A 144179-nucleotide genomic window follows, 5' to 3' on the forward strand; every position below is an offset into this window, starting at 1 on the left:
TGTCGTAAACAGAATATATTATATTTCTATGAGTTATTCACAATGTTTTTATTGTGAAATATAGATATCATACGGAGAGTTATTATCCCTTTAATTTTTATTGTAATGACGAAGACATGAAACTGATGATATGCATTAAGGAAGATTCTCAAATTTTGGGACTTATTTATCAGTATAATTTTAGTGAATTCGTGGATTGAATTTGATATGAACAAAGCGTTTCTCTTATAGTCATCACAGAGGAGAGCTACAGTATGGACAAATATGAAGATGAACAGGTACTTCATCATGAACGATGCGCTGGTCGCAACGTTGTAGTGATTGCTGTTCATTGGACTGGGGAGGGCCGACCCTATTGTCTCATGTAGTGCATTCCTAATATGTCTTTAATGTCAACAGAAAGAGAAAACTGTATAATACAATGTGTCAAAGCCATAATAAGAGAGTAACAGTTTAAGATATCCACAGGGAAAAATAAAAAAGTACCTGTACTCTTGTGCCACAGATTGAATAGTGTGACTGACATTACGGAATATATCCCCGAACAATTGTATTTTCCTAAAACGTTATTACTTTATTTTCCTTCCAGCTATATTTTAGGTTTCATGTCGACTGTGTTTCTAATTTTATGTGCGAGTTAATTAAGTTATAACATTTGAATTGATGAGAGAACTGTTACCTTGTCATTTAAGCTTTTTGAAAATGTACGAATTTTATATGATTTTCTATTTGCTGTGCTTTAAAAAAATGAAAAGGAGCGTATGTTGTAAAGTTTTAGAATTCCAGGACGAATTCTTTTGAAAAAGGGGTGTACGTTGTAAAGCAAATTACTTACACTTTCACTAATTGCAGATAACAATTAAAACGGAATCAAACGAGTAAAAGGATAGGTAGTTATTGAGTGTAAATTAAGTCTCATCAATAGTCAACAAGTGTAGAACATGTTTTTAGTGTCAGAAAAAGATGGAAAAGGTCAAAGTCAGTAACAGTTAATTTGATTGGTTAATTTCATAACATATTTTAATTTTGATCATCTATTTATCACATGATAACTGAGTTTTGGATAAGGTCCAAGCATGAGTAATTCAAATAATATTTTAGATATCTTTAATTGAAAACAAGTATCTTAGGGATTACCTAATAAGGAAATGTTGCACGGTGACTCACAACATGAGAATGGAAAATTCCTTGTAATCACGCGAAGACAATGGAAAAGAAAACAAGTAAATGCGTGATCAGTGAAGAGAAATTGAGTATAAATATTCGTGAAGTTGTATGAAGAAGAGTCGGTGAATAAATGTTCGAAAGCTCCAGATTGTAGTCGTTATTACTCAATATAACACTTCGTTAGCGTGCACCTTGTTATGTTTGAAACCTGTCGACAGCCGTCTTGAGTTTTCATCTGGGACACATTTCTGTTGACCTTGAAGACAAAGAATTATTAGGTAACATAGCAACAAGGATAATATGCATCTGAAAATCAAAATGTTTCTTCAAAACATGGCATTTATTTTTTTGTTATTAACAATTTTATGGGCAAGTTGGATTGAAATTTACGGCGACAATGACAGTCGTGTATAATGCTGCCTAGCTTTTATGGTTTCCTACAAGGGCATTCCACTTAAGCCTTTCCCAGACCTAGCGGTACACTTGCCCGGACAGGTACACTTTTAGATATTGACAGTTTAATAGATTGGAGGACACGTAACATGGCAACTTTAACTGAACAGCAATATATATATATATATGTGCGATTTTTTTACATTAGGCCACACTTTTTTAATTTTATGGATGACATCCTGCGCGCGCACCGATTTTCGCCCGTTCTCCGAAAAAAAAAAAAAAATCCCCCCCCCCCCCCCAGCCCCCAACGAAGTCGGTTGGCGCAAACGTCGTTATTGAATTTGCCAGGAAATGAGCTTTCTGCGCATGCGTATTATCGCCACGTGGAAATGTGGCCGCTTTGCCGTCAAATTCATCTCTAGGATAACTTTCAAATTACACGACAATTAAAGTCATAAAGAGAACGGGTGCCGTCGTTTTGGATTGGTATGCCATTGATTTTGGGCATGGAGATATCACCTTTTTACAATTGTGCGAAAGGCTGGCGGCCGCAAGCGATTATCGCCCGAAAAATTTCAGTGACATTCTGTACAAAGCAGCACATAGGCTACCAGGTTTTCTGTAGCGAAAAAAGGGTCGACAAGGGCGTCGAGGTATTTGGTGGGCTGAAGGTCGGACAGGCCACCTGACAGTTTGGCCGTGTGAGTCGAAGTAGACAAAATGGCATCGTCCGAAATGACCTTTAATAGATTTGGTAGTATTAAGCATATCTTTGCATCATGTTTTTAAACATTTCTGTGAAGTGTTCAAAATGCTTTAATATTCTGAGAATACGAATAAAGACACACTGTTTGTTTGATATTTGTTTTATTGATTGCTATACCAACAAAATGCATGAAATAACCTTAATAGATTTTGTAATAAAAAGTATATCTATTCATGACTTTTTTTTTTTACATTTCTACGAAGTATTCACAATGCTTTAATATTTTGAGAGAATGGATAAAGACATATTGTTAGTTTGATACGTGTTTCTGTGGTAAAATTTGTGTTTCCAGCTGTGTACTGACAGCATTCCTTTACTTAAGCAGTATTTTTTTTTTTGGACCGTTTTTTTTTTTCGCCCTCTCGCACCGATTTTGGGGTACCCAGAGGATGTCATCCATAAAAATCAAATGATTTCATCCTTATCATATATTTAATGACAGAAAGAGTTAATATGTTACATGTACCTCCACATAGTTTAACCCTGGCATTATACCGACTCTATTTTGAGGGTTAAAATATGCGGCAGACTACATGTAAGTGAACATTTAAATTAGCAGTCATGCTTGAACACCAGGTAATGTAGCTGTTGAAATAAACTTTCCATGCGTTCAACATCCACCTCTGTGCCTTCTCTGTCAGGGTGATAGTTTTTGGCAAAGATGACTTTGTTGATGATCACAGCCCCCCCCCCCCTCCACTCTGTGTAGTATTGGTACGCCAGGAATATTAAGGTTGGTCGGGAGGGAGATGGCGCACGAGGAAATGTGTCATCTCCATCTCTGTCCATGTTGCCAGGTGTGGTTGCCTAGATGACTTTTTTACATAAAAGACACGTGGAAATCTGTTTTGAACAATCTAAGCCCTTTTAACATATTATATTTGAAACAAAGGCTATGATTATACTTGACAGGTTAAAGACGTTAATTTGACAAATGATATGCTTAATAGTCATCTTTAATAGGATATCTGACTTGAAAGAAATTATCATTTAAGGATAAACATTTACAACAGCTGATCTTCTAAGTAAATGAATCGGAATAAAAAGTTTGTTTTATTTAAAACGCGTTTGGAAAGAAAGCTAGGAAAAGTGTGGAAAGTACAATATAGGGTTTACGGGGTGTCTTGCTGATAATTTCGCCAAATGCTCAATACATTCATGTATGTGTGAATTCAAATAGCTGTCCGTTTCTTTTAAATTTCATTATCTTAAAAATATGAAATTTATGCTCGTCCCGAATTTTCTCAATCTATTGTAACATTTTACTTCACTACGCCACATTGAATGTTTACCTGTGTTATAAGTTTTCTTTAACAAAAATGAAAATTCTGGGTGAATAAATAACGCTAATTTAAATAAAATCTCAGTTTGAAAAAGGGTAATTTTATAATAGCGCGTTATTTTCTTTATATCAGAATTTTAAACCATAGATAACAACATACATCTGTAGTAAAGAAGTTTAATATTTATGTAACAAAATTGACAAGATGTGCAACAAACATATGGTGATAGCTTCATTAAAATGTGTATAATATGGGCAGATATATAATATGTCATACCAAATCAATTCATATTTGACGACATCATATTAAACTAAAAGTACCTTGTAATACAGGGGTACATTTATATTTTCCTTTACATATTATCATTTATAAACATAAACTCCATTGGTTACATCATTTTGTTCTCATAGTTCTGTCAAAAACAACAACGTAACATCAATTTTGTATACAAATAAAATATGATTTTAGAAATATGTACTTCATAGGATTCTATATATTTTGACATATTTTTATATACATGTAATTTTATTTAATTCATAGAGGTTAAAATGCGTTATGCTGTTACTAGATATATAATCGTATTCTCCCCTTTTTAACTACAAGGATAAATCACATATCAAGTGTTCAACCTTAAGAATGATAATAACACAAAGTGATAAATCACATAGCAAGTGTTCAACATTAAGATTGATAATAACACGAAGGAATGAATCACGAAGCTAATTTTCAACCTTAATAATAATTTACTTAACAGTGAGGGAAAAATCCTGGGTTCAGGATAACAGCAGGAAGGAAACCCATATTAACATCATTGGGGTGAATATACTGTTTCTACAGTGTTCCTAAACACGGGTGAGTTAATTGTTTTGTTGAGCAATGTGCAGGGTTGAGGGAGGGGGCATTTTGTCTTGGAGGGAGAAGGGAAGTACCACTGACCTTTAATCTGTATCTGCCTGTGACGTGACCTTTTCAAATAATTCAGAAATAAACAATTTCTATTAAACGAATTCGGAGCCTGTACACTTTATATATATATATATATATATATATATATATATATATATATATATATATATATATATATATATATATAATCCTGTGTAAAATGAGTCTAATATATTCTGTGCTTATGTTTTGGAAATTAGAAATTTGCTATTTTTTAAACACAAGTGTATGTCTCTTGTATGTTTCTTTAATTACTGACCTGCAATTAAAATTGTCCTTATATTATGATCTGCTTACACACAAAAACTAAGCTACTGCTACGTTAACTATTTTATCACTTTACAACCCTCCCACTAACAAAATAAAACGTTTCCTCGAGATGTTTAAATTAAACACATTTGTAATTAAGTGATGACAATCTCCACCACATTGATGAGGATGAATGTAAGATTGCAGTTTTGGCTATTTTGAGAGGTCACAGCTATATGTGAAGTTAGTAAAAACGGAACTCCTCTATATAAACTCGGAGGTCCGATTAATCTTGGGGAGATATCATATGTTATAGATATGTGGATGTAGTACATATATATACATGCCAAAAAAAAGGAAAAACGCAAATATTTGCTTTGACCATTGCAATAGATGTACCACGGGTTTGAACTGGGAAGTTACCACATGATATATACTACATACGTGCCAGGAAAGAAAAAACGCAAGCCTTTGTTTTGACCGTTGCCATTGGCTCAGTGTTATTGTTTAAGTGGACATAAGGGGTTATTTCCAGACAGGACGCATGGTGATTGGTGCAAATCTGACTGACCAGTGATACAGAGATGAAGACCTAAGGAAAGCTGCAACTTTTTGTTCCAATTCAAATAAGATGTCTGAAAATGTTAGAAACATACAAATAAGAGTTACCGTGATGACAAGGATGAAAATGTTAGACACCTGTAAACAACAGAATGATGACAGTTGATACAAGTTTTTTTTCCCAATTCACCTAATCTGAATCCAAGTAAAAAGCATGAAAAAACACTTCAGCAATAAACAAATTAATAAGTAAATAAATTATAGAGAAACAAACAGACAGCATCAAAAAGACGGAGAGGCCACTTGCAAGCAATTTTGATAAGGTAGATCCTTATTCCTGATGAAAGTACCTTTTTTAGCTCCAAACTTAGTAAATGGCAACAGAACCAAAATTCATTTTTTCTGTTGCTTCTGATAGTAACATTTTTGGCAAAAAAGGAATTCCTATTGAACTGGGCTTCTCAATAATCCAAAGGATCATTGGTCGGAGATAACTGGTACAAATCAATACAAATTAGACTCAAACCGGGAAAACATTGATTAAAATTATATTTCATCTATCACTTCATCCATAATGTAATGCTGCATATCACAATAATGATAATAAATATTGTCACCTTCCATGTTTCTAGAAATTGTAATGGAGCTTGAAATCCCAATTAATAAAACTTAAATATCGACCAGCCTGACCAAATTTCCCTTCGACAATCAATCCAGTGGCGATGTATTTGCTCATATTCACGATAACCATTTTAAATACGCGTCTCTCTACATCACGTACTATACTATCAAGATCCCTGGTTTCAGAATGTATGGGACCAAAATGTTTGACAAAAATTCCAAGAGATTTGTTATAATATGGTAGTGCCTCTGCGTACTTACCCATTTTACATAGTGTACTGCCAATATTTTGGTATGCTGTAGCAGTATAAGTGTGTTTCTCACCAAAAATTTCTTTCTGGATTTTAAGAGATTTCTCGTAATATGGTAGTGCCTTTGTGTACTTACCCATTTCAAATAGGGTATTGCCAATATACCCGTATGTCGCAGCAGTATCAGGGTGTTTCTCACCAAGGATTTCTTTCCTGATTTCAAGGGATTTCTCATAATTTTTAAGTGCATCTGCGAACTTACCCATTTCACTTAATACACCGCCAATATTATGGTACGTTCCGGCAGTATCAGAATGTTTCACACCAAGTATTTCTTTCTGGATTTTTAGAGCTTTCTCGTAATATGTAAGTGACTCTGGGTACTCACCTGTGCCACGTAGGGTATTACCGATATTCATGTATGTCGCGGCAGTGTGACGGTGTTTCTCACCAAATATTTCTTTTTTGATTTCTAGAGATTTCACATAATGTTGACGTGCCTCGGAGTGCTTACCCATGTGACTTAGTGAAAATGCAATACCTTTGTATGCCTCACCAGTACTAGGGTGTTCTTCACCAAGTATTTCTTTCCTGATTTCAAGAGACATCTCGTAATATGGAAGTGCCTCTGCGTACTTACCCGTGTTACTTAGTGCATTGCCAATATTCTGGTATGTATCAGTAGAAAGATCTTTCTTTCCAATTTCTTTTTCGGTTTCAAGATATTTCTTATAATATGTAAGTGCCTCTGCGTACTTACCCATGCCATGTAGTACTCCAACAATATCCTGGTATGTCCGCGCAGTATCAGGGTGTTTCTCACCATGGACTTTTTTCTTAATGTCTAGAGCTTCCAAATAATATGTTAGTGACTCTGAGTGCCTACCCATGTCACCCAGTACACTGCCAATACCTGAGTATATTGTAGCAGTACCAATATTAGTATCAGGGTGTTTCTCATCAAGAATTTCTTTCTGGATTTCGAGAGATTTCTCATAATATGATAGTGCCTTTTGGTATTTACCCATTTTTTGCAGCACATCGCCGATTTTGAAATATATTGGAATGCTTATTTGTTCAAACGGGAAATATTTTTCTATCAACATTTCCAATGTTTCAAGTATTTTTAAGGCTTCAGGGAACAAGAAAACGTTTGTATATACACATGCAATTAAAAAGAGGTTTTTACATTTTCCTGTTTCTTTGTCGTGTTGCTTTTTGCTGCATAGTTGTTCTGAGAGCAAATCAGCAACAACTTTTAAATGTGGAAGTACATTTTGTGTTTTTCTGAGTGCTTCTTTCGAAGGGAAGTGTATCAGATTTGAAAACAGAAGAGCGATTTGTTTTATGTAATATTTACAGTATGTATCTTGTACGCCAGATATTTCATTTTGATCTTGTCTTGCTTGAAACGCTGCATAAGACTTTAATAGGGGGTGAAAATCATACCCACTGTGGTCTGCACTTAGTAGTGATTTAGTGTTAAGACTGTCAAGGATAGATTCACATTCATCCTCATCTATTTCAAACATTTCTGAAACTTCTTCTACGTGAAATGAAACTGGAAATATATGTAAAGCTCGAAACAATTTCTGTTCTTCAGTATTCAGTGTTTCGTAAGACATATCCAGACATGCCATCATTTCTTGAGAAGCTGGAAGATTTGCCACCCTAAGGATTTCAACAACATTTTTGTTTTTCATCCTATCTAATAGCCTCTGCACAGATTTTCTCTTAAGTTGAACTGATAATAATTTCAATGCGAGTGGATTTCTTCCACACTTCTCTGCTATTTCACCTAACGCTAATGACTCACTATCAGTGGGACTGGCGGTTTTTTCTTCCCAAAGGATATCAATGGAGGAGGTCTTATCAAGGGCGGGTACCTCTACGTCAGCCATGTTATGTGACACAAGACTGAATGCTTCACGACTGGTACACAACAAAGTGATATGCTTTGTTGAATTTAAAATGATTTGGATCAAGTTGTGGAATTCTTGCAAATTTGAATTAATGACCTCATCATTGTTATCAAAAATAATAACTGTATCTAAAGTTAAACTAGACAAAGTTTGTATGAATATATTTTGAAAGTCACCGTATGAATCTTTCAGGGATAGTGTTGGGTGGTAGTGCTGTACCAGAGATAACTTGACAGATTCAAGGTTGGTGACTTGTCTCATATCAATGAACAGCACCTTTTGCTGACGATGCCCGACCTCGATAGCCACCGATGTCTTTCCAATGCCCGCCATCCCAGTTAGAAGAACAAGTCGGGTTTCACCTGCAATGTGCTGCTGTATTTGCTGTACTAAGTTTTCACGGCCTTTAAGGTCAGCAAGTTTTCCTGGTAGCTGTACTGAGAGGAGCTGACATGGGGCAACTGAAAATTTCGAATGGTAAAAATAAACATGATTAAACGTGTACTTACTTTTTCCTGCCATTCTTCTCCTATAATTTTTATAATATAGAATATTACACAACGAGGCATTTATCTATATTTAAAATAAAGAATTTAAAAATAATCCAAAATATGTCTTTCTATAGCTAAAAAAGACTAATAATTGTAACTACAAAAGAACTCACAGAGTGCAGACTTCCAACATGGCATATATACTAAATAACCCCCACAAATTTTACTTTTAAAGGCAGAGGGATAATTTCATCTAAGGACACGAGGACACATCTAAAGCAAGGCTGATACTTGCACGCATCGGCACGACTGCATGTCATGTCGGAAAGAGAATTTTGAAATGTTCAAAATTTTGGTCACGACAAAATTTCGCGACCGGGTCGTGAACTATGCGCAAACTGTTCGTTAACTCGTCGTAAACTCGTCCGGACGATGCGGGAGGATGCGTGCCAGTGCGTGGCAGTGCGCGCCATGCCACGACTGTTACGAATTGCCACGAATAGTTCACGAACAACTCACGTATATTACGTGCCTAAGTCGGCACGACACTGTCCGAATTGCGCAAACTCGTCGTGCCAATGCGGGAAGTGCGTAAACTATGCGCAAACTATGCGTGAACTTGTCGTGCCAGTTCGTGTCAATGTGGACACGCATTCGTAAACTATTCGTTAGCTCGTCGTGAACTCGTAGTGAACTATGCGTGAATAGTGCGGGAGCCTCCCACTTCGTGCCCCAAAATGGCACGACTTTCCACGACAAAATCGGGACCAAAAGTCGTGCAAGTGTCAGCCTTGCATAAGAACATAAGAAAAGTTTATGTGTGGCATCACTCAAGCATCCCCTTATGTAAGCGGGATAATAACGACAACTGGGGTTTTCAGATAAGTTTATTCTTGGTAATCGAAATAAGAATTAAAATAAGACTAAAATTAAGGCTTCCAGAGAATCCTGTGCTTTCATAAAAGAATAAACCCGCTTACGGCACATCAAAGTCAAACATCAAACAGAACAAAAAACTACACATCAAAAACGCCGAGCGCGTCACGGCCTCCACGAGCGTGCTGCGTCGTGTGCGGCCGATGACGTGCCTCACGACGTTCTGCGTCGTCAGTGGCGACGACGAAATTGCATCAAAAATGTACAAGACAAAGAACACTGAAACAGGGTACAGTCTCCCCTGGAAAAAATATTAGACGACCACGTCTAATGAAAGTTTTGGTTTAATACGGAACGCGGCTCATTAAACGGATTCGAATGAAAACCTGCACGGCGCCGAGTTGTGCGTCGTACAGATTGTGAGGGGGGTTCTACTTCATCTGTATGAGCCGAGTGTTCCGAGTCGGAACTACTTTCACATCGCATTTCCATTTGAACGTCAAAACCCAGTTCATTGTCACTGTCAGATTCAGAAGAACTAGAAACAGTTCCATGTTCGTTATCATTGTCTGATTCCGAAGAAATCGAAATATCTCCTCTTCTTTGGTTGACTGCATTTCTTCGCGATTTGCGATTTTCAATAGCTTTTGTTACAGTCTTTGGTACACAGAGTTTCAAGTCCTTGCGATTTACACAGGAGGTTTTTCGCCCGACCATAGCAACCACCATGTAGGTATTGTCTTTCCTTTCTTTTATAATATAGACTTCAGGTGACCATGCATCCCCAATCTTATTTCTGCCCTGAATGCGGTTGCGGAGATGCACGTGATCCCCGACTTGCAGCACGCTCTCTTCTGCACGTTTATCATAAACCCTTTTCATCTTTTCAATGTCAGCTTCTAGTTGCTTGGTGGTCTTTTTATAAACCTCCTTAAGTCTCTCTCTATGACGACATATCCATTCTGTCCTGTTGTCTGGAACTGCAGTTGAAGTATCGAGCATTAAATCAATGGGCAGCTTCGGTACTCGACCAAAGATCAAATAAAATGGACTAAATCCAGTGGCTGAATGTGGAGTGACATTGTAAGCATACACTAGTTCAGGCAAGAAGTCCGGCCACTGAGCTGGTGTTAATGTACGTAAGAGATCATGCATTGTGCGATTGAATCTCTCGCACTGTCCATTCCCTCTCGGGTGGTATGCTGTTGTGCGGGATTTATCAATTCCATAAATTTTGTACAACTCACTCACTATCTTGGCATCGAAGGATTTCCCTTGATCTGAGTGAATTCTTTGAGGCACTCCATAACGTAGGAACCATTCCCGCACAAGGGCTTTCGCAACTGTCTGAGCTGTCTGGTTCTTCGTAGGTACGGCAATTGTAAATTTGCTGTATACGTCGGTCATGACTAGAACATTTTCAATTCCGTTTCCGGCTGGTTCCAAAACTGTGAAATCAATGGCGACGATTTCCATTGGCTCATGAGCTATGATGCTTTGCATAGGTGTACGAATATTTCGTGATGGCATTTTGGCCAGATTACACCTTTCACAGTTTGATATCCAGTCCTTAACATCGGCAGACATATGAGGCCAATAGTATCGTGATCGGATCAATTTTTCTGTACGTTCAGCCCCCTGATGCCCCATTCGATCATGTAGAGCATTCAATACTGTTTCCTTCAGATTTTCTGGCAGCAAGAGTTGATTTATCTCTTCACCATTGCCTGGATCTCTGCATTTTCTGTATAGGATTCCGTCGTGCTCATGAAATCGCTCCATCTGTCTTAAAAGTCTCTTCACATCTGGGACTTCTTTTCGCCTCTCCCTTGCTGACGGACTGTTACCTGTCTGAAGGAAATAGCGTAATCTGTTTATCACGGGATCAGCCCTCTGTTTCTCTTGAATGTCGATGCTTCCTCCATTCGGTGTGACTGGCACAAGTGGTTCAAATACGTGATTTACACTGGCGTCGGTGGTACATAATGTCGCTTTCAGTAGCTTCTGGCGAATCTCTGCAGGTATTGTAGTGACCTGTAGTATTTCTGCAATGTCATCTTCATCAAGTACAGTGACGTCATCAACTGGAGGTCTTCGACTTAACCCATCGGCCGATCCATTCAATTTACCTGGTCGGTACTGGATTGTAAAATTAAACCTGGCCAATTCTGCCTGCCAGCGATGTTCTGTAGCACTTAGCTTAGCAGATGACTGCACATAACACAGAGGATTGTTGTCTGTTAATACCAGGAATGGAGCGGCTAGCAGGAAATCTCGGAACTTTTCTGTTACGGCCCACTTTAGAGCGAGAAGTTCTAACTTCATTGAACTGTAAAATTTCTTCTCAGCACCGCGGAGTCCACGACTAGCATAAGCAATCACAACTCTTTTTCCTTCCTGTTCCTGGAATAAAACGGCACCTAAACCAGACTGACTCGCATCAGTCTCTAAAACAAATGGTTTCGAAAAGTCGGCAAATCCCAATACAGGAGCAGAGATCAAATCACTCTTTAGTGTGTCGAATGCGTTCTGATGGTCGGCGCCCCACACGAATGGCACACGTGGTTTCTCCAGCTTACGACCAAACTTCCTTTTCTTCCCCTTGTTTGGATCTTGGTTCACCAAACTGAACAAGGGTGCGGCTTTCTGAGAAAAATGACGAATGTACCGTCGGTGGTATCCAGCTGTGCCTAAAAATGCTCGTAGTTCCGCAGCATTCTGGGGTACTGGCCAATCTGACACTACTTTTACTTTGTCTGGATCTGGTGAAATCCCTTGTTCTGAAATGATTTGCCCTAAGTACGTCACCGACTTCTTAAATAAATGGCACTTACTCGGCTCGATTTTCAACCCATGTTTTCCCAGGCGTTGAAAAACCATTTCAAGTCGCTGAAAGTGCTCTTCAATTGTGGACGAGAAAACGATAATATCATCTAAGAAAACAATCATCTTTTCATTCATTTCGTCACGGAAGATGAGTTGCATCAACCGCTGAAATGTCGCGGGCGAGTTACAAAGCCCATACGGCATTTTAACATATTCATACAGTCCCATTGGGGTCGTGAAAGCTGTCTTATGCTGATCAGGCTCTGCTACCTCAACTTGATTATAGGCCGCCTTCAAATCAATTGTTGAAAAGTACTTAGCTCCACTCATGTGATCAAACGTTTCTTCCACGCGTGGAAGAGGGTAAGCATCTTTTCTGGTCTTGGAATTCAGCTTCCGGTAATCTACACACATTCGAATCTTCCCATTCTTTTTCCTGCATACAACTATGGGACTGGCATACTCAGACGTACTAGGTCGTATCACTCCCTTCTTGACTAGATCGTGTATATGTTCTTTCACTTCCTGGAAATGCGGCGGCGGTATACGTCGGTAAGGGCATTTTACAGGAGCGTCATCCGATGTGTGAATAGGATGAGTTATTGTATGAGTCAGACCCACGTCTTCGTCACAGAAAGCAAACACATGTTTGTTACGACTTAATACTTCAGTGAGTCGTTTGGAATCACAAGTGGAAATGTCTCCCACGGCTATGTCTTTCAACCAATCTAGACTCTCAGGGGGTGCTTGGCTGGTTGCGTACTGCGCTGTACACACTGATGCTGTGGATTTATTGGGGTGTAGGCTAACCTGTATACAGTCACCACAGTCCTTCAATTCAACTTGATGAGTTGTATCCACAATATCAGCCGCAGAAACTCTTCCCAGTGGAGAGCGAGGTCGAAGCCAAACTTCATTTTCCGTCGGGTTAAACACTTCCACGTCAAAATGTCCACTTTCGGATACGACTAGCCCTGGGTTCAAAAGCAACCCACCACACACTGGATTATCGAGGGCTTCAGTGATCAACATCCCTGGATAACGTTGTCCATATGCAGAAACAATGCGCGTGGACCAGGCTGGAATATTCACCATATCCTGGCCAGCAACTTTAAAAACATGCCCATCAACACATGATATATATCCTACATATATTTAACCATCAAACATGTCCTACTGCTGAACACACCCAGGCTAAAAGGGTGTACCATGCTTAGGAACTAAATACATTGAAAAGGTCAGACAAAGCAGGCACTTGGATGTTTTTGCAGTGTACGTTATGATTGTGTACCTGTGTTTTGTACCAAAAATAAAAACATTTTAGATCATTTTAATGACTTTTCATACAAGAATGTTGTCTAACAACTGGGTTTGACACAATGTTGTTACCTGACGTTGATCCAAATTTCAAATCTAACATTTATCTAACGTCTTATCAACGTTATGGTTCAACGTTGTTTCAACGTTAAAACAACATAATAAGTCTAAACGGATTTCCACAATATGTGAATGGTAGGGGCATTTTGGGGTAAAATTTGGGAACCAGGCTTATTAGCATAATTTTGGGATGCTGAATCCGATTCACCAGGTTCCCAAGTGAAATTTTGTGTTTTTAGCTGTCTTATTTGCAAAAACAAAAGGGCCGCCAAATTTCCAATTTTCTGCAATATCTTTGTAACTAAACAAGCGGATATGACAAATGAAGTGGTTATACCTAAATTCCATGATTCCTCACTATTTCTACGATTTCTAAATTCTATCAATACATTGCAGTTCATGGAACCTGTAGTCGCTTAGGGGCCTTAGCACCTTATGTGGACACTTAAAACCTATGACAACCTCCTTGTGACTGAGGCTGCTCTAAAGTAGAGGCTTTCGTAAGATCTTCCATTTGTGCAAGAGGAAAATCCAAAATACTCCTCAATGTATTTCAAATGATAAACTAAAGATTACTTATAAATCGTGAGGAATTTTTAACGAACCTGACTTTTTTCCTAAAAAAGGACAGAGACAGAGCTTTGAACATATTTACTATTGAACTTGACTAGGAAGTTCTATATGTTCCTATGACCTTGAAATTGACCCTTAACCTACTTTTCACCATGAACTGCACTTTACAAATGTAGAGAACTTGAATAGGAAGTCATATATTGGTAATCATACTGTGACCTTGAATTTGAGCTTTGAATCACTTTCAACATGAACTATACTACAAATTTTAAAGCTCTCATATATATTATACTGAATTTTGCATGGGATGTCTTATATTCTTGCAGCAACATTAGATTTGACCCTTTCCCCACGATTTTATTATAAATTGTAATTTTCTATCAAAAATATGAGTAATCTTGTTTATGCATTATGTAGAGCTTGTCAACTACAACGGTTGAGATGGTGTCCCTGTTTTCCATACATATGCCTTTACTCCAGCTGTTGGCATAATACACAGAGGCGGTATAACCTTTTTGATCCTGTACTTCAACTTATTGCTCACATTTTCAGGTTTTGAAAATAAACACTTAATTCACTGAACCTTTGAGAGGAGTTTACCATTCTGGATGACGAAAAACACGGGTTTGATTCCTTCATATCATTTATCATTATTTCATCATTTTATTTTAACATTCTGTTTCTCGTCTGTGTATAAACCAATTACCTTTAGCATCCAGAGGCACAATAAGAAGCTTGTCGTAATCATCGCTGGTATATATTGGTGACAGTGACAGCAGGACGTGCTTGAGGCCATTAAACTCTCCCTGAAATGCTGTGTCAGTGATGCCAGGACTTCCATGCATGTGGTTATTGCGGTAGGTCTTCACTCTACCAATGTTGGCCTCTAAGGAGGTGTCAGAAGCTGGTGGGTTTTCCCATTTAGCACCAGGGTTCAGATTGGTGATGTTTCTTAATAAAACAACTGTAAGTGTAATATCTAAGTCCTGTGTTGTCACAGTGGTTGAAGGGGTGCCAGAGGGGTACAGTAGTTTCATTTGACTCGAGTTCATTACCTTTCTCTTTTTCAAAAGCAGTAAGGTATGTTTGGCTTGTTGATTATTAAGTACGTCAAAAAGTTTGTCAGTTTTACTGGGATCAAACAGTCCTGGATAAGCTGCTTGTAGCTGAGTCCTGAGAACATCTCGAAGTACGTCAGTTGCACGTTCTAAGAGCAGCCGCATGCGAAAATAATTTTCCTTTTCATTTCGTGGGATTTCTGTGGGTATTCCCAGAATTGTTGCCATGGTTAAAGAGCGGGTTCTAAGAAAACAAATTTTATCCATGTTATTCTGTCTTAAACTCAAAACATTAATAAAGGACACACAATGATCGTCATAGAGTATTTACAGGTATGAGAATTGTACAATTAATGAAACGGGAATATCCCTTTCAAAATGATTTATATTGTAAAGCGAATGACTTATACTTTCACTAATTACAGATAACAATTAAAACGGAATCAAAAGAGTAAAAGGATAGAGAGTTATTAAGCGTAAGTTAAGTTTCATCAAGAATCAACAAGTGTAGAACATGTTTTTAAGGTCAGAAAAAGATTGAAAATGTCAAAGCCAGTGACAGTTTATGTGATTGGTTAATTTCATAACATATTTAAATTTTGATTATCTGTTTACTGAGTTTTGGATAAGGTCCAAGCATCAGTAATTCAAGTAATATTTTAGATATCTTTTACTGAAAACAAGTCTCTACCTTATAAGGTTTACAACATGAGAATGGAAAATTCCTTGTAATCACGCAAAGACAATGGAAAGAAAACAAGTCAATGCATGATCAGTGGGGAGAAAAAGAGATGAATATCTGCGAAGTTGTGTGAAAAGTGAGTCGGTGAATAAACGTTCGAAAGCTCCAGATCGTTGTCGTTAGTTCTCACTGTGGTTAGTGGTGGTGGAGATGGAGGAAAAATCGATCACCGCTCTACCGAGGCAAGCAGAACGGCGCTACAGTTATGCTGAAGACGGCAGCAGGTGCGTAGACACCGATGCGTTCTCACCATCCACCCAAGGGCAAACATTGTCAGTGCCCCAAGTGAAGAGGAAACCGAGTAAGCTGGGTATTGAAAATCGCCAAAAGTCATTACTGCCAGCAACAATTAATAACTGAATATAAAAAAAGCTGGGGATGTCCTCAGATTTATCTTTAGCACCCTAAAAGGTTACTGGTTACGAAAATGAAGACGTGGGGAGGTGGTTAAAACAATTTGAAAACTGTACGCAGAATAAAAATTAGAAGATGAGCAAATCACCGCTTTATTTCCTTTGTTACTGAATGGTACGAATGTTAACCAGTGGAAACCGGGAACGCGAGTTCCGACAGCGATATGAACTAAAATCCGGAGAAAGCCTAAAATTTTTTCAGACGTCATCAGCTGCCAGAAGAACCAATACAGAGATACATTGAGTCGATGCGTCACGTCACGTCGTTTAGATGAGGGAATGACATTTACAGTGGTAATGAATGGGTTACCACCCAAAATCCGTCCATTTGTATTGCGGAAGGAGCCCTTTGACTTTGATTCTCTTATGCACACTCTTAAGTAAATGAAAGCAACGACGCGTAGCATATATTCTATTATCCGTCGCTGTGTTCTAATAAGGAACACCATGTGTTCTCATCAGAATACTTGACGTTCTTTATTGTTCATTTAGAGAACATGTGTGCTAATATCCACAGTGGTATAATTTTGTTATAGGTCTATGTAAGAAAATGCCTTTCAATAGTATACTGAAATGTTTTAGGACATTCAATGCTTTGGAATTGAGTGCCGTCCCCTCGTAGTTAGCAACTACGGCGATTTACAGCGTCACATGAGACTCTGGCATAAGTTAATCAATGTTTATTGAAATGCACCGAAAAAAGCCCTGTTCAATGTAAATTAATATAAAACAAATGTGATTCTAATATATCTGGTGCAATGTTAATCCATTTGACAATTGTGTCTTCTTGATAAAGTTTATCACACCAAGTCAGTGTTCCAAATTAGAACACAACGTTCTGATATTCGACATATTCTAGAATGCGGACATTAGTACATGGTTTCACCGCCAGGTGAACAATGTGCACTATTCTGACATGAGCAGTTTTACCTCCGATTCTTGTATGCTGCAACGGCGTGCGGTTTAGCCAAACAGTGTTTACAGTAGTGAAGGCACTTCATATTCCACACCTTTTCACCATGTCAGATAATTTCAAGTGCAATATATCTGCAATTGGCAATCTCAGTTTTCAACTTTTTAGCAAACATTTTATTCGCAACCATTAACAGGACTCAAAATTTGCATTGACTTATTGTATTGGTGCACGTGCCTACACCACAAAAATGGGAAGAGTTATAAAATGCATGTTAGGAGGAAACATCATGAAATGCTTCATCAGGTCTCAAGACATAAGCAAAGTCCTGGAGAAGGATGGGACTTGTTGTAATCCTTCAGCCTGGCGCTACATCCCATGAGCCTTTCAAGACTGATGATACTATTTTTCTGAATGTGGATAAAGGTATACATGCTTACATAATACTGTTAAATTTCCTTCAGTTCTCGAAAGTCTTCTTTTTTGCACACAAAAAGGCCATACTACATTTTGGCTGGAAATTATTTTTAAAAAAATGGCGAATAGAATTTTGGTTTCTATTTAAAATGTCAAAAGCATTGTTGTCGTTTATGTAATGATGACTCAATTGTTCTGTGTTGGTAAATTCTGTATATTTCATTAAAAGTTCATGCATCTCTTTGGACATATATCAGTCATTTTATTTCAGTCATTTTCCACTACAGTACTTATGTTCCATGCAGTTACTTTTTATTAGTAAATTTATAAGAAAATGGCTTAACAAAGGCGTCAAAATGGTTGGCGATTTTCTTGAAAATAGCAGAATTTTAACAAAGGAAGAATTTAATAATTTATTCAGCTTCTAGACTACTACAGAAACTACCATATTATGCTTACATAAAAGAGAGTGCTACTTCATTGTGCTCTTAACTGTATATAATGTGATATTGCTTTCAGTGACTTATGGTCTCGAGGGTTAAGGAGGATGGATAGTTTCTGATCACTGCCTGCTAATTCATAATTTTGCCTCACTGTATTTGGGAGGGAACTGAGCATATTTTGTCGCTCTCTTTGGTATTTACTACAAATGAGGAAGAAATGTTTTTCGTCCTCTATTTCCGTTTTACAGCTTGTGCACATTCTCTCTTCCAGGGGGATTTTCATGTGCCTGCCTTTCTCTATCGCCAGCTCATGGTCACTAATTCTCATTTTAGCAATGTATTTTTTGTCTGAGCTTGTGGCTTTTATTTTTAAGTAATTTTCGAGATCGTATGAGTTTTTTACTTTTCGATAAGTACGCCGTTTATTGTTGTCCTCCTTGCTCAAGTCTTCCCAAAAGAGTCCTTCAATTTTTAGATTAATTTGTTTTTCTATGTCTGGTGTTTCATCCCAATTTTGAATTCCCCAATTTTGTCTAAATGACGCCACTGTTTTAGTCCAATTATCTATTTTCAAAATTTTTTCTTCGTTAAATGTTTGTTTCAGTATTCTTGTATTCGGGAGATTTTTAAGTCTGATGTAATATTTTTGCATAGATTTAATTATATCTGTAAGGATTGGGTATCTACCCAATTCTGCTCTGCAGGCATTATTACTGGCAGTTTTTCTCACTCCTAAAACCCATTTGCACATTTTTAATTGAATTTGCTCGAATGGCATGTTATTGATTTTATTTAGGCTCAGTGATTTTTGTTTAAGAATTTCTTGTCCCCATTTGAACAAAAAATTAGCCGACAAAACTGTGGTGAGCTTACATTTTACGGTATACGAAATTATATATAGCACAGGCTTATGAATAAAATACAAAACGATGTTCTCGAGATCACCTCTCACCCATTTTTGCCTCAAGCAATAGAGCTTCTCATCAAACATCGTAAAGGCTGTAGAGACTTTTATAAAACTCTCTACAAGCCAGCTACACGAATGACAAATGAAAAAAAATGGAACGCAAAGTCAAATTTTGATGTACATTGGAAAGATGTCTATAAGAACTGTTTCGAAACAACAAAGAACACCAAACTGCAGTGGTTCCAATACCACATAATACATAGGCTTCTGCCTGTTTAATCATATTTAAAGTATATAGGGTTTGAGAAAGATGACGTCTGTTCTCTTTGTAGCTTTGCCAAGGAAGACATTTCGCATACTTTCTTCCAATGCGCGTACAATTAATTTTATTCTTTGTACGAATTTTTATATTTACAAAAAGTTTCAAAAAGAAAGAATGTACGCGTCTTTCTTCACTCATAAATTACATAAAGGATCAATTTATAATAGAAAGGTTCAATGCATTAAAAAAAGCTAAATTTAACAAACTTTGAAAAAAATGTGAAAATTGGTCAGACATGTTTGAATTTAATTAGCTTCAGCAAAATAATATATTGCGCTTTTTTCTTGTTTAATAATCTATTGTAGTTTTGGTTGAATGCATTGTGGTATCGATCTTTATTATTATTATTATTATTATTATTATTATTATTATTATGATTATTATTATTATTATTACACCTATTGTTCATGAGCTTATAAAATTTAATTACCCTGTAACTTCAGATAAAATCTCTGAAGAAATTCTAATGTAACCAATTCCTACATTCACTGATTTGGTCAATTCCACTTCTGTGTAAATGGGACCCCTGCAAGGGTGTGGTCTTTATTATCACATAAGTGGCCTCCTTTTGCTACAACAAATGGCCTACAGTTGGGGACCAGTCTATCTTGTGATTAGGTAGAAAATGTACCAACGCTATCCTGTGGTTGCATTGAAAGGACCTAAGCCATATGGGTTAGTTTTTATCCGCTTTGAACAAAATAAACTGATAATGTTTTGAAGGTAGGCATTCAGAAATGAAAGTTTCATTGAAAGTGAATATTCAGTGTCTTCATAACAGCTGAAAAGTATCTTTGTACCACAGTCTCTCGAGGTGCCCAACTGTGAAACGTTTTTTGTGAAAATTAGACAACAATCGTTGCTCTCTAAAGATTAAGATACTAAAATACTTATTGTAACGAAAAGCCATTGGTAAAAAGAAGTGGTTTGGTTGTTAATTTATTATTCATTATTACTCTCATTTCAGCAAATACTACCTATCACACCAGCATTGAAAAAGATGAAGACATACATGAACGAACCAGTAGTTGAAAGTCCTGAGGATGTAGAGCGTCGCATGCAGGAACCGCAGACTGCTTGGACTAAGAAAAATTCGAAGCATGTAAAGGCGTTGCTGAGGAGCACACGACCCCACCAAGTGGCATTCCTGAGTGAGGATGATATGGGACTTGGTATTGAAACGACATTAATGAAATATCCAGGCTTCATAGCTACTTTTGCACATTTCAAAATTCAAGGTCAAATTTAAACTTTTTTTATGCTTACTTTTAGAAATATTATAGATTAGAGTGTCAAAATAAAGAACCTGCTGCCAAATTTATATGCTGGTGTGACGGAACTGAGAGTCCGGTGTGATACAGAGTCCGGGACTGTCAGATTCAGAAGGACCCCTGGTTTCTGAATCTGACAGTCTGCTTTGAAATACAGGGTCCCTCTGGACCCTGAATAATGTTAATATAGAGAGTCCCCCGGACTCTCTGTTATACCGGACCCTACGTTCCGTTACAGGTATGGCGAAAAGGAGAGTCCTGAAGTCTGATAATAAATGAGACTGTAATGTATTTATGTCTTTTAGATATATTTTATCCGTGTATATATATGAAAAAATAAGCTTAAACTATTAAGCCGATGAATTTCTCAGTGGTTGGCACAACGACCTCATGGACGAGTGGAATAGCGTCAGGCACTTATGGCTAATGTAAGTAGAGTATAGGCTGTCTTTGTGTTTCGTGTTCGATCCCTGCACCTCCTTTATATAACTGTGCTTTATTCATTTCGTTGCCAGTGCAATTTTTTAATAATATATCCATCACATATTTTATTTTAATATGGGAAACTGGGAAAGGAACAAATGTTAATAATGGGAAAGTCAAATTTACCAAAGGTATGGTGAAAATGAAAAATTCTATGACACAGTAGATTGATGGTAATTTCACAGCAAAAATACCCTTAACCGAAATGGAATAGGCAAAAAAGTGTAACTGAAAACATGTCATCGAGCACGTGTATATATACCCCCGAGCACGTCGTTATCTTTCGCCTGAAGTCACGATGGACATAGGAGCTGTTCGAAGATATCTACGAGATGAAAGTTATCAAGCAGGCACCTCAACTAATGCTAAACGTAGCATAAGAAGAGCTGCTGCAAATCATTATAAAGTAGGTTTCTTTATTCCATCCACCAATACTACGTTCTGTTAGAAATAAGAAATATATTATTAAAGCCAATAACCCTGTATCTGTTGTTTGATATTTAATATATTGTACATATTTCAAGATATAAAGTTTGCATATGGTCTTCTTATGCAGCTTGAAGAGGGTATTTTGTACTATCGAAGAGAAAGAACAACAACTAATGTAGAAGATGGTAAAAAATGACGGTGTGGGGAGAGTGGAGAAAGGTAGAAGAAAATGAAGAGGAAATGGACACCATAATACAGCAGCTGCACAATGAAAGTATGTTAAAATCGATTTACAATAAATAAATGTTAGTCCTTTACTTATGTATCGCAGAAAATCTTGTCAAACCCTGAATTGCCCTTACTTCAAAATGCATATTTCATAAAAAAACTGTTTGAAATAATTTATTTCTATAAGAGGGGGTACTGTTGCTTTCAGGTGGACACCTTGGAGTCACGAAAACTTTATTTATGTAGCCAAATGTTCACAAGCACAACGAAGCTCTGTTTTTGCTCCAAATTAAGTAGGATAAGTCCATATGACTGAAATTGTCATTTATTAATGACGAAAACTAATAAGATACAAAGTTACAAAACTGGGGAGATAATAAACATCCCCCAAACTATATAAGTGCTAAATATAAAAATAATAAAGTATGTTAATGAAATGTAACCAGGATTAATTATGAAAAATATGAGAAATCACAACAGCTATAGGAGCAAAAAGTTGGCGCAAATGAAAATAAAAGGCTTATGAAAAATATGAGAAATCGCAACAGCTATAGGAGCAAAGAGTTGGCGCAAATGGTTGGCGCAAATGAAAAGAAAAGGCAAAAGGCACATTCTAAAGCCGGCCTAGGCTGAGAGCGAGCTACGCAACCCCTACCTTTTTAGGACGGGGACGTAGGTTTCCTCATTGCTCTGACAGCCCAATCATAGAGTTGTCTCTCTTGGCTTACGTACTGCCTCATATGCCTTGCATAGTACATTTACCTAACTATAGTTTTAAAGTAATAATCTCACATGTATGATATATATCAATAAACAAATGATAACCAGATAATCTGAAATGACTAATTAATGTGCCAAATGAGTTATAGCTAACAAGCATAAATACAACCATGTTACATTGAGCCAATGCTCAAATCTGCTTCATTAGTCATGGAAAGAGAAAAAAAATATGGGTGGGGGGTGGGGGGGGGTGTTGAATAAGTTTACCAAACATCACCTCAAAATTTTTACTCCTGAATAATGCACTTCTTAATGTTGTGAATTTTACGAGAAAAGTGAGGGAGAGCATTAACTGTCTCCTGAATAACTGAACTCATATGCCTCTGATTAGCAGGCCTACCAGAGGCAAAGTGGCACTGTCCAATTAGGTGTCCCCCTTAATTATGTCACACAGGTGCCGCTTGAAAGTAAATAAGTCTAAGTGTTAAAAACACCACAAGGATGAAGGCAGGTGGTAGGGGAGGGTGGAGGGTGTACAAATAACAATAAAGAAACGTAAGTAATAATACAGTGTAGCTGCTAAAACTGCGGGTAAATATATCCGCAGCTACAAAGCTGAATGACTTCTAACTGAATGCAGCTCGATGGAATTAATCTCCAAAACATCTTTCACAGAATATACTTGTGTGTGCCTTGATACACAGCAGCTAAGACATTCCTTAACCCTGGACATCTGTTAACACCTTGTCTTGGTCAACTACTTAAGGTCAAAATGTGCAGACACAAGACCCAAACAAAACGTTGATGTATTACCAAAAAGTTAATAGCACCACTAAAACAAACCATTTGCTACATAAATACAATTAATTCTCTTAATTGTAGTTTTATGTAGCCAAATGTTCACAAGCACAACGAAGCTCTGTTTTTGCTCCAAATTAAGTAGGATAAGTCCATATGACTGAAATTGTCATTTATTAATGACGAAAACTAATAAGATACAAAGTTACAAAACTGGGGAGATAATAAACATCCCCCAAACTATATAAGTGCTAAATATAAAAATAATAAAGTATGTTAATGAAATGTAACCAGGATTAATTATGAAAAATATGAGAAATCACAACAGCTATAGGAGCAAAAAGTTGGCGCAAATGAAAATAAAAGGCCATATGATGTGAGAGAAGCTCACATCCCGCTATTACTGGCCAAACATGACCACTACCATAAGAAACTACATAACGACCTGCCACGAATGTCAAGTCAATAACAAAAAAGTAAAAAACAGTGCTCCTCCCCTCCACCCTATTCCTGTAAGCAGCTGTAAGCCATGGGATCAGGTACATGTACGATATAACAAACCTTATAGGATCTTTTGAGTCTGGAATTTTTCCTGATCTCTGTAAAACTGCTGTTGTAAAGCCTCTCTTAAAGAAGAGCAGTCTTGAAAGAAACGAGCTGAAAAACTATAGACCAATTTCCAACTGCTCTTTCATTAGTAAATTTCTGGAAAAAATGGCATTCTCGCAACTGAACAACTACTTAACAGCACATTCTCTGTATGGAATATTCCAATCAGCCTACAGAACGGGTCATAGTACTGAAACAGCCCTGCTAAAGGTTCAAAATGATATCATGCTCTCATTAAACAATCACTGTGATGTCATCTTGGTCCTCTTGGATCTTTCTGCTGCTTTCGACACGATTGACCATGATATTTTACTACAACGTTTGCAGTGCAGGTTTGGCATTACAGGAATGGCGATTGATTGGTTGAGCTCTTACTTAAAGGGAAGAACACAAAAAGTGGAAATTAATTCCCTTCTTTCTGCCCCTGAAACCCTGAAATATGGTGTTCCGCAGGGATCGGTGTTAGGCCCACTACTTTTTTCACTCTATATGGTGCCTCTTGAGGAGATCATTTCTAAGCACAATCTTCAGACCACAATTTTTGCTGATGATACTCAGATTTATGTAACTTGTGATAGTCGATGTGATTATTCTGTAGTGTCAGACATAGAGAAATGTATTGATGAGATCCGGGTGTGGATGCTTTCAAATAAGCTGGCTCTAAATGACACTAAAACGGAAATAATCTGGTTTTCATCTAAATTTAAAGATAGAAAGGACTGTGCTACTAACACTAATGTTCGCATTGGCAATGTGTCTGTGAAAGCATCTGTCAGTGCTAGAAATTTAGGTGTGTTTTTTGATTCAGCTGGGATCTTTGACAAGCATATAGACAATGTTTGTAAGTCGGCATCTTTTTCACTGTGGAGAATAGGGAAGATTCGGAATTTACTAAATATAGAAACAACTACAAAATTAGTTCATGCTTTTATTACATCAAAATTAGATTATTGCAACAGTATTCTTTTTGGGGTGAGTGACAGCAAATTGAAAAAAATCCAATTGATTCAAAATTCAGCGGCCAGATTAGTTAAAAAGATAAGGAACCAGAGCTTGGATCATATCACTCCAGTGTTAAAGGAATTGCATTGGCTGCCAATCAAACAAAGAATTTTATTCAAAGTGTTGTGCATTATTTTTAGAGCTTTTAAAGAAAACACACCTGGTTATATTGCACATCTTATTCAGTCATCTGAACCACGCAGGTTAACAAGAAACTCTTTTGAAAACAATTTTATACTCAATCACTGTGAAATAGACTAACAGGCTAACGGTTTAACAGGTGATGGAAACACATAATTAAATATAAGTGCTTAGTCTCGTAACACTCCCTTTACGTGAAAACGTTTCTAAATGGGAGGCGCAGTGATAATAAGAATGTTATTTTACATTAGTTATCATTTAAATGGTTTTGTTTTAAGGAAAACGATAATTCCATCTGTTTTAGACTGTATAATTCACATTGAAGGAGGACACAAAACTATTTGACGTCATTCATGTAAACATTCATTTTGACTTTGTGTTTATTTCAGAGAGATTCAATCAAACTATCAAAAATATGATAGCAACATCTACGGATGACCCAAAGAAATGGGACGATGTCCTACCAGGCTGTGTTTTCTCTTATAACACCTCTATACACGAAAGCACAAGATATTCCCCCTTTTTTCTCATGTTCGGAACGTATGTTCAATCACTCTATCTAGTTAAAATATTAACGTCAAAAAAATTAAATATTTATGTTAAAGTAATGAATATACAACTCACAGTATACTATTTTTTTAAATTTCATATACTAAATAATTTGTCGATTTACAGTTGTAATAATAAAGAATGCACATTGGAATTTGCACCTAGAAAATATGTACAAAATGTGCAAATTTTTGTTACAAATTATTTACATTATACCAGTCAACCAACTCTACCGAAGGACAAGAGCAGAAATAGTGACACAGTGTGTTATGGGGAGGATGACATAGAAGAACGTGTTAAGCTAGTAAGCCACAGGCACAGGAAAACATACAGTTTGCCCAACAAAAACAAAAGAGATGTTATGACTCGAGACATGAAGATGAGGTATTTGTGCATTAAATATTCCTTGATGTACTCTATCTAACAGCATGACATAAGTAACATAAACATTCCAATCTTAAATTCTTTGATTAACTGTTGGAAATAAATCTGAAAATTTTTCGACAGTTATGACGCCAATGCAAGCGATCATTTCATTTTACAGGAATTTGAAATTGGCGTTAAAGTTTTAAAACGCAACCTGCGCAGAGAGGATCGGAAGGGTGGAAAATCTGCACAACGTTACCTGGGACCATACGTAGTAGTGGGAAAGGGTAAAACGAAGGGGACTTACATGTTGCGAGACAAATGTGGCGGGAAACTCAAGACCCCTGTAAATGGTGCTGCTCTTAAATTGTACCAAGAGAAAAGGTACTTCTCATTGTTTGCAGTCGACATCTAAAACATAAGAGCGTATATAACACAGTTTTACTCCATTATAGTTTATACTTGTTGGTAAATAGTGTTATAAAATTGTATTATAACATGACCATTTTTCTATCAAACATATGCTTTAATACAAAATTTCTGTATTACAGAACACTACCAGAAGACGACGAAGATGAACCACAGCCATCTACGAGTGGAATAAATGAAAATTAACACGTCAGATTGAATAAAATTCATTGTCATTCTTTCTTTGTTTTTGTTCACTTATTGCTTTCTTTTTCTTTCCGTATTAAGTAGTTTTATTAACATGTAAAAATAATGAAAGTTTATTTCTTTATATTTATTCAAAAATACATTAAAAACCAATTATTAAGTCTCAAGTGATTGATTGCGATCAATAAGTACGATCATTCTGAAAGGACTCGGAATTTCAAAGCGGTCCCTCCATTTTAAAACTGGCGGCCCGGGGTCCCTACGTTTCAAAATGCAGTCTCCCCCGGACACTAGGATTCGGAACTTAGTGTCTTGCGGACTGTCAGTTTTAAAACGTAGCGTCCGCCGGACCGTAAAAGGGTAGGACTCGGTGTTTCGTTACACCGGGTCTCGTCTCTCTGCTTCGACTGCCTGACTACCCTTGTTTCATGGTTTGATCCACCTTGGTCACATGTTTAGCCACCATAATCTTTGAGTGTAAAGCTTTATACAGATAAAAAGTTAAAGTTCTTATGTTGCTTGCCCAAACATGTACAGAACCACCTCCTCCAGCTATTGTTTTCTGGATATTTTCATTTAACAGTTCCAGGGAGCCTACATACTCTCATAGCTGGAGGAGGTGTTTGGGGTGCCATTTGCAGCAAGGGTATTTGTCCATCGCTTCCTCTGGATGAAAACCTTAACACTGCCAGATACAGAAACATTCTCCAGCAGAACCTGGAGCCGTTTTCAAGAGGGATATACAGAGACAATTTTAGTTCGCAACAAGACAATCCAACTCCCCACACAGCCCGCTTAATTGCAGACTATATCCAACAAAACAACATTCAGCTGATGCCACAGCCAGCAAGAGTCCCAAATACAAACTCAATTGAGCACATGTGGGACGAACTTGGTCGTGCTATTCAGAGGAGAAACACTCCTCCTGCAAATCTAGATGAACTGCGAGATGCCCTTCAAGATGAATGGACCAGAATTCCTCTCCAAAATGCTGTAACCCTAGTTCACGGTATGCCACGCCGTCTGGCGACCATTATCCAAGCTCGGGGAGGGCATACCCGGTATTTAGATTAATAATGAATTCTGAATATCTTTCTTGACAATTTCCCCTAATTGCATATTTTAATCCTTTGCTTCAGTACATAGATAATAAACGTACCGTGCATGATGCCTTTTACAAATTCTGTAGAAAACTCCTGCACAGGTAGGAATATAATGATTATACAGGTAGTTGCAAAGCCCACATGCCTATTCACTAGTGATAACAATTCAATACATGTGGCCCGCTTACTTTTAGAGGCCATTTTGGAATTTTAAAACCTCAAGAGGCAGATACTGATACTACACACATACTGTGGTATTTTCTAACCATTAAATGATATTTTTCTAAAAGACTATACAAATAACTTTCACCTGGAAAGGTTTTTTTTGGGGGGGCGGGGGGGGCATATTGAAATTGACTACCCTATTGGACTTTTCAGACATACCCCTATATCCAACGTTGCTGAGAATCATTTTCCCTACAACTTTGCCAATTTTTATACTTGTAGTTGTAAGTGCTTGATGAATTCACCATACTGCTTCATACTTTGAGTAAGTAGACTGCTTATTTTATTTTTGGAAGCCATTTTGGATTTCTATACACCTACAGAAGCGGATATTGATAATTCCTTCATAGCAAGGTATTTTCTTACTACAAAACGGTATTTTAAACCATTATAGGACTATATATTAGAAGTTTTAATTTAAAAGAGTATTTGTGGCGGCCATGTTGGATTTGGCGGCCATATTGGAATTTTCAGACATGTCCATATATCCAAAATGGCTTAGAAATTCGTTATCTACAACTGTGCCAAATTTCATGCTTGTAGGTAAAAAAGCACAATCCACCCCTTTTTCTGCATCAAATTCTTGGACTACATCGAGACGTAAAAATGAACCAGTAAATGCTTTGTATACTGTTAACAGTAGTCAGTTTAGTAAAGGCCATATTGACATGCGTCAGGATAAACATTGGACTCAAACTAAACTTTTCTTACCAAAACAAACAGGTAAAAGAATTGAACCTAGCTTAAGTCAATATGATAACATGAACAGTGTTGATGTTACAAATGTAAACGATAAAGAGAAATTAAAACAAGATCAACGCGAATGCCCTGAATTTCAAGATATAATACGTTATCTAGAACAAAATGATTTACCTAGTGATTGAAAAACAAGTGCGTAAAATCATTGCAGAATCAGAACAATATGTTATGATAGAGGATGTTTTGTATCATCTGTATCAACCTCGTACACGGGGAATGCCAGAAAAGAGCAATTCTAGTCACACTAAGAAGTGATGTTTTACATGCATACCAAAATTCTTTAACAGCCGGTGATCATCAGGGTTGTGATAGAACATTTGCTTCTATAAGAAATAAATACTATTGGATGTCACTTGAAAAGATGTCATGGAGTATGTAAAACCATGTGAAGTGTGTCAAAAAGTTAAACAATTGCGTAGAGATGCTCCAGCACCTTTGAACCCTTTATCAATCGCAGGTGTGTTTGAAAGAATGCACATGGCCATTTTAGGTCCTTTGATAAAATGAAAAGAAGGATATAAGTATATTTTGTTAGTTACATGTTCCTTTTCCAATTTTGCTGAAGCAATACATTTTAAAACCCAAGAAGCTGAAGAAATAGCTACGGCTCTTTATAGAGAAGTTTTTACAAGATATGGTTGTCTGTCATATTTCGTTTCTGATCGCGGAAATAATTTATCTCAAATTATCATACTAGTGCATGCCATCCACAAAGTAATGCAGCCCGTGAAAGAACCAATCAAGTAATTGCGCAAACTTTGAGAGCACATTGTTATAAAAATCAAACTAATTGGTCTGATATTCTTCCAGGTGTAATGATGGCATTACGTATGACTCCTTGTACACTATCTACCCATTTTTGTCATTTTATTTAGTATTTGGACTAGAAATGCGTACACCATTAGATAGTGATTTGATCCCTGAACCTCGTGAAAATAAAAATCTAAATCAGTACATTGAAGAATTGAAAGTCATCCTTAAAACGGCAAAATAAATTGCAACAAAGAACAGGGAAGCAGCTCAGAAACATTATAAAACAAGGTATGACCTTAAATCAAAGCAACAGATTTATAAAATAGGTGATAGAGTTTGGATATATACGCCAATGACACCTAAAGGGTTAAGTTCAAAATTGTACACCAAGTACAAAGGTCCAACAGGGTGAACGTATTACTTGAGAGATTGTAAATCACACAAGAAACATAAATCACCTGTTCATGTAAACATATTGAAAATGTATTATGACCCTAAAGACTACAATTAATACAAAAGGCTGAATGAAAGTAATTATGAGCAAGACAACAAATCAAACGGGGATAAAAACGAACAGTGAAACGCAAGATAGAGTCATTCATGACACAGGAAAAGGGGAACTTGCATCGGACAGTAAGCAAGACGCGTATGAGTATTATGAAGTACAACTATATTATGTTGTAAGTATATAAACGCAAAGAGACACAACAAAGTAAAATGAAAGGGTTGTAAGAACTCTTCCTGGGAACCTGAAGAAAATATTTCAGATGCATAAACATATATTATCATATTAATATAACGTTACAAGGAAGACGAAGAAAACGTAGAAATAAAAGAGGAAACACGATGCTCTATAGAGTTTGATAATCGATACACTGGTTAATAAAACATATTACACACACATTGTAAAAAAACAGTACACGAAGGTCAAATGTATAATTTGGACAACACAGTGCTACAGCTTAACTGAACCCTAAATGCAAACCGGTTTGCTGTCTTCCTATCTATTCTATCTATCTTATTTCCTATCTTTTCCTAATAGAGGCTAAGTATATGCAGTATACACTGAAAAAAAAGAGCATTGACCTTTTGAAATGATGATTCTTTAAATTCATTCTATGTGTAAAGTTGGGTCAGGGTTAGCACGCTCAGTGCTGTTGTGTGTAAACCATTTTGTTTCTGAAAAATTGTTTAACAAAGGACATTGATATCATTCATATGAATAAACGTTACATCCAAATGATGTTAAACATATTACCACAAGGTTAACGCCATGTCAAAATGAAAGGCGTATTGAACTGAAAAATACAGACGAGATGTTTTGAAAAGTCAGTTACTTTACAGCTAGGCTTTTTAATCTGTTCTCACTACCGTGATCGTGTCTACGGACACGGTTACTCTTCACCGTGACCAAGCCTACCGCCCACTTTGTGAACAATGGAAGTAGGAGGATCGTTTAACAATGGATATTTAACCAGTCGCGTGGCAGGAGAGCGTGTCCCGATCTCTCAACCTGGCAGGGGGCGACCGTCTTATTCAGGAAGGGTGTGCATTTAGGCGTGATGTCATTAATAGCCGCTAATTGCTCTCCAGTAAATATTGCACCGCTTCTTATTACTTCAAAAATCAAAGCATCTACTTACTGTACTTCGTCAGTTAAACGGGAATATATAAAGCGGGTTTAGCAGAAAATACAATTAACAGCATATTCACTTAAATAAACAAGTGTAAACACAAACCAACGCTCAATTTGAAGAAAGTAAATAAAAAATGATAGTATGACCGTTTTGATTTGTTTGGATGTAAGCTAATTGTATGGAAATGGCGTGAGTAATAAACAGAACAGGAAGAAGCAGAAAAACTTACGTTTCAATGCTATTTCGGCAAAAGGCTTTTTATATTTTGATTTACTTGTATGACTGGTTTAGTGAGAAATAAAAAAAAACAAAAATACATAGAAAATAATCAATTTATCCATTTTATTCTGTACATAGACTGAGGTAGTACTTTATAATGGTGGTTACACTGTTATTTAATAAATGTTCGTATTACCTAGTCATTGTAATTTATTTTTGTTTTGATTAAAGGGATTATAACATTTTACTGCCATATGCCATTATCGATAGTAGTTCTTCCTTACACTGCACTAAACACTTAAAACTCATCTTAGCCTTTGGGAACGAGTAATTAATGCTGTATACGACCAAAAAGGATTAGAAAACTGTCTAATTTTAAATTACAATGGAAGTATAATCACCTAAGTGAATATAAAAATTTAAACAAACATCAAAGGAGTAACTTTGAGCGAAAAAAATGTTTGGCATTTAGTAGGATGGTGGTAGAAAGTAGCTAGTGACCCCAGGAAAATTAATTTTGATGAAAATTAAAGAGTTATCGTTGTATTAATTGTTGTGATGTTTCCGCCTCAAATTCCTATTGGCCGTATTCATGGCAGTTGTGCATTTTGACCAAAATCCTGGTAATCTCGCCTCGTCAGGATAGAATTTTTTAACAGAGCGCTCTATGTACAACATTCTCTCTTTGCACATGGGCTCCTTCACCATATCTGCTCTCCTGCACCCCAGTATGTTGCGCGTCGGATCAATCCTCTCCTCAGCTGAGAAAATCGTAGACATCAGTTTTACACAGAAGTTTGTGCAACTGCTTGCTGTTGTTTTCATGTTTAATAGTTTTCTGTCTGATAGCTGGTATGTTTGCGGTACTGGTGGTTGAGTGCTAGCATGTTGTTGAAAGGGCGTTAAAGGTTGTAATAGAGTAGGAAATGGGAGAGGTGTAGCAGGAGTGGCAAAGACGGAGCCTGGGGTACTGTGCACGGGTGACAGGTGCCAGTTTGGAGTCGATGGGGGAGAGTTATGTGAGTTATGTGCAGGTGAAGGAGAAATTACGTGACTTGAAGACAGTCTGCTTTGAAAAAGGGATCTAGCAACGGGCACACGGGAAGCCGCGCGAGACGTAGATGTGGATGAAGAAATAAACCGAGAAACCGGTAGTCTAGTAGAGTTGAATTGTGGAGAGACAGGGAGAGGTGAAAGATGTATGCGAGACCCGCGTGCAGTGCCAATGTCAGAAATTGGCTGGCAAGAAAATGGGAGACGAGAGCCAAGAGACGAAGGTGGCAAAGACTCAGAATCAGTCGAGGGCAAAGTAGATGGCGGGTTTAATTGAGAGGAGATTGCTGAGGGGGCGTGTCTGACGGCCCTGGCTGGTGCAGAGGCTGTTGAAGAAGCTGCCGGAGTCCTGGCTACAGAGGCTCTAGAGGGAACTTCGGGCACAGTCGGGATGTCACTGATCGACTCTGTGTTTACTTGAGAGGAGCTCGAGGTTTCTGAATGGGCGTGCACGAGAGCGACGACCCTGACTGTTGCAGAGGCTGCTGAAGAAGCTGCCGGAGTCCTGGCTACAGAGGCTCTAGAGGGAACTTCGGGCACAGTCGGGATGTCACTGATCGACTCTGTGTTTACTGGTACTTGAGAGGAGGTTTCTGAGGGGGCGTGTCCTAAACCGACGGTCCTGGCTGTTGCAAAGGCTGTTAAAGAAGCTGCCGGCGTCCTAGCTACAGAGGCTGTAGAGGAAACTTCGGACACCGTCGGGATGTCTCCTGTCGACACTCTTCCCAGCAGATCCTTTAATAGTGTGTTATTCTCCTGCACCATCTCCTGAATTTTAACTAAAGCCGGACGACATTCGCACCTGATTATCGTAGGTGACTGGGGCTCGGGCTCTGTGGCTCCAGGGCTGCCCGAGGCTAAAACTGTAATACCCTAGATAAGAAAAAATTGTCATTACAAGTATGAAAATATTTTCATTGTATGATACAACAGTGAAGAAAGAGGGCAAAATAACACATATACATGTACAGTACCAGGATTAATCTTGCCCAAAAACCTTGATCTCCCATTGGCAAAATGGGGAAAATCACATTACTGTAGCCATTTACCATATTGCAACAGCATATAAATTAAATATAATCGAGTATTTCAGTTCATTGCGTTAAGACTGCGGATATTTACGTACTTGTTTTTTTTTCTTGGGTTGTGCGGCTGGACGTCGGCTACACTTCTTTCTTTTTTGTCTAGGCGTTGCTGTGACGGTCTCGGGGCTCGCCTCCGCAGAAGTGCTTGAGTTTTCAAAAACGGTACTGCCTTCCTCGCTCTCACTTTCCTCACTGTCAACCAGCTCCCTCTCTTTTTGGACCTGGGCTGACTTTGAATCTAAAAAGTGCAAATTTTAAGTGCATTTATTTATGCTGTGGTATGAAATTTGAAAGGTGCCCACAATTTCACTTAGATATATTTGTTTTAATTTAATTATTATTTAACTTCAATTCCATCAAACAAAAAGCACCATGAAATGTTATGAATATATTCATTACTAATATTTAGAGAATGCACATGAGCGTATCCCAGTTAAACCACCTCCACATGCATTATCGATGAAAAATAAGGAGTAGGATGGCTTACTAGAGGTGAAGACGACAACTCCGGTGCATTCAGCATTGGGATCTTCCTCTGTGGGCCACGGACAGGTAACTTGGGCCCCAACCATTACTTTCCCCCCGTCTACCGTCGTTAACTTTGACGTGTCGACACTAACGACTCCACCATCATCGCACTCTACCACTGCATATCTGTCTGCAAATAATAGTATTTGGCAACATAACACTCAATCTACAAGTCAATAAAAATAAACAAAAAAATTAAATACGCTGTACATTATCATTATTTCAGGACGTGTTTATAAGCCTTGGTTAATTTATGAAAATGTCTTTTTTTCTAGTTGAATGATATTAAAAAATGTACTACATGAAGAGCATCGCCACTACAGAGATTAGGAAGTAAACTCTTCATGGCACTAAGATGGGTGCAAATGTGTACCCTCTCCAGCACTGTTAAAGGTCTACAAACAAATATACACACATTTGTCAAGACGACAAGATAAATTTCACTACGATGTATCAAGTGTAATAATTGTTACATATATATTCTAAATGTCGCTTACTTATAATTGCATTAAGAAAAAAAATCAGTATATCAATTAATTTAGTTTAAATAAAATCATCTGCAACAGAGGCTAAAAGCTGTGAACCTGGGACTAAGGGACTGCCTAAGCTCAAACATATTGAAGACAAAGACAACTTCCTATCTTTTCTGAGAGAACAATAACGGGGGCGAAAGGAGCAATTACAACGTGCAAACGTGCATCAGATAAGAAGCCCTACAATGTAGTTGCGATTTTATCTGCAAGGGTGGTCACAAGCTGGTCTCATCCTTCAATGCGATGGAGTTTGATACACCACACATGTAAACATACATATTTAAGAAAAAATCGAAAAACATTTGTACAACTGGTCTGTGGGACAGTTATTTACTTGTATTGAAACTTAAAAAGCATCAAAAAAGGGACTCACTTGTACAGTTGATATTTGAAGAATGACGCCGAAATATTTTCCTGTTCCTGCAGCGTACATTAACTGTACTTGTGTATACATGTAATTACGTACGTATTTATTCTCCTCTCGAAACATATCACGAACAATTCTCTCGACCACTATCATCTTCATATGAGGAATGTTGAGGACATTTTGAAAAACAGGCAGTCTCAAAACAACTTTATCACTATTCTAAATATTTAAATACAAATGCATTTATAAGGGCAAATACTGTACATCATTGCTTGCTTATAGCCCGCATTTCTGAAGAAATGCAGTAAGTCACACTTTACAAAGGTTGAAATGGTGTCGCCGACATAAAACAACCACACTTGGCAATCAATGTTATGCTAGAGTTTTGTTAAGTGATGTCAGGCATAGACCTGAAAGGTTAATTTGATCTACATTAGTGCGTTAAACATCGAAACGAGGTAATATCTGGTCGTGCGTCTCCGTCGATAATTAATATACCGGTATGATAGAAGAAAGAGTCTTGACAATTTCCCTCAAAGTTATCTCTTCATTTTGTCGAGACGGGAGATATGCATTTGCTATACAGTACTAAGCAACGTTCGTACATAAACGTTTATCTAAACACGTCTGTCAGGACGTCAAGATAGATGTTTCAAGTATAATTTCATATTTACTCCAAATGTGAACTAATTAAAAGTCCCTAAAGAAAAAGCAGTATATCAATTAATTTATTTTAAGTTAAATCATCTGCAACAGAAGCTAAAAGCTGTGCACCTCGGACTAAGGGACTGCCTTTATTGAACTAAACTCAAACAACTTCCTTTCTTTTCATACAGAACAATAAAGGAGGTGAAAGTGGCAATATATTGCAACGTGCATTGTACAGTGTACATCAATTAAGGGGTCCGGTTGCTGTAAAGGGTGTAATTATATATGTGTACTCCAATGAGCTCTTGGTGCGATTTTATGTACTATTAAAACAACCTTATATTAATGTCACTGGGTCCAGCAACAACAAATTTAATTCACATCTTTCCTATTGATGTTAAATGTAACAATCAGGGCTGAAGAGGTGAAATGGTTAAATAAATATGGGGTGGGGGGGGGGGGGGGTATACTTTTTCGAGAGAGCCAGGGCTCAACTTTGGTTGGGAACAGGAATGCGAAAGACATGATTTCATTTTCATCTGTACTTACCAATCTTTCCTGGCTGTCGAGAAGACATGATCTTCTTGGTTTTCTCTTGGCTTGATCTTACTGGAACTGTTTAGTCTCTAGGAACCCTTCTGTATCAGCACTTATCCCGTGAAACGGAATGTGATTGAAAAGTCCTCCTGTGTGACCATACTTATACCAGAAAAATGAAGCCATTTTTAGTCAGAGGTAAACGCAATGCTCTATTTAAGTTAACAAGCCGTCCTTTCAAATTCAGGTACTTATAATTAACGCGCCTGGGTTCCTGAAGCAAATTCCGGGCCGTGAATGCAAAAAATTAAACTTGATGTGTGCAGTGACCAATGTATTAATCTATAATAAGAGGTATAATGGTTTAGACGAATGGATAATTAGAAAAAATATGTTGTGATTTAAAATGAATTACTGCTAAATAAAATTTAACTGAACATTTTATAATCCTATTTTGCGTAATATTATCTGTAAATCGACGTGCAGAAAGATTAATTTTCATCTAACATTACAAAATTCTTGGCCAATCAGTGGATTAGGGGGGACTTAATTATAGTGATGTCATGAATATTTTTTTTATAAATGGTTATCATTTTATTGTCAATTTGCTATTTGAGTGTCGATGAAAACTGTGTATGTAATTTCGAAGAAATTGCCTGCCCTCCAATTTCCTCCTATAATAACATTTGCTGAAAATATCAAATTCCGTGGAAACAGAGTTAGTGTCACCTCTTCATACCTCGTGTCAGAACAATGTAGAGAGTGACTAGCTACGCGTGCTTTGGCTTAATCGCTGATCATATCTCGCATCAGGACGATCAAAAGGTGTCTTCCGCCTTGCTGGACTTAATTGCTGCCGATAATATCAGTTAGTAGGGAAATAAAGCTAAAAATTACATTCGTCTGCAGCAACTGAGCCTAAAAGCAAGATTGCAAAGTGAAGGTTATTCAAATAAAATTTAAACGAAATTAGGCTTTTCTAGAAGAAACTTTTTTTGAATTCATTCTTAAATATTATTCAGTTTAAATGATTTAATTACTACACTAAGTCTAACAGTGCAGTACAGTAAATGTTTGACTGCCTGTGAAATTACAGATTGCGATTTTATTGTATGCACTTCGCACTGCTTCAGCAGGATTTCTGCACTCAAAGTCAAGGGATAAACAAGAAATATCATTAAATACAGTGCACATTAACAACCTACCAATCAATTGTATATACTCTAAACAGCAGTGGACAGAAAAGATTGCATCTTTTGCTATGATAACGCTGTTCATCAAACTTGAAATTTAAACGAATTTCAACCAAACACATAATTAAAACTCTTTACAGCAGGTGATTAATGCACGTATTTTTTATTTCATTTTTGTCATTTTGTAATAATCAACACATTTGACTTATGAAATCAAAATTATTTAAGTATTTCAGAACGCTTAATGAGTGTACATGTAAAGGCACACGCTCACAGGTAGCGCGTGTCGATGTGGCAGTTGACAAACCTAAATCAAGCTGTCTAATTAATCTAGCCCTTCATCATCAATTTGTAAAAATAAACACCTTTAATTATGACTCTCCCCGGTCCAAAATCGGGCTTTGGCACCTGAATAGGGTGTTGTTTGTGACATGGCAAGGCACGCTGAGATCAATTAGATAAGCAACAGTAAAACGGGTGGTTTGCGAACTCAATTCAGCACTTGATTGCAATCAAGGTGTTTAAATGCCAAAAGGTTGACATTTTGAGTATAATTATTTTCTCTAATCTTGGCAGTTGTGTTTACCTGTCATTGTGTCACATTTGCATAAAATACTGTATAAAAAGTGGGAATTTTCATAAACCCTTCACTATCAAAAATGCCTGGGTATAGCGATTATATTAGAACAAGGATTGTGCTTCTAAAAGAAGCTGGCCACGGGGTCAGCAGTATTGCTAAGGTCCTTCTGACAGAAGACAACATTACAGTAACCAGAAGGGGAATATATAAACATTTGAAAAGATGGGGGGAGGGATTTGGCCTCGCAGATCGTCCAAAAGCGGGGAGGCCTGCGAAGTTTACGGAGATCCACAAAAATGTTATTGATGAAGAGATGACCCAAAACAAGGAACTGGTGGCAAAAGATTTACGGGAAATCTTAAAAGAACGAACAGGTAGGTTTTACTATTTCTTCAAACACGGATCAACACGCGATAATCTACATGTGTACTACTTGTGATGTCCCATGCTCTTAATTTCATTTTAACGCTAAATATTCAAATCTTCATATATTCCAGATATTTATCAAACATTCCCATAAACGATGACAACATTTTTTTGCGTCTCGTTGAGTACGTCGTCGTGTCGTGTAGTTATTTGTAATTTTTTCATTTTTATTTAGGTCTCGAAGTCAGTTTGGCATCAGTGAAGAGAATGCGCAGGAAGTTGGGATGGATCCGAAGTAGGAAGGGGTATTGTCAACTTGTGAAACTCGTGAACAGACCAAAGAGGGTGCAATGGTGTAAAGAGGCATTGGTTGTAGAAGACAAATTTGAAGATGTGATATGGACTGGTACGGCTTTACCAATCATAGATTTTACTTATTCGACCTGTCATTTGTCTCATTTAACAGGTTAATATTTATAAAGATATTTTGAAAAACTATTGGATTTTCTTCTAATACGTGCAAAACTTACTTTCAAGGCAAAAACAATCAGCTGTTTGAATATGAAGACATTTTTCCTTGCATTTGAAATACATAACAGCTGTAGAGCGTTAGTTGCAAAAGTGCACACATCTCAAATTCAAACATATTCCAGTATCCAGTAATTTATTTAATTATTGTTTCCCTTTAAGACGAATGCACAGTACAAATGGACAGCCACGGCCGTTTTGTATTCCGGAAAGTCGTCTACGACAGCGAAGGCAACGATATAAGTGAACCACCCCCACTGCGAGCGAAAGTTAAGCACCCTTACAAAGTGCATGTATGGGCCGGTGAGTAGCAAAATTAATGTATATTACATCTTATTATGTATTGTAACATATAAACACAGTTTTAATTAAAATGTAGAATTTGTCGCTATATTTCCCTTAGTGTCTATTTTAGATCCATCTAAAGAAACGCAAACATCAATATTTTCATGGCCTTTGATTATTTAAATAGATTCCTCCAAATAAGGTGACAAGCAGTTTTTTACGTCTCCCGAAATAGGTGTCACGAATCACAGACACCACCATAAGCACTAGCATAATTACTCCATATTTTTCTTTTTCAGTTATATCAAAAAACGGCGCCGTAAAGTACGCTATATTTAGCGGTATAATAACTTCTAATGTATGAATTTTTATTTTACTTCAGGTATATCTAAAAGGGGTGCAACGAAAATAGCCATATTCAGCGGCCTCATGAATTCGGACTCGTACATCCAGATACTTAACGATTACCTCATCCCCTTCATTAAGACGTCGATGCCGAATCATCATAGATTCCAACAGGACAATGCCCCCCAGCACACAAGCAGGAAAACTAAAGGATTTCTTAAGGAAAATGCAATAAACTGGTTTCAAACTCCCCCCGAGAGTCCAGACTTAAATCCCATAGAAAACATCTGGTCTACGATGAAACACCACTTAAGAAAATACACTAAGCCAAAAACAAAAGATGAACTTATAAGTGGGATGCAGGAATTCTGGAAGACGGTCACAACTGAGGAATGTATAAAGTACATAAACCATATAAACAAAGTTATTCCGGAGGTGTTGAAAAGGGAAGGCCGTGCATCCGGATATTAGATTAATGATTATCAGGAAAATGCACTTTTTCAATTAAATGACTGTTCGTAAGAGCCATTTTATTATTTTGCCATTTTTAATTTTTTTTAATAAAATTGTTGTAGTTTACTGTATGGACGTTCCGTGTTAATTGTGAATAAACCGACTATTCATTGTCTGCAATAATTTGTTTCATTATATATACTTGTAGGTCACATTCCACTTTATAGAAAAAGACAATCACCGCATAATTCTGCCATATCCATTCTTCACTTTTTCAATTTGCTTGAGCATGTTATCGTGACGCTTCACCTAAGTAAGCCAAAATTAAAATGTAAGGGCAACATCGGTAAATTAATTATATTTCATTCAAGTACAAAATTCTATTTTTGAAAATGTCTACGAAGTTTGGAATGCGGTGAATAAACAGAAATATCGTCAGTGCTTGAACCATGGTTAAACCCAACATTTAGTCTTCCATGTCTTAACAAAGGGCACGTGCCGTTCTACACCAGAACAATGCTTGGAACTAGCGGGGCGTATGATTGCACAGGCTGCTTGACGGGACACGATGTAGACAGCGGGGAGTCCGAGATGGTTACGATTGATAACTTAACAGCTTAAACTGTCGCTATTTGCCCTGTTATTATCCACGCGGGGGTTATCAGGAGTCACGGTCGCACTGACCGTGACCTACTGTGAACGGTCTTATTGGCCTAGCTGTAAGTTTACATAAGGCCACACTTTTTTAATTTTATGGATGACATCCTGCGCGCGCACGGATTTTCGCCCGTTCTCCAAAAAAAAAAAAAAAAAAAAAAAAAAAAACCCCCCCAGCCCCCAACGAAGTCGGTTGTCGCAAACGTCGTTATTGAATTTGCAAGGAAATGAGCTTTCTGCGCATGCGTATTTTCGCCACGTGGAATTGCGGCCACTTTGCTGTCAAATTCATCTCTAGGATTCCTTTCAAATTACACAACAATAAAAGTCATAAAGAGAACGGGCGCCATCGTTTTGGATTGGTATGCCATTGATATTGGCCATGGAGATATCATCTTTTTACAATTGTGCGAAAGGCTGGCGGCGGCCGAAACATTTCTGTGACATTCTGTACAAAGCAGCACATAAATACCAGGTTTTCTGTAGTGAAAAAAGGGTCGACAAGGGCGTCGTGGTATTTGGTGGGCTGAAGGTCGGACAGGCCACCTGACAGTTTAGCTGCTTCGTGTGAGTTGAAGTTGACAAAATGGCATCGTCCGAAATGACCTTTAATAGATTTGGTAGTATTAAGCATATCTTTGCATCATTTTTTAAACATTTCTGTGAAGTGTTCAAAATGCTTTAATATTCTGAGAATACAAATAAAGACACAATGTTTGATTGATATTTGTTTTATTGATTGCTATACCAAATGAATGCATGAAATAACCTTAAATAGATTTGGTAATATGAAGTATATCAATTCATGACTCTTTTTTACATTTCTACGAAGCCTATTCACAATGCTTTAATATTTTGAGAGCATGGATAAAGACATATTGTTAGTTTGATACGTGTTTCTGTGGTTAAATTTGTGTTTCCAGCTGTGTACTGACAACATTCCTTTACTTAAAGGACAATGTTCATGTAAAAATCCATTTCTCGAATTTTGAAGATTCAGCACTCAATCTATACACTAGAGGTATGTTTTAATCGATCCCCGCCATTTAAAAATTATAAAAACAATCTATTAGTAGAAAAAAAGCGTTTTAGTAAACCTCACCTCAATATGCATAAATGAAGCAACAGATCTGGGTCACGTGGTACTGTGACGACAATCACGATAAAGGTCTATGAGACTCAACTGAGCTGCATGGTGCAAACAGACAGAATGATTTTGGAAAGTTATGTTGAACGGAGTTGAACAATTTTCTTTATGCCTCAGTGTGTTGGCGTGGGATTCACCAAAATTGCAGCACTCCTTGACTATCTTTCTTTACCTGTGACGGTCTTCCGTGACTAACTTACTAACTTCGGTGACAATAGTTGCGATCCTCGCGATCTCGGTCACCTCAGGTGTTTTAGATCGTATCAAAAGCTGATAGCCTTTTAGATACTGTCATCGGTTGGCAAGCTTACTAATTGCTGATGCATTTTAAAATTCATTGTAGTTGACCAAGAGCTCGTTAACAATAAAACCTGTTAATTATGCACCGCTGCCATTCCCAAGCCAGGTAATAACAGGTATGAAACTCGTCTTAGTGGGCTTTCATATTTTTCAATATATCTCATTTATTTCATGGGGTTATTTTATTGGTATTTGTAAATAACGTTAAATATCAATAGCCTACTTAAACAATTAAGTTCAAACACGGTCGCGAACATTAATAAAAGAAATTGCTCTCAGGGTATCTTGAAACTTCCGTGGAAGAAAACGTGTTGAGGAAAAACAGGAAAAAGAGCGTTATATTAAAGAAAAAATGGGAACTGCTGTAATAAAATGGTTCGTTATCCTAATTCGTTTATGCATTGAGGATTTGTTTCTGAATATTATTTCATCTGAAATATTAAATAATTTAAAAGGTTGATCATTTTATAACTTGAAACGCAAATTCTGCGTCAGTACGCAATTTTTTTTTTTTTTTTTTTTTTTTGCAAATTTGTAAGCTTAGAACACCGTGCTATAAAGATCTACTCAAGAAAAAATTTGCTTGGGTAAAATTGAGTACGGAATGAACTGGAGACACTTGGCTTGTCATTAAGTTTACACGAAACTAAGATCTAATAAACGGATATTAGGTCTTAGCACGAAAATATGTCAGGTAACTTTATACTGTTTTTGAAAGAGTAAAGATTGAAATATAATTTTAGACAAACTTTGACGGAGGAAATACCTACAAAGAGTAATGGGCTATTTCGCCAACATCTTGTTGAAAATTTTACAGTAACACTACAATTCTATTTAAATAAGCTAAGGAACTAATTGCCAAATTTATACTCTCATCACATAACAGGGGGTAACTAGACCTGCAAAAATTGTACGCACATATTTTAAAAAATTACAAGCACATACAGCAAAATGTGGACTTACGCAAAACATGAAGGACAGCGTAATCACGGCAAATGTACATGTACCTCATATAGTAGCTTAATTTCCATTAATAATAAAATCATCATTTAAGTCAAAAATATTCTCGCGATTTAATAACTGTTCTAATTTACCCAGAACGGTTTATTTATTTTAAAGGCGGTAAACTGAAATATAGTTTTATGATTTGTTTGTGAAAATTGCCCATGTCACCCTGTTAGTTTGGAGGTCTAAGCTGGATCAAGTCCGTGTTAAAATTCCTATGAAGTTGTGCAGGAAAAATTCTTCCTTTCTTTCTCTAGCTCCTCGATAAACCTGGTGTTCAGATTTTATGTAGTACCCCCAGGTCTACGGGAGCTGCTCTTTGTAACTAACGCACAGGTAGATTTTTACCTGAGATAACTGGAGTAAAGCTTAGATAAAGAGTGCGTTCGGTACAAGCAAGCCAAATTGAATGCCATTTAACCCTCTAATTAAGAGGTAAAGGAAGTTCCAGTTAGCTGGATGATTAAGATAGGACTTGTAAAGGTAACGGGCATTGTTTACACCAGTTTAATAAAAGTATGCAAGACGGAGTGTCAGAGGTTTAATAAAATAAATTGAATTTCACAAATAACATGGACCTCATATGCAATAATCAACATTTCCCTTAACTCATTCAAATGCAGTGTTTTATACAACTTGGGATAACCATGATTAAATGCTTGTTAAAGAATTGACTAGACGGGGAATGGGGTTACACAGCTTCACGAGGATTTAGACTCCTCGGGTAAGAGATTTGAATGAGTATAAACTTTTATCAGAAGCCAGAGAAGTCATCTTACAGGTAGACAATGCAGCTCAGTTTGACAGCTAAGCACGCTCTGTTCACCAGTGGCTCGATTGTCGTCATCAGACCAACGTAGCTCATTAACTCTCAGGCCAAGCAGAGAGGACGTTTTTTAAAGCCAAAAATTTACAAAATGAGCTTTTAATTTGTGTATTTGGATAAAGATATCGTTAGTTGGGCATGTTTTCTGAAGAATATGTTCCGTTCAGGCCATTCTGACGGCATGAAGCAAATCCTTTAAGCAGTTTTTTTTTTTGACTGTTTTTTTTTTTTTTTGCCCTCTCGCACCGATTTTGGGGTACCCAGAGGATGTCATCCATAAAAATAAACAAGGCAGCAAAGCTGTCAAATGTACAGACAAAAACCAGAAAATAAAAACGCAGGAAATAGGATACTGTCAATTCTGATGAACTAATGTATTATGCTTACTGTAACTGCATAGCCAACATCAAATTCTTATTCTGCATAACATTGGATTAGGATGAAAGTAAAATGTATATCAAGCATTAGACTAAGTTCCCATACCTAGATCAATCTAACAGGATCAATCCAACTCCAAGGGGTTTCTCACTAATCTGCTTTCAGTTTGAGAGTCTTAGGATTCTGGCATGCCAGTTTCAGTAGGCGTGACAGACAACTAACCCACTTATATTGATTGCAATTTAGCAAGAATTCCCATGGAGATAGATCGATCCACAGTTAGCGCAATAGGGTCTGGAAATAGTCCCTAGTGTGTCAGGCTGATAAGACTTAAACTTTGGAAATGCCAGAATGAGGTACAGTGAAAATTACTCACAAAGAAAAAAAAAATGCTTAAACTCATTAAAAAAAAAAAATATATATATATATATATATATATATATTAATAATTTTTTTTTTTTGGCTGTATGTCAATCCTAAGAATCATTCGTAACAAAATAAAGAAAATGTTACAAAGTAAGAGTACAGGGCTCCTGGCAGATGGGAGTGATAAGTCACAACTTGAAAATGCCAGTTTAGCACTCTATAAACCTGCATTGCCTCCAAAACAGAAAACAATCACTTTGGTTTTCAAACACAAGCTGCACTTCTGTCTTATGAAACTTTTCAGTAAGTTTCAGTATCATAAGTAACATGGTTTTCCCTTAATCGCTATCCTGGCAGCAGTGTCCAAAATAGGGTTTTCTTCAACTTTCATGCAATAAAACATAATACTTAAGAGCATAATGACCATCAAATTTTTTATAAAAAAATAAAAATATCATGAATATTCAGAAAAGGTGATTTGGGAAGGTCTTCAAGGCCATGGAAGTTCAGAGTCACACTTTCAAAATGCCAAAATGTAAACAAGAGATAACTGTACTGAAATGATTTTCTTTCCATTTTCAACACCTTTTTTAAAACAAAATGATCAATAAACTGTCATTTTTAAATGTTCAACTAGGAAAATTGTTGACATAGGAAAAATATCAATAGAACTATTTTCAATGTCCAATTTGCTCCATTTGCAGATGCTGAACATAGTGAATGATTAAATCTGACAAACTGCAATGATGAGTTCCTTTCCATTTATGATACTTTATTACACAATGCTCAATATTATAATTGGTTTACTGTTATTTTTATATAATCAACAAAATTGTTAAGAAGCAGAAAATGTCAAAACAACATTTTTACATATCTTATTAGTTCCATAATGAGACTGTTAACATGCCTAAGAATTAAATCTGAAGAAATAACAATTATATACAAAAATACAGAAAATGCACAGCACTTCTGGTGGATGGGAGTAAAAAATCACATCTTGAAGATGCTAGTGTTTGAAAAATAATTTTAAAAAAATTTAAATAAAACGTAAAAAATTCCAATAAAGCTGCTATTCAAACTTTTTATCTAGCTGTATTAACTTGATATTAATAACCCCACCAAGTTTGAGAAAAGTAAAGCACTGTTATTCATCTATAGCATGTTGGCATAACACATTCTTTTTGTTGTAAATTTATTTCAAATGTTTAACACCATTTATCTGCACAATTATCACCAAATCCTAATTTTGTGACACAGTTAAGAGAGCTAAACCTATGGGACTTTACAGGGAAATCTCAAGGAGTGTTTTATGTAATCTCATTTAATGGCCAATTGAAAATTAATGAGTAGGCAAGTGACTTTATAGACCTTAATTTAATTAGTGATCACCCGAGGGACAATTTTACTGCCATCCATACAGTACCATCATATAGCACAAAGGTGTTGCATACATGCTGAAAAAAGTGAAAAAAAAAAACAGCATTACTTCCCTAAAAATGACCCGATCATGCTGATTTTTAAACTTGACCTGCGTATTATGAATATTCATCACTTCTGTAAGTTTGAAAGCAAAAGGTAAAATGGTTTTCCACTTATTGTGTTATCGGTGCTGCATATATGCTAAAAAAAAGTGAAAAAAAAAACAGCATAACTACCCTAATAACATGGACATTCAGAAAATGTGACAAGCAAAAGTCTTCGGGATCATGGAACTTTAAAGTCACACCTTGAAAATGCCAATATGTGAAAAATTAAATTTTCACAAAAAACTGTTTAACTGCCAAAAAAAAAAAAAAAAAAAAAAAAAAAAAAAAAAAAAAAAAAAAACCAAACAGACTGCATTGCCTACTGAAGCTGTATTTTAGTCCCATGTTTCTTTCCTGTAAGTTTGAGAACAGTAAGTGACATGATTTTCCTTAAATGGTCATCATGGAAGCAGTGCCCAAAATAGGGGTTTCTTCAAATTTTGATGCAATATTACATAATGTTTAACAGCTTAATGACCATCAATTTTTAATTATAAAATATTTGTATCACAGATATTCAGAAAATGTGACTAGCAAAGGTCTTCAGGCCCATGGAACTTCAAAGTCACACCTTGAAAATGCCAAAATGTAAACAAGACAGCACTGTTCTGAAATGGATTTATTTCCATTTTTAACACTTTTTTAACATAAAACAAAATAAACATTTTACTGCCATTTTTATATGACCAACTAAGAAAATTGATGAGATGGGAAAAGTATCAATAGAACAGTGTTAAATGTCAGATTTCCTCCATTCTGAGATTCTGAACATAGTGGATGATTGAATCTGACAAACTGCAATGATATGAGTTTATTTCCATTTTTGGCACTTTATTATACAGTACACAATATCAAGTTTACCATCATTTTTACATAATCAACTAACAATGTTGTAAAGATGCAGGAAATATCAAACAAACACTTTTACGTATCTTATTAGTTAAATAAAGAGACTGTTAACATGCTTAAGAATTGAATCTGAGGAAATGTGAAAAAAAAAAAAAAAAAAAAAAAACAGCATAACTTCTAAAATAATAGCCCGATTATGCTGATTTTCGAACTCAACCTGCTTTTTGGTAAGATTGACTACTCCTGTAAGTATTTTGACAATTGGCCTATCTGTTTTTCTTATATTGTGTTATCAGTGTTGCATATATGTTGGAAAAAGTGAAAAAAACAGCTAAACTTCCATAAAAATGACCCGATCATGCTGATTTTCGAACTTGACCGGCGTATTATGAAGATTCATCAGTTCTGAAACTTTCAAGCCAAAAGGTAAAATGGTGTTCCACTTATCATGTTTACGGTGTTGCATATATGCTGAAAAAAGTGAAAAAAAAAGCATAAATTCCCTACAAATAGCCCGATCATGCTGATTTTCGAACTTGACCGGCGTATTATGAATATTTATCAGTTCTGTAACTTTCAAGCCAAAAGGTAAAACAGTTTTTCACTTATCGTGTTTACGGTGAGAGTGCACGCCAACGGCGACGGCGACGGCGACGGCGACGACAGACGCAGATGATGGCAATATGTACAGACAAATCTGTGTCTGTACATAAAAAGTGTGGCCTAACTGACAACGGACTCTTTAATTGGTTTTCATTCATGTGTCATTCAAATCAAATTTTTTATATTGCAGTTTGAACTAGGATGGATTATTTATTTCCCACCCAAGTGGCAACTTGTCAAAACAACACTAAGATACTAAGATAGCACAGCTAAATTCCATTAATTGTGTAGTATTTCTATTCACCATGCATATCTTCAACACGAAACACAATTTATGAAATAAATCATTAAGTACTGAATCAACTGTTCTTTAGTCTATTTCAAAGATTTTTTCTCATGATCTTGCCAATAATGTTAGTGATTATTTGAGATTACAGTGACTCATAAAGCAAAGAGACAATCAAGAGAAAACATATACTTGTATGGGAGATGCTATTCTAGCAAACGAAATATTTTATAATAATTATTCGGGATACAGAGCTTATTGCTCATAATGAAAGTTATTCTGTGTATCAAAACCAGGCAACTGACATAAGTAGTTGCTTTAATAAAGGAGGTATACGTATACGACATAGAACTTACGATACCGTAGTGATAATAAAATTACAGAAAAAAATCAATTATTAAACACAAAGAGACTTTAAACCACCGATTCATTCATATGACAAAGTGAAGTATAAACTATTTTCACTTTGAAAATTTCACTTTAGTTTTTGTATTTACAGACTATAATTGTCAAAACATTGGCATGGCTTGACAAGTATAAACAAGTATAAACAAAAAATACGTTATTTTGCAACGAGTTATCATATTGTCACTTTTCACAGCTTTTAAACCCAGAAAATTATTCAAGAGCGAACATTATGCATATTTGCGCATAAAAAATGCATGTGACATAATAGTATGTGATGTGTAAGGGCAATGCACTGTTATGTTAACCTAAAATAAAGATACTCACTTGACACAATCGGTTTTCAATGAAATAACAATTGAAAAAAGAAATCTTAAGCAAATTCAACAACAAAATTCACTTTTTACATATATTTAATCATACAAAGTAAATTTTGTTGTTCATTGTGCCAAAGATTTTTGTTCGGACTGTCCACAGCCCCATTCACACATTATTTTTTATATTTATGCGCTCAGTGAAGCAGACTTGTACAATGTATTGATCTGGTGGATCAATGTTTATTACAGCCCATTGTGTTATAAGCTTAACAAAACGCAAATTGAGAGATGGGAACACTACCTTTCTTGATAAAGAGATATTGTCTTCTTGAATGGGGAGCATGTTTGTAAATAGAATGATTACTCAGTATAAGATGAAACACATTTTGTAATCGACAGGTGTATAAAATATAATGGTCCTTGATCAAAATATCAAGTATCATGTTGAAATGGAAGTGGAAGTCGTATTTTTTTTCATGTCAGATTTGATTATGCGCGTTTAACCTTTATATAGAAAAATTATTTTGGAGAGCATAAATACAATGTTCTTTTAATTATGATCACCAACGTATCTCGCACTCAGTATGCTAGCTGAAAACATCGAGACGATTACAATCTACTGTGCATTTAGTTATTTAATGTTCGACTTTGTCGCTCCACTTACAATTCAGTTATGTTTTTCTTTACATTTTCGGTAAATGCTATTTTAAATGATGCGACTAACAGAAGACCAAGGCTTGCCAATGAGAGAATATAATTGTAAGGTCTTTGAGCACAACCTGGACTACTTCACACCATTTGTATTTTACTTTCCATGTTAATCTTTGGTGAAATTTGTGAATGAAGACAAGTCTGGCTTCTAAACGAAAATTAAAATAAAATAATATAACATAAAGAATGCACATATCATGGATTGGAGGCATCTGTCTTTTTCCTTACTACCATGCGAATATATGTAGTATGTATTCCGAGCCATATTGCAGTGTTGAAGACTTAGCAGTGTTGTTTTAAAATAAAAATTCCCAATTGAAAAAAAAAAAAAGATTTTTATTACTGTGATAACATTGGCTTGTCTGCTTCAACCTACCTGTAGCTACGTGCACACGTAACTTGGATACGGCAACCCAAACAAAATAATAAATGCAATAATCTTCGAAAGAACAAAGATCGTTTATAGATTAATCGACCGCTCAGTGTGAGAGCAAACGGGTCAATAACAAAAAGTTTTGTGTTGGATGTGTTAACGAGGCAAAGCACCCGCTGAGGTCAGTTTGTGAAAAGAAGTTTAATTTATACTGCAGTCCAGGATAAACATGAAGTAATTGATATATAACTAACGTAACTATAAACATACATCATAGATTCGTGAAGCCATGGATATTTCGAACGGTAATCTTTAGCAAATTGAATTTTTAATACATATATTAAATCATACAAAGTTATTTTTGTTGTTCAGTTTTCTAAAGATAACTGCTCCCACTGTCCATAAATACCAATTATACACCTTACATTCATTTCAAATAAATTATTCACATTGGCCGCTCCTTTTTTATCAGTGTATTTTGAGCGGCCTCCTACAGAGTATTGATCTTCGCTGTGCACATTGGGTCAATGTAATTTACACTCTCCGGTGTTATAAGCTGAACAACATGAAAGTCTGAATTTATTTAACAAAAGGGGCCTTACTCGGAGGCGTTCTGGAAAATAATATTTCTTGAAAGAATAGTTGTTATTTTCTTGAGGCGCATGTTTCTTTATGAAATTATCCCAAAATATTAGTTGTAAGAAACCGATGGTAGCAGTCGCCAGGTGTATGTAATGTAATGGTGCTATACAGCGAGGGATCAATGACATCAGGTAAAATGGAAGTCGATATATTTTTCGTAACTAAACTTGATTAAACTAGTCACTAGCTGTAAGTTTACTTGTAAGGTATCAACACAGTGTAACTACGACAACCATGTAACTCGTCTATGTTCAGATTTAGACTTACCTGCTTAGATAACAGGGTTTCTTGACAAAGTGAACATTTACACGTATCGTCGCCTCTCGCACCGCTTTCTAATAAACAATTGTCACGTGACACATTACGCATGTTTTTTTAAGAGGACTGAGTGATAATTAGGTCACCAGCCGGGTACTTTTCTACAAGTAGGGCGGATTTACAACCTTGGATGTAGCTGTGATTTTAGGTGATATTGGAGAATATTTCGTTTTCGAGCCTAAAAGTTGTAGAAGACCCCATCAATACGTATATACCCTAAATATACAGTTTTGATCAAAAAGGCTGTCACAGCTGCAATACCAGTTTTATTTTGCTCTTAACTTTTTGGGCCAATATGCCCTGTCTACTGCAGTCCAGGATAAACATAACTTAACTGATATAACTAACGTAAACACATCATTGTTACGTGAAGCCATGGACAGTTTGGACGGTAATCCTTAGCAAATTAAACAACAAAATGCATTTTGTACATACATGCATATTAAATGAATTTTGTTGTTGACTTTTGTTGTTCAGTGTGCCAAAGATTTCTGTTCGCACTGTCCACAGCCCCATTCACACATTATTTTTTATATTTATGCGCTCAGTGCATTTTAAGCAGACTCGTACAATGTATTGATCTGCCCTGTTCCTGTTGGATCAATGTTTATTACAGCCCATTGTATTATAAGCTTAACAAAACGTAAATTGAGAGATGGGAACACCACCTTTCTTGTTAAAGACTTTTTTTTTTGAAGGGAGGCGCATGTTTGTAAATGAAATGTTTACTCAGTATAAGATGAATGACATTTCGTAATCGAGAGGTGTATAAAATGTAATGGTCCTTGATCAACATATCAAGTATCATGTTGAAATGGAAGTGGAAGTCGTATTTTTTCATATCAGATTTGATTATGCGCGTTTAACTTTTATATAGACAAAGTATTTTGGAGAACATAAATACAATGTTCTTTTAATTATGATCACCAACGTATCTCGTACTCAGTATGCTAGCTGAAAACATCGAGATGATCAAAATCTGCTGTGCATTTAGTTGTTTAATGTTTGACTTCGTCGTATCACAATACAACTATGATTTTCTTTACAATTTCGGTCAATGCTATTTTAAATATGGCGGCTAACAGAAGACCCAGGCTTGCCAGTGAGGTCATATAATTGTAGGGTATTTGAGCACAACCTGGACTACTTCACATTAGTTGTAACTTTACTTTCCATGTAAATCTTTAGTGTAATTTGTGAATGAAAACAAGTCTGGCTTCTAAACGAAAATTAAAATAAAATAATATAACATAAAGAATGTACATATCATGGATTGGAGGCATCTGTCTTTTTCCTTAATACCATGCGAATAGATGTAGTATGTATTCCGAGCCATATTGCAGTGTTGAAGACTTAGAAGTTTTGTTTTAAAATAAAAAAATCCCAATTGAATAAAAAAAAAGATTTTTATTACTGTGATAACATTGGCTTGTCTGCTTCAACCTACCTGTAGCTACGTGCACACGTAACTTGGATACGGCAACCCAAACAAAATAATAAATGCAATAATTTTCGAAAGAACAAAGATCGTTTATAGATCAATCGACCGCTCAGTGTGAGAGCAAACGGGTCAATAACAAAAAGTTTTGTGTTGGATGTGTTAACGAGGCAAAGCACCCGCTGAGGTCAGTTTGTGAAAAGAAGTTTAATTTATACTGCAGTCCAGGATAAACATGAAGTAATTGATATATAACTAACGTAACTATAAACATACATCATAGATTCGTGAAGCCATGGATATTTCGAACGGTAATCTTCAGCAAATTGAATGTTTAATACATATATTAAATCATACAAAGTTAATTTTGTTGTTCAGTTTTCTAAAGATTACTGCTCCCACTGTCCATAAATACACATTATACACCTAACATACATTTCAAATAAATTATTCACATGGGCCGCTCCTTTTTAATCAGTGTATTTTGAGCGGCCTCCTACAGTGTATTGATCTTCGCTGTGCATATCGGGTCAATGTAAGTTACACTCCACGGTGTTATAAGCTGAACAACATGAAAGTCTGAATTAATTTGACAGAAGGGGCCTTACTCTGGAAAATAATATTTCTTGAAAGAACAGTTGTTATTTTCTTGAGGCGCATGTTTCTTTATGAAATTATCCCAAAATATTAGTTGTAAGAAACCGATGGTAGCAGTCGCCAGGTGTATGTAATGTAATGGTGCTATACAGCGAGGGATCAATGACATCGGGTAATATGGATGTCGATATATTTTTTCGTAACTAAACTTGATTAAACTTCTCACTAGCGGAAAGTTTACTTTTAAGGTATCAACACAGTGTAACTACGACAACCATGTAACTCGTCTATGTTCAGATTTAGACTTACCTGCTTAGATAACAGGGTTTCTTGACAAAGTGAACATTTACACGTATCGTCGCCTCTCGCACCGCTTTCTAATAAACAATTGTCACGTGACACATTACACATGTTCTTTTTAATAGGACTAGGTGATAATTAGGTCATTAGGCGGGTACTTTTCTACAAGTAGGGCGGATTTACAACCTTGGATGTAGCTGTGATTGTAGGTGATATTGGAGAACGTTTCGTTTTCGAGCCTAAAAGTTGTAGAAGACCCCATCAATACCCTAAATATACAGTCTTGATCAAAAAGGCTGTCACATCTGCAATTCCACGTGTTTTTGCTAACAAATGATCACGATGTAAGTCTGAACTGTTTTACTTCAAACACCATAAATTTGTTTTATTGATTATCTTTATTTCAACAATAAATCTCAAAATTCAACATATGTTAATATGGGACATAGCTAAAGCTACCCTAGGTTCTAGATTCGGGTATTGCCAGCTCGATCTTGATTTCATATATAACCCATATCGCAATACCAGGCTCTAGTGCACAGCGGCCATGTTAGGCTTCCGTCAATCAAATAGAACTGCTCCGCAGTGAATCTGCAGTTGAATGTCATCAGACCAAAATGAAACGTAAAATAGATTTAATCCTGCTTTATTTAATTTTATTTGCTGTATTTAAGATATGTAAAGTGAGAAATAAATAATATGTTTATTAAAGAAAAAGATATATCCAATGTTTTTGTATTTTTGCTTATAAAAGAATATTTTGTCCTGAGATAATAGACACAATACACGTGCTTGCCGTGTTGTGCCAAGTTTGACAGCTACACTGGATGCCCGATACCACTATAAGGGCTGCGCAACGGCTACACCAAAATCAATTTTTTAAAGCAGAATGTTGCTTGTATTGTGGCACTGACCTTCGACTGCAAGATGTTTTCAATTCAAACATCTAAATCCGCGTCAGACACTTTGATTCTTGTCTAGTCTGCACGAGATTATGTCATCGCAAGGCGGGAAAGGCAGCTCCAGGCGGCCAAACCTGTGACGTATGAGACTTATGACTTTCAAGTATGGATCCTGGCGGACACAGCTGTGACGTGTGACTTCCAAATATGGACGCGCCCAGGCAAAATTTTGAAGACGAACGCCCTCAGATTGTCGCTGTTCGTCAAAGCTAGCGAAAGTGACTCCAAGGTATATTAAATATTAAACAAACTAACTTTTACGTTGCTCTGACACTCAGGGTAGCTAAAGCTGAAACATGATTGAAATTGTTCAAATTAATGGCTATATCAGTGACAGTAACAAGGTGTGATTTGCGTATAATGATATATGTGTGTGTGTGTGTGTGTGTGTGTGTGTGTGAGAGAGAGAGAGAGAGAGAGGGAGAGACCACTTTTTGGTGCCCTGTGACGTTTTTTAAATGAAGAACGAAAGTTATGATGATAAGTAGAAAATGATTGTTTTCACAACATCACGTTTAAATACTTACAACAATTGAAATGCATGCCAGAGAGAGACAGAGACAGAGAGACAGGATGAGGCGTATGTTCATTGTTGTGTAGAGCCAGGTATAAAGTAAGAACGGACGTTTTAGTTTTCACAAGCCTTTATTTACAGTGGAACAACCTTTATGACTACATTTCTGTCCCTTTTCCACTCTTTAACACTTGATATATATACACGGTACAGGTGCATGTAGCTAACTCATCATTTCTCACTTTACATGTACATATAATTTATGCAATCCGTGCCCGTCACTTTGCTCTAACCTTTTTTTTACCTTTTAGTACTTTGTTCATGTTCTAAGGTGTCTTCTTCTTTTATAACAGTAACTAATATTATATTATACAGGATCTTCTCTTGGGTGTCTTATTCTTTTCCTATCGATAACTAACATTACATTAATATTGACCACCATATTACCGTGGTATCAATATATCACACCAATATTATATACTTACAACCTGGACACATATTCTTTGGAATATGTGATAAATTTCATTGTATTAAGGATTGAAACATATCCACGTCTATATCGTAATAATAATAATGATAATGATAATAATACGCAAAACATACCCATGTAAACAAAAATGAAGGACGGTAATATTGTTAAAACTTTATGACCAAGTACATATAAGATGTAAATCTGTTTATTTACTTATCGAGTGTTTAATGTGAGGCCAAAAATTTCGCCTTAAGAATTGTTTGAAGTATTGTATGATATAACTGTGGTTTTCTTATTACAGTACTGACACATTATCTGTTTACAGCCCCTCTCCTTTGCTCTTTGTATTCATTCAGATGCCACTTCGTGATATAAAAAGGTAACTAAAATTCCAATAAAACAAATTATTACAGCACAAACATTGCGACCAGAATTTGTTTTTATGTTTATCAGCGAAGAAACTTCTGTATGATTTTCATTCTCACTATAATGAATTATTTAAGTTAAATACTGGTAAATGTAATCACTGCTTTATACTATTTTACATCATCGCAAAACTAATACCATAATGATAATTTGGTACTACGAAAACACATACGTACCACATCTGGACATTTCGTATTACTTGTTACATTCATAATTAGATTCCCGTAACAAAATCAAATCTGCAGTAATGTTGCAGTAATATCAAAGTTTGCAGAGACGGGTTGCAGGAGTTCGAAGAAAAAAAATTGCCGCTTATTTGCAGAAACATTACTGCAATCTTTTAAGAAGAAATTGCAATTTGCAGCAATATTGTCGAAATTTGCTACAGATTTGAAGCAGGCCTGATACGGTATGTTGCAAAGGTTTTTACTTTTAATGTTAAATTTCTCAATGAAAGGCGGACCCAATCCAAACTGCTACAAATTCATGTGAAGAGAGCTCACAGACAATTGAAATCGTGTGCCAGTACTTTTGCTTTTCATTGTACATAATGTATACATGTCTAAAACTAAGAATAAAAAATAATTATTATTAAAGACAAGTCGAAAATTGTCCTCTTATCGTAAGTTTGTGGACAAGATAATTGTAGGCGGTCCGCTAACGGTAGGAAGAACAAATTTAACTTGTGCTGAATGATCATCATTTATGAACCAACTGCCAATGAACATTTTTGCTCATACAACTACATTATGTGAAGTTCTTACTCCATAAACATCTAACAACAAGACAGCATGAGCCTTTTATAAAAAACAGACAAAGCAGTTGAGGATGATTGTAAATAGAGGTTCTGCGCTTGCAACTGGATTAAAGCATGAGAAATTACAGCTATGTGAAGATTAGAAACAGGCAGCAAAAACGGAACACCTCTATTTTGGTAAGTACTAACCCAGACACCTGACACACACTTCGTTTGATTTTAAGTGTTTGAAAAAGAAAACATTATAAGCACAACATGAAATACGCCTCTTACTTCTTTATATTTGGTGCTGGAACCGTGTTCCAAAGTTTGTAAATTTACGGTTTTATTTGCCATATACTTAATACAAGTAGTGATTATCAATAACAGTAAAGAACTCCAGTCTATGTACGGCGGAAACCAAAATAAAAAAAAATTAAACGAGAAAAAAATGTAGGTTGAGAAAAATGAACATGTGATCAAATTTAAGTTACTTGAGTCTCAATAGAAACATCATGGTAACAGAAGGCGAGGGTGGCTACTACATAGCAAGTGTACCTGTATGACCACTTCCACTGCCTTAATTCACTCTGGATAGTACAGCCCTGGCCAGAAATACAAAGATTTCCTCAATGTTAGCGTCGATATACTTGATATCTGTCGGCAACCATCTCGAGTTGGCATCTTGGAGACACTGTCGTTCACCTTGTTGATAAACAATAACCAGTTGACATAGCAACATCAACCACTTTCTTTGAAATGTGTGATTTTAAATTATATTTTGCTACTTTTCATAATTAACGTAATCGTCCAGTGTAAAGGGGGCTTAACTGAGATATTAGTTTACGCCCCCTGTGGGCGGCGTCCTATCTGCGTTCCATAATACGGGCCCGATTGAGAGTAGAAAAATAATAATACCCAGTGTAAAGGAGGTTTAACTGCGCTGATCACATCAGTGCATTTATCTATTCGGCTTTCGTGGGGCCGCAGAAGAACATGTATGTAAAACGTATGAAAAGATCCGTCTAATATTTGTAACTGGCGCATCCCAAAATAATCATCTGTCTCTATAATGTACGAAATCCTCCTATGCCGGTGTGACAGAAATGGTAGTCCTGGGAATGGAACTCCGGGCTCCCATACTGTTAGCACCAGTAAAGAATAGGGTTATTCGAAGTGTTGTGGAACGAAATTCACCGGTGCAAAGCAATGGAAAACGGACTACGGACGCAAGCGGACCACCGCTCCTGCCACACCTAGCTACTGGGAGTGATATTTGAGGGGACAACATTAACCATTTGTCTTTAGTTTTGTTTCAAAGAGAACTGTTGTAATACGTGATTACCTGTGTCAATATATCAAGTAAATGGGTGTCACATGCTTTTTCCGAGAGCTCTTTAACCAGACACTGAATGAAAAACGTACCATGTTCAGTAGATCGCCAAGACTTGTCACCTGAATGGTAAGCAAACCTTACTTTAATGCCGGGTGTCAAACAAGCGTCACTTTGGTCAAAATGCAGCCAAGAAGACTATAACAGAAGAAATACTTTTCGGACGCCATCTAATGATATTCACATCACACGTCCTTAATTTTTTTTCTACAAAAATGTGATGTATCAATAGAACAAAAAGTCACTAGAAACAAAAACACTCGACAATCTTACCTCTGGTCGTTGAAGTTACTAATATCATATCAGCTTTCTCTGGATTTGAGTGAGTTTCTTGCGGTCTCGGTGGCACTTGTTTTGTATTTAGCAACGGCGCATTTTCATCCATACCTTGTGCAAAATTAAGAGATGTTTTTACATAGATAAAAGGCAGGACAAAGAAGTAATGAAGCAATTCCCAAATTATACTGACAAAAATTTTTCACTTAATATTGTGCAAAAGAGAAAATTATTTACTGAAATATATAAACCACCGTTAGTATGACTGTTTAATAAAGCTCCATTTTATATTTTATATGATAAAAATAAAAATATATAAAAACTCCCCCCCCCCCCCCAGATTTATAAAAGGTAGGATACAACATGTTTTACTATATCAATCATTATAACAATCACAATACGTTTAAACACAAACGCATAAAAGAAAGAATCAATAAAAACCTCATATCATACTTTACACACCAAATTCAAACTTGTCTGACATGAAGAACACAATAATACATCAACCTAGATGAATAGTACTTACTGCCCTGACACGCAGATATGAAGAACATCTTGGGTTTGCCGTTCAGTGTCGGGCACCTGGAAGCCTCAAAGTGTGCCAGAATTTGGTCATACCCTATGTGATTACCATCAGTGCCTATCACCGTGTTCTCTCCACCATGACTCAGGATCACCATGATGAAGGAAGAGTAAGCACTGTGATCAGTGCTTGACTCACGTCTGGCTAGTTGGTCAATAGCCTAAATAGCATAATTTAAATATCTACATTTGATCATTTATGTTCATAAAACCGTTTTGTTTTATTGTATCATTAACTGACACCCCACTTCATATACCATAATGTGTGTTAATCTTCTTCAGATGTATGTCATTATCTGATAGTTTTAACTATGTATTTTAAAAACATCGCCCAAGCAATCTAAGACATTTTGAGGCCAAACTGGAGAGTAATTGCAACAGTTTTTTTGCCACAGTGCTTTCCCAAATTGACAAACTAAACTCAGCAATGGTTGGCATTTCCTATATAGAAACGTCATAACGTAAAGACATGGTAAAAGTGAAAAAATAAATTTAATTGAGACATTCGTGGAATTTTGTTCTATACACATGTTTAAAAATGAATACAACTTTGAATTTATTGAATTTTATTTTTGGACACCCTCGCGTGTGAAATACATCTCTTTATATGTATTCGTACTATAGCTAGTATACAAAATACGAAAATGCGGCAGGATAACTGACAGTTTAAGATATCAACGTACCTCAGCTGTCAGGTTGTCATGCTTCAACACCAAGTAATGTAACTGCCGAAATAAACTTTTCAAATGCTCAACATCCACCTCTGTGCCCTTCCTATCAAGGGAAAACTTATTGTCAAAGCTGACATTGTTGATGATCACAGCTCTTCCCCTCCAATCTGTGTAGTTCTTGTAGACCTGTTGATTGCCAAAAAAATTTGGGAGCATTAACTGCAATTACAAAATTTTACTGGTGTATCAAGGAGATAAGGTGTGAAACATTTAGAGGATGTTGTTATAAAACTGCAAATTTTCTAACAATAAATCTTTTATAAAGTTTGAATATAATATAATATAGACTTATATATCAAAAATAAAATCTAATGAAGTGTAGCAACAAACCCGTTTAGCGTCATATGCCTTCTTCTCGAAGAGTTCAACTGTACAAGGCCAGACCTTAACTTTCTCCTCTCTGCTTGTGCCTAAAAGTGCAAAATGTCTCCCACGTCCCTAATTAATATCGATTTTATAGCGCATACTATGGTAAAATATTTGCCGGGAGCATCGCAATCCCAGTTAAATGGTTTCATTGTTCACTGTCTGCCAACCTTGGTCAAGATCATTGGGTCACTAGCTATGGCCTCCCGTATTTTTGTCCTGTTAATATGGTCTGGCCCCATTTGGTGCCCCCCCCCCCCCCCCCCCCCCCCGATGGTTCAAAGGCAGAATGCACCAGTTCCCATATTGCCCCCATGCGCATGCGCAGTCCCTTGTTAAATTCGGTGTCCAGTAAATGAAACCATGTACAAGCGTGAGACCAAGACGAAAGTTGGCTTACTATATACTGTTGTCTATTTATATTGGGATGCACGCGACAAGTACTTTTTTTTACGATTGCGACATGCGGCAGAACATAGCTTAGAGGTGACCCAAATTCTCAAACCGTTTTGTTACATGATCACAAATTTTGAAAACGGTTAAGGGACTTTAAATAGAAGAACTTTAAAGAGTTTACTGTTACAAAAGTATAACAGAATGCACCGTGGTGTCAAAGAAACCAGGCTCACAACTGTGTAATACAGCGTATGAGAACGACACTGTCTTGTCAGGTTTGTCAAAATTAACGTCAGGCTCTCTGATTAAATCTCAGCGGAGCGGTTTAATAGCTAGGCCCCTGCAAGACTGGCGCTTGTGGTCGGCGGGTACACCATTAGGGTATTAGCGGCATTGCTTTCAAGTGGGTCGGCCATATTTGACCCGCGGACCAATTAGTCTAAGATCGCATTCACAACGAATTGAGCCATGGCTTTACAAATTCTGGAACTTAATATGGCGGACGTACATGAAAGAACAGCCGCCTAATCTTTTAATGGTCTCTCCACCTATCACGCCTCCCCATGCGTCGTCCCTGCAGCGGTACAGTCATTAAATTTCGGCTACAATGGGACGACACATGGGGAGGCGAGTGAGAGGCGGAGAGACCATTAAAAGATGAGGCGGTTTTTCTTACCTGCCTCCAGACTTTGAGGACTGCGTGGTTCTTTCTCCACAGCTGAAATGATTGAAATGCAAATTTATTATTGTTATCTTTTTTTATTTTTTTTTTTTTTTGACATTTTATAGCACAGTCTGAAATTCCAATACATTATGTCCATTTCCAACAAGAGAACTTGTTTTTTTTTTTCTAAATCACTTACTTGTAAACCAAACACGATATGGTTTCAGCTGAATCTCTTCGTCAGCTTTCTCTACGCATACACGGATGGCATCTGTTTTTAGAACGGTCTCTGCTTCTATCGGAATTTTGCGTCTCTTATCGTTTACCCTGATAAAGTAGCCAAAATGCATTCTGGGACAGTATGTCTCTTGAAGATAGGACAACTCGTCTTCCACTGTTTGTCGTGCGTTGAAGTATATGTTACGCTCAGCGTTATCTATCACTAGTTCAATGTCCTTTTCTGCAGTGAAGAGATGAAGCACAGATGCTTTGTCTTCCAGACGGAAGGAGGCGTGGTCAAAACCAATATCTGGGATGCCATTTACACAATGGTAAGGTTTATACTTCCTAAGCAGACGGATGATCAAACGATGGAATAGCCCTGGAGGAAAGAAGCCGTGAGGGAATGAAATGAATAAAGATATTTCTCGAGCCTTCTCGGGGGGCCAATATTTCACCAGGTCATTGGATTTCAGCATGCAAGGCACGACGAATTTTCTCTTTCCAGAAGGCAGCATTGGATTTTGAACTGATTTAGATATGTCCAACATCAGGTCAAAATGCTCCATAAGTTGAATCACTTCGTTTTTCATGTCGGTCATCTTTTCCTTCTGCAGATATACATCGAACACCTCCTCGTTCAGTTCTCCTTTTTCCAGACTTCGCTTCAAGTAATCGAGGCGATCCTTTCCACTTTTACTAACAGGCGGGGTCATGATGGCAGAAAACAGATCTGCTAACCACTGTGGATCCAATATAACGATATTTTCCAGTCCATCCACTTTGAAGTGTAGGACGTCTCCCAGATGATGATGGTAAGGAATAAACATTTCATCTAACTCCGCGTCACGGATTCCAACTAAGCGCGCCATATCACGCAGTTCTTTAATATATATGATCGGCCTTTCTTCACTCTTCTTTGCCAAATCCAATTCCAACTGGAACCATCTCACTGGGTGCATTTGGCGGCCAGCTTCTCTGTCTCTGCTATAGCCACAAAGATGCTCGATCTCGCTTTTTATTTCATCAAACTCCTCAACGTCGGCCAAGTTACTTATGGCAAAACAACGGTAGACGTGTTCTGCGAGTTCCTGCTTGTCCTCCAGATAGTCCCTGAGTTGATCAAGTATCTCATCAGCGGCTTCCTATAAATAACACGGTATGGGGTTTAAAATGTTCAATTTCATATAAAATGTTAAGTTTGCCTTTGGAAAAAAAACATTATCCTTTACACTCACATTCAAGTACATTTCACTTAAAGGCATAATAACTCTTTGTATGTATATTTCACAATAAAAACATTGTGAGTAACTCATAGAAATATAATATATTCTGTTTTACCACAAAAACAGCAGTTATAGCTATTATTCTGATATCTGAGCTTGTCTTTAGACCACGTGACCTCCATTGATGGCTATAGACTGTTAAAATCTCTTAAGAGATTTTAACAAAAAAACAAACTTTTTAGAAAAAAAAACTGGGACTAATTTTTAATGTAAAAATGAATTCATTAATCATTGGTAAGAATGGGAAAATTGTTGTTTACTCCAGGAAAATTCATTTTTTGGCCGAAACGAAGAGTTATTATTGCTTTAAACAAGAGGGAGGAAAGGGGTCTGCTTGTGTGTGTGAGATAATAAAATCCCAGAGAAGGAAGGAGCGAAAGACGCTTATCTCGACACCAAATCATGTCAACCAAAAACAGTCACCTTTTTCTGGTTCTGGGTACAAGTAGGTACTTAGTTTCTAGATTTCAGTATTGGCAACTCGATCACGATTTCTGTATAACCCTTATCAGAAATTCTGACTGTAGTCATACTAGGGGTGTGTTCGGCAACATTTTGCCTGGGGCGTTTCCATATTTGAAAGCCACATGTCTCGAACGTCACAGATCTGTCCCGCTTGGAGCTGCCTTTCCCGCCTTGAGCTGACGTCATCTCGTGCAGACGAGACAAAGACGAAAAGAGGCTGACCCGGAGATTGAATTTTGAAGTAAGAATACCTTGCAATCGAAAATCGATGCCACAACACAAGCCCCTTTCTGCTTTAAAACTAATTTTGGTGTAGCCATTGCGCAGTCCTTATAGTGGTGTTGGACATACAGTGTACATTAGTGGGTCTGAATTGGTCTTAAAGTGCAATTTTAGACTTAAACTGGTATGAAGCGATCTTAAAGATTAAGTAAGGAGTCTTAATTTTTAAGTTTTCATTTATGATAGATCCAGATATTTTGGCTTACCTGTTAACTGTCTTTTATGTCTGTGCTCTGATGTCAAAACTTTAAAAGTATGCTGCACTAGTACTAGTATTAGACACATTTATGCGCATGTCAGTAACAGTAGACTGGGTCGTGTACGGCTTACGCCATATTAAGATTTTATGTGATTCGAACGCTACGAAGAATTCTGATTTTTAAGTTATATACATATGAACTAACCAAGACTAGGCTGACAACATTATTGAAAGCTTCTAAAAATATTCTTTGAAAAACAAAACAAAACAAAACAAAAATCTGACTATATCTAGTGACACCGCCAAATCGACCTCTACCTATACACACTGAACACTTTTAACACCAAAAGGATGCATGGCTGTAAACGACACAATACATCACGTCAATACGGTGATCGCACACGCACAAGTGCATAGAGCCTATGACAACGATAGTGATGAGATAATGACATGTATTACAGCGCACCATTCTGACACAGATAAGATGTGAAAAAGACTATAGATGAGTGAATGGACGCTTGGTCAGAAACGATTATCAGCAATCTAAAGCAGATCCGTGCCAAGGACAACGCCGGTGGCGCCAGGAAGACGCAGAATAGCAGGGGTGTCTAACGCTCGGTTTTTGAAACTGCAACGGGTGGCCAAAGACCAATATTATTTCGTGAAACACTCGTAAAACAACAAGATTACGATATCTGTTGCCTCGCCGAAACATTTTTGCAAGGGAAAGATGAATTACAAATTGATGATTATTTCTGGATTGATAAAAACCCGCACCAATCTGCTTGTTAATGCGCATAGAGGATCGGGTGGAGTTGGCTGTTTACTACGGAAAAGATTGGTATCAACCTACGACGTTAAAGTCCTTGACTGTGAGATGAAAGGAGTTGTTGTTTTCTAAAGCACAAACAGAAAAAAACAACTTTTTCTTGGGTGTATGTTACCTTCCCCCAGAGAACACGCTCCTAAAACTGACACTGAAAAGCATTTTTAAAGCTTGCAACAGATATATATGGTTACCAAAATTTGGGAAATATAATAATTTATGGTGACTTCAATGCGCCTGCAGACGAGATCGAGATAGGCTGTTGATGAAATAGAACCGCGTAAAAATTTAGATGAGCATACGAATAGCCATGGAACGCACTTTTTAAATTTACTAACAGACATAAACATCTGCGTGCTTAATGGTAAAATAGGCGAGAATGACAAGCATATCATAAGCCTCGGTCACAACCGGCCGCACGGGCTCTTACGGGCTGTTTGCGTCCAGATTTTGCGCAGAATCTCACGTCCCACACAAGTCCTTACGCAAATTCGAGCTAGCCGACAGCCCGTAAGCACGTACGGAGGATGTTGGACATGTCGAAAAGATTCTACGAATAGTCTGCGAACAGCAAGGCCGCAAGCGTAACTTGCTCCCCTCGCCCGGAGTTAGCAAGAGAGACGCGCGTAGTGCAAGACGCACGTCGCAAGCAATGAAGAAGCAAATGCCATTTGCGTGTTGAGTAAGACACCAGCCCTCTGAACTAAAGAACAAAGTGGACAGCACATTGGGAATGCGTCGCACGTGCGTCACCCCCACGCAGTAGCTGCGAAGAGATGCACGAAGCTAGATATTCAAACAATTTTGACATATCTCAGGGAAGATAAATTTTCTCCAGAAGCTTCACTCAAAGAAAAAGGGGTAATTAGAAGAGCCAGTAACGATAACTACAAGGTAAATCATTTTCTTAAAATTCATATTAACCTTAAAGTTTTCCGTGGACTTCTATTACCAGTACAGCATGTCCACAAAACCATTGTCACTTCCAACGCACGTCGGCGGCCTAAAGACATTAGGAAGCATGCTCTAGCAAATATAATGAGTGGATATATACTTTCAGTACGCATATTATTTGGTTTAGCAAAATGTTAATTGCTGTTTTCAATGCTTGATATGCGTTTGGAAATGTTATCTTTATTTATGAATTATCTTTTTTTTTAGCTCGAAAGAGGAGAACATTTCTAAAAAGTGCAGGATAAAAACCCAAACAAAATGTTGAAACCAATGATGAATCAGGGGGTGAAGGCACCTCTTCAATGATAACTGAAACATCATGGAGAAAAGTTATGACAAACCAGGAAGAAATAAAGGACATTGTGGCTAACATGCACTCCTCGGTCATAGGCATGCATATTTGTGCGGGCGTATCTTCATGTGAGCAACAGTGTGTGCGCACGTGTTGTGTTAAGAAACGTTAATTACATACCATGATATATATTTATATAATAATTGTAACACTATGATGTCTGTTAATAACAACTGTAATAATACGTAATGTTCTGTTATAGGCGGACATCTCGGGCGGGATAAAACTCTTGATAAGCTTCAGAAAAGGTACTACTGGCGTAATATGGTCGAGGATGTTAGAAAATTCATAGCCTGCTGCGCAATTTGCCAGAAGGCAACACACAAATATAAACAAAATGACCCACCTCTCCAACCAATACCTGTCACAACGCCAGAAGCCTGGAATATGGTAAGAAATATTTGTTCCTTATACCCCCTTTACACTTGACGGCGTCCTTTCTGCCACCATGAAATTTGGCATCGCTGTGGTCTTAATAAGATGGCACGATCATTGATTTTGTATCAGAATGAATGCTCAATGACCGGCCAGTTGTCGGCACGTAAAGTATTATAATTTTTTAACTCTCAAATGGGGCCGTACTGCTGGACGCAGAAAGGACGCCGTCCAGTGTAAAGGGGCCCTTAAGGCTGGGTCACACTGCGCTTGCAACCTTTTGGCAACCTCTTTGCAACCACAAAATCTGGTGGTCGCTTGCGATCACTTTGCGACCTAATTTGCATATTTTGATCGGCAAGCAGTTGCTAACCGGTTGCAACAAGGTTACAGTATGGTATCTGCAACCTCTTACAGACAATCTTCAAGTCAGAGGTTACCAGTCGCACACCGTTAGGCGAGCGATAAACAACCTGTCAGCAACCACTTGGAGACTGAAAACCGGTTGCAGGACTGTAGCGATCGCTTGCCAACTGGTAGCAGCAAGGTTGCACAGACTATATATATTTTATAAGTTGTGACGATAGCTGCCTTCTCGTAAATTTCCCTCTCGGATGACAACAGAGGGAATATTTTAAACATTATACAACGATTGGATCCGTTCTGTAGCAGCTTCAAATGATTTAATATTTTGAATATTAAAGTATGATTCTGCTATGAGATTCTGTTATAACGTCACAGTCGATTTCTGTACTACCAATATTGTCAAACTTACAATAATAAATAAGAAATATATTTGTACTATATATTGGCATTTATATCAAACCAGTGGTGTAATAAAACACATATTTGGATGTTTTTTCAGCCTTATTAATGTAATAATAGGCATGCATAGTTTCTTTTTTCAATACTTGGTATCTTTGAGGTCGCAAGGCCTGTGCAGTTACGGTCACACTGAACATAAAACCTCCTTGCGACTTGCAACTGTCACCGGTTGCAGAAAGGTGGGCGACAAGTTGCAACAACTCGCAAAGTGGTCTCCAAATGAACGCTGGGTTACTATCCGGTCGCGCCGGTTTTCGGTGCAGCACCGAAAACCTCCTGGCGACCGAAAAGCCTATTTGTGGTATCCAACCGGTTGCTAAAAGGTCGCCGACTGCTTAGCAACTGATTTGCGACCGATTGTGTGGTTTTCCCTTTGTCTTTGTAGCCCCAAGCGTTACACTTACAATACAACATCTTTAAATAGTGAAGGATCCTGCGCGTCATCAATTTGTTTCCGTCCTTGTGGTACGAATTCTAAGTACTGGGAGGAAGTTAATTTGTATTTATTTGACCTTCTTTATATTGGTGACACTGTTTTACTGTTATAAAAATGCCTGACAATTAAATTTATTGTAAAAAGTATGAATCAAACTTTGCTATTTACTTTTTTTCTCTGCGCCCGCCTATTTGCTTAATTTTTCTTCCATTGTGACTTGGCAAATTATGACTTGGCAAATTAAAAAGTAAGATATTTCCGGCTGCTTTAGTCATTAAAAATGTTTCCAGTAGATTTGACAACAATAGTTGTCAAAAATTAGCCATGATATAGGAATGGATAAAAAGATAACAGTTTATCGTTTACATTGTGATAATCATTATTGATTGTTTTGGCACTTTATTTGATTTGTTTTTAAAGTCTTTCAATTGTTGGTTATAGAAAAACTCGTTTTCCTTAAAAAAAATCAACTAATTCTTCTTCCTCTTTAATAGTAAATTTAGGCTCCCTGTCTCCTCCGCGTTCATCATCTTTCGGTTGATCCTCTTCGTGGGAAGCAGAGTCTGTTGGAACTTTGTGAAGAACTTTCTTCACGGGCATTTGCTTTCTCAAAATACATTCTGGCCACCCTTCCCACGCTGTTGGATGACATACTGGGGACTGAAGACACGGGCTCAGCGGCTTCTATTTACAACACTTTTAGTCAAGTATGGTGGCTGATAGGGACTCATACATTTATTTATTTTATTGAAAAAAAATACTTATGAAAACCTTGTAAATAAATTTAAAAGGATGACAACAAATACAATCTACGTTTTAATTGAGAAATAACGATTTTTGTCAAGGTATTTAGAAAGCCTTAATGGCATGATATAAATGAAAAATATATTTATATATTTAGTGGCCACCATCCTACGCTTATTTTATCACGGTTGCTTGCGACCTTCTCGCGACATGTTTTCGAGTGCATGCGAGCTGTAAGAAACCTGTTAGAGACCAAGCGACTAAAGACCGTTAATCGACCATGAAGTTTCAACTGCAACCTCCTTGCGACCTGCTGCCCACCGCTTGCAACCGGTTAGTAACCTGTTTGCAACTAAGCGACTAAAGACCGTCAATCGACCGTGCAGTTACAGGTGGTATGCGACTGGTTTTAGTCTGGTTACAGCGACCTACTGGCAACCAAGAGGAGACCTATAGGCAACCTCTCAGTTACCAATCGTTTTCATTATCAGTCGCACTGGTTGTCGGTGCCAAAAAAATGGCCTTCGTGTGTCAACGATCGCAGGCGACCTGTTTGCAACCTAATGCGACCACTTTAAAACCTAGGGCAACCTCCTTGCGGCTGAGGTTGCAAAGAGGTTGCCAAAAGGTTGCAAGCGCAGTGTGACCCAGCCTTTACATCGTTATTATCCATGCAGATAGCACTCACACATTTCATGCTCGAGGCTTGTTTGTCAAGAAAGCACACCAGCAGATGCTATTTTCTTATATTTATGATTTTTTTTCTAAATAAAAGTAATTTTGAATTTCATCAATATTCAAGAAAACATAGTTCGTACACTATCATTATTTTTTTTTTCAGATTGGAATAGATTTGATTGGCCCTCTGAAGGAGACCACTAATAACACTTTGTACATCTGCACTGTGGTTTGTTACTATTCAAAGATGGCACACCTCCAGGCATTGCAATCTAAAGAGGCAACTGGTGTTGCAAATTTTTTGCTTGATTTGTTTTTGGTGTAGTTTTAAATTTGGCACATGAAACTTGCTTTAAAACATTAAATACCATACTTGAAAATCATCTGAACTTTGTATGATTTACTTACTGCCTATTAATACTACTACAAATCCAATGATTATGGGTTTTAAGTTTTTTAATGACAAAATAATTGAGAACGCCTGCCATATGCTTATTTCTACGAGTGTATTTATACGTATACATTCATTTCATTGTTTATGAACCATAAATAAATCTTAGCGTTTTTCGTTTTAAGTTTAGGGTTCCCACAGACAATACTGTCAGACCAAGGTCGGGAGTTCAATAATAAACTAATCCAACAGATCACAGAGAGTGGATCAGATGTAAAAATTATGTAACTACGAAGGTTAAAACAAAAAAAAAATGTGATCAAATATCTTTCGATCGAAAGTTAAAAAGCTATTCGCGTAAACACCAAAAGGATAAGCCCTGCGCTGAAAGTAAACAGAATTATTGCGAGTTCTAGAAACAAATAGGAAAGTTGGATATAAAGAGGCGCAATACGGTACCTGGGAAGTTGTTGATGACAAGAAAATAATAACTGATAAAAGCTAGGCAAGTGCTTACAAGATGGCAAAGAGACTACCAGAAACTCTTTAATAATGTTTCACCCGCCAGCTTCTATGAAAAATTCTTAAATTCGGTCATCGCCGCGGAAAACGATGAGGGGTTACATTTAAGGAACTCTTCCTACGAAATTCAGCTTAATGGCCCTATTAGACGAGATGAAGTATATAACGCAGGAATGTGACAGAAGAATGGAAATTCGGCTTTGTTAAATGTCATTGTATCTAATTATATGACACCGTTTATTACAGGGTGAAATTTTAGTTATATCAATAAAGGCTTTTTATACCACAAAGAGAGTCTGTCTGTTACAGATATTATTTATTTTTCAATTCATATCTTAATTAATTAGCAAAATTAAATATGCTAAAAGTTGGATTTTGTTCTTCAGGGAGGACTGTAAAGCTACCGTACTAGGATTAAGAATATGTACATTTACCCCGGGGACCATTTGAAGATTACACTGCGATTAATGCGGTGGAAAATACAATAGAGAGAGTGTATAATAATAGGGTCGCTAAACGATTGTTGACGGCATATAGTAACTAGCCTAATCCCCTGGTCGCCTGGGTAGCCACGCCCCCTTAGAGTACTTAAGTAAACAAACGGTCTCCCGTAGCGAACTATCCTTTTGTTCAACAGCTTCGCGCGTGCAGCTGATTATGTATGTAGTGACACTATAGCTAACTGCATATAAATTTGTGCTAGCTGTTATTTGATTCATTCTGCTGTGTCGGTTCGTTGACTTATGTTTTTCTGAAGATTGGTGGTGCAGATTTTGAGTGCTTAATTATTTACCCTCCTTCTAACAAGAGAAAGGGGAAGGGAGATAAAAAGAGAGAGTGTCAAATGAAACGGGTAATGAGTAATACATTACATTAAATAAAGGGAGTCGCGGTGGAAGAAACGATAGACTGTTTTGCATCAAGGTATGCCATTATAATCCGACATGGCCCATAACATGATCCATAACATGACTCATTGTTGTATACCTTATATTTGTGCCGACTTATATTTTACTCTCGTTCATTTCGTGAAACTATTTCCTTGAATAAAGTTTTGCCTGTATAAATTAATTTTGTGACATGAAGTAATTAATAAAACGCGCCTGTTGAAAAGGGGTGTTTTCGTAACTAATAAAGGTTCACTATTCAGAAAAAGATCGTCGCCGTTCGTCGCCGCTACCTTTAGGAAAGCGTACCCTCCGCGTGGATCACCGGCATTTTTGATTATCTGACAAATTAGGGCAATTTACGTTTTAGCTAATAATTCTGAATTTACTAATATTTTGGACTAAATTCGATGTCAGATTCATAGCAATGACTGAGAGCCGCCAGAGTAACTGTTTAATTTTCTAAACCAATCAAACTAGAACGCGTGGCGATAAAATGTGTCGCTAGATCTTGTAAACACTCAGCGAAATGCACCTAGTGACTATGTTCAATGTGCCGCCACTTAATTGCTTTCTCGATTTCATTAATTGACGATAGTAATTGCAGATAACAAGGAAGAAGAAATGCTGAAGACAAAACAACGTCGGGTCTTTGTGTGACTTTCTCCCTAAACACTTTTTATGTTGCTGTCAAAGAAAAAGGAGTCTAGATAGCGATTATTTAAACCACTGCTGCTGCTTTTGCAGGTAGACTTCCTCGTTTATCATTTAAATGCTCCCCTCCCCCAGCAGACCCAACTTGATGCATGTACGTCTTGGTAGCTATAGTACAGATCTTGGTTCAAATAATGAAAGGTTTAAGCACAAAACGATAATTTGAGGCTATTTTTTCATTCAAGACATAAAGTATCTATGGTGTGTGACAATAGGGACTTTACAAAGCTTAATTTGTCCTTAAATATATATTCCAGTAGCATAGGCGAGCGACGTAATTGTAACCTCAACTTGAGGTATCCTCGATGAAAGCGGAGTACAAAAATTCAATTTTTTAAATATCGATTACAACATGCTGTACAATGATATTGAGACTAAAGGGTTTAATGGACTTCTTTGCCTTAAAAGCAATTCATTTCAAAATTAAAAGAAACAGTTTTTTCGGGGAGCGCGGGTAGACAGTTTACGTCAGGTGATTCGTTAAAGTCGAGGAGTGTTTCACTATCAATGTTAATCATATATGTCATTAAACACTATAAGAAAGTTTTTTTGTTACGATCTGCAACAATTGTTCATTTATATAGCAGGGCGAAGTTAAAGCCAGAGGTAAATAGAACCTAATACCGTAATCCTCCTCGTCCATTTATTTAAATCGTATCAAAACGTTTGATACACAATGTTCATTAAATTCATAATTTTGGCGATTTATTAAAACCATATTGGTACATAAAAGTTTAAGATTAGCATAAGTTAAGCAACAACCAGTATGAAGAACAACACCCTTTTTAAATGAGGCAAGACACCCTCTTCACACTGATTATAACCTTGAGAAAGACATTATGCAACTTAAGGCAAAGGAGTTATGCAAAGTTCTTTCAACTCGTGTTTGAATACAACATATTCTTTGTCACTTTTACAAGACAATGGAGGCGAGCAAGTAGAGTAATTACAATATACAATAAAAAGGACATTAGTATAGAAAGCTTACTTCGGGTCAGCCCCTTGCTTGTTCGAATGAAAGAGATAGATATCGCGCCGCGACTCCCTTTATCAAACCTTCGTGTGTTTGTGTAAAAGTGTGAAAGACAGGCAACGGTCTTTAGTCGCTGTTGATATTGTTCGCGATTAATATTGAAGTATAACTCCTTCGCCTGCATGTAAACGTGTTACTTTTCCTCATGTTCTCTATATTTCTTTTAGGTGGTTGAGACAATGGGATGAGATCGATAAAAGTAAAGGTTAATCTAAACAATTAGATGCGATTTTTGTGAAATGACTTATTAAGTGATGTGCATGTACCTAGCATGTTTAAATTCTTGAATTTCTGATTTGTTAAATCTTTAATACACGGCTTCATATATGTATTACTCTCAGGCCTTCGATATTATTGTGTTACACGGGACTACTGGAAACCTGAAGCACAGGTCTACGGAGTCTTGTTATCCTTCATGCAGTTTTATGGCTGGGATGAACACTGCGAAGTAGAAACAGGCTTTACTTAGCTTTACTTGATGCACGACAGTTTAAACAAAACCAGTCTGCAAGGCTTGCTTTGATTTGGCGTTAACCTTACACTGGTTTTAAAAGAACAAATATAAATATGTTCGATGGATTAAATACCGGCTTCGTTATATTTAACTAAATGCGTCCATTTGCACAGTTACACAGGTAATATTTGTAAGTTGTCTGTCGTTCAGCACGCATTATAGGCGAGTAGCTAAATAGTGACGGTGATCAATCCAAGCTCAATCTTGGCAAATATCGTTTACAAAATAGATCATGTTGAATAAACTTAATTACGCTTTAATAAATAATCAACACACGGTTCGGTTATTGTCACTTGAAAGCTTTCGATCAAAGACGTTCAATGAAATCACAAATCATTTGACGATTAAAAATGGACATGTTCAAGGGACAGTTTTTGTTTCAGATAAAGGGACTTCAGGTTCAGGTAGAGGGTTCAGTTACGTGTTTCATCGGATGATAGCATCACGCCCTAGGTCTAAGCGAGTTGAATAGAAGCTTTTTATCCAAACATCCTATTCCTAACTACTGAGTTAGGACAAAGGTCTAGTAACATGTACATGTACTGTGCAATTACTATTTATGGATCAGATGCATACCTGATTGTTTTTCCTCTGGTGTCGCACGTATGCATCCTTTCTTGAGTGATCTAAAACAAGTCGCTAGTGTACCATGTTTCTCACTACATAGCAAAATATGTTCGACATGGTGTTTCTGAACGGCAGCCGGAGACACAGTAATTGTATAGGCATGCTTTAAGCTTGTTCGAGAGATAATAACAGTCGGGTTTAACAATAGATAGCGAGCTATAGTAAGACCCCCTCCTCTTTAACTGATGATTTTCACTTTTAATTGACCGTACTTTCGTATATTGTATGATCATACAGCCAGACTTCCCCCTGTTGCACGTTGTAGTTGGATTGTCATTGCGCCTATGTCAATGCACCTCATTTAATTTCAATATTATAATAAAAGCATAATATAAGTAATATGTTATTTCCTTATTCCTCTTTCATTATCATTCATGTTTTATAAATACTTGAAAGCTTGAATGCAGATATTTCAAATTAAAACGTAAGTACATAAATAAATTATACATTTATAAATTAATGCAATAGGAATTTTTTGAGACAGATTGATGCTGACGCTCATGCATTTCAACCAAACAAACAATAATTAGTTCAATTTTTGACTGCGGAAATTTTATATAGGATGAAATAACTGATAACAAATTTAACTAGCAGTTTGTTAGCAACACTAAAAACCAGCTGCGCGTGCCAAACTAGTGAACAAAAGGACAGTTCGCTTCGCGTGGCACGCCTTAGCATGGGTTTAGCCTCTTCAAGCTATAATCCTATCGCTGCATCAAACAATAGGGACCTTCTGGCTGATGTATCCTGCTGTTAATTACACCTAGTTACAGCGGATTGTCACGCTCGCGCTGGGCCACAGAAACCGGCGTCATGGGGTTCACTCGTATTAAGTATTGTGTTATTCCACCTAAGCTATTGTGTTTGTGCGTTCGAATTTTGAAGGGATTTATACGGCCCTCCATTGTTTGTCCGCCCCCTTCTATTCACAAGATAGGGATTAAAATATTTCGAACGTTGTTACACCGGTGTACAACGGAAACAAAATTATTCCGACCACTGTACCCCATGAATATGTATGAATAGTGAACAAGCTCTGATACTTAGGGCAAATACAAGGTGTACACTCCAAAAGTCTAAATGACTCGCAATGTCTCGTAATATGAAGAGTGCAGTGGTACGGATGGGACGTATGGTATAAAACGAATCGAACAATTGAATAAAAAACAGATTTATTACCTCTGAAGCCAATTTGTCCTTATGAGTTCCAATAATCAAAACGTGTGGGATGACGCTCTTGTTTTCTTTTGATTTTCTAACTGTGTGCATATGGATAGAGTTCAACCAATACACTATGAACTCTGAAAAATGTAAAAGAAACATTAAGGTAAAGAAGACTGTTTATCACAATTTCCCCAACAAAAATAACACGGCCAGTTCTGTTGATTATTAACAGAAGGCGCAAACAGAGGAACGGTCGGCGTTTCCAATTCAAATTAAAGGATAGTTGCACTTGCATTAGTGCTTACAGATAAAACATCTAACATGGTCTTTCACAGTTACCTAAAAAAAGGCATCTAAATGTAATCTTCATCATACCTTTCACGGTCTTCTCTCCTCTGTATACCGGTATTTTGGTATCGAGGTCTACGTCAAGCCTGAACACCAACAAGTAGATGTTCTGCTCTGAGAGGAAAGTCTGGTGAGTGGTGTAGTAAACATCTTGACCACCAAAATCCCAAATTGTAATCTGTTTCTCAGGATCCACAGGTTCTCCACGAGCACCTGACTCTATTTTTTGCACAAGGTCCGGATGGAAATTCTTGAAACTGGCTGTCTCTGCTATAAATACGATTAATTTGGAAGGGTCTTATGAACGTGGTTTACGGTATATTTAAGTTAGGTAACATTGGGAGAATTCACATCGAGAGGAACCGAGGTCTAGTAAGATCGCTACCTAATATGGCGGACCTACATGAAAGGGAAACCGCTTAATTCGTTAATGGTCTCTCTATCTCTCACACGCCTCTCCGCGCGTCGTCCCTGAAGGGGCTCACTAATTAAATCTCGGCTCAATTCAACCTGTCGAGGGACGATGCGTGGGGGAACCGAGGGTGAGAGGCGGGGAGACCATTACAGGATTAAGTGGTTTTCCTAACATGTAGGTCCGCCATATTTAGGTAGCGGCCTTATTAGACCTTGACTCATCTCGATGTGAATGCTCCCATTGATTGCTGAAAGAGTGGTGACAATGAAATTGCTACTTCATTGGCCGTAACATATTCCGCACTGTCTTATACCAAAGAATACTGTTTCATACATTCCCCAGATATTACGATATTAAGTGGACTCTTACGAAATGGATGGACCACAGTCGTGAAAAAGGTGTGCATTTTTTTTTTTTTTGGAAAGTAAAGAAATATAATTTATTGTTTCTGTTCTATTAAAAAACCGTAAGTGAGGAACATGTACCTGTTTCTGACTCCCGAGTGTTGCTATAAATAACCTTCTCCACCTTTCGGGATTCCACTGGTGGCTTTTCGTCCACTTGGTCTACCCGGCGGAATGCGTCTGGTTTCTGTATTCCAATTACCATGTGTTGCACCAGGTGATCTTCTGGGTCATCTGAGGATTGTGAAAAGAACATTCATATTGACATGATATTTTCTAACCCAAGATGCATCAGGTTATGGAGCTGTGTGACTTATAGGGGCCATAGGGCCTAGAGCCTGGTTTGAAAAATATACAAGACGAAGGTTTACAAAAATATGAAGAATCTTGGAAAATGAAACTGTCACGATCGCAGGTGTCTGAATATTGACAAGAAACCCACAAAGCTTTTGAACGAGCACTTTTTCAGCAAAGTTGTTGATAGCCATACATGAATATGCACTGATGGTACCCCCCTCGTCTTCCAGCCCAATGTGGTGGGAAAATCTTAACCACTTTAGAGCTTATGGAAAAGTACAGCGCCCCTAATTTTGCTCCATTCTGTTCTTTCCTTCCCAAATACACTAGTGTCAAATATGTTTTCTAAGTCTCATTACCTTTCCCTCTGACCCAACTAGATCGGCCGTCTTTATGGACGATGCACCTATGGCGGTATATCTTCACACCAGGTGTATATGCGTCTGTTTCTTCGTCATATTCCTCTTGAAGGAGGCGCTTGACGAGATGAGTCTTCCCCACACCGTAGGGACCAACAATAGCTACTCGCTGTCTGTAAACTGGGACTGCACCACTGGCACATAAGCGGTCAAACTTTGCTCTAAAATCTGGTAATAAACAGAACAGGTGTAACGTGACAAAGAGTCCCCCATATCAGAGAGTCCGCTTCCCATTCATTTGAACAGGTGAGCTTTTTCCTAGATTTTGATCCACTATGATCAGACTAAACCTTAATGTTATAACTATATGGAGTGCGGACTTTGTGTTACACGGACTGGACCCTCAGTTTCAATATACCGGTAATTTATGACACTGCTACAGGCAACAGCACGTAGTAACTTTTCGACATGATTAACAGACGTTACGTGCGATCTAGCTACGTCTTAGCCGGATGCAAGGTACATAAAAACCGTGCGCCCAAAACGTAGTTGGGACCTAGGCTTTACGACCAACCGTGGTTAGAGTGTCCGCCTCCGGAGCAGGAGGACGCGGGTTCAAGCCCGTCCGGGGCCATACCAGCCCTTTATAAACGATACCTGCGGTCTCCCCGCTTGGCAATCAGCACTAAGGGGTTGAAGCAGGGACCTGGTCTGGCAGTGCAGAAATGAAATATTAGCTCTGAGCGCCTTTTCATAGTTAGTCGCACTGGTTGTCGGTACACAAAAATGGCCTTCGTATGTCAACGATCGCAGGCGACCTGTTAGCAGCCTTATGCGACCACTTTTAAACCTAAAGGCTGGGTCACACTGCGCTTGCAACCTTTTGGCAACCTCTTTGCAACCTCAGCCGCAAGGAGGTTGCCCTAGGTTTTAAAGTGGTCGCATTAGGTTGCAAACAGGTCGCCTGCGATCGTTGACACACGAAGGCCATTTTTTTGGCACCGACAACCAGTGCGACTGATAATGAAAACGATTGGTAACTGAGAGGTTGCCTATAGGTCTCCTCTTGGTTGCCAGTAGGTCGCTGTAACCAGACTAAAACCAGTCGCATACCACCTGTAACTGCACGGTCGATTGACGGTCTTTAGTCGCTTAGTTGCAAACAGGTTACTAACCGGTTGCAAGCGGTGGGCAGCAGGTCGCAAGGAGGTTGCAGTTGAAACTTCATGGTCGATTAACGGTCTTTAGTCGCTTGGTCTCTAACAGGTTTCTTACAGCTCGCATGCACTCGAAAACATGTCGCGAGAAGGTCGCAAGCAACCGTGATAAAATAAGCGTAGGATGGTGGCCACTAAATATATAAATATATTTTTCATTTATATCATGCCATTAAGGCTTTCTAAATACCTTGACAAAAATCGTTATTTCTCAATTAAAACGTAGATTGTATTTGTTGTCATCCTTTTAAATTTATTTACAAGGTTTTCATAAGTATTTTTTTTCAATAAAATAAATAAATGTATGAGTCCCTATCAGCCACCATACTTGACTAAAAGTGTTGTAAATAGAAGCCGCTGAGCCCGTGTCTTCAGTCCCCAGTATGTCATCCAACAGCGTGGGAAGGGTGGCCAGAATGTATTTTGAGAAAGCAAATGCCCGTGAAGAAAGTTCTTCACAAAGTTCCAACAGACTCTGCTTCCCACGAAGAGGATCAACCGAAAGATGATGAACGCGGAGGAGACAGGGAGCCTAAATTTACTATTAAAGAGGAAGAAGAATTAGTTGATTTTTTTTAAGGAAAACGAGTTTTTCTATAACCAACAATTGAAAGACTTTAAAAACAAATCAAATAAAGTGCCAAAACAATCAATAATGATTATCACAATGTAAACGATAAACTGTTATCTTTTTATCCATTCCTATATCATGGCTAATTTTTGACAACTATTGTTGTCAAATCTACTGGAAACATTTTTAATGACTAAAGCAGCCGGAAATATCTTACTTTTTAATTTGCCAAGTCATAATTTGCCAAGTCACAATGGAAGAAAAATTAAGCAAATAGGCGGGCGCAGAGAAAAAAAGTAAATAGCAAAGTTTGATTCATACTTTTTACAATAAATTTAATTGTCAGGCATTTTTATAACAGTAAAACAGTGTCACCAATATAAAGAAGGTCAAATAAATACAAATTAACTTCCTCCCAGTACTTAGAATTCGTACCACAAGGACGGAAACAAATTGATGACGCGCAGGATCCTTCACTATTTAAAGATGTTGTATTGTAAGTGTAACGCTTGGGGCTACAAAGACAAAGGGAAAACCACACAATCGGTCGCAAATCAGTTGCTAAGCAGTCGGCGACCTTTTAGCAACCGGTTGGATACCACAAATAGGCTTTTCGGTCGCCAGGAGGTTTTCGGTGCTGCACCGAAAACCGGCGCGACCGGATAGTAACCCAGCGTTCATTTGGAGACCACTTTGCGAGTTGTTGCAACTTGTCGCCCACCTTTCTGCAACCGGTGACAGTTGCAAGTCGCAAGGAGGTTTTATGTTCAGTGTGACCGTAACTGCACAGGCCTTGCGACCTCAAAGATACCAAGTATTGAAAAAAGAAACTATGCATGCCTATTATTACATTAATAAGGCTGAAAAAACATCCAAATATGTGTTTTATTACACCACTGGTTTGATATAAATGCCAATATATAGTACAAATATATTTCTTATTTATTATTGTAAGTTTGACAATATTGGTAGTACAGAAATCGACTGTGACGTTATAACAGAATCTCATAGCAGAATCATACTTTAATATTCAAAATATTAAATCATTTGAAGCTGCTACAGAACGGATCCAATCGTTGTATAATGTTTAAAATATTCCCTCTGTTGTCATCCGAGAGGGAAATTTACGAGAAGGCAGCTATCGTCACAACTTATAAAATATATATAGTCTGTGCAACCTTGCTGCTACCAGTTGGCAAGCGATCGCTACAGTCCTGCAACCGGTTTTCAGTCTCCAAGTGGTTGCTGACAGGTTGTTTATCGCTCGCCTAACGGTGTGCGACTGGTAACCTCTGACTTGAAGATTGTCTGTAAGAGGTTGCAGATACCATACTGTAACCTTGTTGCAACCGGTTAGCAACTGCTTGCCGATCAAAATATGCAAATTAGGTCGCAAAGTGATCGCAAGCGACCACCAGATTTTGTGGTTGCAAAGAGGTTGCCAAAAGGTTGCAAGCGCAGTGTGACCCAGCCTTAAGGCAGCCTCCTTGCGACTAAGGTTGCAAAGAGGTTGCCAAAAGGTTGCAAGCGCAGTGTGACGGGGGCTTTAGATCTACTGTCCCACCAGGACATCCCAGCTGTAGGACATATATTGCTGTCGAACATAATTTTCATTCACATTTACACAGGACGACAGGGACGGGTATCAAAATGAGTTAATTGAAGTATCAATAGCTATATGCTGTAATTATACAATTAATATTGCAATCTGTTTATTTCACTGTATTTCAGGCCTGCAGGCCAAGAGTACATCAATTGAGTTCTATTTATAATACTGAGCTGACTACACAGGGATATATATCATAAATGACACTAATTACTTATCTAAAAGAACATCTCTTAATTTCTCTGCAGATAAACAGATTGCAAGGGATATATATCATAAATGACACTAATTACTTATCTAAAAGAACATCTCTTAATTTCTCTGCAGATAAACAGATTGCAATATATTGCTGTAATTATACAGGTTGAAAAGGGGCGTGTAAAATAATGTAACTTGGAGTTTAGCATCCAATCGTAGACTCAACGACTATCTGAGGTAGCTTATCAATTCAGTCATGAGCTCCAAATTTTGTTGACATACAGGGTTACTACTTAATATGGAATATTTTTTATCATTGTTATTTTTGAGTGCTGATTAAATATTCTTTGGCTTGATTCATCAAAAAAAGTATGTCACTGAGTGATAAAAACATCCAGTCTTCTGTTGTGAGATATTTTGGTCAATAATATCACATCTGACATAAGATGCCATTCAAAAGAAAGGAACACCCCCAGAAAACCATGTCATCAGCTTGATGTCAATATTAACTTTAAGTTAAGATATTAAAGAAAGTGATATGTTACACAGTCAAAGAACTCACTACAGTTAATCATGAAAAGTCAGTAATTACGGGTATGACCTCCAGCAGCCGCTTGCAGCGCCCTCATCCTACATGGCATACCCTGTGCCACGTTTTTTAGAGTTTGGATGGGGATATAATTCCACGCAGTGATATTTGCCTGTCGCAGTTCATCACTATTTACCGACCGATGACCATAGCTATTAAATCTGTGAGTTACTTTTGCCCAAAGTTTTTCAATTGGATTCAAATCGGGAGAGTTTGCAGGCCAGGGCAGTTGCTGAACCCATTGGTTTTGAAGAAAAATAGTGATTTTGCGAGCTCGATGTGGTTGCGCAGTCGTCTTGGTATACAAATTTGTTCCTGAAGATGACTCTTACCAATCGAAGCATTGTTTTCTGTAGAATGTCTCTGTAAGAATCCTGGTTAAGGTTGCCTCCTAGAAAAAACAACTGGTCCTGGGCACCGACATGATATGCTCCCCAAACAGAGACGTTACCACCCCCCGCTTCCATCCTAGGCAGTGCACAATCATCGTTTTATGCCTCTCGTACACTTCGGCAGACACGGAATCTACCGTCCATATCTGGCCTCATCACCAAACCCATGCGTTTTTATACAAGGGCAGAAATTGCCAAAAAGACCACCCCTCACATTTCTGACCACAGAACATGCAACTGAATGCATTAATTGTTTCGTGAGTTGTGCAGTAATTAGGTAACACACTTGGCTACACATGGAGTGACACCTCAGTTTTGGATTTTTAAAAAAAAGTAAGAGAAAAAATAAATATTTTGTAGAAAATTTACTTGGTAAAAAATAATATTCCCAATTAAGTAGTAACTCTGTACATAATTGTCAGTCGTGGTAGCCCTGCAAATCACTAAATTACCATGTCGATTGACACATGCAAGTGTTTTATATATACATTGTAATTTACATGTATGAGCACACATGGGTGAATAAATTACACCACTGTTGGCAAGTTAACACAACGCACCGGCAGAGCAAAGAAAACCAGTAAAAATCACTTGGAACCTAGACTTCTATTCCTGTCACACCGGCAGTGAACTCCCCTCTGTGCAATCAAGGAAAACCAAAAACCCAAAAAAGAAATTTCTCACCCCTGTCCCAGTAAATGCCTTGGATGTTGTTGTATTTATTCCTGCAGCAACCTGTCGACATAAAAATAATTTTGTTCACCCAATAACGTAGTGCACTCCATTCACATGTGATATTACCACACGTTGCAATATTATGGCTGACATCCATCCCCTTCCCCTCACACCGGGTCTTTTTACCAAAAATTTATTTCTGGATTTCAAGAGATTTCTTATAATATGTTGCTGCTTCTGCGTACTTACCCCAGCCTTCAATGCTATTTTTGTTCATCCTATCCAATACTTCTTGTGCAGTTTTTTGCTTGAGTTGAGCTGATGATAATTTCAGTATGAGTGGATTTCCCCCACACTTCTCTGCTATTTCACCTAGGGCTATTGATTCACTGACAGTGGGACTGGCGGTTTTTCCTTCCCAAAGGATATCAATGGAGGGTGCCTTACCAAGGGGAGATACGATTATGACAGTCGTGGTATGCGACCTGAGGCTGAATGATTCACGGCTGGTACACAACAAAGTAATATGCTTTGATGAATTTAAAATATTCTGAAGCAAGCTGTGAAAGTCCTGCCATTTTGACTTAATAACCTCATCGTTGTTATCAAAAATGATAACAGTGTCTGAAGTTAAACTAGACAAAGTTTGTATGAGTATATTTTGATAATCACTGTATAAATCTATCAGGGGTCGTGTTGGGTGGTAGTGCTGGGCTAGAGATAACTTGATAGTTTCAAGGTCGGTGATTTGTCTCATATCAATGTACAGTGCATTTTCCTCGCGATGTCCGACCTCGATAGCCACCGATGTCTTACCAATGCCCCCCATCCCCGTTAGAAGAACAAGTCGGGTTTCACCTGCAATATACTGCTGTATTAGTTGTACCAATTCTTCGCGGCCTTTAAGGTCAGGAAGTTTTCTTGGTAGATGTACAGAGAAGAGCTGGCATGGGGCAACTGGAAATATTAAATGAATGCCATAAACACAATCATAACAAACATGCTACAATTCACATAACTATTTATAGTTGATAGAAAATTACACAATAAAAAGATGTCAATAAAAACTAAAAACGAACCGAAGGAGCATAGATAGCCAATGCAGCTCACCTCTCAATTTGTAATTAAAACTAACCAATTAATAAACAAAAAGTTCACAAGCAATTTAGTTACTTGGTCCACTGCCAACAGTTTGTCAAAAGTTCATCAAAAGCAGTCCACAATGTGCATGATGTTGCTAACAGACAGACAGACAAACGAAAAAAAAAATGACGCACTTGGTGGCGAACATGTAAAGCAAACTAAATTATGTTGTTCTACCTAGAGCTTCAAAATATCACAAACGCTTACATTTCTTTCTAAGAAATATCTTCACGGCGGACCAACAAAAATGCACTACAGTGTATAAACACTATGTGCTCACTAAAGCATAATATTAAGAAAAGGGGTAAAAGAAAATTAGGTAAAATACAATTTTTCAAATTGCAAACCAATATTATTACGTGTGTATACGCTGATGTTGACCATTATAAATCAATTACCTTTGACTCTTATATTTTATTGTTACTCGCCAAACGCTGTTTTACAAAGCTCGATTACCTTTAGCATCCAGGGGCACAATAAGAAGCTTGTCGTAATCATCACTGGTATATATTGGGGACAGTGACAGCAGGACTTGCTTGAGAGCATTAAACTCTGCCTGAAATGCTGTGTCAGTGATGCCAAGACGCTGTCCATGTGAGTGCTGATTGCGGTAGGTCTTCACTCTCCCAATGTTGGCCTCTATGGAGGTGTCGGAAGCTGGTGGGTTTTCCCATTTAGCATGAGGGTTCAGATTGGTGATGTTTCTTAATAAAACAACTGCAAGTGTAATATCTAAGTCCTGTGTTGTCACAGTTGTTGAAGGGGTGCCAGAGGGGTACAGGAGTTTCATTTGACTCGAGTTTCTTACCTTTCTATTTTTCAATAGCAGTAAGGTATGTTTGACTTGTAGATTGTCAAGTACGTCAAAAAGTTTGTCAGTTTTACTGGGATCAAACAGTCCCGGATAAGCTGCTTTTAGCTGAGTCCTGAGAACATCTCGAAGCACGTCCGTTGCATGCCCTAAGAGCAGGTGCATGCGGAAATAATTTTCTTTTTCATTCCGTGGTATTTCAAATGGAAATATCTGTGCTGTTGCCATGGTCCTTCTCCTGTGAAAATGAGGAAAATATGGAATCCAAGTATTTTATTAATAGTTTTAACATTTTAAACATTCCCCAAACTTAAAACCCAAAACAACTGTAACTTATCTATTTACCTTTGAGTTTCTTGATATACAGACATTGAATCAGAGTAATCAAAGTTGTAATGCCTGGTCTACTTATAATGTGATTAATGAGCATAAAACCGCTGTACCATGGAATATTGTATTGTTGGTCTTTTTGTGGAATTTGATGTTAATAAAATGATGCCAGGTGCATATCATTCCACAGTCATTAAGCTCCCCCAAAGTATTGGTTCAGTATGGGTGACATTTCTATTGTCCATTGTGTGTATGTACACTAATCATTAAAAAATTGATATAAATATGTAATAGTGAAAATAGCAATTTTATTGATACTATAAAATACACCGTGTAAGGTATTGTTGAAATAAAACATGATTAAAACTATTGAGGCGTGAAAGGTTTTACTCGCAGAACTAATTATTGTCAGATTTTACAGGAATGAAACAGGTTACATGCTTCTAAATAGAACTTTTGTTCATCACGACATGTACGTCTATCTAGAGCTTGTGTAATGAAACATTTTTTATATATGTAATGCTAACTTTTTACGGATAGATTATGACCAGTTAAATCGGTTTGGTTTGTGACGCTCGCTAACTGCATGATTTACGAGAAGTCACCAACTTCGGAAGCTTTCCCTAACTTGCATCAGTCTTCTTAGCTCTCCCAACCGTTTTCCCTCAATCTGATCTCTTGGATATTACTTCTGAACGTCTTTTTTTCCCCAAATTTCTTACCTTATGTGGATTCAATGTACCCTCTACCAGGGCCACAGTTATTATTGTGGACATTTTTGGCTGAAGCGACATCAGACCAAAATGACTGTCTATTTATCTAGATACATATCTGTGAATATCTGTTGAAAATCATTCTGTCGCCCTGGTAGAGGGTAGATTCAATGCTGCACTAATGTACGTTGCGGCACGGTACAATTTTTATTACTCAAATTGCACACGTCCACTTGCAATAATTACACGTAAGGTCATGCAACGAGTCGAGTGCACAAGCAAGCGACGCCATTAAAATTAATTACGAAGTCTGGAGGTTAACAGTGTCCAATCCTGAAGTGAAACAGGATGTCGACGACAGTAACATTATATTTCTTATCTAACATAAAATGCCTTATGCTCACCTTCACCTCATTGAACCTTTATTTACACTCATGATTTCATTATAATTTGTGTTGTTTACATTTAATATAAAAAACGATAATTTTCCCATACTTACCAACGGTTAATGAATCCGTTCCGACATTCAAAGTTAGTCTCTATTATCTTTAATTTTTTAAGAAACCTCTGAAATATCTCGTAAGATAACAGAAATTATAGCCATATTTGGAAGCCACGTAATCCGACTGCAAGCACAGATTCCAGAATAATTTCGATATATGCACTGCCTTGGTGGTAAAATGGAATTTAAAGGAAAAATGCAGTGTATTCAGAATACGTCAGTGCACCCTCTAAACTGCACACCCAGGTAAAATCATATAACAAGAGCTTTAAGAGAGTTACACTGGCTCCCTGTTAGATCATGCATCCCTTATTCAGAATTTTTACTTTTATGCATGCAATTGTATATCAATTAGCACCTTTTTACGTACTGAAACCAAGCAATCATTTTGCTCTGAAACGTAAGCATTCGCTTAAGTTATTGCTGATGCCGTGTAATGCCAGATTGTAATTCTTTGCCCAAATGAATGGAACATTCACCCAATGTGCGTAAAAACTGTATTGTCCGATAACCACATGAAAAAAAAGATTTGTAATCATGACCGTGGGGCAGATAAAATGGTACCATACAATCATACCACGCTAGATTTGATTCCAAACACTTAAAGAGGGCATACATGTATAACTCAGTCGGCATAAACGTATTTTACTGTCTCGCACATATTGACTTATGTTCCTTGTATTGTGGCCAGGCTGCACAAACAACAACTGGCACGTTTCTTCAACGGGCGTCCCCCCCCCCCCCCCCCCCCTTAAATAGCCAGACGACGCTACCTGTTAAATTTAGACGGAGGGAAAACCGCTACAATAATGTTAAGCACATGTACGTATTTATGATATGCAAACCTTTTTTGTTCATGACCGAATGAAATTCAAATACTATTTTTTATATCTTAATGAAATAAAACTATATGAAGAGGTCTTCTATCCGTTTCGAACTGTGAAAAAATGAGTGCGTTGTTGATGGCTTTCTTACTTATGTGTGTCCGTGACTACAGTAAGGTCAGTTGGCGCGTTCTAATCTTTAATGTCAAGTGAGCTTAAAATGAGGTTGGTTTATCAGCTGTATGTAGTTGTCTATATCTTTATCAATGGTTGCTATGTACTGTGTGAAAACATGAAATACTTTAATATCATTGTTGAAGATCCTGACTGATGTATGGACATACCCAGTATGCTTTCCTAGAGAATTGGTACCAAAATGTCGACCCACATTTATTGAATTATATGATTAAAAAATAGTAAATATAATAATAAAGCAATATAACAGTAACTGCTGAACTCAAAGTGGAGAAGTATGAAGAATATACTAACATGCAGATGTCGATAATTCAACGCTTACTGAAAGAGGAATATTAAAAGGACATACAAGGCCTCTGTTTATAACCGAGTTGATTGGCGAATTGAGTTACGGATCAAATATGGCGCCACCCACTTGAAAACTTGGTGTGTTATCGCTGCCTACCACGCAGGCTGTTACAGCAGGGTCAGAGCTATAAAAATATTTCATTCTCTTTCTAATATATTTGATCCTCATATCAAATACTCCACAGATCAACTTGGGCCTCGTTCACAACCAGTTGATCTGCAAACTAACTTGTCTTCGTATTAAATACGACGTGCCCATCTGAAAGCGTGCCAAGAATTATTCGCTCTGTCCCACTGAGACGGTGCGCATGGACGGTGGGAATCCATTCTGATATACAAGTGTTCGCAATATTTCATTCGCGGACGATTTACCTTGTTTCTGAACAAACTCAAAGAATGTAAGGCTACCAAATAAGATGGGGTGTGTTGGATTCGCACAACCGGTAATTGTGAAGATTGCCATTACAGGATTAGCTTCTTCAGATCAAAGACCTACAGGTATGCATGATATGCTGAATATACACTTCAAAATATCACAGTCCTTTAATAACTGTTGAAAAACAAAACAAAACCCAAACACATTATTATAGCAAATACAATGCATGCTGAATTAGAAAATATATAAAGTACCTGTGCGTTTCCTGCCAGATGAAATCCGTTAGATAAAATGGCGCAGTGTTGATCAGTGACTTTCTTATCTTCTCTGTGTTCAAAGCAGTGCAATGAGCACATAGTCACGTGATTTATGATACGTAAATGTGTTTATTTTATACGATAATCAAGTTTTATAGATTTTTAAAATGTTTTTTAAAGAAAGTAGGGTGCATTGTGTTCAAATGTTACTTCTCCTATTTTGTCTTAAATTTTGGAAATGGTCAGTGTGTTGTTGATGGTACTCTTGCATGTGTATGTGAGATTCTTTGACCTCAGTAAAGTCGGTTGGTGCGCTCTTATCTTTAATGCCAAGTGAGATTAAAATGAGGTAGCTTTTTCCTTTTTTTTTTTTTTTGGGGGGGGGGGGGGTGTTTAAAACTGACAGAGAGTTGATATCAACTTTGTGTAGACAGAGTATTTGTCCTTTCTATATATTTAAATATGTAAGACCTTGTATGCTGCGTTGGAGTCATTTCACTAGTCCTAGTTGAATATGTCCCATTTAGCTGCTAACAAAATAATAAACAGAAAAACCGAAGATGAAAATGTTTGTAGGAAACACGCATGGTACTGTTATTTTCACTTAAAAATTAGCTGTGAAAATTACTGTTACATTATGCTCTGATGACCCTTGGCAGTCTATATACTACATGTATATTTGTTATGTTAATGACAGATTTAAAAAGATTAAATATACATTTCTTAATGAATTGCTATTATGAACGGAAGTTAAATTAAACTGGGATAGAGTATTGGTATGTTAAAATTCATGTAATTTTTAAACCTGGCCCTGGGGGTCGCGTACTGCAACTTTTAGAATTCCATAGGTTAGAACCACTTTTGCTTATTAAAGTCCGAGTCCCAAACAATATCCCTGTAGAACATTGGTCAAAAAGATTGCCCCACCCCAAGCTTCATGTGTTTTTTATTTATAAATGTTATACGTAGGAATTACTGACATTAAGAAATGAACAAGAGGCTTGGTTTTGATCCTCTTGATAATGACGTCACGCTGGATTAACCTAGTTATTGCCAGGCAACAAGAACGTCGTGTGATCTATATATATATAACTAAATGTGCCTAAATGTTTTTTACAATTAAATTAACGAATTGTCAAAAATATATATTTCAAAAAATTCTACTTACATTTTATTATATAAAAACAAAATCATTTATATTTTGAAAAGAAAAAAAAAATCCCATAAGAGAAGATAACAGAAGCTAGCCCTCTTTGGAAGTCACATGATACGATAGGCGAACACAGATCCCAGAATAATTTCGATAAGTGCCGTCTTGTTGGTAAAATGGAATTTTAAGGAAAAATGCAGTGTATTCAGAATAGGTCAGGGCACCCTCTAACATGCACATCCAGGTAAAATCATATAACACGGGTTTTAAAACAGTTGCACTGGTTCCCTGTTAGATCACACATCCCTAATTCAGAATTTTTACTTTTATGCACACAATTTTATGTCAATCATCCCCTTCTTACGTACTGAAACCAATCAATTAATTTGCTCCTAAACGTAATTTAAGATCATCCGCTGAATTATTGCTAATACCGTGTAATGGCAGATCTTGGCACAAATGAATGGAACATTCTTCTCCCAATGTGCGTAAAAACTGTATAGTCCGAGAACAACATAAAAAAAATAATTTAAAAAAAGCTTTACAGTCAGTTCGTGGATAATAACATAACCGTGGTGCAGATAAATCGTAACATAGAAAATGTTTTAGTTATTGATAAAAGCGGGGAAAAGTGTACATACGCTAGAAAATTGATTTCACGCATTTAAAGTGGTGATACATGAATAGATGAGTCGACATAAACGTATTTTACCGGCCCACGCATATTGACTTATGTTCCTTGTGTTAAACACCAATGTCGCGCAAACAAGAACTGGCACAGTTATTCAACTGGCGTCTTTAGATAGACAGACTCTACATGTACCTGTGAATTTAAACCAAGCGAAAAACGCTACAATAATGTTAAACACACGCACGTTTCTTGTCACAGGGGTTTTGAGATGCACAGTGTTGACCAGTAACGGTCTTATCCTCACTACCTTTTTATGTGTATCATGTTTAGCGCATTGTGCCGTGATTTATTTATACGGATACCATTTTATTTATGATAGAATGAACTGTAAATAATATTTTTATATCTTAATGAAATGAAACTATATTACACGGTTGTTTGAGTGCATTGTTGATGGATTTCTTGTTTATGAGGGCCTGTGACTACAGTAAGGTCAGTTGGCGCGTTCTTATCTTTAAAGTGAGCTGAAAAAGAGGTTGGTTAATCAGCTATATGAAGCTGTTTATATCTTTATCAAGGGTTGCTATTTACTGTGGGAAAACATTATATATTTAAAAACAATTTTTTGCAGGTCCTGACCGAAGCATTGACATACTTCAGTATGATTCTGGTACTTTTCAGTCATTGAGAAATTCCTAGAGAATTGCTACCAAAACGTGGACCCACATTTATTGATTAATATAATAAAAATCATAACTATAGTAATAAAGCAATATACCAATAACTGCTGAACACAAAGTGAAGAAGTATGAAGAGTATACTAACATGCAGATGTCGATAATTCAACGCTAACTGAAAGAGGAATATTTAAAGGACATACAAGGGTTCTGTTCATAACCGAGTTGATTGGCGAATTGAGTTACGGATCAAATATGGCGCCACCCTCTTGAATGCTTGGTGTGTTATCGCTGCCTACCACGCAGGCTGTTACAGCAGGGTCAGGGCTATAAAAATATATCATTTTCTTTCTAATATTAAAATATCAGGTACTCCACAGATCAACTGGGGCCGCGTTTACCATCGTCCCTCGACCGTTTGATTTGAGCCGAGATTTAATCACTGTGTCCCTGCAAGGACGACGTGTGGGGAGACGTGACAGAGGCGGGAGGAACCTTTACAGGGTCAGCTTCTTCAGATCAAAGACCTTCATGTATGCATGGCGTGCTGAATACCCTCTTTAAAATATCATCGTCTCGTTAATAATACTTTTACAACAACCTCCAAACAAATAATTATTGAAGATACAATGTATGCTGAATTAGAAAATATGTACAGTACCTGTGCGTGTCTTGTCAGTTGAAAATCGCTAGATAAAATGGCGCCATGGTAATCAGAGTTGGCTGTTTGATCCTCTCTGTGTTCAAAGTGGTGCAACAAGCACACTGTCACGTGGTTTATGATATCCTCATTTGTTTATTTTATACGATAATTTAATTTATAGATTTTGTATTTTTTTAAGAAAGTGGGATTTATTGTGTTCAAACGTTACTTTATTTATTTTATGTCTTAAAATTTGAAAATGGTCAGTGCATTGCTGATGTCTCTTTTGTACGTACATGCACATTTACATGTGAGGTTCTCTGACCTCAATAGAGGCAGTTGGTGCGTTCTTATCTTTAATACCAAGTGAGATTGAAATGGGGTCGCTTTATGGGCTCTTTATAACTGACAGAGGGTTGATATTAATTTTGTGTACACAGTATATTCGAACTTGTATAATTTATAAGACCTTATGCGCTGCGATGTCGTCGTTTCACTAGTCTATAACTCTTAGATGTTTTTTCATATTTTAATAATGTTTTAGTAGTGTTCATTTTAAATGGTTTCCAATGAGCGTTTTAGATTTAAATATTGCAGTCATTTTAATGATATTAGTTACATAATTCATTATTGTAAGGCGCCTTGAGGTAGAACGTAAGGCGCCATATAAGAAGATTATTATTATTATATTATCATATACAATGAAATTATGAACGGATATTAAATGAAACTGGGATACAGTACTGGTACGTTAAAATGCATGTATTTTTTTTTTTTTTTTTGCCTAATCCTTAGAGTGCACCGTGCTGGTCGTACAAAGACAACCAGTGTCCTCAGAAAAGAGTGGCAGAATGTAATTCAAACGCCCGTTTTAAGGTCCCTCATGAGCAAGAGATTACTGAAAGCCAGCTATTTTGCACGAAGACCCGTTGGGAAACCACTGTTAACAGCAGGTCATATACAGCGAGGTCTGCAATAGGCTGGGGACACGTCGTTTTCGGTGATAAGACGAGATATGGAGTTGACGGTCGAATCCGTGTCCGCCGACGTGTACGAGAGGCACAAAACGATGATTTTGTATTGCCTAGGTAGCACGAAAATTCATGCGTTAGCACTCCTATTGACGATTCTGATATGTACTGTCTGAATTTTCGTGCTATGCCTAGGGTGCAAGCAGGGGGTGGTAACGGGGGTGGTAACGTCTCTGTTTGTGGAACATTTCATGCAGGTGCCCAGAACCAGTTGTTTTTTTCTAGGAGGTAACCTCAGCCAGGGTTCCTACAGAGACATTCTACCGCAAACAATGTTTTGATTTGTAAGAGTCATCTTCAGGAACAACTTTGTGTATCAAGACGACTGCGCAACCCCACATCGAGGTCGCAGAATCACCGTTTTTCTTCGAAACCAATGGGTTCAGCAACTGCCCTGGCCTGCAAACTCCCCAGGTATGAACCCAATTGAAAATCTGTGGGGGGAAGTAACTCAGAGAATTAAAAGCTATGGTCATCGACCGGTAAATATTGATGAACTGCGAAAGGCAAATATCACTGCGTGGAATGATATCTCCATCCAAACTCTAAAAAAACTTGCCATTGGGTATGCCATGTAGGATGAGGGCGCTGCAAGCGGCTACTGGAGGTCATACCAGCTATTGATGACTTTTCATGATTTACTGTAATGACTGTGTAACATATCACTGTCCGGAGGCTATCATTTTCTTTAATATCTTAGCTTAAAATTAATACTGACACCAAACTTTTGATATGGTTTTTGGGGGTGTTCTTTTCTTTGGAATGACATCTTATGTCAGATTTGATATTATTGACCAAAGTATCTCACAAAAGAAGACTGGATATTTTTATCACTCAGTGACATACTTTTTTGATGAATCAAGCCAAAAAGATTTTTATCGGCACTCAAAAATAACAATGATAAAAATATTCCGTATTAAGTAGTAACCCTGTACATGTCAGAAATTTTCTAATAGCATTTATAACAAAACCATTTTTATTTTGAAATAAATAAATAAATAAATAAATAAATAAATAAATGCCAACACTGAACCATATCTGGGTTATAGATAGGAGTTTCTGACATTAAGAAATGAACGAGATGCTTGGTTTTGGTCCTTTGAATACGTCGGTGACGTCACACTGGACTAACCTACCTATTGCCAGGCAACAAGAACGTCGTGTTTTCTATTTCTCTCTATTGAGATATCGATTACTGCAAAATGACGAATGATTATTAAACACGGTTTTAATCACCGTTCATCAGACTCGCTCTTCTGTTGATTGAGTTTTGCAACCGTACATATACGTACTTCTTTTTTTACTTTTTAACAGCTTAGTTTCACAATTACATAAAATTGTTTGTCGATTGAACTGAATATCGCCAGATTAGCCGATGCTTAAAATACAAAATCTAACCTCCATTTCTTCTCTGATAACATGTTAACTCGATCAGTCTACACAGATAGCACACACTGACATACATGACCCTAGTCATTTGTCAGTGACCTCTGTAAATTTAGTTTACCTGCTCTTATCTTTAATATTATGTGAGCCTAAAATGAGGTCGGTACATCAACCATGAATTCACTGAAGGTAGCTATCACCTGTATGTAATCAAGGATTATTTGGAATATATTTATAAATAGGTGAGAGCCGCCATAAGACAGGTGGAAAATTGTGCTCTGTTGCGGGTCAACAACACGTAAACATCTAGGAAACAGTTTACACAATGTGGAATTATATATATATATATATATATATATGATACTTCTCACACATGACAAAGCTCTACAGAAATTGTTTAATGCTAGAAAATAACTTCAAAATATACTTTTAATGAAATTCAAAATACGAACACAATCTTCCCACTGCCCTATGGTACAGTATTAGTAACGTTGTAGTTTGGGAGAAAAAAGTTAAAAGTGTCACTACACGTATGACAACTGTCTCACCCTACATGTATAAACACATGTAACTCATGATAATGTAAGTACGAATTATGAAAAAACATAAATCAGCATCCCAGCTTTTACTATATATACTTAATATTCATCACACATTTGATATTACATTTATACAAGTGAACAAAGCAAATCGGCAGTGGAATTATGCCTGATAAGGGTATACATCAGAGTGCGCAATGTTAGATAACATTAAAACTTGATAAACAAATATGTAGTTTCATTTATCAATAGGTACAGAAAGATTAACTTAATTTACCAGCCAGCAGACCAAAATATTGGTTGATAAATTAAGTTAATCGTTTTAAAGCTATTGACAAAAAAAAAAAAAAAAAAAAAAAAAAAAATTCTCCAGCACAGTTGAGGATGAATGTGAAAATGTGGCTTTGTCTTAGTAAGTGATTCCTGTGAAATTCTAACTAAAAAAAAAAAAATCATAAAATCATGTGTAAAACTACTCTAAACAGCTATTTGAAATGTTTCCATCCATTAACCATTAACAAGGAATAAGTTGAACCAAAATAATGATAAGGTAAAAGTAAAAACTAAATGAAAATATAGTACATATTATATCAATTATGGCCAATAATCTGTATGACAATGAAATTTAGCCACCTAAAAAGTACTATATATATGATTATGTATGTGATAAAGACCTTGTATGGAATGCTATACAAGAGTTATTTTATACAAAATAAACAAATATGAGAATAAAAATGTATAAGAAACAATAGATAATTAATCAGATGTAGTGTAAGAAACACTTTCTGCCTCACTGATACTGTCACCACTTGATGTTGGTAAATGTGAGGCTACCAAACAGCCTTTTCCACAACATAATTTTCGATTGTATCCCTGCCTCATAGCAAACCCCATATACCACAGGACTGAAGTGATATGTGCACAACTTCCAACTGTCTTGGAACCTGCTTTACACTGACAGTACCAGACACTGATGGGTCTAGTTTTGCTGTGGGATCGCTGAATCCATAATGTGTTCTGGTGGCTAGATAAACTATTTTGGCTCTGATTAAATCAGGTGCATCATTGCATACACTGATTTCAAACTGGCCATCTAGCAGTACTCATCAGTATTTTGGCTAGCTTACTTTATCTGGTTAACTTCTGGTAATTATAATATGCAGATGGTCTCTTGTTTGGACTATTTACCAAGTCAATAGGTTTCCACTGATCTGATTGACAAATGAAGCCATTCATAGCATTTTAATGAAAAGAAAAAGAAAAAAAAAAAAAACTGTACAAAGCTATTGTGAATAGTGCTGGTGTGGAAGATTAGGCCATAAGTAACAAAACTAGGGTGTGTGTGATAGAGCCTTTTATTTTACTTTTTATGCAACATAGACGCGACAATTTGGTTGTACAAAATGTACTTCCATGCCCATTAAAGGGGTTTGGGTCAAGGCACCCTTATGTGTAGAGGTCTATTACAGCATGGGTCTCTATATAACATAGGAACCACCACAATGTACATCTGCTATTATGATAATTAATATAACTTTGAATATCTGAAGCACGTTTTACATTTAATCTTTCCTAATCCTAATAAATAAGAAATCAAATGATATATACTGTATTTAGACTCTATTTCTTATCCATATTTTCCTTTTTTTCTGATGGCACCAAGACCCCAACTTTAATTTGGCATGTATTTTTCCCATTCATTCAAAATTTATTTTTCATGTACAAAGGTGGGCACTTTAACCCTCTTATCGGCACTCATCCTTTGAGAAACCGATTTTTTTTTCAAATTTCCCAAATTACAAGTATGACGTAACCCGTAAGATGACATATGTGTAAAAGTTAATTTATTTAGTCACTGAACTGAGCAAGGCAGTAAATAAGGAGGTTTGGCAAATGGTGACAATATCTTTAAGATGCCATTGATATTCAAAAGGCTAAGGGGCAGCTGAAATTGTTTCATCTTGTAGGGCTAAACAATTCCATATTTGATATAGAGGGAATAGGACAAGTGCTATACCGTCTGGGAACCTGTGTAACGTGATAGAGACCCCCCATATGATATAGAGAGTCCGCTTCCTATTCTTTTGTACATGTGAAGGTAAGCCTTGTCCCAGATATTGACCCACTTAGGTCAGGCTAACCCTAACCATAAAACTAAATGCAGGGCGGACTCTCTGCTACACGGATCCTCATTTTTGTTACACCAGTACTCTTCGGGCTCATTCGCAATTGTATTGTCTTTGAATACAAATACAGAAAAGCCGTTAAGTTAACAAGTACGTTGGGAATAAGAGGATGAGGTGTTTATCTGGTGATCTGAATGCATTCAGCAAGGGTCTCCGTGGGGTTGGATCGATAATTTCATTGGGAATAACCACTTATTAAGAATCATCGCACAACACTACCAGTGCGCGTCAAAACAGTCTTGAAGTGAAAGAGGAAGTCGACGCCAAAATATGCCTTATCTACGTATACATCAAATGCTTTCTGTTCACATTGGACATTTTAAACCTATATAGACCCGACTTAATGTCATGGTCTTCTCTCCTCCGCCAGATCAAAGTACGACATATTACGACTGCTACTGTTGCGTGAAACGTGTTCTTTGTCATCTCATCAGTCCTAGTTATATCACTAACCGCTATAATAATATTTTGTTAGAAGTAAATGCAATTCTAAGCATTTCATTACAATTCAAATTACACAAACTGGTATGCACTTTTTAAAAAGAAAGGAAATTATAGATGCTGTTAAAGTCGATCGTCTCTCCTTCCCTGATCAAAGTGCGACAACTTAAAAGCACATTCCAGGGTTTAACAATCCCCAAAACGCTCATTTTTGTCACCCACAGCTTTTTAAAAAAACTTACATATCCCTTAAAATATATTAAACCCCTTTTTTTCTGGGGCGTACCCGACGTTGATATTCCCATTGGAGCTTCTAGGAAAAGAGTCGGTGTTAAAATGACTTGCCAGTCATTTCCATCTAAAATGAGTCTTCATAAATGTCATCAAAGGTCGAGTACACGTGTGAGTACGAGAAAATTGCTTATTTTCCAAGGATGGCGAGTAAATCTCATGAAGCGTACCTCGAAGTCCGCGTTATTGTTGTGTCAAATATATTTTCTGTCATATTGTCTAAGTTGTCACACTCAACGCTGACATAGTATTATAACAGATATACAGAATAAAAACAAACAAAAACAATGTAATTTGTACCTGTGCATATACGTTCCTTTTAAATTGAAATTTACCTGTTAAATAACTTGAAATTTATGCACTGATGAACAGTCCCGTCTTCTCCTCCCTTTAACCAAATAACTACACGTCTTTCGCATTGTCACGTGGTTACGATGCGCATATTTGTATAGCTTAATTATGATAATGTTTCAGTTCTAAAGATCCTTATTTTATTCTTTATTTTTACTAAAATGCAATGTGACTATGAACAAATGAATAAATGGAAAGTTGTCTCATGTCTGTCTTTAAAGGATGAGTGCGAATAACCATTGGCAAAGTGCCCATCTTCAAAATTTAAAAATAATTTGCTATTATAAAGGTTATGCATATATTTGTTGCATGGAAAAATATTATTTGGTTTGAGGCATTGTAACTTAGTATTTTAATGAGTTATATGTGGGGGGGGGGGGGGGGTTAGCCGGATTTACCTGTTGTATGCAGTCTAATGAATCAGAGCAACTTGTTTCAGCATTTACCTGTTACATAAACGATTTTTTCTAATGAAACTTGTCTTGTGATGTAAAAAAGAGTTATATGTAAAATAATTGTGGTGTGGCACAAGTAAATGGGAAAGTAATTGTTGTTTTTTTTTATTCTAGATAAGAGAGGGAGGGGTGGTATATTACGGTATTTTCTCACAGAAGCCATCACTGAATTCACTTAACTGTATAAAAGTCTTGTTACTAGAAAAACTTGTTTCAGCGTATTTTTTAATTTTATATAACTTTTCTCACTGACCGGCATTTGTTGGTCTAAATAATAGTATTTTTAACCAATACACATTTCTAAGGAATAGTAAAAAATGTTAAAAGCAAAAGGCTATTACAGTAACAACAAAAAAATCATGTGTAAAAGCACTCTAAACAGCTATTTGGAATGTTTCCATAAACCATAAAATAAACAAGGTATAAATTGCACCAAAATAATGATAAGGTATAACTAAAAACTAAATGAAAATATAGTACACATAATAACAGTTATGGCCAATAATCTGTATGACAATGAAATTAAATCACCTAAAAAGTACTTCATATATGATTATGTAATGATAAAGACCTTGTATAGAATGCAATTCAAGAGTTATTTTATACAAAATATACAAATATGAGTATAAAAAAATGTATAATGAAACAATAGATAATTAATCAGATGTGCTGTCCGAAACACATTTTGTCTTGCTAATACTGTCACCACTTGATGTTGGTAAATGTGAGGTATCCAAACAGCCTTCTCCACAACATAATTTTCGATTGTATCCCTGCCTCATGTCAAACCCCATATACCACAGGACTGAAGCGATTAGTGCACAGCTTCCAACTGTCTTGGAACCAGCTTTACACTGTCAGTACCCGCCACTGATGGGTCTAGTTTTGCTATGGGAGGTCTGAATCCATAATGTGTACTGGTGGCTAGATGTGTGTCTTAATTAACTATTTTGGATCTGATTAAATCAGGTGCATTCTTGCATACACTGATTTCAAACTGGCCATCTAGCAGATGCTCATCAGTATATTGGCTAGCTTGCTTTATCTGGTAAACTTCTGGTAATTATTATAGGCTGGTGGTCTCTTGTATGAACTATTTACCAAGTCAATAGGTTTTCACTGACAAATAAAGCCATTCATAGCATTTTGGTGAAAAAAAAGAAGAAAAAAAAAACTCTGCAAAGCTATTATGAATAGTGCTGGTGTGGAAGATTAGGTCATAAGTAACAAAACTAGGGTGTGTGTGATGGAGCCTTTTATTTTACTTTTTATGCAAAATAGACATGAAAGAGGACATTTACACAACAATTTTGGTTGTACAAAATGTACTTTCATGCCCACTAGAGGGGGTTGGGTTTAGCCACCCTTATGTGTAGAGGTCTATTACAGCATGCATGGGTCTCTATATGCTATTATGATAATTAATATAACTTTGAATATCTGAAGCACATTTTACATTTAATCTTTCTTTATCCTAAGAAATAAGAATGAAAGTAAGATATACTTTCTGTATTTGGACTCTATTTCCTATCCATATTTCCCTTTTTTTTTTTTTTTTTTTTTTTTTGTTGATGATAGCATGCATTACATCATGGACCTAAATAGGTCCAAGATTACATATATGAAAATGACTTTTTTTTGGTTGTAATTAAAAATATTTTACTGACTCCAACCCCTATTTTCCTTTCAAAGACCTACATTTTATTTTGGGTTGTTCTTTTTGTACAAAAGTTTCACTGTATCTGTCTAGCCATCCTAAGTAAGCATGTAGCAGCTACCTCATGGCAGGAATAAACATGGCCGCCTGCTAGCATATGGACTGAAAATGTCCCTATTTAGTTTGAGTACATATCGAGCCCAACCCTCAGAGAAGCTGATTTTCACATATATCTCACCTTATATTCATATCTTTTCAACCATGGATAATTAGCTTGTCTGAGGCAGGGGCTCATATAAAAAATGAACATCTTTTATCCTCAAGTCACTGTAAGATTCTTCTTTCAATTAGCACTACATGTATAAATAAAGCAGTCAAAATATTGATCACAAACAATGATTGGCCACATGTTGCCTTACTTTTTTACATGGGCACCTTCTGTACCCAATTACAAAATTTCACAGTTGTCACCTTACTGTAACTAAAGATACGTAGCATTGCAATTCAGACCCCCCTAAAACACACTTTCATGAATATTTGACAAGGTCATTTTGACATTAATTTTTCATATTTTAAATTCAATAAAAATAATTTTTTTAAGTGGATTATAAAAGTGTAAGACCCCAACTTTAATTTGGCATCAATTTTTTTCCATTCATTCACAATTTATTTTTCATGTACAAAAGTGGGCACTTTTACCCCCTTATTCGCACTCATCCTTTGGAGAAAAAAATGCATTGCAGTTGTTATTCTAGTCTTTGGGTGCCTGTGGTCGTACTAAGTTCAGGTGGCGCGTTCTTATCTAGAGTGTTGTGAACTTTAATTACGGACGGTTTATCACATTATTGGGGACTGTCATTAACTATGAATAAGCAATAATATTTGAAGTTTATTTGTAAAGACATCAAGAGCTAAGACAAAAGGTTCTTCAGATAATTTCCGCCTCGATGGGTTCTTAGTAAATTGGCCTGCAATGATTGATAGATATCTTGTTTAAATATTAACACATAAATAATAATTACATCTGTGGCCGAAAAAAGGTTAAAATTATACGATGATTGCAGTAATTGTTTAATTTTTAACTGTCATAGATATTTTTTGGAGTAATCCTTTGTTAGAAGATTTAGTACAGTTAATAAGTTAAGCTACATGTTGACCTCATAATAAGAAAATGGAAAAAGTGTTTCTGAAAAAAATCCCACCAATGGTCCCTTCTTGAAATTAGAATTTTTGGTAACTGAATCGTGATTCTAAACCGTACCAAATGGCACCGTTTTGCTATTTAAAATGCAAAAAAAATTCGGGGCCCTTCAGCGGCAAAGGGGGAGAGTCGGCTTCTCGTCCGTCCTTAAACGAAGACTGATTTTCTTTCAACAACTGGTATCGTATTGTTTTGACCCCGCCGTCCTCATGTCAAACAATGGATAGAATTAAAAGAAGTTTTAACAGTAATAAAATGCAGTCTATATTCAGTTTTACCCGTCATTTTTAGAGAAGAGACCATCTAAGAAACTCTCTAATACAAATATCGCCGGTCAAAAGCTTGGAGGATGTTTTAAAATCTGTGCAGTTTTCCACTCACCGTGATGGTTCCTTCCTTGTGCACTGCACTGGAGAAGTACCTCACTGATCAGTGTCAGCCTCTATCCTCACGCTTGCCTTGGATGACACTGAAATATACTGACCTACATCAACCTCCACGAGAAAACCAGTCAACACAAGCTACAGCAACAAATATTTTATCATTGAGCGATGCTAAAAATGTCTCAGGATTTAACAAATATTCAATAATTCTAACCTCCCAGGAAAGAGATGGTTGAAGTCCGGAGAGATTGTTTTAGGAGAACCAAGAAAAAGGGAGAGAGAACCAGAAGAGAGAGAGAGAGAGAGAGAGAGAGAGAGAGAGAGACCGACCAAGAACATAACGCATCTGCTCATTTTTTATCAAATGAAAATATATTTTTTTCACTTTTGATATCACTAAAATATTAAAATAAATTAAATATCATAGAGTTAAATAAACTAATTAAAAGGAATAATTGTGATTTTGGGAAGGTCTAATAAACGACAAGACACCAATAAGAAATAATTCGGATACTTACCTGGACAAAAGTAAATCACATGCCACAAGGGACAGCTTTATGATGATATGTCCTCGAAGTCAGCTGTCTCTAATCTCCCCAGGTAGGTGTGCGACCAGTTATATCAGGACCGGGTTATCGCGGTGAAGGGATAAGGTCCAAATTAATATCAAATAGTAAGAGGAAAGAGGTATCCTCTACCAGGGTAGCAGATGATATAGGGGAAAACGGAAAAATCCAGACCCAGACCAAATTGACTGTCTATTTATCTAGAGACATATCTGTGAATAACTGTGAAAAAATCAACCTGTCGCCCTGCTAGAGGATAGGAAAGAGGTAGGGGTGTGTTAGCCGTCCGTGGCATTACATGCTACCAAGAAGACAATGAGATGATTTGTTTTTAACATGTCCTTTATTATTGTTAATTATTAATCGCTGTCATGATTATTGGACACCAACGTATGCAATCCAGGGTGGTCGCGGGGTTTACGTAGCTCAACGAGGCTATGTAGAGGGCGGGTCCAAGAGCAAACAGATACATTGTACCAGTCGGCTTGTCCTCAGTGCATCGTGGCACTTCACAAAGTTATAGAGTATCTCGGAAAAGTTTATATGCAGATCAGCGAATGAAATATCACAGTGTTAAACAGAGATAAAATGCACCACAACAGGACAAATATGACAAGTTACATCGAGTTAGCATTATCATTAACATATATCTTCCCGAATCAAGCTACCATTTTTTTTCTGAAAGACTGGACCTATTTACCCCTTTACCTGACCCAAATCAAGAAATGGCATACCGATATATCTTCCCTTGTACGACACAACAATAAAGTTGCTGTTAAATTGACAACACAAAACAGTTCAGTGTAGAAAGTATTAAACGGGTAGGGGTAATCAATAGTGTAACTAGGGCGCCCAATGTAGAAAAAAGAAGGCATGGATAACTGTGTAAAGAGTAAAATCAAGTAAACAGTACACACACTGGACAAAAGAAGTGTCACCCCCTACCTCAGAGTAATAAAAGTGGGCAGATCCTAAATAAATACACGAATATTTTTTTTTTACTTTTTACCAGCTTACAGTTTCAAAATTAAAAATCAATTTTTTTTTTTATTTTCAACTGAATTGAATCTCGCCAGATTATCCTTTTCCCCAAATTGAAAATGTAACCTCGATTTCTTCTCTGATAACATGTTAACTCAGTCATATAACATACTTAACACACACATAGCGCACACTGACGTACAAGACCCTAGTCATTTGTCAGTGACCTCTGTCAATTTAGTTGATCCCCTCTTAAAATGAGGACGATTTACCAGCCGTTTATTACTTCATGGGGGGGGGGGGGGGGGTATCAACTGTATATGTTTTTTATAAACACCCGAGAGCCGCAAAAAAATTTTAAAACTGGTGAAATATATGCTCTGTTGTGGATCCCACGTCGACAACAGACACCTCCAACACGGTTTACACAGTTTGGAGTAATACATGCAATTTGTATGTACCCATCAGAGGCACAAAGGAAGTCTGCGTGCGTATTTATCTGTTTCTTGATTGAACTAAATGTAGCCTAGTACTGAACTTGGAGATCTGCCCTTTCATCTCCCATACTATGTTAACTCAGCCTGCATACATAGCGTACACTGACGTAGACAAGACCCTGGTCATTCGTTAGTGACCTCAGTCAATCAAGTTGATCCGCTCTTATCTTTAATGCTATGTGGCTTAAAATGAGGACGATTTATCAGCCGTTTATTACTTCATACGGGGAGCTATCAACTGTATATAATCATCAAATGTTTGGAGTTAATTAATAAACTGCCGAGCGCTATATATAGCAGTTAAACGTTTAAAAGAAAAACAACAACAACAATAAAAAAAAAAAAAAAAAAAATAATAATAATAATAATAATAATAACTAGACTGCAACTGGCTGAAGCCAGTGGCGGAGGATTCCCCTGCAAAATAGGTGTGAAAATGCTCTTACAAGGTCATGTGAAGGTCATGGGTTAAATTTGACATATTTTCTGAAAGAGCATGTGCGAATTGGGGGGAGGGTCAACAAAACATCACTTTTAGCCCACTTTAATATTTCTCCATGAAATAGCCGAATAACCTTGAAAATGAAGGTCAGGGTCAAATTTGACATTTAATTTGGGGGTTTTGGGTATATGTTTGGGGTAGTTTACTATAGCATGCTATGACCAAAGACCAGTGTTTCATGGAGAAATAGCCAAACTCAAGATTTCTGCAATGTCATAAATATTTGAAAATCTATATTAAAAAGAGTGATTAAGCAGTCGCCACCAAAGTACAGCTAACCTTAGATAAATATATAGGCCATCATTTGCTACTACCCCTGTATGATTGGGCCTCTGGGTCTTCCGGTTTTTGAGATCTCGGAAACAAACCTTTTTTGAGCCGGTTTGGCCATTAGCGACCTTGACCTTGACGTACTTGCATAAAAGTAGGTCATTTTCTGTGGATTGGCATCAGTATCATTGGACATAGGGCTCTTAGCCATAGGGCTTATAAATAAGGCCTAATGGCAAATTTTAATTTTACATATTTTGTCTTTAAAAGCCACTGTGACCTTGAAATGTAGATCAAGGTCACTGAAACTGGGTCTATGGCATATTCTTGCCATAGGCTACCAATGATAATTATTTCAGATTTTTTGCGAAAAAAAAAAAAAAAAAAAACGCGCGGAAAGAATAACTAAATAATAATACTAAAAACAATAGTATTCCCCTATGGGGAATCCTAATAATAATAATAAGACCAAAAACAATAGTATTCCCCTATGGGGAATCCAAACTATAATAATACCAAAAACAATAGTATTCCCTTATGGGGAACTATAATAATACCAAAAACAATAGTATTCCCCTATGGGGAATCCTAATGATAATAATACCAAAAACAATAGTATTTCCCTATGGGGAATACTAATAATCGTAATGTTTTAACCTTTTTTATCACGGATGTAATTATTAGTTACGTGTTGATAATTCCAACACGGTATACATCAATTAATGCAGCCCTGCGTATCTGTACTAAAAACCCATTGAGGCAGAACATTATCTGAAGAACCTTTGGTCGTACCTCTGGATGTATCAACAGATAAACTTCAAATAATTTCGATTAATTATCCTTGGTAATGGCATCAATTAAACACGGATATATGGAATGTCACCATACATAATTGCCCACTACGTCGTGAATCTATTTCATATAATTAAATATATATTGAAATGTTTTCTATTGATCCTGTCATAAACTAAATAGATATGCGTATCAAAATCACGTGAGGTTGTGCTTTTCATGTACGTGACACGTGTAACGTAGAGAGGGTAAGACTGTCACAGAACACTTACCCTGAGTGTCAGAGCCACTGTGAAGCTAGATTGTTAACTATTGATACGTTTTGACCCGATAGCTTTAGAGTGGCTCTGAGAAACAGCGACCATGTTCAACTTCCGTCAATCAAATGAACTGCTCCGCAGTGAATCTGCAGCTGAATGTCATTAAGCCAAAATGAAACGTAAAACAGATTTAATTCCGCTTTATTTAATTTTATTTACTGTATTTAAAATGCAAAGTGAAAAAATAAATAATATTCTTCGAAAAGAAAATATATATATCCAATGTGGATCCAGGCGGACACAGCTGTGACGTGTGACTTCCAAATATGGAAATATGGATTGTCGGTATTTGCTAGAGCCTAGTATTGCTGATATGGGTAATATACGAAATCAATCTAGAACCTAGGGTAAGAACACTTAGCACAGTTTTCCAATGCACCTCGTCATATTTGTCCTGTTGTGGCACATTTTCTGTTTAACACCGGGATGTTCCATTCGTTGATCTGCATATATTATTTTCCGAGATACTTGATAACTTTGTGAAGTGCCACGATGCACTGAGGACAAGCCGACTGGTACAATGTATCTGTTTGCTCTAGGACCCGCCCTCTACATAGCCTCGTTGAGCTACGTAAACCCCGCGACCACCGTGGTTTGCATACGTTGGTGTCCAATAATTATGCCAGCGATTAATAATTAACCATAATAAAAGGACATATTAAAAACAAATCATCTCATTGTCTTCTTGGTAGCATGTAATGCCACGGACGGCTAACACAACCCTACCTCTTTCCTACCCTCTAGCAGGGCGATATATTGTTTTTTTCATAGTCATTCTCTAGATAAATAGACAGTCATTTTGGTCTGGGTCTGGTTTTTCCGTTTTCCCCTATATAATCTGCCACCCTGATAGGGGATACCTCTTTCCCCTTACTATGTGATATTAATTTGGACCTTACCCCTTCACCGCGATAACCCGGTCCTGATATAACTGGTCGCACACATAGCTGTTGTAATTAGAGTCAACAGACTTCAGGGACATATCATCATGAAGCTGTCCCTTGTGGCATAAGTTTTACTTTTGTAAGGGTAATTATCCGAATTATTTCTTATCGTTTATAAGATCTTCCTAAAATCGTGTTTTGTCGTTTATAAGATCATCCTAAAATCACCATTTTTTCTTTTAATTATTTTATTTAACTCTAGGTTATTTAATTCATTTTAATATTTAAGTGATCTTTAAATTTAAGGAGTATTTTTATTTGATAAAAAAATGAGCAGATGCGGTATGTTAGTGTTGTTGTTCTCTCTCTCCCCCCCCCCCTTTTTTTTCGGGGGGGGGGGGGGGGGGGAGGGGTTCTCCTAAAACAGTCTCAATCTCTCTGGACTTCCAACTATCTCTTTCCTGGGAGATAAGAATTTTAAATTATTGAATATTTGTTAAATCCTGAAACATTTATAAAAGTGTTCAATGATATAATATTTGTTGTTGTAGCTTGTGTTGACTGGGTTTCTCGCGGCGGTTGATGTCAGTCATTATATTCCAGTATCATCCCAGGCCAGTTTGAGGATCAAGGTTGACACTGGTTCAGTGAGGTACTTCTCCAGCGCAGTGCCCAAGGAAGGGATAACCATCACGGTGAGTGGAAAACTGCTCAGATTTTTACACATTCTCCAAGCTTTTCACGGGCAATATTTGTATTATAGACTTTCTTTGAGGTGTCTTCTCTATTAATGTCGGGTAAAACTGAATATAGGCTGCATTTTTATAACTATTTGAAACTTCTTTTAATTCGATTCATTGTTTGGTATGTGGACGGCAGGGTCAGAATATTACGATATCAGTTGTTGATAGAATATCAGTCTTAGTTCAAGGTTGGAGGCTTCATAAGGGCAGTAATGGAAAAATGGCTTAGGAAGAAGGCATTCATGTTAAGAAATAAGTTTACACAGGGCGCTTCATACCAAACAGAAAAGGCGAAAAAATCAATTTTACGAAGCGTTTCTCGTAAATGATTGCCCCACCTATTTCTTTAACAAGAGCCAATGTTTTGTGGAAAACACGTCTACAGAAGGTAAAATGAATTCAGATTTTGGCATGTCTTTAACTTAAAATCTCTTTATCCCAATCCCTCCCCGAATTTGTGGAATTTTTTCAATGGCATCCAGTCAATAAGTTTGAGGTTGTTCCCACTGGCCTTGAATTCTTAGGCATTCTCAGTTTTACTGTTTCTGTGGCTCCATCGACTGGGAGATGACGTCATTTTGCTGCCAATACACTAGTTATTGCAGCCCTGCGTACCTGTATCAATTTACTAAGCACCCATCGAGGCAAAAAAGTATCTTACGAAACGTTTGTCGTAGCTCTTGATGTATTTACAACTAAACGTCAAATATTGTATGCTAATGGCTAACCCCAGTAATGTGATAAACAGCTGATAAACCGACCTTATTTAATGCGCACAAAACGCTAGATAAGAACGTGCCACCTGACCTTAGTACGGCAACAGGCACCCAAAGACAAGAATGACAGCAACAACGGGATTTTTTTTCAAATTTCAAGACAAAAATAGAATAACGTTTTCACTTATTCATTTGTTCATTGACACACCGCATGTTGCTAAAATTAAAGAATAAAATTAGGATATTTAGAATTGAATTATTATCATAGTTAAGCTATACTAATATGCGTATCGTAATCACGTGACAATACGCTTGACGTGTAGTTATTTGGTTAAAGGTGGAGAAAACGAGGGATTTCATCAGCGTACTAATTTCTAGTTACTCAACAGGTGAATTTCAGCTTTAAACAAAAGTACATGCACATGTACACAGAATATTGTTTTATTATTTTGTATTATTCTGTTATAACACTGTGTTAGCGGTAAGTGGTACAACTTAGACAGACGGCGATCAATATATGATAGAAAATATATTTAACAGTTACAGATTTAAAGGTACATGCACTCCATGAGATTTAACCACCAAAATGTACTTTCCTGGGAAATAAGCAATTTTCTCGAGGATATAAATTCGGATAGATAAAGGAATGAAAAGGCCTATATGAACAGGAAGCATTTGGTGTATACGTTAGATAAGGCATATTTTTGGCGTCGACTTCCGCTTTTGTTTCACAGCTGTTTTGACGCGCCTTATATAGACGTACAGGTACTGTATCGACGTACTGACCGCGTACGTCATTTTAGCCTCCTGTCCCCCCCTTCTTTCTTTTTCCTCCTTCTTTCTTTTCTGTTCTGCTACCTTCTTTCCATTGCCCTTTGGAGGCATATTAGAAGCTGGAATGAGCACATTTTTGAAATGTTGTCCACGAGGCGCAAGCTAGGGTGAACATTTGTCGAGACATGAGCGTGCATGGTCAGCAAGCCTTTTATACTCCTGGCGTGGGGGCGACGCACCTCTGCCGTGCTTTCGACTATGATCGTTAGCGATGCTGGCGTGCGTCGTACTCAACGCGCAAAGGACACGTGCTCTTTCATTGTTTACGACGTGCATCTTGGACCACGCACGACTCACTTGCATACTTCTCGCGAACTCCTTGCGAGTGGAGCAAGTTACGTTTGCGTCTTTGCTGTTCGCGGATTATTCGTAGAATCTTTTGGACATGTCCAACATCCCAACATCCTCCGTACGTGCTTACGGGCTGTCCGCGAACTCCAAATTTCGCAAGAAGAACGTGAGTTTCTGCGCAAAATTTGGACGCAAACAAGTCGTTACACCCCCGTCACACAAGAGGTAGAATGAGCAAGAATGCCGCCGGAAAGACAATATTTTGTTCATTCCTGGGTATTCAAAGAGCATTCTATAAATTCTGAGTGCATTTTTAATATTTTTTCATTCTTGTGGTCGGCCCGAATGTTAAAAACTTCCCAAGTGTATTCCAATGGCATTTGGATTGTATTCTAACTACATTATGACTCCATTTTAAATATTCTCACGGCATTCTTTTCAGTTAGAAGATTTGGCTCCCTGAAATGAAGTGTATTGGCAGTTGTTATTATAAAAATATTGTTGGCATATGATCTGTGATACTTTCAGCACTGTGTACAATGAAAAAAAGCACAGTCTTGATCTATCGGTTAATGTAGATAAAAATGAAACTAATTGTTTACAACTGCAACTTTTAATAAAAATGAATCTCTAGATTGTTCTTTAATTGATCTATAACATTATATTTCAATTCGCTGCGATTAAAATACATACACTCCAAACATCAAGACTCATCAAGACTCATCTTGGTGGAATCTTGCATTGCTGTAGGCAAATACACAGCCCGCTAGGGTCTCGTCCCACCTTTTTGGGTCGTCGTATGACTTTGCCATAATATTTTGAATGGTCTGGTTAAATCTTTCTGTGTTTGAAGAGCAATAAAAAAGAGCATCATCAATGCCGATAGAAATCAGTATTAGAACTTGAGGTACTATAAGGTGTAAACTTTATAAAGTAATAGAAAAACACTGTAAAGATGTTTATAAAAAAGAGAATTAGAAAAAAATATGTAACATTTACTGCTTTTGCGTTAAAATTTGGAACTGGCACTTACACTGTACTTTCGTTAGGGGTGAACTGCGGTGTATGTGGAGAGCTGCCTGCGTGTTGCGCTAGCTCGTTTTCAATCTGCTGGGGATCGAGAAAGTCAACTTGAGTCGCTCCAGGTCCAACGTAGACCAGAAGTATAGCTACGGCCAGGGAAATAAGGTGTCGATCCATGATGTCGATGAGCAGATATCTCAGCTGTCGTCGGTGTGGGGTCTTTTATAGTTCTCAAGTTCATTTAATTTTTACTGAGGTTGAATAAAAGCTACCAATAGGCGTGCAGATGAATATTAATGTTGATGTCATGGAATATTTTGATTGATTTCCACACGTATCTCTATATTGTAACTTTTCCTTTAGTTTTAATTCCTGGAAAAGAGTTCACATTTTTATTTTTAAATCGTTCATTTGTATCCAATCAGAAGTCGAATCATCTTAAAGATATGATAGTCGATAAAGTACAAGACATGAAAGACAGCATAATTAATTGAAGGGAATGCCTTGAATCAAGGAATCCTATGGCTGATGGACTTTTTTGCCTGACAACAAAAACATCAACAAGTTCAGTCAGATTATGGAATAAAAAAGCAATTCTTTTTAGAAGCTAATGATAACAGAACCATATTTCCACTGACGTAAAAATTCTACAGTCGCCCTCGGCCTCCCTCTGCTCTATGGCAATGGTAAGGGTGGATAGAATAATGTCGTGATATTGCACACGTCATCAATAGGGCTAAACTAAATGAACGTATAAAATGGTTCAGTCGGCGCATGCGTAATGCGGTTGTCAGTGATGAAGTTTTCGTCTTCCCACAAACTTTGAGCGAGGGTAACAGCTGGTGAAATCAAAACAACACCTACTACAGAGAAGAATTTCATCAAGAATAAAATATTTCATAAGAATAAAGAAATTTTTCTTCAGTCAACAGCTTAATATTGAAATAGTCTTTACCTCCAATGTTTCGATGTCTAGCAGAACATCTCCATCAGCGATATTCACCTAGATAGCCTCATTTTCTCCAGGTGCCCTATAGTTATCCACCCTGGACACGGGCAGTTAATCTCATGCTATACCTGATGGTCACTGTATATAACTGAAAAGCTAAAGAGAATTAACTTGGATTGACGTAAACCAGTTATTAAAACAATGTAAAAATAACATCCAGTTTTTATTGAATTATTTAATGAAAACAGCATACAATTGGACTGTAACACGTAATGACATTGGCTTGCAGTGGTCAAATGTGACAGAATGTCAATGATGTATCAGGTCGATCGATATTTATGCAGTGATATTCATAATTGCTCTGAATGCTGTAATCGTTCCTAACAATTTACATGACGGGAATAAACCAACCAACCAAAAGTCACAGTGTTAAATTGCGAAAGAGGGCCCCGGATCTAACCCTGGATACCAGATAATTAAGGGTCCGCTCATCATTAATATATCGCCCAGTCTACTGTGCAACAATTCCAAGGGGACTCTCGCTGAATGCAATCAGATTGACAGATTGAAGCGTCTCCTCTTGGCGTTGAATAGAATAGAGAAAAAATATATATATTCACTGACATATACAATGATTTGAGGTAAGCATTTGATAATGATTCATTTAATTTTTTTCAAGTTCAGTGTGATTAAGAACACTGTAAATGATAAGAAGTAGCTACAAAGTAAATTGAGTCGCAGTTTTAAATTCAACTCACATTTTCCTTTCAAAAATTGTTCAAGTAGAATACTACCGGTACAACACTGTTCTCAAACGGTACGAGCATGTGACAAAATCAAGCTGTCTTGCAAAGATAATGTACCAAGGCACGGTTAAATGTGTGAAGTGTTAGGGCACACATAATGCATGAGCTTATCCGAGAGTCGGGTGTTGGTAAACAACACAACAATGGGGAAAAGAATGGAAAAGCCTCCATGATTCTTAACTTAAATTAAGAGACAGAGGGAGATAAAATTAGAGAAAAAGAGACTGCCTACAACATCACGCCGATACACTGTTACAGGTAAACTTCTTCCTTACCACAAACAGGTTAGCATAGAAACAGGTAGCTATATGTCTTAATACAGAACACGATGCTGATCTTTTAGATTTCAAATACATTATTTATTGTAATAATATTGAGAGGAAATATACATTAATTGGATGGAAATGATGAAGTAATTGTCAAAATTATATAAGAATAAAGAGGTGGTGGCGAGTGTGCTGGTAGAAGGCAGGAGTAGAAAAAGGTTGGATAGGTCTGTTCATAGTACTACATGTGTATCTTCATGTTATATTATATACAACAAATTATATGAAAACTAACAGTCGAGATTTAAGAGGCAAATTATAATTCAACCCATTATAGAAAATTAAAAACATGTCTATCGGGAGTGTGACTGAATCAAATGTAGGGAAAATTATTGAATTATTTATGCACTCAGTGTTTTATGTTCAAACTATGCAGGCAGATAAAAGATTTGCTGCCTACTCACTTCATTACTTCTGGTATCGAATGCGTTATATTGAGAGAAAATGAGATGGGAATGATAAATAAAGTTAGCAAAACTTTTGTGGGAATAAATAGGCTGATATGGGTGTAGAAACCCTGAGCAGAAAAAGGTCGAATAGGTGTGTTCATAGTACTTCATGATATATTATAAACAAGAAATTATATGAAAACTAACACAGGCGATTTATGAGGCATATTATATAATTGAAACGAGTGCCCATTAAAGGGTTGAAATACTGAAAATTAAAAACATGTTTTTCTGGAGTATGTCCCTATATCATATTATAAAACATCATAATTCTCTTGTAATTTGTTTCATAAGTAAGTAAAGGTGAACAGAATTATTTTAATAAAATAATCAATTATTTCCCAAAATACAGCGTCTCATTGGCAAAATTTCATAAAATTCACCCAGAAATAAGATCAAGAAATGAGACCAAACGAAGGAAAGATTGTTTAATTATTTATGCACTGAGCTTTTTATGGTCTAACTATACAGGCAAATAGAATTTTGCTGCATACTCACTTTATTACTGCTGGCGTCGTTAAGTAATATTGAGACAGAATATACATTTATGAAATAGAAATGATAAAGAAAGCAATTTTTTTTTAGAATAAAGAGGGTGCAAAAACCCTGAGCAGAATCAGACTGAATTGGGACCTTCAATGCATTACGTGTGTATCTTCATGTCATAAGTGGGAATAGATCACTGATGACAGGGACGTCTGACAAAACTCTGACTGTAGTTACATATTGATTTTTCTATGACAAATAACCACACTCCCCAAAACCTACAATACGAAAGATAATGACTAACGGCAGGGGTGAATCGGGGAGGGGGGGCTCCGCGGGTGCGAAGCTGAACCCCACCCCCACCCTTATATGCGTAGGGTTTGAGATCCGGCGAAGGGACCCAAAAATAATAAGTATTTTAGAGGACGAACAGTGCCATAAGGATGGCTTAGAGCTATGATTCAGCTAGTCAAAGGTCCAATTTCAAGAGTTTACTATTGGCGTGATTTTTTTTTCAGAAATATAAAGAGGAGGTCAAGACCCCCCCCCCCCGCCCTGATTTAATCTCCCACTGAACGGTATGTTAAAAATAAAGGGTTAGTTCGAGGAGAAAATATGTTCATAGTTATTTGTGGTCAGTGACTCGTCTTAAGACCTACCCGCAAGAAAAAGCAGTAGTATCGAAGTAGCAAAGAAGCATTATCGCAGTAGTGGTGTGGAGCATATTTGCAGTAGAAATACAGTATAGCCTACTGTAATTTTACTCCATAAAGTATATAGGTTTGTACAGAGAGGTGCATAAATGCAGTAGATTAGCAGCATCATAGAAGCATGTTTCAAATATGCTAATTAGCTCCCAAATCGAAGCAGATTCGAGGCATGTTTGCAGTATGATTGCAGTAGTCTACTGCACTGGAGTATCTACTGCGTTTTCGTGCGGGCTAGAGCACTTTTTCTCAAGATTACCAAGAGATACAGTACAAGTGGAAATAAGATACAGCATGTAGAACTGGTAATGTCGAATCATGTTACACCTAGGAAAAAGAAATATAAACTGGACAGAAAAGAAACATAAACTGATGTTCTAGCATAATACAACAACACTGTTCTCAGACAGTTGGGGCATGTGACAAAATAATGCTGTCTTGCAAACATAATGCACCAAGGCACGGTTAAATGTGTGAAGTGTTAGGGTACACATAATGCATGAGCTTATCCGAGAGTCGGGTGTTGGTAAACAACACAACAATGGGGAAAAGAATGGAAAAGCCTCCATGATTCTTAACTTAAATTAAGAGACAGGGAGAGAAAATTAGAGAAAAAGAGACAGCCTACAACATCACGCCGATACACTGTTACAGGTAAACTTATTCCTTACCACAAACAGGTTAGCATAGAAACAGGTAGCTATATGTCTTAATACAGAACACGACGCTGATCTTTTAGATTTCAAATACATTATTTATTGTAATAATATTGAGAGGAAATATACATTCATTGGATGGAAATGATGAAGAAATTGTCAAAATTATTTAAGAATAAAGAGGTGGTGGCGAGTTTACTGCTAGAAAGCCGGAGTAGAAACCGGTTGGATAGGTCTGTTGATATGTTGATAGTACTACAGGTACATGTGTATCTTCATGTTATATTATATACACCAAAGTATACAAAAACTAACTGTCGAGATTTAAGAGGCAAATTATATAATTCAACCCATTATAGAAAATTAAAAACATGTGTATCGGGAGTGTGACTATACATCTCATTGTAAAATGTCATTAATATCTTGCAATTGCTTTCATGAGAAAAAAAAATGTGAACAGAATAACTTCATAAAAATGATCATTTATTTCCCAAAAATCAGCGTCTCATTTTCGAGATTGATAAACTTCTATAAAGAAAATCAAAAATAGGGGAAATTGTTGAATTATTTATGCACTCAGTGTTTTATGTTCTAATTATACAGGCAGATAAAAGATTTGCTGTCTACTCACTTCATTACTTTTGGTGTCGAATGCGTAATAATGAGAGAAAATGAGATGAGAATGATAGATAAAGTTAGCAAAACTTTTGTGGGAATAAATAGGCTGACATGAGTGTAGAAACCCTGAGCAGAAAAAGGTCGAATAGGTGTGTTCATAGTACTTCATGATATATTATAAACAGAAACTATATGAAAACTAACATATGCGATTTATGAGGCATATTATATAATTGAAATGGGTGCCCATTAAAAGGTTGAAATACTGAAAATTAAAAACACGTTTTTCTGGAGTATGACCGTTCATCATATTATAAAACATCATAATTCTCTTGCAATTTGTTTTATGAGAAACTACAAGGTGAAGAGAATTATTTCAATAAAATAATCAATTATTTCCCAAAATACAGTGTCTCATTTGCAAAATTTGATAAAATTCACCTAAAAATAAGATCTAGAAATAAGACCAAACGTAGGGAAGATTGTTTAATTATTTATGCACTGAGTGTTTTTATGTTCAAACTATACAGGCAAATAGAATTTTGCTGCCTACTCACTTCATTACTACTGGCGGCGAATGCGTAATATTAAGACAGAATATACATTTATGAGAAATAAATAATAAAGAAAGCAAATTTTTTGAGAATAAAGAGGTGACAGCGAGTGTAGAAACCCTGAGCAGAATCAGATTAAATTGGGACCTTCAATGCATTACGTGTGTATCTTCATGTCATAAGTGGAAGTCGATCACTGATGACAGGGACGTCTGACAAAACTCTGACTGTAGTTACATATTGATTTTTCTATGACAAATAACCACACTCCGCAAAATCTACAATACGAAAGATATAGACTAACGGCAGGGGTGGATCCAGGATTGTTTGAATAGGGGGGGGGGGGGGTCTGCGGGTACGAAGCTGAACCCCACCCCCACCCCTATTTGCATAGGGTTTGAGGCCCGGTGAAGGGCCCCAAAAATAATTAGTATTTTAGAGGACGAACAGTGCCATTTGGATGGTTTAGAGCTATGATTCAGCTACTCAAAAGTCCAATTTCAAGAGTTTACTATTGGCGTGATTTTTTTTTTCAGAAATGAAAGGAGGAGGTCAAGACCCCCCGCCCCGTCTAAATCTCCCACTGAACGGTATGTTAAAAATAAAGGGTGAGTTCGAGGAGAAAATATGAAAACTTGAGAACTCGTTGAGAGGCACAGTTATTATTTTTTTCAACAAAAATAAGCTCAAAGTTATTTGTAATCCAGTATGATTCAGTGACTCGTCTTTAGAACTAAGGCACTTTTTCTCACGATTACCAAGAGATAGAGTACAAAGGGAACTAAGATACAACATGTAGAACTGATAATGTGGAATCATGCTACAACTAGGGAAAAAAAATATAAACTGGACAAGCGTCTATTGTTGACAAAATAAAAATCTTTAAAAGAAACTGATTATGAAGGAGCTAGGATACAAATGAAATATGTAAGCATGTTATATGCTTTGACAAATGCTATTGCTTAATAGAATATAGAAGAAAACTAAACGAGACGCTCTATACAATTTAAGCAGGTGCCCATTATAACCGTGAAATAAAGAAAATGAAAAATGTGTTTTTTTTCTGGAGTATGAGCGTTCATCATATCATAAGCTATCATATTTCATGAGCAATTTTTGACATTACAAAATTAACAGATTTTCTTTAATAAAAGCAGTCATTTCCAAAATTAGTGTCTCATTTGCAAAATTTGATAATCTTCGTAAGGCATTAATCCTCAAGAGACCAAGCTATTTTACTGACTGAAATGACCAAGTGGGGTCATCTATGACCCCATTGTGCTCTGTACAGGGATCCTTATTATAAAAGGCTGTTGAGGCTTTATCACACCCATACTACTCCCAGGATTTAAGACAAGTATTTTATAATGATCTTATGTTATAAGTATTTGGTAATAATACTTTTATTGCATGAAATAACCAAGCACAGATTTTAAGAACAACATTACACCGGTATTTAGACGGTCATTGTCAGTTTCCACTTGCAGAAATATTTCTCTTTTTATTTGCCACACTAAATGAAAAAAGTAAATTACAAAATTACTTTGAGTAAAAATATTTTGATTTATGTTGAGATAGCATCCTTCTAACTTCAATAAGAATAATTAGCTGACTTCCTGAGTAGGGAATACACTAATGCTGGTAAGGAAGTCATACTACTCAGAACACATTCAATCAACCTACATGTATGTTACTACCACAGCTGTGTATAAAACAAAATCCCCACAAACAATTTGTTAATATATGTATAATATGATATCGACAGAATTATTTAGATTTCAGAAATACCCGAAATTTGTAACTGTCAAAATGAGAGACCCAGTTATGAGAACAAGTTCCAACAAAGCTACTGAAATTAGATTCAGCGATGCACTATTAGTAACACTTCAAGCACAATCTTCTCAAACCACTTATTTGTGCCTATGTTTTAGGCACACTGGCTGGTTGCATGAAGCACATGCATGTGACATTTTCCTGTCAGTGTTGCTTGGGCAAAACATTTGAATAAAATTTAAAAACTAATATGTAAAAACCAATGCTTCTTAGTCTATGGGCCAATGTAGACCCCCCTCCCCCCCCCCCCTTAGTGATTTTCGTTCACTATGTTTTTCTGATAGCTTAGGTCCTAAGCTTTGATTTTCCGCTTGTTTGCCATTAAACTGGTGGTGGGTGTGTGTGCTACAGCCGTTGCCATGGTAACGTCTGAGATAAAAAAATTGAAATTTCTGATACCAAAAAAATATTAAATTTTTCAAATGTGTTAAGTGAATGGAATTCAAAATCCTTTCAGATGTATAGTTTAAGAGCTGCACTATACTTTATGATCCTCAAAATATTCCAAGATGGCTGTAAATTCAAGATGGCGGCCAATTTTTGCTAATTTTTGAGTAATTTCAATTATTTTTCATATTTGAGTTTTTATTCAATAATAAAGGAATAAGAATGTGGGATATGTTTTGATGCGCCGGAATAGCATGCAACCTCTTCTTGCTACCTACAGTGTTTATTTTAGATGAAACCTTTTAATTTTGTTGTAAAATCCTGACATCCAAAATGGTGGCCAAAATATGTCTGCTGTTCCAACTGGAAAGATGCCAGATTTATCATCAAAGTGTCATTCTTTATTACTTTTAATAAACTGAATTCGAGCTTAGGACTTTTTAAAACAATTTGCATTAGTTCTGATTACATTAAGACTTTCAAAATTCAAAATGGCCGCCAATATGCTTATACACACTGGCTAAAATTGATATAATATATTCTTCCAACAGAATATTAATTTAAATTATCTCCCACCAACTTAGTCCCATTAGCGATTTTTGTTTACTATTATTTTCTTGTAGGTTAGGCCCTTAGCTTTTATTTTTTGTTTGTTTGCCATTAACCTGGTGGTGGGTATGAGTAACAGAGCTCTTGCCATGGTAATGTCTGGGGTTGAAAATTGATATTTTTGAGACCAAAAATAAAAATTAAATATTCCAAATGCATTTAAAATCATGGAATTCACAATTATACCAGATGTGTAAATTAAGAAGTGTGCTATACTTCACAATCATCAAAATGTCCCAAGATGGCAGCAAATTCAAGATGGCTGCCAATTATTGCTCATTTTTTAATAATTTTGGGAATTTTATTATATTTGAGTTTTTATTTAATTATTAAGAAATTGCAATGTGTCATGTGTTTTGATGTTCCATAATGGTAAAAAGCCTCTGCTGTCTGCCTAAAGTGCTTGTTGAAGATGTAACCTTTTAATTTTGACGTAAAATTCTGAAATCCAAGGTGGCTGCCACAAAACATGTCTTTAACATACGGCTGTCCTAACTGGAAAGATGCCACATTAATCATCCCAAATTACATTCTTTATTACTTTTAGGTGTACTGAATATGGACCTAGGACCCTTTTCTATAAATTGTGTTAATTCAGATTGCATTATGACATTCGAAATTCAAAATGGCCACCAATTTGCTTACACATGAAATGATATAATACATTATTCCAATACAAAAATAAAATTTAATAAACTCAAGCTAGCTCAGCCCTATTAGCAATTTTTTTCACTATGATTTTCTGATAGCTTGGGCCCTAAGTTCAAATATTCTGCTTGTTTGCCATGTAATAGGTGAAAGGTGTTACAGATTCAGCTGTTGCCATAGTAACACAGGGGTTTTAAAATTATAATTTCTGAGACCTTTAAATTGCCATGTATTTCAAATATATGATCTCGCTGTATTGTAAACTTTTTAAAAAAAATTAGACTTGGACCTCAGTTATCAACAAAATTATTTGAAAAAAATTATCGTAGTTAAATTGCCAAAATGGCAGCCAATCCAAGATGACGATAGATTTATGTTAATTTTCTTCTTATTACTGAAAGTAGCTTTTTGTAAACTTTGAAAGCAGCATTGGAATTGAAAAATGTTAGGTTTTTGGATATGCTGATATGAACAGAATTGCATAATTACTGTTTACAGTGATTGTTACTCCTATATCCTCTTTTTTAAGTGTAATAAAACCTAAAACCCATGGTGGCCATCACAAAACAGGGTTTATACATATTGCTGTGCTGACCGAATATATATTACATTTTCGTTTCAAAATGCCTCTTGTGCTCTTTCTGATAAACTGAATTAACCTATTAGGATATTATCTAAATATAAATCATTTCTATTCATTTTCAGCCAAATTATATTTACTTGGCTATTCCAAAATTCACCATGGCCACAAATGGCCATGACAGTGCAGGTATGAATTTTGCTGCAATAATATTAAACAGTGCAACAAACAAATAATTCTAAAATTTGTGCAGTTAATTATAATCAAATATGCCCTTTCTACACTGCTTTCACGGAAACACTTGTCCATATTTAGTTAAATATTTAGGATTAAGGCTTTTTGGAAATGGATGAAATGTCTTGGCTGTAGTCTTTTTTCATGAAGAATGTTCACTGGAAAGCCAATTAAAATTTGCTTTTACCTCTGAAACTGAGTTTTTGTTACAATCTAAGATGGTGTTCATCTATATGAATAAATGGAATAAAACATTTACATGTATATGCCATAACTCAGCTTCAAACTGCTAGAGAGGTAAAATTATATCCACGTTTTGGAAAAATCAATATATCCGCTAACTTCAACTGAATATATAATTTAATTTTTTATAACATTTTACTTAAAATATGATTTATAGAAATGCAAAATCGCCATCTATATTTGCAAACTAGTTGCCTTTCACTCAAAATCAGACTATTTTGTGTCAATCAACTTGCCCAATAGATGGTAAGAGATGATCAAATAATTTCAGCCATCTACCGCACGATAATTTAAATACTTGTAGACCATATTGAGTTATTACAAATGTTCACGATCTTGGCTTCATATTATTCAAATTCAATACATCAAAAGGTAGCAACAAATACAAAAGAATAAAAGAAGGCAATTTCGGAGAACAATATACAATATTAGAAGTTTAATAGGACAGTAATATATACCAAAGTAAATCACCCAGGATTTGTTGGGGTCATTTTGGATTTCAAGTTTTTTTTTTTTTTTTTTTTTTTGTTCTTAAAATGATAATTATAGGAATAATAAACACTATAAGCCGTAAGTAAAGACTAAATACCATATGGATATCAAAATACTTAACATTTCTCGATCCCGTTAAATTTATTAAATTTTCAACGTTAGTTACTTACAGTAGAAACAGGTTTAGAAATCAGCTTAAACCAGCCGCAATTTTGATATTGCTGCCATCTTGAAAAAAATCACATCATCTTGGATGTTCAAAGAATGTTTTGCCATCATACCACGAATACAGCTGTCTTCTTAAGTTTATATTATTATTGAAGTTAATATATTTGAAATGTACGAAATTTTCTGAGTCTCAGAAATGTCAATTTCGAACCCCTGTGTTAGTATGGCAATGGCTGGGTTAATTGAATAGAAAACAAGCAGAAAATGGGATCTTAGGATGTAAGCGATATATAATAGTAAATAAAAGACGCTAAAGGGGGATTCAGGTTAATAAAATCAATCTAAGTAACATTCTTTTGGAATATAATTTTCAATCAATTTTTTAGCAAGAGTGTATCATATTGACCATAAATATATAGTCCCCTATACTCATTGACAGCCATTTCTTTCAAATGCGACAGAATACATTAGTATTTCAACTCAAAAGTATTCTTTCCCATGTCAAATGTGAGTGATTAGCATGTACATGAAACTTTGTGTGATTTCTTAGGTCAAATGTGAGTGACTTGCATTTATTGGGGGGGGGGGGGTATTATAGGTCTTTTATCTAGTCTAGGTTATTGTTTACCATTTGATCTTTCTTTTTTTAATCATTTTGCATGACCACACATCTAGTAGTGATCAGCACTATTAAAACATAAGTATTCATCCAAACTTAGGATAAAATTAGGAATATCGCTGTCATATTTTAGTCTACTGGTTACAAAGATGTAAATTCACGGTCATTGGCGGCCATTTTGAATTTTGAAAGCCATACTGTAATCCAAATTAAGTCAAGTAATTGAAAAGGGTTCTGTTTTTATATTCAGTGCACCAAAAGTAATGAAGAACATAATTTGGGATGATAAATCTGTCATATTTCCAGACAGGACAGCTACATGTAAAAGACTTGTTTTGTGGCAGCCATGTTGGATTTCAGGATTTTTCATCTCAATAAAAAGATTGCACCTTGAACAAACACTAAAGGCAGAAAGTAGAGATTCCATGCTACACTGGTGCATCAAAATATCCCAGATATTGCAATTCTTTAATGATTAAATAAGAATTAAAAAATTAAAAATTATCCAAATTTCTGAAAAAACAGCAAAAATTGGCCGCCATCTTGGAAAATTTTGTTCATCGTTAGGTATAGTGCACATCTTAGGCTACATGTCTAGAACGATTTTGAATTCTATTTAGTTTATGTATTTGAAATATTTTAGATTTTGTTGGGCTCAGAAATGTCAATTTTTAACCCGTGTGTTACCATGGCAACGGCTGTAGCACCCACACCCACCACCAGTTTAATGGCAAACAAGCAGAAAATAAAAGCTAAGGACCTAAGCTATCAGAAAAACATAGTGACCGAAAATCACTAAGGGGGGGGAGGGTTTCGGTATTTGGACCACGGACTATCTCTTTGGGGTCATAAATTACCCCACAAGAGTTTTTGATGTATACGCCACACTAATTGGATGATCCCTACAAAAAACTGAAGACTACTGTAAAAGTGTGTAGGATAAGTAGACTGACAAACTCATGCAAGGAAAGAAAATTTGAATAAAAAATAAAGAGATGGCACATTAAATCATATGGCTGGGGTCGTTATTTCTTAACAATTCACATGACGAGAATAAACACAAAACCAAAAATCAGGGTGTTAAATTGGCAGAGGAATCTGGACCTAACCATGGGTGCCAGAAGATTAAAGGTCCGTTTACCATTAATATCTCGACCTGTCTACTGTGCAATAACTCCACGGGGACTCTCGTTGAATGCAATCAGATTGACAGATTAAAGCGTCTCCTCCTAGCGTTGAGTAGAATAGAGAAAAGCTGGTGATTATATATATATATATACATTCACTGACATATACAATAATTTGAGGTAAGCATTTGATAATGATTCATTTAATTTTTTTTTTTTCAATTTCAATGTGATTTAGAACACTGTAAATGATAAGAAGTGGCTACATAGTAAATTGAGTCGCAGTTTTAAATTCAACTCTCATTTTCCTTTCAAAAGTTGTTCAAGTATAATACTACCGGTCAACACTATTCTCAGACGGTTCGCGCATGTGACAAAATCAAGCTGTCTTGCAAAGATAATGTTCCAAGGTACGGTTGATTGTGTGGAGTATTGGGGCAGACAAGACATGATCTCTTTCTAGAGTCAGGTATTGGCAAACAACACATCAATAGGGAAAAGAATGGAAAAGCCTCTGTCATTCTTAACCACGGAATTAAGAGACAGGGAGAGAAAATTAGAGAAAAAGAGACAGCCTACAACATCACGCCGATACACTGTTACAGGTAAACTTATTCCTTACCACAAACAGGTTAGCATAGAAACAGGTAGCTATATGTCTTAATACAGAACACGACGCTGATCTTTTAGATTTCAAATACATTATTTATTGTAATAATATTGAGAGGAAATATACATTCATTGGATGGAAATGATGAAGAAATTGTCAAAATTATTTAAGAATAAAGAGGTGGTGGCGAGTTTACTGCTAGAAAGCCGGAGTAGAAACCGGTTGGATAGGTCTGTTGATATGTTGATAGTACTACAGGTACATGTGTATCTTCATGTTATATTATATACACCAAAGTATACAAAAACTAACAGTCGAGATTTAAGAGGTAAATTATATAATTCAACCCATTATAGAAAATTAAAAACATGTGTATCGGGAGTGTGACTATACATCTCATTGTAAAATGTCATTAATATCTTGCAATTGCTTTCATGAGAAAAAAATGTGAACAGAATAACTTCATAAAAATGATCATTTATTTCCCAAAAATCAGCGTCTCATTTTCGAGATTGATAAACTTCTATAAAGAAAATCAAAAATAGGGGAAATTGTTGAATTATTTATGCACTCAGTGTTTTATGTTCAAACTATACAGGCAGATAAAAGATTTGCTGTCTACTCACTTCATTACTTTTGGTGTCGAATGCGTAATAATGAGAGAAAATGAGATGAGAATGATATATAAAGTTAGCAAAACTTTTGTGGGAATAAATAGGCTGACATGAGTGTAGAAACCCTGAGCAGAAACAGGTCGAATAGGTGTGTTCATAGTACTTCATGATATATTATAAACAGAAACTATATGAAAACTAACATATGCGATTTATGAGGCATATTATATAATTGAAATGGGTGCCCATTAAAGGGTTGAAATACTGAAAATTAAAAACATGTTTTTCTGGAGTATGACCGTTCATCATATTATAAAACATCATAATTCTCTTGCAATTTGTTTCATGAGAAACTACAAGGTGAAGAGAATTATTTCAATAAAATAATCAATTATTTCCCAAAATACAGTGTCTCATTTGCCCTAAAAATAAGATCTAGAAATACGACCAAACGTAGGGAAGATTGTTTAATTATTTATGCACTGAGTGTTTTTATGTTCAAACTATACAGGCAAATAGAATTTTGCTGCCTACTCACTTCATTACTACTGGCGGCGAATGCGTAATATTAAGACAGAATATACATTTATGAGAAATAAATAATAAAGAAAGCAAATTTTTTGAGAATAAAGAGGTGACAGCGAGTGTAGAAACCCTGAGCAGAATCAGATTAAATTGGGACCTTCAATGCATTACGTGTGTATCTTCATGTCATAAGTGGAAGTCGATCACTGATGACAGGGACGTCTGACAAAACTCTGACTGTAGTTACATATTGATTTTTCTATGACAAATAACCACACTCCCCAAAATCTACAATACGAAAGATATAGACTAACGGCAGGGGTGGATCCAGGATTGTTTGAAGAGGGGGGGGGGTCTGCGGGTGCGAAGCTGAACCCCACCCCCACCCTTATATGCGTAGGGTTTGAGGCCCGGTGAAGGGCCCCAAAAATAATTAGTATTTTAGAGGACGAACAGTGCCATAAGGATGGTTTAGTGCTATGATTCAGCTAGTCAAAAGTCCAATTTCATGAGTTTACTATTGGCGTAATTTTTTTTCAGAAATGAAAGGAGGAGGTCAAGACCCCCCGCCCCGTCTAAATCTCCCACTGAACAGTATGTTAAAAATAAAGGGTGAGTTTGAGGAGAAAATATGAAAACTTGAGAACTCGTTGAGAGACACAGTTTTTTTTCAACAAAAATAAGTTCATAGTTATTTGTAGTCAGTGACTCGTCTTAAGAACTAAAGCACTTTTTCTCAGGATTACCAAGAGATACAGTGCAAGTGGAAATAAGATACAGCATGTAGAACTGGTAATGTCGAATCATGTTACACCTAGGAAAAAGAAATATAAACTGGACAAGTGTCTATTGTTGACAAAATTAAAATCCTGAAAAGAACATGATTGCGAAGAAGCTAGGATGCAAATGGAATATGTAAGCAATTTTCGAATATAAAAAGTTAAATGCCTTGACAAATGCTATTGCTTAATAGAAAATACAAGAAAACCAAACGAGACGCTCTATATAATTTAAGCAGGTGCCCATTATAACGGTGAAATAAAGAAAAAGAAAAACGTGTTTTTTATCTGGAGAATGAGCGTTCATCCTATCATAATCTATCATATTCTACGTGCAATTGTTGACATTAGAAAATTAACAGATTTTCTTCAATAAAATCAATTATTTTCAAAAACAGCGTCTTATTTGCGAAATTTGATAATCTTCATGAGGAATTTAGATCAAACACAATTAATTATTTAGCACTTGTTTTATGATCAAACTATACAGGCAAAAAGAAGCTTTGCTGCGTACTTACTTCATGACTTTCTAGCGTCGCATGCGAAATGCGGTGAATATTTAATGATTCTTTTGTCTTTCAACCGACCTTGCCCAAAGGCAAGTATAACAGCTGTTAGAATCAAAGCAAAACTTACTCCATATGCCCTATATATACATGTTGTATCTACCGTGGACATGGCCTATCTGATGCTATACATGGTGCTCCAGCTGTCCTAAAGATACCTACCGTGGACATGGGCTATCTGATGCTATACCTGGTACTCCAGGTGTCCTATAGATATCTACCGTGGACATGGCCTATCTGATGCTATACCTTGTTTTCCAGGTGTCCTATAGATATCTACCGTGGACATGGGTTATCTGATGCTATACCTGGTACTAAAGGCATAGTCCCCAATGCATTAGAGAAACAAACGACGCTGTTTTGCTGTTTACATGAGCTTCCTCAGAGTTCGTCTGGTATCCAATCAAACCACTCCATATTACACAATGCGTAGTCCAACAGACTTGGTAGTCAATTAATTGGTAAAGACACTTCACACTTCTCCAGTCAGATATCTAATATGTGATCTTAGTTTTTTTGAAAAAAAAAGGCATTTTACATGAAACTGAAATATTCCCTCTTAATTGTCAGGTCTGTATATTCACTGGCCTAAAAATAAAATGATCATTATGAAAGTATAAAAACGATAAGTATTTCTATAATATTTATAGGCTCGTCATATTTTAAAATATCATCTTGCTTTAAAAAACACTATAATACCATATTCCTTTAATAAAAAAAGTATAATGATTCCAGTTACAGGAATTAAATGAAAATTAAATGCTGATTTTCTATTAATACAGTATTTTATTTGACACGTAGGTACATGAAAACTAGAATTTGATAAAATGCGGGGAAAGTCGATTTAACTATGTGCATCTTGAATGTTTTATGTTCAACGTTTGCGGTAAAGAGATGCTGTCAGCTGGCTTAAACGCTTCATTAAATATGCGACGTCTTTCCTATTGCCATCATATTTTACCTCAACTCTCAAACACTAATTAAATTCTTCAGAAGAAACAGAATTTATTGACAAAAACAAAAATGGCAAAATATGGCATTTGAAAGTAGATTTTGCCTGTCTTGAATCATAATGGAATGAATGAGGGATGTACAAATAATAAACCCGCAAAGCACTTCTTTCAATAGCTCAGACAGCACCATGAATCAACTTGAAAAAATATAGAATATGTCAGAAATCAAAACATTTTTTTAATACACAAGCTATGACCTATTACAATTAAACATTTGCTACATGTAGTATGATACTGATCCCCTACTAAAAAAGACTGTGACCCCTCAAGCAATTGTGTACATTGCAACAAGGGTACATGTACCTGGTGGTTTTTATTTCACTATTACATAACAACTAGGAAACATATCATCGCGTAAATTGAGGATGTGAGTAGCAGATAATTGATATTGAATATTATAATGGCAGTGTGGTTTACTGACTCCACCATTTGACTGCCCCTGTTAAACTGTCAGCATGACATCTGATCCTGACTCCACTTTCAAAAAACTGACTGCCCCAGACATAATGTCAGTATGACATCTGATCCTGACTCTACCTTCAAATAACTGACTGCCCCTGTCAAACTGTCAGCATGACATCTGATCCTGACTCCACTTTCAAATAACTGACTACCCCAGACATAATGTCAGTATGACATCTGATCCTGACTCTACCTTCAAATAACTGCCTGAACCAGACATAATGTCAGTATGACACCTGATCCTGACTCTACCTTCAAATAACTGACTGCCCCAGACATACTGTCAGTATGACATCTGATCCTGACTCTACCTTCAAATAACTGACTGCCCCAGACATAATGTCAGTATGACATCTGATCCTGACTCTACCTTCAAATAACTGACTGCCCCTGTCAAACTGTCAGCATGACATCTGATCCTGACTCCACTTTCAAATAACTGACTACCCCAGACATAAAGTCAGTATGACATCTGATCCTGACTCTACCTTCAAATAACTGACTGCACCAGACATAATGTCAGTATGACATCTGATCCTGACTCTACCTTCAAATAACTGACTGCCGCAGACATACTGTCAGTATGACATCTGATCCTGACTCTACCTTCAAATAACTGACTGCCCCAGACATGTCAGTATGACATCTGATCCTGACTCTACCTTCAAATAACTGACTGCCCCAGACATAATGTCAGTATGACATCTGATCCTGACTCTACCTTCAAATAACTGACTGCCCCTGTCAAACTGTCAGCATGACATCTGATCCTGACTCCACTTTCAAATAACTGACTGCACCAGACATAATGTCAGTATGACATCTGATCCTGACTCTACCTTCAAATAACTGACTGCCCCAGTCATACTGTCAGTGTGACATTTGATACTGGCTCGACTCTTACATAATTGACAGCCCCGGTTACCTTATCTTTTTTTTTGTTTTGTTGATATGACTTTGGCTATGAAAGTTGAATCAACGTTGAACCATCAAGGTTGAATCAACCTTGAGGTATCAATGTTGAATCAACGTTGATGGTCAACGTTGAAACTATGTTGATATGACGTTGACTATGAAAGTTGAATCAACGTTGAACCATCAAGGTTGAATCAACCTTGCGGTATCAATGTTGAATCAAGGTTGACGGTCAACGTTGAAACTATGTTGATATGACGTTGACTATGAAAGTTGAATCAACGTTGATCCATCATGAGGTATCAATGTTGAATCAACGTTGACGGTCAATGTTGAACCTGTTGATATGACATTGACTATGAAAGTTGAATCAACGTTGAACCATCAAGGTTGAATCAACCTTGAAGTATCTATGTTGAATCAACGTTGACAGTCAATGTTGTAACTATGTTTATATGACGTTGACTATGAAAGTTGAATCAACGTTGAACCATCAAGGTTGAATCAACCTTGAGGTATCAATGTTGAATCAACATAGACGCCTCAATGTTGAATCAATGTTGAAATTAAGTTGAATTTGAAAATTGAATTAACGTTGATATATCAGTTAGGCTATCAGGATATATTTGATTGAAATTTGCCTGATGGCTGAAGGTGTTCTCCAAGATATCAAGCATTTCTTGAAATAAAAAGACTCAGATCTGAAAAGGGGGGAAATTAGGAAAATTACCTACAAAAAAAGGTAATTTCGGAATAAAAGGGGTGGGGTCCAGACCCCGGAACCGGCCCCTGTATCCACCTATGGGTCGTAAGATTCTTTTTTAACTTTCCAGTTTGATGCTCAGTGTTACGGACCAAAACAGCCCGAACATAAAAAACACAATCAACAACTAATTTAACTATGAATATAATATATTACAAACAATGAACAGACACTACGTACACTAACTAATACTATTACTATCATGTTGCATAAACTTTAACATTTGTCAAATACAGTTAAATTCTAACAGATTCGTAGACAGTTAAGTTTTGAAGACGCAATGTCACAGTTTTCCGAGTCCTTATCTGTTGAACGTTCCTCCTGATAGTGTGGAGTTTTGAAGACGCAATGTCACCGTTTTCCATGTCCTTATCTGTTGAACGATCCTCCTGATAGCGTGGGGTTTTGAAGACGCAATGTCACCGTTTTCCATGTCCTTATCTGTTGAAAGATCCTCCTGATAGTGTGGGGTTTTGAAGACGCAACGTCACCGTTTTCCATGTCCTTATCTGTTGAACGACCCTCCTGATAGTGTGGCCTCACAAAGTACAGTTTTTGTACTGTAAAAGTGTTACACACTGTCCACACTCACGTGTTGCATCAGTTCATGTTATCCGGAGTCTCGCACTTAATAACAGTCCCGCACTTCATTTACATTATACAAGTATGCATGCACATACGGTAATTACTCATAAAAATTAAACAACAAATTAGCTTACTAAAATAATAAACACAATAACGTCATATCAGGTAGTTAAGATAATTTTAAGAAAACAAAAACAAAGGGTCACCAGTCTAATTTTTTCTCACAGCTAACTTAAATTTCCAGAAAAACAGGCATTTTTGGCTTTTTCAAGCTTGTTCTTCAACCTTGAGTAAAATTTTGTCCATCTGCCATAAAGTAAGGCTGGTGACCCTATGTTTTTTTCTTTTTCTTAAAGATAACCTGAACATCAGATCTGGAAAGTTTAAAAAAAAAACTGACGACTGCTTTTTTCACAAAACTAATTTTAATGAAAAAGGGGTAAAACAAGCGTTTTATGAGGGGTAATTACCCCTATGCGTATATACCTCTCTAGTGAGATAATCATTTAAAACTATTATCAAGGTTATGATTAAGGTTATAAGGTTAAGGTTGACCCAATGTTGAGATCCAGTTGATATGTCAACATTGACAAAGGGTTTACAAACACAGGTTGATTCAATGTTGAAATCCTGTTGATCTATCAACATTGAAAATTGATTGACAAAGAAAGGTTAAATCAATGTTGAGACCCTGTTGATCTATCAACACTGACAATTGGTTGACAAGAAAAGGTTTATTCAATGTTGAGATCTTGTTGATCTATCAATATTGATGGATCAACATCATCTCAACCTATCCTCAATGTTGAATCAACGTTGAGTGCCCGCTGGGACTGTCATTATGACACCTCATCCTGACTCCACCTTCAAATAACTGACTGCCCCAGTCATACTGTCAGTATGACATCTGATCCTGACACCACCTTCAAATAACTGACTGCCCCAGTCATTCTGTCAGTATGACATCTGATCCTGACTCCACCTTCAAATATCTGACTGCCGCAGTCATACTGTCAGCATGACATCTGATCCTGACTCCACCTTCAAATTACTGACTGCCCCAGTCATGCTGTCATTATGACATCTGATTCAGACTCCACCTTCAAATATCTGACTGCCTCAGTCATACTGTCAGCATGACAACTGACCCTGACACCACCTTCAAATAACTGACTGCCCCAGTCATTCTGTCAGCATGACACCTGATTCAGACTCCACCTTCAAATATCTGACTGCCCCATTCATTCTGTCAGTATAACATCTGATCCTGACTGCACCTTCATATATCTGACTGCCCCAGTCATACTGTCAGCATGACATCTGATCCTGACTCCACCTTCAAATAACTGACTGCCCCTGTCATACTGTCAGTATGACATCTGATCCTGACTCCACCTTCAAATAACTGATTGCCCCAGTCATTCTGTCACTATGACTCCTGATTTAGACTCCACCTTCAAATATCTGACTGCCCCAGTCATGCTGTCAGCATGACAACTCATCCTGACTCCACCTTCAAATTACTGACTGCCTCAGTCATACTGTCAGTATGACATCTGATCCTGACTCCACATTCAAATAACTGACTGCCCCAGTCATACTGTCAGTGTGACATTTGATACTGACTCGACTCTTACATAATTGACAGCCCCGGTTACCTTTTTTTTTTTTTTTTTTTTTTTTTTTTTTTTTTTTTTTTTTTTTTTTTGGCGTGTGATACTCTGTGTCCTGTTTTATCATTACATTAACATAGAATTATATTCACATTTTATTAATTAAACTCTATTAGTCTAATATGTAAATCTCGTTCAGAAAAAAAAACATAAATCTATAGCCACGAGTGGACCCAACAGTGGACCCCAAATGACTGAAATGGCATTTAAGGCTGCGTTCACAAGAAAAATCTATTTTCTAAAAATCTACAAATCTATTTGAGTTATCTTTTGAACACGGTCTGTGCCCTAAATACCCCACAGTGTAATTACAGGCAGCACAACCCAGTTACTTCCAAAGCTGTAATTAATTCTCGGCGCTGGCAGTAATTAAGCCGTGGGGTATTCATGCGACAGACCGTGATCACAAGATACCTCAAAAAGATTTTTAGAAAATAGATTTTTCATGTGAACGCAGCCTAAGTCTTTAATGATTATTTGGACAATATTGATTACCAACTCAGGTTTCTTAAATTTAAACAAAAAAGTTTAGGGAACTAACTCACCTCGTGTTCAGTGCTCCATAAAGCGAGAATGGTTACAGAAGGCTTATTTTCCATACTATTCTCAGATTTCTACAAACCATAAAAAACACAAAGACTTTTAAAAAATCAGAAAATCAATGACGTCACCATTAATATTCATTTAATTTTCAATTGGTAGTAATTAGGTCGGGTTCTTTTGAAGGTATTTCAAATTCCATGTCACCTGATTATTTACTGTACACCCTAAGAATACAGATTGTGGAGTAGGCGAAATGCAATTTCACTTATACTACTCAATCAATATTTTTTTTATCACTTTTATGATTATTCGAGTAAGAATATGGTTCAGTTTACTATTTTTAGCGTTTTTTCTATTTGAATAATATTTTCTTCACTTTGACGATAGGTCATATTTTCTGTTTCATATTATTCGTTTATTAATCTTTATTGTAGTCAGGAATTCACATGAATTCTTTTTATGAAACTAATTTTGTGGTTGTGAAGACTGGTTTTTTCTTGTTTGCTCCTGTGAAGGTATTTTTATTTGACTTACATCCCATTATTAGTTACATAGGATATACTAGTAGAGGTTAAAATTCAAATATTGTGTGTATGGGGCCATTTTCAGTTCAATCGTTTAGCTTTTCTTCATTCATAATAAAGGTTGTAAAAAAGGTAGTAATTACTGACATTATTTTTGAAAAATAAATCATGGAAAAGAGAAGAACATAGCAACGTTACTATAAGGGAAATGATAAATAAAATTGAACATAAATATATAGAAATACTTTCACTCCCTCATCCATCCATACACGGTGCATACTACAGGTATATTGCTTGTTGTGAGCTACATATCGGCAACTATAACATATATAATGAAGCATGACGTCAGTAAATCTCCAATTTTACATGTACAAGTAAAGCGTTTTATTCTGGATGATTGCTGCTATGTGTTGTCCAAATTGCTCAGAATGTGGAAAAAGCATAGAACTTGGCACGAATGTTATTTGGACTGTCATTTTCAAGGGTAGTGCCCTTTTCAAAGTGTTGCTTAGCAATCACTGCTATGGAAGTGAATTACCTAATTAGACCTTTCTTGTCCAGTTTAAATGATTTAGAAATGCTAATAACAAGGTTTCAGAACTATCACTAGACTATTTTAAGGCAAATAAAACCCAAATTAACCTTAGCCACAGTTGCTAGGCAACATATTACCCTAGCAACAAGCATTAAAATTTGCGTTAGTCTATTAAGTAAGGGAAATCTATGAAACTAGCTAGGAACTACACTTCTGAGCAAGATGTTCATATTTTTAATCCAGTATGTTGCCTTTGCACATTGTCAGTCTCTACATCTGCTCCTACGTGCACACTTTAGCAAGTCTGGGCAGAACAATAGCTTCTGGCAAATCTGTCCACAAGAGTCCACTGTTCCGCACAAGTCCAACCAGTGTGAGCACATGGCACCGTAGTGCTGATTCAGATATGTTCATCTCGCAAGACTACTCTTCTTTTATATTGTTGTAGAGCAGCCTTGGTGGAAGGAAGATGTGGCATCTTACGGCGTTTGTGTGTGAACAGAAACTTTTGATCTTTATTAATTTACAAAAAGAATTAAAATGAAACCATGAAGGTGTATTTAGGTTACTTGCTAGAGAATAGAAATTGATAAAAAAAACAATGTGAAAAAAACTTTTTGGAAATATTGAAAAAAAAATGAGACATATCTTGGAAATCTGGTCTATGAGAAACCTTTCAGTAAAAGGAAAGTCAACAGTGATTAAACCTTTAGTATCTCTCATCTTAGTGCATATATAAACTCTCCTGCCAGCCCTCCTCTTTCCATACTTAAAACTTTGCATATTATATTTAACTTTATCAGAAATGGGAAAAGATACAAAATACTGTGACGATGTAGTGCGTTAGTTGAGATTGTTTTACATTGCTACCGGTAGATGTCTCTATAAGTAAAGTACAGTCCGGTGCGCACGTTTGAATCTCTCCTGCGATTGGTAATTTAAAGGTAAAACTGTTCACTGTATAGTTGGTTCTGATTGGTAAACGTGTACTATCTGAACTTGTATATAAGGTGTGACTTGAAATAAATCGGCCTCTTTGGCTCTTTACGGCTCTTGGCTCCTGTTGGTCAGCTCTTGCCTCTTGGTTCTTTTTTTGGGTATTTCTTGACTCTGAGACACCAGTAAGTACATTGTTATTTGTACCTTCATAAGGCACTCGGCCGCGAAGGCGTAACAATACAATGAGCAAGGATGGCGTCTGATTACAAAAATGGACGGTAAAAGGTAGCTCAAATAAAAAGATTACCAAGGCCCTAAAATTAACATGGCTTAAAAGAGATCTTTATGAAGAAAATAAGATTAATAGGAAAGGTTTTTGCCTCCGCCAAGGAGTTTATGCTTTCACCCCTGTTTGTTTGTTTGTCTGTCTGTCCGTCTGTCTGTCTGTTTGTCATCAACATAACTCAAAAAGTTAAGGATGAATTTCGATGGAATTTTCAGGGTAGGTTAGAAATGGGTTAACTTAGAAGTGATTAGTTTTTAGCTTTTGGTGGTGATCTGGATCAATAATCAATCAATAATTAATAATAAAAAATGAAAAAAAAAACTAAGTTTTGGACCGATTTTGATGAAATTTTCAGGAACTGTCAGAAGTGGTCCAAGGAAAAGATGATTAGTTTTTGGTGGTGATCCGGATCAATAATCAATTAATAATAAAAAATAAAAAAAAACGAAATTATTATAGAATGAAAATTTAGTGGTGAAACGGCATTGAATGGAGACGTTGTTGCCTTGGCGGAGGTCTGCGCTCCCTGCATTTCTAGTTTCTCGGTGAAATGTCACAAATCGGGAGTACCAAAAGGTGGAAAAAGGTTAAAAACACTAAAAGCAACTTCTAATCCCTTTGGGCAAAATATTTTTGGTTCTTTGAGTGAAATTCAGGAAAATCCCAATTTAACCCCAGAGGAAATCCTATCACAACCATCATGTCAAAACTCAAAAAGTAAAAAAAAAATGAAAAAACTATTTTCCATAGAAGATGGTGTACATCAGTGATATTATAAATGACATTTGAAACTCCCTCTCTCTAGAGGAACTCAACAAAAAAACATTAACACTAACTTTCTGGGCCAATTCAGTTTCCAAAAGAGCTTACCATCTGAATGGCTATCTCTTCCCGTGGAAGGAAATTACACATAGCATCCCAAGAAATAATTGACTCGATTAAACAAGTTACCCAACCATCCAGATATTTTTTCACAAAAAAATCATCCAAAGCCATATAACATCACCAGATAAAGGTGGAAGTGAATGGCAGAAAAATATTTGAAAAAAGCTTGAGTACTGATAATTAGGAACTAACATTTAAGCCACAGATCACACGAAACTGAAGTCACTCCAATTCAGAATAAATCATAGAATATTCACTACCTATGCTTATCTTATGAATTTGTGAACTTTGCAATATGTACGTGTTTTGGGATTGCCCACATGTACAACATGTTTGGACCTGGATCATTTGCATAATTTAGGTGTGGTCATTGAGATTTTTGTATTTGGGTTTGTGCAAGCATACAATATTTTTGTACCTATCTTAATAATTTAGAAATATGTTAGTGTTATAAAATGTAGAATGGGAACAAAAGGATGAGAAGGAACTGGATGATATGTTAAATGCTACAGAGATATCTGTATATGCTCTTTATATGTATACAGAAAAAACACATTATTAAATACTTGCTAGGGTATTATGCTTTCTAGCAACTGTTGCAATGGTTGTCTTGGGCTTTTAATGGCTTAAAATAGTAAAGTGATAATTCTGATGGCTTGAAACATTATTAAAACCCTTTCTAAATATTTTAAACTGGACAAAAAAGGTCCAATTAGCTTGTTACCAAGGTATAACACGTCCTTAGCAACGGTTGCTAAACAACGATTTGAAATATTTGGCACCACCCTTGAAAATGATCAGCATAGTCCAAAGAACATTTGTGCCAAGTTTTATGTTTTTTCCACCTTCTGAGCAATTTTTGCACCATTCATCGAGACTGTTTAATATATTATTGTGGATTTTTATGGAGAGGTATTACGTTCAGTATGTGCATGTATTTGCGCGTTACACCGCGCAATTTAGGGAAACAAGACAAATTTGTTTGAGAAAGTATACAGCTATACACATGTAACACAGTTTATGACATTCTTATGTATTATGGTGAAATAGTGGCCGCAAGCCCATTTTTCAGCTTGCTAAATTATTCATGGACAGTTGCTACATTCTGATGCTCAGCATTTCTGTAAAAATCTAGTCTTATTGCAAATCATCATTAAGAAGATATTTTGATTTATTATACCTCTCACATTCGTCTGAAAATCAACGGAAACATTTGAAGAATTCGCCAAGAGAAGACAGTCAATTTCTGACAAACTAATACTTGCTTCACAGATTTTATACATCATACATCATAAGAGCAGCATATTACACCAGCACGTACATATATCTGCTGATGAATTTTCTCTCTGACCACAAATAGGTTAACTCAGTAACAAGTTACTCATATAGCTTAATGCGACACTAAACTGCTATTTTCCATTCTATCTATTGTGTATCTACAACGCGTGCTCCGCCATAACAGGGTGAATAGCTACGAAATGAAATTTGCTGAATTACCACCTGGGTGGCATGAAACAGAGCCAGTTTGACGTGGCCTGCATACACGTATATTTGTTCTTCTATCGGCATTCTACATGTGTTAGTTAGGGGTGTAAATGGTGGAATTTTATGATAAGGTTATCCCACGTTCTGTTTGTGCATGTATTTGCGCGTTACACCATGCAATTCCCGGGGAAAAAAGACAAGCATGTTTTATTTGTTTGAGAAATTATACAGTTATACACATGCGACACAGTTTATGACAGTCTTAGTACTATGGTGTAATAGTGGCAGCAAACCCATATTTCAGTTTGCTGAATTATTCATGGAACGTTGCTACAATCTTATGCTCAGCATTTCTGTAAAAATCTAGTCTTATCGGAAATCATTTAAAGAAAATATTTTGATTTATTACATCTCTCAAAACCATCTAAACGTCAAGATTTGAAGAATTTACGACGAGAAGACAGTCGATTTCTGACAAAGTGATACCTGTGTCACAGATATTATACATCATACAATATAACAGCTGCATATTACACCAGCACGTAGCTGCTAATACATCTCACTGACCACAAATAGGTTAACCCAGTAACAGGTTACTCATATAGCTTAATACGACACTAAACTGGTATGTTCCATTTCATCTATTCTGCATCTACAGCGAAGATCGTGTTTTGCCATAACAGGGGAAATATTCATGAAATGAAATCTGCTAAATGACCACGAGGGTAGTATGAGGCAGAGCAAGTTTGATGTCACCTGTATACACATAGATTCCATCTAAAGTTATGACTGCCGAAGATAATACTGACGTTAAGGGAATTGTGGAACTGACATATAATGTTGAAAAATGTGCTGACCATTAAATAAGTTACGGAAATAATGACGTCCACATGTACCACATGTACCTATCATTCATAGACCTTCAGGTAAAACATGTCATGGCAATTTGTCTTGGATAAATATATATTGACTTTTTGCTACTCAGAATTTCCGGGAAAAAGTAAAATGAAGGTGAGTTAATAGGATAGTGTAACTTACTTATCCCTAAAAATCAGAAAAATACACTGCATTCGCACATGAAAAATTCTGATGAATCTACCAGGTGAAAAAAAAACAGTTTTCAGACCAACTCATCAGCTTCACAAGCGACGTCCAAATAGAAGCCAGCACAGGTAAATTTTTCCTTCTTAAGATATATATGGTTTGGTAAGAAACGAGACACAAACAGTTTGTTTTTAAAATACTGTACCTTACAACAGATTGTCATAAAAAATAATGAAGGAAAGATAATATTTTGTTAAACTATTGAAATAAATGACCACGAGGAAGGGGTAAGGTATACCAAATTTCATATATTCTGAATGAATGTAAATACTAGCTTCTTAATTTATGATAAATGGACACGTTATTTTAATTGTATTTGAAAATATAAACGACAGTGGAAGTTATGACTTGGGATAGTGCAAATCAAGAGGGAGAAGACAGCTGTAGAAACACTGACAGAAAAAATTGATTGCTTATTTTGAAATTCTAAGTATAAAGAAATTTTTCTGGGGTATTTTATAAGTCCGTCACATTCTGGAACAATTTCACACATTAGCATCTGTCTGTGAAAATTACTAGGCGTCGGTTATATGCTCAGAGAGTGTACAGTGTCAAGACTGAAACCTCTTATTTAAACCACATGCACTGAATTTTCGAACCCGGAGCAGCATATTTATTATGGTGTGGGGCTGCATCAGCACCCATGGCGTAGGCAAATTGATAGTGGTTGATGGAAACATGAATCACTAGAAATATAGCGATGTTTTGGAGTCGGGTTTGCTACCATCTATTACTAACATGTTTGGTGACAGGAATTATCCATTTGTTCACCAGGATGACAATGCTCCTTGTCACAGGCCCAGAGCAGTTGGTGATTGGTTTGACCAACAGGGCAATCGCAGGGTGATGTGGCCTGCCCAGAGTCCGGATGCAAACATAATAGAAAATGTGTGGAATGATATGTCAAAACTTTTTACAAATGCCCGTCTAACCAGCAGAGAAACTCTGTTATATTCAGTGTTTCATACTTGGGCCAGCATAAGCCCTGAACGCATCAGACATTTATATTAATCCTTGCCTCATAGACTGGCACCTATTATTAGGTCACGTGGCTATGCCACTAAGTACTAATTTTGGACTTGAAACTGCATATTTTGGTAGAATGTATATTTTGTTCTCATTTTGTGATTTTTTGTGAAATTAGATGTTAATAAAATGATACCAGGAGCATATCATTGCACAGCCATTTATCTCACCCATCTCATTTATCTTCCTCTTAATCATTCTTATCTATGAAATGTGATAAAATTTATAACGTAAAGAGGAAGATGTCTAAGCATATAACTCATACTCTAACTGAACATATGAATGATAAGATGCCTGGAATGTACAGTGTGGAATATACATGGGCATAATAAGATTGAAAAATTCAGTCTAACGTAATCTAACCACACAAAAATTTCTGCTTAAGACGGCTGAAACCCGCATTAATTAAGCTAGAATGTCTTCAAAAATACTAAATATTTCAAACAAAATACTAAATATTTCAGGGTTCTTTGTGGTTTAATTAAGAAAGGCTTCTCGATTTTAGTGGATGGATCGAAGATTTTCTGAAGTCCCCTGGGGGGGGGGGGGGGGTAGCAACAAGTCATTAATACTCAAAGATTGTTGATGTTGATTGTTGATGTGAGTGGACGGGGACAAAATATGAGCACTTTAAATGGTCCCCTTGTATGATTATTTTGTTTGATGTCTGCGATGACATTCAGTTTAGAGGTTATAACTCACTGAGCAACAGACTTGTAATGTTGTGAATGAAACTGATTGACTGAGAAAGAGAAGACGTGAGAATTGGTCAGCTCAAAGACATTACTTTATCATAGCATGGCGTTGACTGGTAGATTCGAACACCGCAATAACATGAAGCAATTTCGCCCAGATCTTACTATTCTGCTCCACACTGGGGCCACAGTTTACAAAATTGCTCTTATGTTCGGAAGTTTCTTTAATATCTAGAATAGTATTGTAGTAAATTAGCCATTTACTACTAAAATGTATTGAAATGAAATATTTGAACTACTTTCAGGCCCGTAGGTAGCAATTTCAAAAGGGAGGGCTCTTTTTTCTGCAAAAAGTGGAACTTTTATCATGAAACCTTCATGAACCTAGAAAACAATATCCAGAGCGGATCTACGGGCCTAAGATTATTTAACTGGCATGGCAGAAGATCTCACCTGAAACGAAATGACTTTATAAGACCACCGTAGCATGCTTTGAAATTTACAGTAAAAATACAGTAAGAGAGATGTTAAATAGATCTCGAGATTCTTCACTCTCTCTCTCTCTTAGTTTCTTTATTCTTTACTTTTATTTGTAAAACCCACAACTCATCTGCATCAACCTATGCACATTGATAGAACGAGCATGCGCAGTTTCAGTTTGCCAACGTGGAGAATTGCTGCGTGTCCAACTTTAAAACTTGTATAAATAAGAAGAACGTGGCAAAAAAAGCGTCGCAGTTGCCGTTTCTCCTTCCAGTCTGCAACACATTCAACAAGAAGAGAGATTCTCTTGAAAATGACAGGACAGGAAGGCGTGGCCGTGCTTCTGATCATCGCTTTGACAACGGTGACACCCGTTACTGGCGCTGGTCCCATCCCTCTTACTCCGGAGGAAGAGGCGCAAAGAGACAATGCTACAGCTGACATGGCTAACCTTCCACCCGCGCATCAAATGGTACCTGAACTGCCCCCCGGTCCAATACGTAAGTTACATTTTTCACTAAAATTGCAAACGTGACCGAGTATGAAGACGAAGATTTATCGTGTTGAGCTTTAAAGTTCTCAAAAGTGTGTTTTACGTACAATTTACACCACCATTAGCACTTTACGGTGAAGTCGGTTGGATACCACTAGTTTACACTCAATGGATGTTCATAATTAAATACTGGAATAGATCAATAACCATGGATAACAATAGACTTACCTAGAGACTGTTTGAGTACTTAGAGCTGACGCATGGGGAAATGATCCAATTATACAAGATGTTATGGGGAAAAAAACAATATTCTGAAAAAGCCAATTAGCGCTAAGAATATATGTGCTTTTCGAAAAACACCTTCAGTTGTGAGTGACATGTTAGGCTGTCTATGGGTAAGACATTAAGAACAGTACTATGCCAATTTAGAAGCGGGATACTGCCGCCGAGGCTTCGTCCCGCCTTTGCACATTGTGTGATAAGAATATGGTTGAATATGACATTCATTTTGTGTTGGTATGTCCCCTATAAGAGGACATACGATGTAAGTTTCTGGAAGACTCGGACTGCAATCATGATGACAGGGAAGATTTATCTAAAATATAATATGCTTAATTGTAAATAAACCTAAAATCATGGCAATTTATTTAAAGAACAGATTGAGATTAAGGTAGTCAGCTCAAGAGTTGAGTGTACCATAATTTATAGTGTTTACTTAGTTATAAATTTCAACCTTAATTATATTTTTTGTTTTGTTTCTGATATATGTACAAAGTTCGCTGACTTGCTGGCCCTTGAAGCTGGGTGATTTGTGTACATGTATCTCTACTGTACCACATGTCACGTTAATTAATAAATACTATTACTATTCCAAGCAGCACATTGGGGTTGGAAAATTAAAAGAGAGATGCAGGGTAGTTAGCCAAGATTTATGTTGAGACTTTGTAAGATTAAGTAACACGAAAACTAAGTGAACTTCTGGGTAGGTGTAATATTCCTCTTTTTAATCCTCTTAAATCTGTTAAATGCTAGCAAGGGTGGATCCGTGCAGATGTTCTGTCAATGACAGCTTTTGGATATCTCTTTTTTTTGTAATATCGTTTTCAATACTGTTGTTAGTGAACGTAAATACGAAAGGCATTATACCATCGGTTATAAAGCTTTTTTAGGTTCTTTTTTTCCTTTTTATCAAATTCCTCTTTTGATGTATTATTTCTTGAGTATCGGATGCACTCACCTTTAATGATATAGATCATTTAATGCTGACCGTGGACCTATTATGGAACATATCCAAATTACCGTTCCTTTATCATTCAAGTTGCCCTTGTCCATTTCAGCGCCAATCCCGGCTTGTGAATGCCATGCGCATGGTGATGTCCGCTATGTTACGTGTGATGGGAGAGCCTTCCAATATAACACCCTGCCCTCAGTCGTAGGTATAATGGCAAAGCCTATAGGTGGCTGGCTATGGTTTATAGCAACGTTACAAGAATTCTTTGATGGCGGTCCGAAGACTCGTCTGTCAGCAGTGAAATTCAAGATCTTTTTTCACTACGTGATCATTGAGTACAAAGACACTCCAGATCCAGATGGACTGTACAAAATAACGGTAAGTTTTCTCCTCCACTTCTTTCTCCTCCTTTGGCCTCTCTCTCTCTCTCTCTCTCTCTCTCTCTCTCTCTCTCTCTCTCAGGCCACTTAGTGTACTGCTCCCTATATGTAAGAACTTTGCCTGCATCCAGTGAGCAATTTAGCTACACAGAATTTGTACACGTGCTCAATGTGCAGTTTTTATATATGGTTGACAAAAGACGATTTCCAGTGTATTCTTATTACCTCCTACAACAGAGAAGGTAATTTTTTATGTTTGTCGCTTCGAAATCTTCGACCCAGTTATTTGTCTTGGAAGAGGCTACACTCTTCGATCCTTTACCTCCGACGAGAAGGTTATTTTTTGTTACCACTGTTACTTCGGAATGCACCTCATAAGGTATTCTCGACGTACGTTGATCAGTTTTCATGTTTTTGTGTGTGTTGGTTTTCAAGTTTTGAATGTTTGTGTAGACTTTCTTGTTCACAGTACTGTATGTATGGTTCTGATCGTTTTGTGAAAGACTGGTGAATGAACGTGACCACAAATTCTGGTGATGATACGTATAACCCAAAGGCCCACTTATACCAGAAAACGTGGCATAAAATGCAGCGAAATTCCAAGTCCCATTACTATCCTGGCACGCATGTGTCTGGGGCACGTGGATGTATAAGGTTCGACTCCCGGAATGATAACAAATTTGTCTTTTTTCCTTTATTTTTTTTTTTTTTCAATTATTAGGAGCAAAATATAATCTTTACTCTATTTCTGTAAATTCATTTATAATTGATCAAGTGTAATGATGACCATAACATTGTCTTCAAATAAGTAAATGTAGAGAGAAATGACATTGCTGCATGCTTTAAATGTTCTTGTATGGGGGGAGGGGGCAATAGTGGCAGTTCACCACTCAAATGCATACATTTCTTTTGAATTATGCTACTGGTGTGTAGTTCAGCTGACCGCTCTTGTTTGTTCGATTGACTGTGAAACGCATAAAAAGTAATAAACGAATTTTGATGAAATTTTCGGGACAGATCACAAATGACACGGAGAAGAAATGGTTAGAATTTTGCGATGATCGATCGATGAATAATAGTTAATGAATCAATTAATTATATACATATTTTAATGAAATGTACAGGATTGGTAAGAAATTGGCCAACTGCATATTTTTTTTATGAGAGGTCAGAAAATGGATGCAGAAAGAAACGAGAAGACTTGTTGATGATCCATTTAATTAATGGTGTAACTTATGCATATTTCAGAACCCAACTAGATAAGATATCCTTGTTCCTACATGGCCATAAAACACTAACATCTGGACAAAACGATAAAGTTTTTGAAATAGTGTCGGATTTCTTAATAAAAAAATGTCTGAATCTTCCTCCATATCTGTTCTGGTGCCTACCGCTCTCTCCTGATGGCCCATTGCCCCCTCCCCCCCCCTAAAAATACCTTTCCCCCATGCCCTAGCTGTCCCTCACTCCCCTCTAATGCCATTCATTTCCTCGTCACTGTCTTTCCCTTGATTATTATTATTATTATTATTATTATTATTATTATTATTTAATTTAAAAGGTAAGCATGTAATGACTAGGCAAATTGCCACCTTCAATTATACTGCAACAATATTTAACCTTTTTAAGAATAAAGATGTTTAAAAAAATGATTAATGAATTAATTGGTCATTACTTTTTTGTTTGACTTGGCAGAGGTTGGCAGAGGTCCTTTTCTGTTTATACATTTATAAATGTTTATTATCATGATAAGATATCAATGTCGGGATTTTATCTCATTGCAGGTGGGAGCTGAATTTATACCTGGTCCGCCGCTGTGGGTTGGTTCTGTCAGTCTTGGTCCTGCTGGGGGGCCGCCTGGTGTATTGTTCGTGGGGAGCGGTTTTCAAATCTCGATTATTCTGGTAGATGGCGATTTGTACATTGAGGTTGGTTCCACGCTCCTACCACCCGTCCTGTTCGACATTAGGATACGTGTGGCCCGACATTGTCTCCAGATTCACATTCCTCCGATCTGGTCTGGTTTCATGGAAGGGATATGCGGAGATTGGAACGGAAATCCAGCTAACGATGTTGTCGATTTTGTCGGCCTTCCACAGGTGACACCTGCACCGTTACAAGTTTAATAGCAAACGGTTGATGACGTAAGTACATTGTATTTTATCTGGAATACGTGCAAATAAAACACACAAGATTGCTGAAGTTAATATCTCTCTATCTCTATCACAAACTCACACACAAACACACACATACATACACACACGCTGCATCCCCCAGGAAACGTTTTTACTAAAAAATCTATTTCCCACCCAACTCATCAGATTAAAAAAATATTTTAACTTTTTATCCTGATTTTTCAGCCTTTTTATTCTAACTTACATAAATAATTTCTCTACCAAAATCATGACAGAGGTCTACAAATATATATTATTTGTCTCATTTCTCTTAAAACCAGGATGTAACTCGATGACCCATGGCGTGATGACCAACCAAGCAACCAACTCTCTACAAACACTGGACGCCATTTTATGTTTCACAGCTTTTGACTTGGGTTACCAAGGACCATGTCAACTAGACTTTTCAAACACTATTCCCAGGGGAAAATTCGCATTTTGACTTATAGGATTACGAAAAAGTGATTATTTGACTTCCTCACTTCTTGTTCTTTGGTGAACGTCCATTGGAGAATCGAAAAAACACAAAGGAACAGAAATCATGGACAACAAAACTGAAATTTGTGGGGGTGCATGCGACTCTTTCGGTTCTACGAGTACTATTCTATTTTTTGTTTTTTGTTTTTAATTTTAACATTGATGGAGGTTTTTAATGTCTTGAAATGCAAATTCTTGCATGTGGATTTTTGTAAAGAGGTTGAATTAATCAGTTTGCCTTAACAGGTACATTATTTCGAGTATGTAAACAAATTCTGGGAAATCTCCGAACACAAGACTGACCATGACTGAGAAAAACACATTTGGCACTTAAAACAAAGGGAATATGTCGCAAGAGAAGAATAATACATTTAGTACTTTTTATAATTTTCACAAGTTCTGTTCGATGGTTTTCACCTGGTGAAGTACAGTGGAAACGTGATTTAAATTGGGTACGATGTAGTAACAGTAGCTTCAAAATGACTGAACGTTTTAAATTTCATTTATATTTCTCTTCCATTCGTTTCGCCGTGCTTGTGGCTTAAAATCGTTATTAAATGGTATAAATGATATCAAATATCTGAAGTTTGTTTTAATTATGTTAAAGGGGTAAATTAAGAAAATCCGTAGATATTTTTTTATAATTAGTCTAATCTCTTTATATTATAAAAACAGACCCAAAGCATCATGTACAAAGTAAGTCCTTTCGATACAATGCCTGTCACTGGTTCTGTGACGGATTCGTTTTTTCTTTTTTTTAGGGAGGGCTAGGATGCAACATAATGTTGGAAGTTTGGGGAGGGGAGGGCTACAAGCAGCCAGTTAAAGGATAATAGCAAAATCAGCTGAAAAAAGTGAAAAAAGTGAAACTTTTAAGCATCACTTTGAAAAAAAGTGCAAAAAGTTAAAATTTTAAGCATCACTTTGATGAAATCACTATAAAGGAAAAAAAAACAGTAAAAACTGAAGAAAGAAACGTTAATAATAAACCAAATACACCCTCATCCATTTTCCAAATAAACCATGATCCAAGCAGCTGAGGTTTGAAAAACTACTTCACGCGAATACAACAATGCAGTGGCGGATTTAGGGGGGTGTAAGGGGGGACCTGACCTCTCATCGATTTCTGGTCCCCTCTTGAAATTAGACCTTTGACTAGCTGAATCATAAATCCAAGCCATACTAATGACAACGTTATGACAGCCCTTTCAGCGGGCCCCGAACCCCACGCCAAGTAAGGGAGGGAGGGTCGGCTGCGCATCCGCGAATGCGCTTCGTTTATTCAAGTTGATTTTTTTTTCAAAGAAATTATCAAACTTCTTATCATGTGCCATGTAAAGAAGAATAAGAGTAGATTAATATATACATATATCAAAGAAGGGAAAGATGTACCGGTATACATAACTTTAAAAAGAGGGAAAGATAGATACATTGAGTTTTTTTAATAATTGTAATCGACTGTTAGTCATAATCTTAACTGTTGTCGTTGCCAAAGAGTCTGGGAGAAATCATTCTCGAAAAAAAAAAGGGTGGGTGGTAGCTGTTAGCTATAGTAATGCTTGAATCTAGCCTTACCAAACGGCCGTAGGAACCATTGGTATATGGCAACTGAAGCTGGCAACATAATTAGTGTTCTGTTAATTGTTAATTCCAAAGCTTTCGATCACGTTGATTATTCCCTGTTCATTTTAATTAAAATTAACTAAAAACCATGGGCTTACATAATGTCATTGTTCGCTGGATTGCCACATTCCTCAATAAAAGACGACAGCGAGTCAAACTTGCAGTACTTAAATGGTTCGGTACCTCAAGGATCATGGCTGGGTCCATTGCTCTTTGTCTTGATGATAAACGATGTACACACCTCCTGGCGAATCTCTGTGCCATAAGTATATGGGTGACATAACAGTTTCTAAAATCCGTAGACAAT

The 144179-nt window shown here is 36.7% G+C and overlaps 5 protein-coding genes across 5 annotated transcripts; 1 reads left to right on the forward strand and 4 right to left on the reverse strand.

Moving 5' to 3' along the window:
* Window positions 1–5070: 5070 nt before the first annotated feature.
* LOC106165731 (uncharacterized) lies at window positions 5071–50642 on the reverse strand. The gene is made up of 3 exons (XM_087010327.1): window positions 50586–50642; window positions 15011–15606; window positions 5071–8622 (listed from the first exon to the last, which is right to left on the reverse strand). The coding sequence occupies exons 2-3, from the start codon at window positions 15588–15590 to the stop codon at window positions 5996–5998; spliced, it is 3207 nt and encodes a 1068-aa protein (XP_086866453.1). The 5' UTR covers window positions 15591–15606; window positions 50586–50642; the 3' UTR covers window positions 5071–5995.
* LOC147762022 (uncharacterized) lies at window positions 31526–37130 on the reverse strand. The gene is made up of 4 exons (XM_087011576.1): window positions 36190–37130; window positions 34052–34222; window positions 33606–33802; window positions 31526–33352 (listed from the first exon to the last, which is right to left on the reverse strand). The coding sequence occupies exons 1-4, from the start codon at window positions 36215–36217 to the stop codon at window positions 31973–31975; spliced, it is 1776 nt and encodes a 591-aa protein (XP_086867702.1). The 5' UTR covers window positions 36218–37130; the 3' UTR covers window positions 31526–31972.
* Window positions 50643–54559: 3917 nt separating the features above from the next.
* LOC147762023 (uncharacterized) lies at window positions 54560–75441 on the reverse strand. Its single transcript, XM_087010579.1, has 11 exons — window positions 75231–75441; window positions 74358–74600; window positions 73998–74119; window positions 60689–61853; window positions 60502–60543; window positions 59394–59473; window positions 59016–59189; window positions 58277–58493; window positions 57748–57861; window positions 57427–57536; window positions 54560–56786 (listed from the first exon to the last, which is right to left on the reverse strand). The coding sequence occupies exons 1-11, from the start codon at window positions 75403–75405 to the stop codon at window positions 56667–56669; spliced, it is 2562 nt and encodes an 853-aa protein (XP_086866705.1). The 5' UTR covers window positions 75406–75441; the 3' UTR covers window positions 54560–56666.
* A 229-nt stretch (window positions 75442–75670) lies between these two features.
* LOC147762024 (uncharacterized) lies at window positions 75671–86631 on the reverse strand. The gene is made up of 4 exons (XM_087012176.1): window positions 86550–86631; window positions 82653–83245; window positions 81303–82010; window positions 75671–76033 (listed from the first exon to the last, which is right to left on the reverse strand). The coding sequence occupies exons 2-4, from the start codon at window positions 83233–83235 to the stop codon at window positions 75792–75794; spliced, it is 1533 nt and encodes a 510-aa protein (XP_086868302.1). The 5' UTR covers window positions 83236–83245; window positions 86550–86631; the 3' UTR covers window positions 75671–75791.
* A 51050-nt stretch (window positions 86632–137681) lies between these two features.
* On the forward strand, window positions 137682–142824 carry LOC106181322 (uncharacterized). The gene is made up of 4 exons (XM_087012043.1): window positions 137682–137994; window positions 139325–139596; window positions 141383–141742; window positions 142054–142824. Exons 1-3 carry the CDS (start codon window positions 137808–137810, stop codon window positions 141722–141724), a joined length of 801 nt encoding a protein of 266 aa, XP_086868169.1. The 5' UTR covers window positions 137682–137807; the 3' UTR covers window positions 141725–141742; window positions 142054–142824.
* The last annotated feature ends 1355 nt before the right edge of the window (window positions 142825–144179 follow it).

The sequence above is a fragment of the Lingula anatina genome, chromosome 4 (genome assembly GCF_051362555.1).
Source record: "Lingula anatina isolate TDL-2025a chromosome 4, LinAna3.0, whole genome shotgun sequence".
Taxonomy (NCBI): Eukaryota; Metazoa; Brachiopoda; class Lingulata; order Lingulida; family Lingulidae; genus Lingula; species Lingula anatina.

Excerpts from the sequence above, each read along its gene's own strand:
- LOC147762024 (XM_087012176.1), bottom strand. The coding sequence starts at position 83,235 with ATGGCAACAGCACAGATATTTCCATTTGAAATACCACGGAATGAAAAA. Across the intron at positions 82,011-82,652 it reads TGTGCCCCTGGATGCTAAAG|TTGCCCCATGCCAGCTCTTC; the intron begins GTAATCGAGCTT and ends TAATATTTCCAG. Across the intron at positions 76,034-81,302 it reads AAATAGCATTGAAGGCTGGG|ATTTTAGAGCAAAGTTTGAC; the intron begins GTAAGTACGCAG and ends GTTTATTACCAG.
- LOC147762022 (XM_087011576.1), bottom strand. The coding sequence starts at position 36,217 with ATGTCTTCTCGACAGCCAGGAAAGATTG. Across the intron at positions 33,803-34,051 it reads AGTTGTCGTCTTCACCTCTA|ATTCAAAGTCAGCCCAGGTC; the intron begins GTAAGCCATCCT and ends TGCACTTTTTAG. Across the intron at positions 33,353-33,605 it reads AACCCAAGAAAAAAAAACAA|GGTATTACAGTTTTAGCCTC; the intron begins GTACGTAAATAT and ends TTTCTTATCTAG.
- LOC106181322 (XM_087012043.1), top strand. The coding sequence starts at position 137,808 with ATGACAGGACAGGAAGGCGTGGCCGTGCTTCTGATCATCGCTTTGACA. Across the intron at positions 137,995-139,324 it reads ACTGCCCCCCGGTCCAATAC|CGCCAATCCCGGCTTGTGAA; the intron begins GTAAGTTACATT and ends TGTCCATTTCAG. Across the intron at positions 139,597-141,382 it reads ATGGACTGTACAAAATAACG|GTGGGAGCTGAATTTATACC; the intron begins GTAAGTTTTCTC and ends ATCTCATTGCAG.
- LOC106165731 (XM_087010327.1), bottom strand. The coding sequence starts at position 15,590 with ATGGCAACAATTCTGGGAATACCCACAGAAATCCCACGAAATGAAAAG. Across the intron at positions 8,623-15,010 it reads TGTGCCTCTGGATGCTAAAG|TTGCCCCATGTCAGCTCCTC; the intron begins GTAATTGGTTTA and ends CGAAATTTTCAG.
- LOC147762023 (XM_087010579.1), bottom strand. The coding sequence starts at position 75,405 with ATGTTCTTTTCACAATCCTCAGATGACCCAGAAGATCACCTGGTGCAA. Across the intron at positions 74,601-75,230 it reads CACTCGGGAGTCAGAAACAG|CAGAGACAGCCAGTTTCAAG; the intron begins GTACATGTTCCT and ends TCGTATTTATAG. Across the intron at positions 59,190-59,393 it reads AGGCATATGACGCTAAACGG|GTCTACAAGAACTACACAGA; the intron begins GTTTGTTGCTAC and ends GGCAATCAACAG.